General features: G+C 47.6%; 1 pseudogene; it reads right to left on the reverse strand.

Moving 5' to 3' along the window:
- Positions 1-21,819: 21,819 nt before the first annotated feature.
- LOC147125010 (uncharacterized) lies at positions 21,820-22,848 on the reverse strand (annotated as a pseudogene).
- Positions 22,849-144,179: the final 121,331 nt, after the last annotated feature.

Raw genomic sequence — 144,179 nt, forward strand, 5'->3', positions numbered from 1 at the left:
CATCGAACAGCCTGAGCTTTTTAGGCTTTTAAGTTACAAAGCTGGCTTTACATGATTTGCAGTAATACCACAATCAGTGTTATGCCAAAGCTGAGCGAGACTACCTTACCCTCTGGGGGGTAATCTGTCACATGACATTAAAGAGCTGAATTTCTGCTACAGGCCAGATAGCGATTTTCCCAACACATTGCTGGAGCAAAGTGAACCAGTGGAGTGAGGAATTGACTGTCCACAATCCTTCACTTCAGCTTATTTAAATAAAGATTCACAGCTGCCAATGCAGCTTTGGCCTTGTGCAGGGAGCCAGCCTAAGAAAAATCTGGCCAAGAGCACCAAATTAAAGGAATCTGAATGTTTTAAGATAAGTGACTGCAAATGGGGGCAATTACTTGTTTTATCCTGTACCAAACTTCAACATCAGTTTTAGAACCTTGACCAAAGGGGAGGGTGTGGCGGGGGGGAGTGGGCTGCTGTGGGGGGCTGGGTGTGGGTGAGATTGAGACAGACATGAAGAGACTAAACTGATTTGTGGGCAATTGAAAAAGAGGTGCAGCACCAACTCTCTGTTTGATGAATGGCTAAATAGACATGCAGCTACATGAGAGGATGTGAGGCGGGTTGCCCAATTTGGCACCTCAGCGCACTGCCCCCAGAGGACAGCAATGTACCATTCTTGGCAGCAGGTGGTAAGCAGGCTCATTGTTGTCCATGTTACCTGTAGGAGCTGGGAACTGTGTAGGAGGAGAGGACACACTCAAAGGAATCTGACAAGAAAACAGTATCCAACAGTGTCATGTATCTAATGGATGGCCCTTAGATTGACTGCCGTGAAGTGTTACCTGTTCCACTCATTATTTATATCAAGCCCTGACACAACCTTACAGCTTGCTCTTTGCATCTCATACACATCATATTTTAGTGGGGCACACTTTCAAGGTAAAACATACAACTGAAAACCTTGCCACAGCCTCATCTTCCAAGACCATAAAACTTCAACTCATTGTGAAACAACCTATTAGCATGATCCACAGTCACTTACTGACACCCAGATTGCTGTGTGGGTTGTGTAGAGTTTACCACTGTGCATGCTCTCCTTCAATCTCCAAAGCCTATTTTTCTGCTGGTGTAACAAGCTGGAACAATTAAGGACACAATCTTGACCAGGACAAAGGTCTCCCTCATTAGTCTCTTCTGATATGTCCAAGGACCTCAGACGGAGTCCATGGAACAGCTAACATGTGTGACAGTGGTTCTATGTCAAATGGATCAGGTACAGGCAGATAGAAACTCTGAAAATGCTTCTTGTCCCCGAGCTCCCACAGGGCAAGAGAAATTCCAAAGGGAATACCCATCCTACCTACAGGGGCTGCTGCAAACTCCTCTGACTGGTAGTTGGTGAAAGGCAAAATAGTAGAGCACAAGAGACTAAATTAGACTGAAAAACAAACACAAAAGCTCCTAAATAAATGCAACAAAAGCAAATGAAAATGTTTTTTAAAAATAAGCTCACCAAACCTAAAGAAACACCGTTTAGGAGGAGCGGAAGGTCACACCTGGTTGCTGTGCATTTGTTTACACCTTGCTCTGGTGGATCAAACCACTGAGGATGCTGCACCCTCACTTAAATATTTTTTAACAGCTTAATGCGGCTCGCCCCCCTGGAACAGCATGAAGCTCCTGCTCTTCCAGTGTGGCCCAGTCAGAAAATATCAAGCAGTGCGTTCAAAGAACATATCAGGCACAAGCCATCTGCCTCCAGTTTTATGCCCTCTGGGCCTAGTATGCATCTCTTCTGCCAGTGCATGGGAGCAGAATTTTACCCTCAAATGTCAAGCTGGTGCCAATTCAGGTGCAGATCTGACTTGGAGTTAAATGCTCAATTCACTCTCCTCAGTTGTGACAAGGCCGGAATACCTGAGAGCTGCACAAAGCTATGACAAGAGCTGTTTACTCGGTCAATTTTATTTGTTGCTAAAATATGCAAGCTGAGGAAAAGATAGCTTTTTGAAGGAAATTGAATTGTTTGGTCCTGCAGGGGTTTAACTTCGCTTGGAATGTTGCATATCCACACTGAAAGCGGTGTTCCAGCCCTCTGGGTCCAAAAGCACCAAAGAACAGATTATTTTGTCAATCTTTCCATCTGCTCTTAGTGGGACTTCACGGTGCACTGATTGGTTGCTGTATTTGCCTATATAACAATATCAACTGCACTGAGGATATGATAAAATACTAAATAAATTTTATATATACAGAAGGATGGTAAGAAACATTCTAAAAATACCAGAACAGTTTTTCTCAAAGAGAGCTGTGAAAATGGATAGCTATTCCCAGTCTTTGTCAAGGTTTTGTTTCTCTAACTAAATTTCTAGCATCTATTATTGACAATAAAACACGTAAGATACCAGCAAATTGAAAAAGACAATGTTAAATTAAATTGCATTTTTACTTGGCTTTAATGCAATTTCCTTACAATTTAAACGTTAGACTTTTATTGTTACACTAAGCTGGTTATTACACCAGAAGTGTGTTTAAGACCTCAGTCACATCTTTGAAGAACTAAGCTTTCAAGCTGTAGATTGTGATAATTTGGGTGGCAGTCAGTCAGGGAGACGTTTGGAACACAGAATCAATATAATCTGCAGATCTCAGCCACTGCATTCAATTCTTTTCATACACTCTATCACCTGGGATTCATTACTTTTAAAACAGCTTTATACAAGGCAATTTGATTTGTAGGAAAGAGATATAATAAAGACTGAGACCAGCAAGCACCTCAGACTCTCCACAAATTTAGTTTCTAATACAAGGCAAATAGAAATTAGTGAATAGAAGGCAGATTTTTTTCTTCAAATTCTGTCCTTTACTTTTGTGGAAGTCAGTCTGACCTGGTTAATCTTGCTCAGCAAGCTTCCTGCTAGTCTATTGAGACACTTCTATTTCAGAGTAAAGTTTTATCAAGAACCTAACAAAGATTAAGACAGCAACTTGACAGCAGTAGAGATTATGAAAAGTATGTAAAGAGGTAACAAAAGTGATTATAATTACATCTAATCTATTTTGTGTCTTTTTATTGTGTATCTATCAATAGAAATAAGCAGAGGAGTATCAAACAAAATACAATATAGAACACATGGGATGATATTTATGTTATGATAGCAGTGAACAGCTTCAAATCAAGGTTCCTTGCTGTCTGACCTTGATGCAAAGACATGAAGATTAGGCCTATAGGACTTAGAAACAGAAGGACACAGAAACAGCCACTGACTAAACTCAAGGGGATCAGTGCCTTGGAAATAGCTAGGTTGGATTATGTTTGACAGATTTAATCAAATATTTTATGTCTTTTCTCATAAGTGGATTGTGATAATCAGATTTTATGTCTCAGTATGGCCAAAAATAAAGAGGTTGAGTGATCTATTCCATATCTGGAACTCTATAAAGGAGAGACAAACATATCAGTAACGTGTCCTCTGTCACAGTGATGACATGCATTGCCTTGTGATAATATGTATGCCCTGAAGTAGCTTCTCTATGTGTTATCCCCAGACACAGTCTGGAAGTAACCCAGGATACAGTCCACTAGGTTTGGTTGCAATTCACATCCTATTACTGAGAGGTCGTAGAGGTAATCTCTGATCAGAAAAGCTTTCATGTTGGGACATCTCCCACAGTCTCTCCAGTGGAAACAAGGAGCACCAAGGTAAATTGTACTTGGTGAAATACTGATGTGTTACACATCAGGAAGGAACTAAATAAAGGTTCTAAGTTATGAAGAGAGAATCACAAAAATGAACTGAGTGCAGAAAAGGAGATTAAAAGGGGACATGATCCAAGAAACCTCCTCCCCTCCCGGACTAGTGAGCGTGGGGAATGGACTCCCAGGAAATGTAGTTCATATGACAGTTCTTAATAACGTTTTGAAAAAGCTGAATAAATATCTGATAAGAAATCACATTTATCACAAGGATAATATCAGATACAGATAAATGAATACTAATTGCATTATAATTCCAGAGCCTCTAAGAGCATAGAAATATTATGCCAAGAAAAGCAAATGGTGAAACATGAGTAATGTGAATTTCCCTAATGGCTCAGTAGCTTCCAGTAATGAGTAGCTGAGCCAGACAGATTAGGAAAATCCTGAGTCTGATCTCCAGCTTTTGCTGGGGTAGCTGATCCCAAGAGGGATGGCTATAGGGATGTTGCAGTTGATCTCAGGTCCCCTAGGTTGGTGTGGTCGATGGTTGCCCATGGTTCCCATACTCAAAAAGGCTAATGGAAAGTTGGTTCTTATTTCAAGAAGGTTGGAATACGAAAGTGAGGAAGTGATGCTTCAGTTGTACAGAGCCTTGGACAGACCTCCTCTGAAGTATTGCATTCACTTTTGGACATGGCTTCTGGTTAAGCAATGCCTCGATTTTAAAATTTTCATCCTTGTTTTCAAATCCCTCTGTGGCCTCGCCCCTCCCTATCTCTGTAACCTACTCCAGCCCTACAACCCTTTGAGCTATCAGCGCTCGTCCAATTCTGGCCTCTTGAGCTTCTCCGATTTTAATTTATCTCCTTTAAGATGCTCCTCCAACCTACCTCTTTGACCAAGCTTTTGGTCATCTACCCTAATATCTCCATATGTGGCTCGGTGTCAAATTTTGTTTGATATCGCTCCTCTGAAGGATTGTACTTTCCATTATTATATGAAAAAGGTTGTGATCTCTTTTCAGATACCAAAAGAAAATTAATCATAAACTAACTGAATGGCTTCATATACCAACAATTAAGTGGCTTGACATCTGGGACTCCTAAATGGGCTAGCTCTAATTTTAAGATCAAGTTCCCTTGTTCAGGATTATCCTACCAGAGGAAATAGTTTCTCTGTATCAACCCTATTGAATGTCTTTATCATTTTATAGTCCTTATGATTTAAATGAATGGTAGAACAGGCTCGAGGGCTTCTGTTCCTATGTTTCTATTTTTAATTAGATAAAATGTATATGCACAAGATATAATATATATCAGGATGCAGGATTGATGGGATGCTTAAGCTCGCCTTGCTTTTCCTGATTAAACTGTAGATGGTGCAAATGGGGATCAAAGTTGCAACATAGTGGATGGGATTTATTCAAACCAGAAACCATCTTAATAATGTAATATTACTCTTAATGGATTTAATGGTTTTGCAGGAGACCTGTATACAGTAATAGAAACCCTTTACCATAATAATGAGACAACTGAGAAAGTACCATAGGGTAAATGGAAAGAAAGAGATTTAGTGAAAAAAACTGATTTCAGTGCTTTAGTTTCTCCTAAAGAAGTTTACTAAATATGGTCAGCATTTTCTGCAGCTTATTTGGCCCTAATAAACTATCCTGATTCTTTTTCAATAATAATTTTGCTTTTGATCAGATGAAACTCCAGCTTGCTGACAAAATTAAAAAAAAATAATTCTCGCAAGGCCAGCATTTATAGCCCATCCCTGCTTGCCTTTGAGAAGGTGGTGGTGAATCTTCTCCTTGAACCGCTGAAATGTAACGGTTTGATACAACTGAGTGGCTAGCCAGGCCACTTCAGAGGGCAATTAAGAGTCAACCACATTGGTGTAGGACTGGAGTCACATACAGGCCAAGCTGGGTAAAGGTGGCAGGTTTCCTTCCCTAAAGGACATTAATAAGTTGGTTGTTTTTTTTTTACAATCACCTGATAGCTTCATGGCCACATTTACTAATACCAGCTTTTTATTTCCAGATTTTAAAAAAAATTCAAATCCTGAAACTGCCATGGTGAGATTTGAATTCAAATTCTCTGGATTACTAGCCCATTAACATAACCACGACACAACTGTAACCCATGGATATAAAAGTCAGTGCATGTCTTTCTTAATATTGCTTTTTTTCCCATTTGAAATGTACAAAGTGCTAGTGTTTAATTCTGCTGGATGACCTGGAGTTGGTCTCAGTGACTGTGTAGAAGAGTTAGGCTAATTAGATGCAAACTGTGAAAGAACTGAAAAACAGGGTGCCATAGCGAGTTTCTGTGCCAGGCCTGTCCTCAAGTCCCTGGTTGCCATTTCCTTAAGGAGCAATTAGCACTGGCATGTCAACCAAAATCTCTGTGCACAACGATGTCATTTTCTGTACATTAGGCGTCATAATTAATGAATAGATTACAAATTGTTGTCACGGACCATTCCAATTACTGAGATCACCTCTCCTGCTCCCTGGAAACTCGTGAGAAGGCTTTAACAATGAAGCATTCAGCAAAGAGACAGAGGAGCGTGCTATCCTGATTGTTACGAGAGGATTACAGTTCCAAGATTGGCATGCAAATGAACCACAAGATTTATGGAAATTTGATAGAGACTGCAGGCAACAACTGAACGGATGCCAATGCTCTCGGATGCTTCCTAACCATGAACAATCTCAGGATTCATTTGAATTGTATATCCTGTTTATTTCAGTTGCAAAAATCTGTACAACTCTATGGAATATATTTTGATGTAAATTGTTGCAGAATACCCTCTGAATAGAAGGGAAGTAATCTGTTGGGAGTTTGGAGGTTTTTTTAAAGTGTCAGAGCACAGCTGCCATGAGCTGAAATACAGATTTCAGAGTACTTGTACATCTATGAGTTATTTGCAATCTGTTTTGAAGGTATCCATTATTTTACTCCAGATTGTCAAGTGGCTTTGCCAGTGTTTTGATTATTTAGAATTTAAATTTACAGTGCTAAGTACAGAAAGTCATAAGTCTGTGATGCATTTCTCTGTCTTCTGACCAGGCAGCATCAGGTTTACAAATGCTCCCTTCGTGCCTCTCTGCATCTTCCATTTTGAACACACCTCTTGTTTGGTGCTGATGGCTTTCTCTGTAGATCCTCCTGATATGACAAAGGAAGATAACATTATCCTCAGAAGTTTACGCATTCCATCTGCTAATAACTCAGCCAGACCATTAATATATTCCCTAAGACCTGCAGAGAAAACACAATAAATTTGTATTCAGCCAGAAGACCTGAGCACTGAAAGGAAAGAGAACAAATAATGCCTCAGTACCTCTAAGTTCTTCATAAAATAACAATTAGCTGGCTGTTTTTTTGTAAACAGAAATACTGCTTCCTCAAGCTATGTTAGATGTAGATAAACAAGCAGAACTACAATCTGCACATAATGGAAGCTTGATGGCATTATCCTAGCCTGATATGTAGATTTGTTAGCTTTTACATTTGTCTTACTATTAGATTTGCTGAGAAAAGGTTTGGGAATGCAACCACTGAAAAACATTAAGTGGTTTTGCGGAATCAAATGCAGGTGGCCATGGGCCATTTGGCATAAACTCAGCCAAACAGCATGATATTTCTATATGCTCAAATACTTCAGGATGATATTAGAATAGATTACATGTATAGTCCACAGTCACAGTGCAATGGTAATGACCTTAAGTGTTCTGCTCTAGCCTCCTGAAAGCGCTGACTCATGCGGCTACATTGGATCATCCTACAACAAGTGCTTGCATTTATATTGCACCTTTAATATTGTAAAAACATCCCAAGGCACATCACAGGAGTGTTATCAAACAAAATTTGAAACCGAGCTACACAAGGAGATATTAGGATGGGTGATCAAAAGCTTGGTCAAAGAGGTCGACTTTAAGGAGCATCTTAAAGGAGGGAGAGAAGTGGAGAGGCAGGGACATTTAGGGAGGGAATTCCAGAGCTTAGGGCCTAGGCAACTGGAGGCACGGTCACCAATGGTAGAGCGATGAAAACTGGGATGCACAAGAGACCAGAATTGGAGAAGCACAGAAAACTCAGAAGGTTGTAGGACTGTGTTATGTATTGTGTGTTCTATTGTGTGTTCTCCTCCCACCTGTGGTGGCGCTGTCACAGGAGATAAATGGTTGGGTATTCTCTCGGTTAAGTTTAGCTCTCTTTGTTCAGAACTTGCCAGAACTTCCTTTCCTTCCAATAAAGCACTTCATGTTTGAATCTCTGAGTTCTGAGTCCTAAATTGTGGCTAGGTAGAAAGGTACCGACACAACAAGTGGCGACGAGGAGCGGATGAATCTGCGTACGTTACGGGTGCAGTGAGTAAATAGAAAATTTAATTTGAAACGTGAGATGGCTACTATATTAGGAAACATCGGTGATTTTTGATGAAAATGTGGAGCAATGGAGCGCATATACGGAACGTTTTGACTATTATGTATTGGCGAATGCGGTGGCAAATGAAAAGGTCGTGCCTACCTTTTTGAGTGTAATCGGGCCGAAGACTTTCAATTTACTTCGCAGCCTCGTGCAGCCAGATAAGCCAGGAACTAAAACATATAAGCAACTAGTGGAAATTCTTGGAGCACATTTTTCACCAAAACCTCTGGTTATTGCTGACAGATTTAGATTTCAAAAACGGAATCAAGAGGAGGGGGAATCAGTGACGATGTTTATTGCTGCTTTAAAAAGGTTGTCGGAACACTGCCAGTTCAAGTAGGTGCTGAATGACACCATTAGAGACAGACTTGTGTGTGGTCTGCAAAATGCAGCCACACAGAAGCACCTTCTTACTGAGGACAACATTACTCTTGAAAAGGCCATTGAAGTTAGTGTCTCCATGGAGATGGCGGAAAAGGAGGCTCACCGGTTGAGTTCAACAGGCAGAGTTCACAAGGTGTCGTCTGAGCCTAAAGGTGCGCGGAACTGCACATATTACCGTTGTGGGAAAACGGGCCATCACGCTAATGACTGCTGGTGTACGGAGCTGGAATGCTGAAATTGTGGCAAAAAGGGTCACATTGAACGCGCCTGTAGAGGTAAAAAAAGAACAGACAGAGCTGGGAAGCATGGAAGCAAAATGTCTGTATTTGGACAAGAGAGGAAAAAGAGTGTTCATTCAGTGCGGTATGATGGAACAACAAAACAGAGGGGAGCGACACCTCTGAGGAGGAAGAGGTGCACATACTGACGGTTGCAGGTGGTTCAAATGGCTACTGGGTGTCACCACTGGTGGAGGGACAATCAGTGCGGATGGAGGTGGACACAGGCACGGCTGTGTCCCTTGTGTCAGACACTGTCTACAACAAAATGCTAAAGCATCTTACCCTTCAGCCAACAAACATTGTGCTAAAGACGTATACCGGCGAACCTGTGGCCATGAGAGGCGTCATTGAGGTGACAGTTAAATTGAACGGACAGACTGCAAAACTGCCACTATATGTGGTAAAGGGAAATTACCCATCGCTACTGGGACGTGCGTGGCTAGAGAAAATCACGCTGGACTGGCCTGCAGTCCACATGATGTCAAAAGGGGAGTCAGGTCTGGCTGCAGTGTTAAACAAACATGCAGAACTCTTCAATGGGGAACTTGGGAGCATGAAAAAGATCAGCGTGAGACTGGACATTAAACCTGACAGCAAGCCGAAGTTTCACAAAGCCCAACCTGTACCCTATGCAATTAGGCCAAAAGTTGAGGCTAACTTGGAGGCCTTAGTCGAGAATGGAGTCCTGGAGCCTGTGAGCATGAGCAAATGGGCCACACCCATTGTTCCTGTCCTGAAAAAGGATGGATCTGTTCGAATCTGCGGGGATTTTAAAGTGACTATTAACCCGGTGCTGTCTGTGGAACAGTACCCTCTTCCCCTCATTGATGATCTTTTTACGGGCCTGGCCAGGGGGCAAAAGTTCAGCAAAATAGACTTATGCCAGGCTTATCTACAAATGCATGTCGATGACAAATCAAAGGAGCTGCTGACAATTGTGACACACAAGGGGCTATACAGGTACTGCCGCCTTCCGTTTGGAATTACGTCGGCCCCTGCTCTATTCCAAAGGGCAATGGATCAGATTTTGAGTGGACTGCCAGGAGTCCAGTGCTACCTGGACGACATCCTTGTCACTGGGACAAATGAGGAGGATCATCTTCTGAACTTGGATGCAACACTACAATGACTGAAAGAGTACGGACTCAGAGTTCGTAAAGACAAATGTGAATTCTTTCAGTCTTCAGTTGAGTACCTGGGGCATGTGATTGACGTTACTGGCCTGCATAAGGCGCCGCCAAAGGTCAAGGCGATCGTGGAGGCCCCAGCACCCCAGAATGTGAGCCAGTTACATTCATTTCTGGGGCTACTTAACTACTATGGGAATTTTATTCCAGACTTAGCAACATTGCTGAAGCCGTTACATCAGTTGCTATGTCAAGGCAAAACATGGAAATGGACTGAACTGTGCAACAAAGCTTTCGCCCAAGCAAAGAAAGCATTGCTGAATATGGAGGTCCTGACACACTTCGACCCAAAGCTACCCGTGCAGCTAGCATGTGATGCATCACCATATGGTGTGGGAGCAGTCATATCCCACATCATGCCTTCGGGTGAAGAGAAACCTATCGCCTTCGCATCACGCACCTTGAACAAGGCCGAGAGTAACTATGCGCAGATCGAGCGCGAGGCCTTGGGAATCGCTTTTGGAATTCGAAAATTTCATCAGTACCTGTTTGGGAGAAGGTTCACACTCCTGACAGACCACCGTCCATTCACTTCAATCTTTGGGCCCCACACCGGAATTCCGTCTCTCGCTGCAAGCAGGATGAAAAGGTGGGCTTTACTGTTGTCAGGACACACATACGACATCAAATATCGCAAATCAGACTTGCACGGCAACGCAGACGGTCTCTCGAGGCTACCCTTGCCTGTTATTCCCCCAGAGCCTCATCAGATAGACATCTTCTACTTTAGAGAAGTGGAGGGAGCACCTGTCACTGCAGTTCAGGTGCGAAGGTACACCCGCAACGATGCAGTCCTGTCTGAGGTAATGGACAATGTCATTCGAGGGAGAGCGATAGGAGATTCTCCTAGTTTGAAACCTTACGTTTCAAAAAGAAATGAGCTCTCCGTCCAGGCAGGTTGTCTTCTTTGGGGACGCCGTGTCATCATTCCGCCACCTCTGAGGGAACCTATACTGCAACAACTTCATACAGACCACAGCGGGATGGTTCGGATGAAGGAAATGGCAAGAAGCTACTTCTGGTGGCCAGGTCTCGATGGGAATATTGAGGAGAAAGCCAAAACATGTTCCCCATGTCAAAGGGTCCGGAATGTTCCACAGCTGGCAACCCTACCCCCCCAGGGATTGGCCTGCAGAAGTGTGGCAGCGAGTACATGTGGACTTCGCCGGTCCTTTCGAAGGGAAGATGTTTATGGTGGTGGTGGACGCTCGTAGCAAGTGGCCGGAGGTCGCTGTGATGAGGTCTACCACGGCAGAGGAAACAATTGAGAAACTTGGTGAGATGTTCAGCCGTTATGGCTCACCGGAACAACTCGTAAGTGACAATGGTCCACAATTTGTATCACAGGAGTTTGCAACCTTCCTGCATGTGAATGGTGTCCAACACATCAGGTCTGCACCCTATCATCCCTCTACTAACGGCCAGGCAGAAAGGTTTGTGCAAACTTTGAAGTACGCCTTGAAGGCATCGCAAGGTCAGGGCTCAATCCACCAACGTCTGAACAGCTTCCTGTTGTCCTACAGGAACGAGCCGCATGCCACAACCAAAACTTCCCCCGCTTCGCTCATGATGAAGATGCAGTTGCAGACAACTTTTGACTTACTCAAACCTCCAAGGGCAGAGCAGGTTGTCCATCGTCAACAACAAGCTCAAGTTGAAAAGAGAGAGAAAAGAGCCAAGGAGAGACGGTTTCATCCGGGAGAGCACGTCTTAGCTCGAAACTACAACACTGGACCGAAATGGGTTCCTGCTACGGTGATCGCGCAGACGGGCCCTGTGTCTTACACGGTTGAGACAGCTGAGGACGTCGTCTGGAGAAGACACACAGATCAACTGTTGCTAGGAGCAGAGACAGCCACAGAGGCTCCAACGGCTGGTTGGCCTGAACTGTTTCCGAATGATACCGCAAACCAGCATCCTTTGCCACAGTGCTCTTCTCCAACACAGGAAGTCAAAGAGACTGTTCCACCTGTGCAAACTCCTGACTTTCAACTGACGCAGGCACCTTCTCCAGCCAGGCCTGTGTCAATGCCTACTGCTGTGGAAGCCAGCGATGACCGCCGGTATCCTGTCAGAGAGCGGCGGCCTCCAAGACGCTTGGATCTGTAGGCTTAGTGACTTACCCACAAGACTGGGGCAGAATAAACCCCAGGGTAAAGTCAGGGTTTGAGGCAGTCTACCTCTACCCTAGGTTAGTTGAGTGTATTGAAAGTAACTTACCTATTGAGGAATAATGTGGACCTTCCACTTAAGAGGGGAGGAAATGTTATGTATTGTGTGTTCTATTGTGTGTTCTCCTCCCACCTGTGGTGGCGCTGTCACAGGAGGTAAATGGTTGGGTATTCTCTCGTTTAAGTTTAGCTCTCTTCGTTCGGAACTTGCCAGAAATTCCTTTCCTTCCAATAAAGCACTTCATGTTTGAATCTCTGAGTTCTGAGTCCTAAATTGTGTCTAGGTAGAAAGGTACCGACACAACAGATTGGAGGAGGTTACAGAGATAGGGAGAGATGAGGCCATGGAGGGTTTTTGAAAACAAGGACGAGAATTTTAAAATTGATGTGTTTCCGGACTGGGTGCCAATGTAGGTCAGTGAGCACAGGAGGGATGGGTGAATGGAACTTGGTGCAAATTAGGATATGGGCAGCAGCGTTTTGAATGAACTCAAGTTTACATAAGGTGCAAAGTGGGAGGCTGGACAGGACAGCATTGGATTAGTCGAGTCTAGAGGTAACAAAGGCATAGATGAGGTATTCAGCAGAAGATGAGCTGAGGCAGTGGCAGCAACAGTTGATGTTATGGAGGTGGAAGTAGGAGGTCTTGGTGATGGAGAGAATATGGTGCCGGAAGCTCAGCTCATGGTCAAATAGGACAGAACTTAAAAAGCCTATCCGAAACTCTGTTGTGTCGTGCTAATTGTCATGCCATCTCCATCCTCCCTTTCAAGTCTAAAGTTCTGGAGCTTGCCATTGCCACCAAATCCAGGTGCAATTCTGCCTCTTCAAATCCCTTTGATCCAATTTCTGTTCCACCCATGGAACTAAGAGTGCCCTGGCCAAAGTCATTAATGGAATAACAACAGAAAATGCTGGAAACACTCAGCAGGCCGGGCAGCTTCCGTGGAGAGAGAAAGAGAGTTAACATTTCAGGTCGGAGACCCTTCTTCAGAACTGGTAAAAGTCAGAGATGTAACAGATTTGATGCAGGTGCAGAGGCAGGGAAAGGTGGGGTGGGGGGGCTGTGGGGGGCGGGAGGAAGGAACTGAAGGGACATTCTGTGCTAGAATGCAAGGCAGGAGAGATTAAATGTTTCAAATGGGGATGACAGAATCATCAACAGCTGCCACCTGAAAAAATGGGGGCAGGGGTTATAGTCTGAAATTGTTGAACTCAATGTTGAGTCCAGAAGGCTGTAAAGTACCTAATCGGAAGATGAGGTGCTGTTCCTCAAACTTACGTTGAGCTTCATTGGAACAGTGTAAGAGGCCGAGGACAGAGAGGTCAGAGTGGGAGTGGAGTGGAGAATTAAAGTGACAGGCGACCAGAAGCTCGGGCTCACCCTTATGGACTCAATGGAGGTGTTACGCAAAGCGGTCACCCAATCTGCGTTTGGTCTCCCCAATGTAGAGGAGACCGCACGTGAGCAGCGAATAACCTGCTTAAAATCTGTTACATCTCCAACTTTTACCAGTTCTGAAGAAGGGTCTCCGACCTGAAATGTTAACTCTGTTTCTCTCTCCACGGATGCTGCCTGGCCTGCTGAGTGTTTCCAGCATTTTCTGTTGTTATTTCAAATTTCCAGCATCCACAGTATTTTGCTATTGCATGTCACTAATGGCATGCTGTGTAACTGTGACCTACATTATCTCTCCACTGCCAACATTGATTCCTCCTTCTCCTCTCTCTGCTCTTTGATTTGGTTTACCACATCATCCCCCCCCCCCCACCCCACCACCACCATAATTCACTACCTCTCGTGGTTCCATCCACATTCGTCCTAGGTTTTCTGGCACATTTTCCGCAATGACCTTTCCTCCTGTACATAAATTATCATGAATGGCCATCTTTGGTGTACCCCAAGTTTCCATCTCTGACTCCTACTATTCTTCATCTATATGTTGCTCCTCATTGAAAATGGAGTCAGCTTTCATTTGTGTTCTGAAAATATCCAATTTTACCTCTCATCCAGCACTTTGATTCCACAGCTTTTCTTGATGTATATTAATGACTTGGACGTGGGTGTACAGGACACAATTTCAAAATTTTCAGATGACAGAACACTTGGGAGTATAGTGAACAGTGAGGAGGATAGCGATAGACTTCAAGAGGACATAGACAGGCTGGTGGAATGGCAGACACATGGCAGTTGAAATTTAATGCAGAAAAGTGCAAATTGATACATTTTGGTAGGAAGAATGAGGAGAGGCAATATAAACTAAAGGGTACCATCCTAAAGGGGGTGCAGGAACAGAGAGACCTGGGGATATATGTGCACAAATCATTGAAGATGGCAGGGCAGGTTGAGAAAACAGTTAAAAAAACATACGGGATCCTGGGTTTTATAAATAGAGACATGGGGAAAAAATTCAGTATCGCCCCGTTTGGGGCGCCATTATCGGCCGTGCGCAAAGTTTAGTGCCTGGCGCTAATTATCGCCTCCAACGGCAAACTTGGCTTTTATCACCCCTGGAGGTGATTGGAGTGCTAAATCAGGCGCTTCACACCTGTCTTAAGGTGCAAAGGCCGAGGAGCGAGGCGCTACCTCAGAGCGCTGGTGAAGCTCATGTGATGTCAGCCAGCAATGGAATGCAGACACACTGGCGCCAGTTCTTAAAGGGGAGTTCTGATGAAAGGTCATCGACCTAAAACATTAACTCTGTTTCTCTCTTCACAGATGCTGCTTGACCTGCTGAGTTTCTCCAGCATTTTCTGTTTTTATCTTAAAGGGGAGGGTTGATTTTGCGCTCCATCCACATTCTGCTCATTGCAGCCTTGAATCTCGGCCTGGAGAGACCTGTACATCAAATCTGCTGGAAAGAACAATGGAGAGGCCCAGGGAAAGAGCTCAGAGTGCAGCCCCCACAGTCTCTTCTAAATCGACACAAGGAAGGGCAAATCAAAATGAACCTGCAAAGTGCTGCTCAGTACCCAAAACTCCTTCATACAGCATTGAATCTCTCCAGAAGTCTCTCTCTCTCTCAGAATGCGTGGTGCAAAAATGTCACCAACAAAAAAAGGCAGGAAGCGGTCACCTTTAAATAGTGCTCCCCCAGTCCCTTCCTGACTGCAAAACGCTCCCCTCAACCTGTCGTTGCTAGCGGCAGGCGGTAAGGCAGGGGGCGCCACTCAATATCCGGTCTGGGGCGCTACTGGGGCGTTGCGCACTCGACTGATGTCACGATCTGCCGGCGCAGGAGATTGTGGCGGTAGTGTTTAGCGCCGCCGCAAAATGTCTAGTTAATTTCACAAGCGGCGCAAACATCACCGCGCCCGGGCGCAAGTTGCTTTGCTCCCCATTAGCGCCCTCTTAAGGCGCTAATGGGAGGCGCAAACAACTGAATTTTTCCCCCATAGAGTACAAAAGCAAGGCAGTTATGCTGAACCTTTATAAAACACTGGTTCGGCCTCAACTAGAGTATTGTGTCCATTTCTGGGCACCGCACTTCAGGAATGAAGTGAAGGCCTTAGAGAGGGTGCAGAAAAGATTTACAATAATGGTTCCAGGGATGAGGGACTTCAATTACATGGATAAACTGGAGAAGCTGGGGTTGTTCTCCTTAGGGTGGATAAGGTTAAGAGGAGATTTGATAGAGGTGTTCAAAATCCTGAGGGGTCTGGACAGAGTAGATAGAGAGAAACTGTTCCCATTGGCGGAAGGGTGGAGAACCAGAGGACCAGATTCAAGGTGATTGACAGAGGAACCAAAGGCGACATGAGGAAAAACTTTTTTATGCAGCGAGTGGTTAAGATCTGGAATGCACTGCCTGAAAGGGTGGTGGAGGCAGACTCAATCATGGCTTTCACAAGGGAATTGGATAAGTTCCTGAAGGGAAAAAAATTGCAGGGCTACGGGGAAAGGGCGGGTGAGTGGGATGAGCTGAGGTGCTCTTGCAGAGAGTCGGTACAGGCTCGCTGGGCCAAATGGCCTCCTTCTGTGCTGTAACCATTCTATGATTCTATGATTCTGACTGATTGCCTAGCAAGCTATGGTGTCAGCGTGCTTGTTTGACATGAAGTTGTGGATGAAACATAACTTGTTGTAGTTTAACATTAAATCAACTGAATGCAACATGCTCAATCCCCACCAGAAACCCCTCACCCTAGTTCCTCTGAGTCAAAGGTCATGAGCTTAAGCTCCGCAACAGAGACTTGAGCACAGAATCACATGCTAGTGCAATACTGATAAAGTGCACATTGTCAGAGGTGCTATAGTTCGGATGAGATATTAAACCGAAGCCCTGTCTGCCCTCTCAAGGTGGACATGAAAGATCCCATGGCAGTATTCAGAGGAGCAAGGCTGCCGCCAATTACAATAGTACAAGTACTTCAAAAGTACTTAATTGGTTGTGAAGTGCTTTGGGACATCCTGAGGATATGAAAGGCACTATATAATGCAAGTCCCTTCCTTTCCTTTCCTTTACCCTTCTGAAGCTTTACCCTACATGAACTCCAACTCATCCAAAACCCCAGCACGTACCTGAAGCTAGGTTTCCATTCCCAAATTCAATCTGTTGGCTTCAGGTGTGCCAGTGGAGCATCATCTTCACATTCAAATCCCTGCATTGCCTCACCCTATCTCTGGAATCTCCTCCACCTGTTTGTGCCTGCACACTCCTTAAGGTCTACTTCTCATTCCATTCTCCTCATTGGTGGCTATTCTTTCAGCCACTATAAATCTGCCCTGAGGAACCTCCTTCCAAGATTCCTTAATCTTTTCCAACACATTCCCTGCCTTCTTAAAACTCTTCTCTTTGATCATGCATTTGCTCCGCCAATCATTTTTATTTCCCTATTTCTTTCCTTCCTGGTGTCCACCATTCTATAAAATGCTGTAAGATGGTGTTTCTCCATGTGAAAAGCACTATATAAATATATAAGTTGTTGTTGATCTCACTTTCCACAACTGTCATTTTACAGCAGCATGGCATGTTCTCCATGACAGTCACTATTTAACTTCAAAATTGCATTTGAAGCCTAAAAGTTTCTTATTTTCACACAAATGAAACTTCAGTGCAAAAATAAAGAAAGTGACTTCAGTTCAGGCTACGTCTAAAATGTTGGTAAATTTTGTGTGTGGTGGTAAGATATGAGGGCAGGTACTTGTCTCAATTACAGAGACATGCACACATAGGTTGACAGCTGTCTCTGAAATGAAGCGAAGTAGAATGACTAATACAACTTTCTTCCTCCAGAGATTCAGCATTTGATTTGATTCTCAATGTCAGTATTGTCCTAAAGGTATTATATGCTGAGATGTGACAGAATCGCAAGTATATGCATTTTAGCCACCGACTCTTACAAATCGTTGTTTCAAAAGAATGCTGTGGATTGGCTTTGTGGCAAGAATTGGTTTTTATTGTTAACAGTGTATCCCTTTTTATTTTTTATCAGATTGTTTTTTTTTCTATTATTACAGATTTCAAAAGCACATATAGCCTGGTAACAGAGTTTGTTTATGTTACATGTTTTAAATACCTATACGGGTATGTACGCGTTATATGTGGAGACAGTACACAAATTACAAAGGAGCAGTGGAACCACCCCTTACTGCATGAATGTGATGTTTCTATTTCCCATACCAGTCATCCTGTAACTTCTCTGGCCTAGAATGCCAAATTGTGCTGAATTATTCAGTTTTATGTTGACTAGGAACTAGACTGACAATATCCAAAAGGCAAAATAATGTGGATGCTGGAAATCTGAAATATAAACAAAAAAATGCTGGAAATACTCAGCAGGTCAGGCAGCATCTGTAAGAGAGAAACAGAGTTAACCCTTTCTGTGACACACCTCTCTTGGCAGCCATTTGACAGTGCATAATAGGAAAATAGGTACAAATACCCAAAGTCTGAAATTGTACTCTTCGCAAAAGCCCAGGCTATTTAAATTTGCAGCCCTCGCCCTTGCTGGAGTTATAGGGGACTGCAGATTTTTGGCCCTCGGTTTTCTTTCATCAATTTTGTTTGCTTAATATGTTATTTTCCAATGCTTTTTGGCAACTCCCTCTTCCTTCTTTTAGTTTTCATTCCAGCTGTTTTCATTTGTAACCTCGTTACTGTAATTGAAAATGAGGATGACAAAAGCGAGTTCTACGCTAATTAATTCACACTTCGCATGAACTCTTACCACATTATGTCGGATTTGTTATTGAGTACAAGTGCTTAATGTGTTTCCACACCTCTTTATTTTCTGCTAGTTTGGAATGACAGATAAATGCTGCAAGCTGAGTTTTACACAAAACGGCTCAAATACACAGCGTTTAAATGTCAGTCTGCAACGTAACAGCAGGAAAGAAATGCCTTTTCAGAATGGAGTTTACACACAATACAAAAACACAAATCAAAACCGATGTGCAGGTGTCTGTTTAAATGATAATTGCCAGCCGATCTGCAGCAAATTTCCGATAAACTGGTTCTCTCAGTCTGGCTCTCACAGGGTAAGACGAACCTACGTGAATGTGTAGCTTCGCCACAGCTCGCTTCTGCAATCAGGAAAAATGTATCCAATCACTGGACCAAAGCTGCCACGGCCTAGCTCCTTCCTAGTGAAAGCACCGAAATCAATCGGATTTTGCAGGTCTTATCAAAATATTGGAACTCCTGTGGTATAACTAACCTTCTGACAATCGCAAAAAAATTGTTTTCAACACATGCGGAGATTATTTTCAAACTACAGTGATGACCGTTCTGAATGAAATTATAAACCCATAGCTCAAATGAGGTACACAATTTTTATTGTTATGCGTAACATTTCTGTTTATTTTGTCACCTAAATACATCTGCAGGTTTTAAAGATTTATTCGAGTATTTTTTTCAGAATTTTACAGTGGTTTAGATAATATCGTTACTGTTGTAGTTTTGTTTAAGTGGTATTTGTAGGAGCATACACTGAGTCAATGGGGGAAATGTTAACCTAACCCATCTGTGGGGAAACTGATGGGATCGGGTGGAACGTTGGTTTTATACCCCGCCTGATTCTACTCTCCACTGAAGTGAATGGGGAGTAATATGGGACAGGGTGCAAAACCAGCGTTCCACCCGATCCCGTGGATTTCCCGCCCAGTGAGTTAGCTTAAATTTACTGAGCCTATCGATGTGTTTGTACATGCTATTATAATAATATTACACACTAGCTGGGGGAGCCCGGCGATGCCAGGGCTGTTTTGGGCCGGGCGGTTTAAATCGAGTCCCAGGCTTTCGGCCCTGTCTCTCTGTCCCTCTGTGAATCTGCTGCCAGGCAACATTTCTACCTTTTAATACCTTCAAAGATGAAAGTTAAAGTACTTATAAAACATTTTTGGTAAATCTTATGTTATTTTTAAAAGAGAGACTAACTGTTTTGGGCCGGGTGGTTTAAATCGAGTCCCAGGCTTTCGGCCCTGTCTCTCTGTCCCTCTGTGAATCTGCTGCCGGGCAACATTTCTACCTTTTAATACCTTCAAAGATGAAGTGAAAGTACTTATAAAACGTTTTTGGTAAATCTTATGTTATTTTTAAAAGATATACTAACTTTTTCGAAGCTGGATTAGCAGATTTTGAGCTGGAAGTAGTTGAAGTAATGGCTGCCCGATGCCTGAGTTCAAAATCATTAGTCCCACCCACAGACGCAGCGATTGGCCAACCATCAGGTGACTGAACTGTAGGATTGGTCAATCGTCAGGTCACAGGATTGGTCAACCTTGACGTCACTCAATGCTAATTAGCAGATAATGAGTTGAATTTTGAAGGTTTTTTGTATATTGTCTGAACAATTTTTGTCCGACCGAAAAGTAAATATGCTTATGACCGTTCCAGAATCGTCAGCTTTCTTTTGATGTAACGGGCGTGTAGGTACGCTCTATAACTTTAGAGTGTATAGCCGGACAGACAGACAGACGGAAGGACAGACAGACAGACAGACAGACAGATCGATCCTTTTATATATATATAGATTTCAGGATGAGTGAGGGAAATTTTCACCTGCACAGCCTGGGTGGTAATCTGGCAGAACGCATCGCCTGCCATTTGTAGAACCCGCCTCATTTTTATCCCATTAATCTGGCTTGGTAATTTGTTGGGAGGTAGGAAATGTACTCGGTGTGACAAGTGGTGTTCCCCAGGGATCTGTACCGGGGCTTCAGCTCTGGATCAGAAATATCAATGATTTGGATGAAGGAATAAGAATTTGTATGTCCAAGTTGGCAGATTACGCTAATTTAGGAGGCACAGTAAGGTTACAAAGGGTCATAGGCAGATTAAGTGAGTGGGCAAAACTATAGGAGATGGAGTTCAATATGGGGAGGTTATAAACCCATAGTTCAAATGATGTACACAATGGGACCAAGAAAGAACAATTCAAACAATTTCTTAATAGTGAAAGATTAGGAACTGTGGAACAGCAAAATGATTTGGATGTCTATGTACATTAGTAGGCAGTCACAAAACACCAGGTTATAGTCCAACAGCTTTATTTGAAATCACAAGCTTTCGGAGTGCTGCTCCTTCATCAGGTGAAGTGAAGAGAAGCATACAGGCACAGCATATATAGTCAGAGAAAATGGCCAGATGATTACAGGTAATCTTTCTAACTGCCCTTTATCACACCTCGGCAGAGAGATAATCACAGCAATCAAAGGTGTGAATGGTGTCCAAACAGGTCAGTCAGGAAAACATTACATCAAAAAACAGTGAGGTGGGGTCACAAGGGGTCAAATGTTGCAGATGCTGGGGTCTGTATGAATAACAGAAAAAAAACAAAAAACTTTGCTGGAAATCACAGCAGGTCCGGCCGCATCTGTGCAGAGAGAACAAGCCAACGATGACTCGAGTCTGGATGACTCTACGTCAGGTGATGTTACATGTAGCGTGACATGAACCCAAGATCCCGGTTGAGGCCGTCCTGTGCGGAACTTGTCTATCAGTTTCTGCTCGACGATTTTGCATTGTCGTGTTTCTCGAAGGCTGCCTTGGAGAATGCTTACCTGAAGATCGGAGGCTGAATGTCCTTGACTGCTGAAGTGTTCCCCGACTGGGAGGGAACACTCCTGCCTGGCGGTTGTTGTGCGGTGTCCATTCATTCGTTGTCGCAGTGTCTGCATGGTCTCGCCGATGTACTATGCTCCGGGGCATCCTTTCCTGCAACGTATGAGGTAGACAACGTTGGCCGAGTCACTTGAGTATGTACCATGTATCTGGTGGGTGGTGTCCTCACGTGTGATGATGGCATCTGTGTTCATGATCTGGCATGTCATGCAGAGGTTGCCGTGGCAGGGTTGTGTGGTGGCGTGGTCGCTGTTCTCCTGAAAGCTGGGTAATTTGCTGCGAACGATGGTCTGTTTGAGGTTAGGCGGCTGTTTGAAGGCGAGTAGTGGAGGCGTGGGGATGGCCTTAGCAAGGTGTTCGTCGTCATCGATGACATGTTGAAGGCTGCGGAGAACATGGCGTAGTTTCTCCGCTCCGGGGAAGTACTGGACAACGAAGGGTACTCTGCTGGTTGTGTCCCGTGTTTGTCTTCTGAGGAGGTCTATGCGATTTTTCGCAGTGGCCCATCAGAACTGTCGATCGATGAGTCGAGCGTCATATCCCGTTCTTACAAGGGCGTCTTTCAGCATCTGTAGGTGTCCATCGCATTCCTTCTCGTCTGAGCAGATCCTGTGTATTCACAGGGCTTGTCCATAGGGTATGGCTCCTTAACGTGGTTAGGGTGGAAGCTGGAGAAGTGGAGCATCGTGAGGTTGTCCGTGGGCTTGCGGTAGAGTGAAGTGCTGAGGTGCCCGTCTTTGATTGAGATTCGTGTGTCCAAGAATGAAACCGATTCTGAGGAGTAGTCCATGGTGAGTTTGATGGTGGGATGGAACTTGTTGATGTCATCGTGTAGTCTTTTCAGTGATTCTTCGCCGTCGGTCCATAGGAAGAAAATGTCGTCGATGTATCTGGTGTATAGCGTTGGTTGGCGGTCCTGTGCAGCGAAGAAGTCTTGCTCGAACTTGTGCATGAAGATGTTGGCACATTGGGGTGCGAATTTGGCCCCCATGGCTGTTCCGTGTGCTTGGGCAAAGAACTGGTTGTCGAAGGTGAAGACATTGTGGTCAAGGATGAAGCGGATGAGTTGCAGGATGGTGTCTGGAAATTGGCTGTTGTTGATGTTGAGTACTGAGACTGTCACAGCGATGCTGTCATCGTGGGGGATACTGGTGTAGAGTGCCGAGACGTCCATCGTGGCGAGGAGCGTTCCTGGTTCAACTGGTCCGTGGGTGCTGAGTTTCTGTAAGAAGCCTGTAGTGTCGCGACAGAAGCTGCGGGTTCCCTGTACGATGGGTTTCAGGATGCCCTCGATGTATCCAGAGAGGTTCTCACACAGGGTTCCATTGCCTGATACGATAGGACGTCCAGGTGTGTTGGCTTTGTGTATCTTTGGGAGGCAGTAGAAGACTCCCACGCAGGGAGTACGTGGGGTGAGAGCGCGTAGGATGCTCTGAAGGTCTGGATCGAAGGTCTTGATCAGTCTGTTGAGTTGGCGGGTGTGTTCTTTGGTCGGATCTGCGGGTAACTGTCTGTAGTGTTCCTGGTTTTCCAGTTGTCGGTATGCTTCTTTGCAATAGTCCATTCTGTTCTGTATGACGATGGCTCCTCCTTTGTCTCCTGGTTTGATGACGATGTTGCGGTTGGTCTTGAGAGCGTGGATGGTGTTGCGTTGTCCTCGGGTGACATTCTGGGCTGTCTTGTGAGTGCGGCTGATGAATCTGGCATTGTAGCATCGCCTGACAGCTTGAGCATACATGTCAAGCTTAGGGCAGCGGCCCATGGAGGGGTCCAATTTGACTCTTTCTTCTTCGGTTGCTGCACCGCGGATCCCTCTGTCTGCTGTTCCGGATCATTGATTGTTTCATTGGGTTCACTGCTGACATCTTGGGATTTGTGGAAGAATTCCCGGAGCCTCATTCTCCTGGTGAATTCCTCTGTGTCTGCCGCGAGGCCGATGGGGTCCATTTTGGTGGTGGGGCAGAATTTGAGCCCTCGGCTGAGAACTTCGATTTCGTCTGGTTGAAGGGCGTGGTTGGACAAGTTGATGATGGACTTCCCTATGGTTCCAACCGTGGTACCGGGCGAGGCTTGGTTGCTGCTGTTGGTGATGCCGAGTTTCTCAAGCTTCCTGTTCTTGGTGTGCATGTAGGCAGCGTAGTTCCATTGCCTCGTCTGCTTGGCGGTGTCTCCTATCTGGTCTGCTGTGTCCTGAGCAGAAGCTGAGAACATGGACTCTCTCTTGGTTTTGAGGTTGCGGCGTCTGCTGTAGAGCTGGTGTACGAGATGGTTGAGGAGTGTGCGAGAGGTACGACGGCAGAGCCTCTCAGTGTAGTCTGTGTTGTAGGTCGACTTGAGTGGGTTCGTGATCTGTCGTCCTTTCGGGATCTTGTCTGCTTTCTTGCATCTCTGTAGAAACTTGATGTCTGTGTCTATATGCGCGATTTTCTTGGAGATCCTCTCCACTTTGAGCCGGCAGTTTGTGGTACGATAGTAGCCATGATGTGGAGATGCCGGTGTTGGACTGGGGTGGACAAATGTAGGAAGTCACACAGCACCAGCTTATAGTCCAACAGCTTTATTTGAAATCACAAGCTTTCGGAGCGCTGCTCCTTCGTCAGGTGAAGTGAAGAGAAGCATACAGGCACAGCATATATAGTCAGAGAAAACTGCCAGATGATTACAGGTAATCTTTCTAACTGCCCTTTATCACACCTCGGCAGAGAGATAATCACAGCAATCAAAGGTGTGAATGGTGTCCAAACAGGTCGGTCAGGAAAACATTACATCAAAGAACAATGAGCTGGGGTCACAAGGGGTCAAATGTTGCAGATGCTGGGGTCTGTATGAAAAACAGAAAAAACCCAAAAAACTTTGCTGGAAATCACAGCATGTCCGGCTGCATCTGTGCAGAGAGAACAAGCCAATGATGACTCGAGTCTGGATGACTCTATGTCAGGTGGGGTTACATGTAGCGTGGCATGAACCCAAGATCCCGGTTGAGGCCGTCTCTTGAGTGCGGAACTTGGCTATCAGTTTCTGCTCGACGATTTTGCGTTGTGTGTTTGTGCACTAGTGCACAGGTACAAAAAATAATCATAAAGGCTAATGGAATGGTGGCCTTTATCTCAAGGGGCTGGGTTACAAAGGGGAAGATGTTATGCTCCAGTTGTACAGAGCCTTGGTCAGACCACATCTGGAGCACTGCGTTCAGTTCTGGGCACTGCACCTCAGAATGAATATATTGGCCTTGGTGGACGTGCAGTGCAGATTCACTGGAATGATATCAGGACTTAAAGGGTTAAATCACGAGGACAGGCAATTTTGCTTTTCTTTCCAGTTTTGAAGAAGGGTTCGACCCGAAACATCAACTCAAATTTCTCTCCACGGATGTTGCCTGACCTGCTGAGTTTTTCCAGCATATTCTGTTGTTATTTCAGGCAATATAAACTTGGCTTGTATTCCCTTGAGTTTAGATGGTTGAGGGATGATCTAATTTAGGTCTTTAAAATGTTAAAGGGAGAGTCATAGGGGTAGATGCAGAGACATTATTTCCTCTGGTAAATACAGAACACAGAAAAACTATTTCAACTGGTCATGGCCTTTGTACTGTAGTATCCCAGCCAGCTGTCCAGAATGATTATATTTAGGGACAGGACCAGGTGGCGTGTAGAAGTATGCTCGTCTGACTGCACCTCTCTAGAACTAAATCACTCAAGGAGAGGTGCAGTCTGCAGAACTTGTGTGGGATGCTGTAATTGGAGATCGAGATGATCCTTTAGGATCTCCAGCATCAGCACAATCATGTACTGCTTCTAGATCCCGCCTGCTCTTTTTGGTGGTGTTGCGGGAGTGGGGGGTGGTGCAAAGTCTCCAGAGAAAATTGATCAGAAGCTTGGCTAAGATAAAATAACAATATGGTGACTCTTGAATTTAAAACTCTAACAAATGGTGCGGTTCAAAACCAATAGCCGTTTGGAATGATGCTGCTTACACTATAAAGTCAACTAACCATTCTTAAAATAATTATAAGGAGAAACATCATTACTTATAAGAACATAAGAAAAAGCAGGAGTAGGCCATTCGGCCCTTCGAGCCTGCTCTGCCATTCGATGAGATCATGGCTGATCTTCTGCCTCAACTCCATTCATCGGCCCTATCGCCATATCCATTAATGCCCTTACTAGTCAGAAATCTATCGACTCCTGTTTTGAATATACCCAATGACTGAGCCTCCACAGCCCTCTGGGTAGAAAATTCCAAAGATTCACCACCCTCTGTGTGAAGAAATTTCCTCTCATCTCAGTCCTGAGTGGCCTACCTTTTATCCTGAGGCTGTGGCCCCTGGTTCTAGACTCTTCAGCCAAGGGAAACATTCTCCCAGCATCCAACCTATCAAGCCCTGTAATAATTTTGTATGCTTCAATGAGATCCCCTCTCATTCTTCTGAATTCAAGAGAATACAGGCCTAGTTTACTCAATCTCTTCTCATACGACAATCCCGCCATCCCAGGAATCAATCTTGTGAACCTTTTTTGCACTTCCTCTATGGCAAGTATATCCTTCCTTAGGTAAGGAGACCAAAATTGTACACAGTACTCCAGGTGTGCTCTCACCAAGGCCCTATATAATTGGGGTAAGGCTTTTTTACTCCTGTACTCAAATCCTCTTGTAATGAAGGCCAGCATACCATTTGCCTTCCTAATGACTTGCTGTACCTGCACATTCACTTTCAGTGACTCATGTACAAGGACACCCAGGTTCCTTTGAGCATCTGCATTCCCCAATCTTTCACCATTTAGGAAATTCTCTGCCTCTCTGTTTTTTCTACCGAAGTGGATAACTTCACATTTATCTACATTATATTCCATTTGCCATGTTCTCGCCCACTCACTGAGCCTGTCGAGATCCCCTTGAAGCCTCTTCACATCCTCTTCACAACTGACACTGCCACCTAGCTTTGTATCATCAGCAAATTTGGAAATGTTACATTAAGCCCCCTCATCCAAATCATTGATATAGATTGTGAATAGCTGGGGCCCAAGCACCAATCCTTGCGGTACCCCACTAGTCACAGCCTGCCATCCTGAAAAAGACCCGTTTATCCCTACTCTTTGTTTTCTGTCTATTAACCAATTCTCAATTCATGCTAGTATATTACCCCCAATTCCATGGGCCCTAATTTTTTTCTTGTGTGGGACCTTATTGAAGGCCTTCTGAAAATTCAAATACACCACATCTACAGGTTCCCCTTTGTCTACTCCACTAGCTACATCCTCAAAGAACTCCAATAGGTTTGTTAAACAGGATTTCCCTTTCATAAATCCATGTTGACTCTGCCCAATCTTACTATTAGTTTCGAAGTGCCCAGTTATTGCATCCTTTATAATAGATTCCAGCATTTCCCCCAACTACTGATGTGAGGCTAACAGGTCTGCAGTTCCCCGTTTTCTCTCTCCCTCCTTTCTTAAATAGCGGGGTTACATTTGCTATCCTCCAATCTGCAGGAACCATTCCAGAATCTATAGAATTTTGGAAGATGACTACCAATGCGTCCACTATCCCAATGGCCACCTCTTTCGAAATCCTAGGATGTAGGTCATCCAGTCCTTGGGATTTATTGACTTTTAGTCCCATTAATTTTGCTAGTACTGTTTTTTTCCTAATAATAATTTCTTTAAGTTCCTCATTCTCGCCACACCCTTGGTTTTCTCGTATTTCTGGAAGGTTTTTAGTGTCTTCCTCTGTGAAGACAGAAACAAAGTATTTATTTAATTTCTCTGCCATTTCCTCATTCCCCATTATAAATTATCCCGTCACTGACTGTAAAGGACCTACATTTACGTTAGCCAGTCTTTTCTTTTTCACATACCTATAGAAGCTTTTACAATCCGTTTTTATATTTTTCGCTAGTTTGTGCCCATATTCCATTTTCCCTTTCTTTATCAATTTCTTGGTCCCCCTTTGCTGATTTCTAAAAAGATCCCAATCCTCAGGCTGACCGCTTTTTCTGGCAACTTTATAAGCTTCCTCCTTTGACTTAATACTAGCTTTAAGTTATTTTGTTAGCCATGGTTCGATCACTTTTCCTTTTGGGTTTTTATGCCCTAGAGGAATATATGTTTGTTGCAAATTATGCATTATTTCCTTGAATGTTAGCCATTGTATGTCCGCCTTCATACCTTTTAGTGTAGTCTCCCAAATTTCCATGGCCAACTTGTCCCTCATAGCCTTGTAGTTTCCTCTGTTTAGATTGAAGACCTTAGTTTCAGATTGGACTACATCACTCTCAAGCTTAATGTAAAATTCAATCATATTATAGTTACTTGTCCCTAACGGCCCCTTTACCACAAGATTATTGATTAGCCCTTTCTCATGACACAGTACCAGATCCAGAATAGCCTGTTTCCTGGCTGGTTCCTCCACATACTGGTCTAGGAAACCATCTCGCATGCATTCCAAGAATTCGTCCTCCACACCATTAGTGGCAATTTGATTTGCCCAGTCAATATGTAGATTAAAGTCCCCCATGATTACCGTATTGCCCTTGTTACATGCACTTCTAATTTCTTGATTGATACTGTGCCGTATATTACCACTACTGTTTGGTGGCCTATACACAATTCCCACCAATGTTTTCTGCCCTTTGCTGTTTCTTAGCTCCACCCAAACTGATTCCAGTTCTACATCACGATCTGCCGAGCCAAGATCTTTTATCTCTACCGTACCGATCTCATCCCTTATTAACAGCGCTATGCCACCTCCTTTTCCTTTTTGTCTGTCCTTCCTAAATGTTGAGTACCCTGGAACATTCAGTTCCCAGCTTTGGTTACCCTGCGACCATGTCTCTGTAATGGCAATTACTTCATACCCATTTACTTCTATTTGTGCCATTAATTCATCCACCTTGTTGCAAATGCTACGTGCATTTAGATAAAGTGCCTTCAACTTTGCCCGTTTAATATTTTTCTGCAATTTGACCCTCTTTACCATTGGCCTTTGTTTCTACTCCCTACTAGTTTTGCTGACTACTTTTCTAACTTACACTTCCAGCTTTGTTTCTCTCCGTTCTGGGCCTACACGGGTTCCCAGCCCCCTGACAAACTAGTTTAAATCCTTCCCAACAGCACCAGCAAACCCCCCTGTGAGATTATAGGTCCCGGTTCTGCCAAGGTGTAATCAGTTCAGCTTGTACAGGTCCCACCTTCCCCAAAATCGGTCCCAGTGCCTCAGGAATTTAAATCCCTCCCTCCTACACCATCTCTCCAGCCATGCATTCATCTGGTCTATTCTCCTATTTCTGCTCTCGCTAGCACGTGGCACTGGGAGTAATCTTGAGATTACTACCTTTGAGGTCCTGCTTTTTAATTTATTTCCAAGCTCGCTATATTCTGCTTGCAGGACCTCGTCCCTCTTTCTACCTATGTCGTTGGTACCGATATGGACCGCGACCTCTGGCTGTTCACCTTCCCCCTTCAGAATGTCCTGCAGCTGCTCAGTGATATCCTTGACCCTAGCACCAGGAAGGCAACATACCATCCTGGAGTTACATCTGTGGCCACAGAAACGTCTATCTGTTCCCCTTACGATAGAATCCCCTATTACTATTGCTCTCCCACTCTTTTTCCTCCCCTCCTGTGCAGCCGAGCCACTCGTAGTGCCACGGACTTGGCTCTTGCTGCATTCCCCTGAGAAACCATCTCCCCCAGCAGTATCCAAAACAGAAAATCTGTTGAAGAGGGAGATGGATCCAGAGGACTCCTGCACTACTTTCTTAGTTATTTCACTCTGTCTGGCTGTCACCCATTCCCTTTCTACCTGCGCACTCTTTACCTGCAGTGTGACCACCTCGTTAAACAGGCTATCCACGTAGATTTCAGCCTTGCGGATGCTCCTCAGTGACTCCAGCCGCAGCTCCAGATCCGAAATGCGGATTTCGAGTAGCTGCAGCTGCAGACACTTCCTGCACACGTGATCGCCCTGGACACCGAAAGTGTCCCTGACTTCCCACATAGCACAGGAGGAGCACTCCATGCTGCCGAGCTGCCCTGCCATGTCCTACCCTTAATTTACTCCCTTTACTTCCTCTAAATTAAAGAATATTAAGTACACTAGGGACAATATTTACACTGAACCGCTGCTATAGGAGAAGTGGTTTTGTTTGGGTTGTGATGGAGGAGTTATGGCTGATTTTGCAGAGATGTTCTGTCCCTATGGAGTAAGATTGCCAGTTCCTAGTAGTTGTGCTGACTGTACCCTGACCATCAATCCCTAACAACTGATGTCGAAATAGAGGCATTTCAAACAATTGCAATGGCTGCATTTTCAATTACTCATCTTAGAATTCTGCACCAACAAAAGGCAACCCTGGCCTCAAAGATCTTTTACAATAGGGACAATATAGGACAATTTGGTGCCACAATAACAGCAGAAATTCACAATTTCCCTGAAAGAATAATGTAGATCGCTTTGCATTTGATGAGCATCTACTTTTTTAAAACGGCAACAGCAAATCTGCAGCTTGTCTGACAGTGACTCCTTTTATCACAGATCAAAGTGGTTTTCATATGTCGCAGTAGCAATTTGCAACTGCTTTGTGTGGTGTTCAGCTGAAGCTCATGTATCCTAGATTTCAGTACATTTTAAATTATATTTGCCAGAGACAGAAGAATCCAATAATCTTCCTTGTCAAGGTCAACAAACATTGAAGGTGACTCCCAATTAATGAAACATACAACAGGCTTTCTTTATTCTTTAGTTATACGTCTTCAGCAAACATAGCATACTCTTACTTTATTGTATAAAACTAAGCAGACCTGAAACATTTATATTGACACCTTCCAATACATTAACAATTTCTAAAATGCTTTCAGTAGTCTCTATTCCCTTGTAAGATTAGATCTTAAAATTCAATTAAGCTCAACTATTGTACTATCAAATTCAAGGTAGTACTGTTGGGCATCCCTGAGGCTACTGAACATATTTAAGACATTATATTGTAATTGAGAAAATTAGATACAAGGCGTTGGAAGAAGAGTTCACTTTCCTGGGATTATTGTCAGTCAGCTATTTTGGCTCTATTCTATTAACAGGTTTATTTTAAAAGTACTTTATTATTTTAAAGCATTTATTTTCAGTGATGTCTTGTACGCTGGTATTTGTCTTTTAGTATTCAACTCAAATGCAAGGTATTGACCTTGGGAGGAAAAAAAAAACATGCAAGCAGATATTTTAATCTAAACATCAAAGACGTCAGGTTCAAGTAAAGCAATCAGAAACATGTCTTTTTTGTTATTCAACTAGATGTCGATGGAATATCATGGATTTTGTTCTTATAATCAAGCACTGTGAAAAAACTTCAGTTCCAAATTACGATAACAAGTACGTTTTGTTATAAAAAAAAACTTAACCCACTCAATGTGATAAACCTGTGAACTTTGAAAAAAAATTTCAGAATGTTATTAACCATAATAGAAATATAAAAAATTCATTGTTGGATCAGCCCAGACGGGATATGTTTGTGAAGACCAGATATCAACCAAATTGTTTGCTAAACCTTAGATCCTTAGAACCATGTGTACAATATGTGATCTCATTAATATATTTTTCCATTAAATCTAGTTGTCTTCCATGCAAATCATTAAAAACATACTACAGGTTAGCAGTAGAAGGAATAGTTGATCGAGTTTACTGTAAACTTGCATAGTGCTGATCATCTTTGATCAGCAGAGGGCAAGAATATTATGTTCCAAAAATTCATTTTACAATCATTCTGAAAAAAATCTCAATTATTCAAAAACATTTTTAAAAATTACAGAAAATTACAACACTTGAAGTACTGTGAACAGTTCTTTTCTCCATATTATAAAAAAGGATATAGAGGTACAGGAGAAGGTGCAAAAAAGATGTACTAGGATGATACTGGAACTGAGAGGTTATAGCTATCAGGAAAGATTGAACAGGCTGGGGCTCTTCTCTCCAGAAAAAAGACTGAGGAGTGACCTAATAGAGGTCTTTAAGCTTATGAAAGGGTTTGATAAAGTAAATGTAGAGAAGATGTTTCCACTTGTGGGGGAGCCCAGAACTAGGGGCCATAAATATAAGATAGTCACTAATAAATCCAATAGGGAATTCAGGAGAAATGTATGTACCCAGAGAATGATTAGAATGTGGAACTCGCTACCATACGGAGTAGTTGAGGTGATTAGCATAGATGCATTTAAGGGGAAGCTAGATAAGCACATGAGGGAGAAAGGAATAGAGTGATATGTTGATGGGGTCAGATGAAGAAGGGTGGAAGGAGGCTCGTGTGGAGCATAAAGCTGTTGGGCTGAATGGCCTGTATCTGTACTGTAAATACTATCATATATATATATACAGTGCAGAAACAGGCCATTCGACCCAACCAGTCCATGCCGGCATTTATGCTCCACTTATTAATAATAATAATAATAATAATAATAATAATTCAACTTTATTGTCATTGTACAATGCACAAGTACATGAACAACGAAATGTGATCTTGCAAGCTCCCATGAGTCCAGTACAAATAACATTAACATTAAACGTAAATAGCACCGTCTTGGGAGAAGCAAAGCCGCTGCGTCTGTGCACGCCGCCATTCCATTTCCACCATTCCTCCTGTCCGACAATCTTCAGCCCAATGCCCGGGCCTGCTCACCAGCCGCCCCTCCCGGGGCTCCTTCCGTGACCTTCTCACCAACCGCCCCTCCTCGGGGCTTCTTCCGCGACCTTCTGCACCTGGTCTTCCCTGATGGTCACCTCTCCCGGTACTAACCAGGCCTGGCTCTGCTTAACTTCCTAAGCCTTGCCAGTGACCCTGTCCCTAGTCCCAGGAACAGGGACTTGAGCCTCCTCCTGTCTTTCCTCATCTAACTCTATCAGCATAACCCTCTATTCCCTTCACCCTAATATGCTTGTCTAACCACCCCTTAAATGCATCTATACTATTCACTTTAACCACTCCCTGTGGTAGCAAGTTCCATATTCTCACCACTCTCTGGGTAAAGAAGTTTCTTCTGAATTCCCTATTTGATTTCTTGGTGACTATCTTATATTGATGGTCTCTAGTTTTGCTCTTCCCCACAAGTGGAAACATTCTTTCTGTATCTATTCTATCAAAACTTTTCATAATTTTAAAGACCTCGATTTAGTCACCCCTTGGCCTTCGCTTTTCAAGAGAAAAGAGACACAGCCTGTTCATCCTTTCCTGATAGGTGCATCCTTGCACTTTTGGTATCATCCTTGTAAATCTTCTCTGCACCCTCCCCAGTGCCTCTATATCCTTTTTATAATATGGCAACCAGAATTGCACACAGTAATCCAAGTGCGGTCTAACCAAGGTTCGATACAATTTAGCATAACTTCCCTACTTTTCAATTCTATCCTCTAGAAATAAACCCTAGTGCTTGGTTTGCTTTTTTATGGCCTTGTTAAACTGTGTCGATACTTTTAATGATTTGTCTATTTGAACGCCTAGATCCCTTTTGTTCCTCAACCTATTTAGCTTCTTATTTTCCAAGTAATATGTGACCTCCCTATTTTTCTTACCAAAATGTAATACCTCACATTTATCTGTGTTGAATTTCATTTGCCAATTATATGCCCATTCTGCAAATTTATTAATGTCTTCCTGTAATTTGTTGCAGTCCTCCTCAGTATTGACTATCCCCCCCCAATTTGGTGTCATCCGCTATTTAGAAATTGTGTTTTTGATTCCAAGGTCTAAATTGTTAATATAAATTATGAACAACAGTGGTCTCAGCACTGATCCTTGTGGAACACCACTTCCCACCTTCTGCCTCTCTGGATAGCTATGCATGTATGTATGTAATACTATGTATGTTGTGCCGATAAGCCTTAAAGATCATTTGTTCTCTACCTAACTGTTCATCTTTATCAAATGAAACATTTACTAAAATTAACACTCTAATGCAAACTCTAATCTTTTTTACTTCCAAATGTACCAAGGTGCATGCATTCCATTGCAGGAAAAAGTAATATAAATAGCAATTCTTAATGTCTCATTGTGAAATGGTTAATAAATAGAATAGTGTTTATTGTAGTGCAACTCAGTTGGTACAGCTGTTAATGGATGGGGTAGTAATCCACTGAAACAAAAGCAAAATACCAGGGATGCTGGAAATCTGAAATAAATACAGGAAGTGCTGGAAATACTCAGCAGGTCAGGCAACATCTGTGGAGAGAGAAACAAAGTTATTGGCCCAGAAATTCGGGTCGGGGGCTTCCCGCGGATGAAAGCCCCCAACCTGCAGTTACCTAGCGCGCCGGCCGTTGAGCTGTGGGCCCGCGTGGGATTCCGATCCTGGGCCTCATCCAACTGCCGATGCGCAGTGCTTGCGTATCCCAGGGGCGCAGTTAGTTCGATGCGTCCCCTGGGATCACGTGGGCCATGGAGAGCCAATGGTAGCAGGGAATGCTTCATTCATAAGTTTGACAGGAAGAGCTGTCAAACCTATAAATACTATAAGCCCCAAACCATCACTAAAACTTCAAATATTTTTTTTTTAATCACATTTTTAAAATAACTATAAATTACATGAAATAACTTTTAAACAATAACTCAAATTTTTGAAAAAATTAATTACATTTTCTAACAGGGCTAAAAAATAAACTCACCTTTCTTTAAAGTATTTAAAAATAATAAACCTGTGGAAAAAATGTTTTAATTTTAATTAATTCACCACTTACCTTGTTAAAAGCAGGCTTTGCGCCTGCTTTTTAAAAGTGTAACTGTTGGAGACTTACCCTCCCGGAGAAAGTTCGATGCGCACGTGCTGCCTCTCCGGCACATGCATTCCAACTGTCAACCCCTCCTTTCAGGGGAATGGAAGTGCCGGTTTCCCGCGCATGCGCAGTGCATGCACAAAACCGGCACTGTCGTTGGGCCGACGCGTGAGTACCCAGTGCGTACTCATGTGTTGGGACCCGAATTTCTGGGCCAATGTTTCAGGTCGATGACCTTTAGTCAGAGTGGAAAATGTTACAGATGTAACAAGTTCTAAGCAAGTACAGAGGCAAGGAAAGTGGGCGGAGCGGCGGGGGAGGAAAGAACAAATGAGAAGGTCTGGGATAGGGTGGAATGCAGGAGAGATTAAATGACAAAAGGGATGTTGGTGCAAGGCAAAAGGTGTGGTAATGGGACAAGTAAAGAAACAAAAGATGGGTCTAGAGGAGCTGTAAATGGCAACAGCAGAATCTGCAACACCTGCTGTTGTGTATGTATCTTTAAGAGAAGAACTGATTTTATACTGCAGTACCAGCAGTGACCACACCTGTATAAAAAGCCCTAGCAGGCTTCTGTACTTCAGTCTGATGTTACCCTCTGTTCAGTAAATACCTGTTTTATTGTTCTCCTGCAGTCCATGTATTATTGATACTCGGACACTACACTGGCGACGGGCAGGTTCGAACTCACCTGCAGTACTGCATCACCTCATGGGGATCTTTCCCTGAGAAGAAGCTTCTTGGAGGTCGAAGTCAGAGCAACGGGCGTTGACCGTGGGCAACCGCCCAAGGATCCATCGGTGTTCGGAGAATTGCGGGAGAGGCTGTGGAGAGCTGGGCTTGGCTCCCCAGTCAAGGTGTTCCAGCAAATCGTGCTGGTAGTAGGTAGTGCGCTGACCCTTCCGGACTGCGGCGGGCTCGAGCTCGATCGAGCGGCTCTGCAAAGGGGCCGCGCAGCGTCGTCAGGAGCAAAAAAGAGAGAGGGTGGAGCACACAGGGCATGGTCGGTGCTCAAGAACCGGGCAGCATAGAGAAATTAAAACGAGGGGAAGGAAAAGTGAGACGCGCCGAAGCTGCGGGTCGCCGTCTTTACCCTGTAGAACGCTAGGAGCAGCGTGGCAGCAAGGGGAAGAAGGAAAAGCACGGGAGGCACCTTCTTATTCCATTGGGGAAGAAGGAAAAGCGTGGGAGGCGCCATTTTATTCCATTGGGGAAGAAGGAAAAGCGCGGGAGGCGCCATTTTAAATCACCCAAGATGCCGAAGAGTGGCAGTATCACTGCTTTCGACAACGAGGTAGAAGACTGGACCATGTATGTGGAAAGAATTGAAGTGTACTGCAATGCCAATGAGATGGCCAATGGAAAGAAGGCGTCGGTATTATTAAATTTGATGGGCGCGAGAACGTACGGCCTATTTCGGAATTTAATTACCCCAGCTAAACCAATGGAGAAAAGTTTTGAAGAGATTGTTAATATCTTACAGGAACACCTAAACCCTACACCGCTGCTGATAGCAGAAAGATTCAAGTTCCATAAAAGAAACCAGCACAAAGATGAGAACAATGCTGACTATCTTATGGAACTACACAAGTTATCGAAGCACTGCCAGTTCGGAGCAGGACTGGCAGGCACCTTGCGGGATAAGTTTGTCTGCGGGCTCCAGAGCGAAGGAACCCAGAAACGACTACTTTCGGAAAAGGACCTGATGATAGAACAGGCTTTCAGTGTGGCAGTATCCTACAAAGCAGCAGCACGGGGAGCTGCGGAAATACAACAGAAACCACAAGAATACAGCGCTAACGAAATGGCGTATGGAGCAGAAAAGTGCTATCGCTGCGGCAGAACAACCCATGATCAGAAGGACTGCTGGTTTAAGGACAAAGTATGCCGGCAATGTGGGAAAATGGGACATGTAGCAAGAGTCTGCAGGTCGGGAAAGAAAACCAACACTACAAGAACTACTAAGGAAAAGTGCAAGAAAGTAAAAAAAATGACAGACAGTAGTTCGGAAGATCAGGAGAGTGATAAGGACTCCGGGAGCAGGAGACTAAGTTGTCTAAAGTTACACAACGTGATCGCAAAGGAGGATCACCGAACCATTTGGGTCACCCTCGTGATAGCAGGGTCCCAAGTAAAGATGGAATTGGATACAGGATCAGCCCTAACTGTCATGAATCGATGAGACTGTGAGCGGCTATTCTCACACATACCCTTAAAGGACACGTCCATTGTATTGAAGGCATACACGGGGCAAAACGTCTACCCCAGAGGAAAAATAAGGGTGCCAGTTAAATACAACGGCAAGGAAACACAGAAACTCTATCTATATATACTACAAGATGGAGGACCACCATTATTGGGACGTGAATGGATCCGAAAAATACAATTGGATTGACATTCCATTCAGGTGCTAACTGTGACTGACAAAAAGGAGGATGACGTCACACCTGGACGACTGTCAAAAATTCTAACTGATGCGAAAGAGGTGTTCCAACAAGGACTTGGGACTCTAAAAGGAGTAAAGGCAATGATAAAAATTGAAGATAACGCAAACCCAAAATTTTTTAAGGCCAGACCGGTACAGTACGCGATCCGCCCAGCCATTGAAGCAGAACTGCAGAGTCTGGAGCGTTTGGGTGTGCTGTCCGAGGTGGACTGGAGCGAGTGGGCCACACCCATTATTCCTGTAATGAAGAAATCATTGAGCAGCACGCCTGGGGAGCCGAAGAAGGTTCGCATCTGTGGGGACTTCAAGGTAACTGTGAACCCAGTCCTGCACACAGTACAATATCCACTTCCACGGATAGAAGATATTTTCACCTCACTATCTAGAGGGAAACGCTTTACGAAGATTGACCTGGCCCAAGCGTATCTACAAATGGAGGTGGAAAAAGCATCTAGGAAATACCTCACGATAAACACTCACAAAGGCCTTTACCAGTACAATCGACTGGTATTCGGGGTAGCATCAGCCCCGGCTATTTGGCAGAGGGTGATGGAACAAGTCCTGCAAGGGATCCCGGGGACCCAGTGTTATTTGGACGACATCCTGGTTACGGGCAAAAATTACAGTGAACACCTTGCCAACCTGGAGCAGGTGCTCACTAGATTGCAGGAATATGGGCTATGAGCCAACCGCCCCAAATGCGAGTTCTTCAGGAGACAAATCTCGTATTGTGGCCACATGATTGATGAGGAAGGGTTGCATAAGTCGCCAGACAAGATTAAGGTTGTAGTCAAGGCTCCAGCACCGGAAAATGTGTTGCAACTGAGTTCGTTTCTCGGGTTGGTGAACTACTACCATAAATTCTTGCCGAATTTATCTACAATTCTGCACCCACTGAACGCCCTGCTGCAAACTGGAGTAACATGGAAATGGAGTGATGAGTGTAAGCGTGCCTTTCAGAAATGTAAATGCCTAATCACTTCAAAAGAAGTATTGGCCCACTACAACCCAACACTACCGATTCGGTTAGCATGTGATGCGTCTTCCTTTGGCATTGGAGCGGTGCTGTCACACAAATTCCTTGACGGTTCAGAGAGGCCAATAGCCTTTGCGTCACGCTCATTAACCTCAGCCAAGCGTAACTACTCCCAGATTGACAGGGAGGCCCTCAGCCTGGGGTGGGGGGTGAAGAAGTTCAATCACTATCTGCACGGGCAGAATTCACCCTACTGACTGATCATCAGCCCCTGGTCTCCATTTTTAACCCAAAGAAGGGTGTTCCGGTGATGACGGCACAATGGCTACAAAGATGGTCACTTTTTCTAGGGGCACATCAGTACGACATAGAGTACAAGGGTACGAAACAGCATGGAAACGCTGATGGGCTGTCGCGCTTACCGTTGCCTACGGTAGAGAAAGCACCTGCAGTGGACCCTGTTGACATATTCCATGCGACCATAGTTGAATGTCTGCCTGTTACAAACTCAAGTATAGAGAAGGAAACCCGAAATGACCCGACACTCTCTCGGGTCTATGATTTGACGGTGAAGGGATGGCCAGCACATGGCAACTCACTGTTGCCAGCATTCTCGCCAAGGACAGAACAGCTGTCAGTGTGCCGGGGGACCTTGATGTGTGGATCCCGAGTGGTAATTCCACCCAAGTTGAGAGACAGAGTGCTCAATGAGCTTCATGAGGGTCATCTGGGAGGGGTAAAAATGAAAAGCCTAGCCAGGGCTTATGTGTGGTGGCCGGGAATCAATAAACAAATTGAGGACCTGACCAAGTGCTGCTCAGGATGCCAGAAAGTCTAAAATGTACCACCACAGGCCCCTCTACACCCATGGGAGTGGCCCTCATCTCCATGGCAACGGGTACACATTGATTTTGCTGGTCCATTTATGGACTCAATGTTTCTAATCGCTGTGGATGCCCATTAGAAATGGCCAGAGGTCATCAAAATGTCCTCCACCACCATGGAGAAAACTATTGCAGTCCTACGGACCATCTTAGCCAGGAATGGCTTGCCAGAACAGATTTGCTCCGACAATGGGCCACAGTTTGTGTCCGAGGATTTCCGGAGGTTTCTGAGGAATAATGGGGTGAAACATTACACATCAGCCCCATATCATCCAGCAACAAATGGATTGGCTGAGAGGTTTCTTCAGACCTTTAAAAAGGCAATAAAGGCGATGTACCACTACAACACAAGGTAGATAATTTCTTGTTTGCTTACCGGAATGCGACACATGCAGTCACCAACCAAGCTCCAGCCATAATGTTCTTCATCTGAAGGCTAAGATGTCGCCTGGATTTGCTCAAACCAAACATAAGACGAGATGTTGAGGATAAGCAATTCCAGCACATCAATGAGAAGCCAACCCGGAGCTTGAAGATAGGGCAACCAGTCTTGGCCCGTGACTACCGAACAGAAAAATGGCAGCCAGGAATGATATGCACACAGCAGGGACCACTAATGTACACAGTGGACGTTGGAGAGAGCATCGTGAGACGCCATGCTGACCAGATTCTAGAGTCACAGGAACAAGCCAAACCTATACCACGAGCATGTGCACCTGGTAATGAACCCGAAGTACAGATTGCGTCTACCTCAGAAGCAGTGGTATTGGAAGCTGACGAACCAACCAATGACAATGAGCCAGAATCGACTCCGCCGCAAGAACAGGATACTCGAGAAAGGCGCTATCCAGTCAGGATCAGGAAGCCTCCTCAAAGACTGAACTTATAAATAATTATTTCAGTTGATGTATATAGTACAGAGAAAATTGTAATTGTAATGAGTTATTATTTAGTTGTTAAATGAATGTTATGTACTGTTTATCTAAAAGGGGAGGAATTGTTGTGTATGTACCTTTAAGAGAAAAACTGATTTTATACTGCAGTACCGGCAGTGACCACACCTGTATAAAAAGCCCTAGCAGGCTTCTGTACTTCAGTCTGACGTTACCCTCTGTTTGACCTCATTCTCAGCATTGCTGGCTGTGCAGCAGCACACAAGGAGAAGGAGCAGCCAGACCAGGATAGTGGAAAGTGGTGGTCTCCTGACCAGGGAGAGGAGGAGAAGGAGAACGCCAGACCACCACTACCACTATCACAACAACAACTATTGGGGTGCCTGGAGAGAGAGGACAGAGGAGAGGAGAGGGAAAAAGGAGGCCAACACCTACCAGAGGAGAGGCCTTTCCACCACTGCCTCCCCAAATCGGCCTCCATTCCAGGAGAGGGAGAGATGGGAGAGAAGCAACAACCAACGCCCACCATCAACTGCTAGGAAGGAGGGAAGGATCACATCTTCACCGAACATCTGCAGGTGGGTGTTATTTGGTGCACTCTCCAAAAGACTTTGTATTGTAGGTGGGGGGAGGAAAGAAGACCGGAACACCAAGGGGTGTCTGTGTGTGTGTGTGGCTCTTGTAGAATACTAGGCTACACACACCACTATCAAACATCCCCTTCTATTGCCTGGCCTGGGACAGCTGAAGCTGCCTAGGTGAAGCCTTTAATTCCATTAAACATCGTTAAGACCTGGTGCAGGACTGAGTCTGGGCATCTGCAGCTTTCCCAGGTGAAGACATCTTCTCCCCCTGCCAGAAGATGACCACCATCAAAGACTTTTAATTCCCATCGGAAAGTGCACCCCTGCCAACACCCACCCACCCACCATCCTGAGTGGCAACCTGTGGTAAACCACTGTTACCGTTCACAACCGTTCACTATTGTTACATTGTTGTTATCACTGTTTACACTGTTGTTATCACTACACAAAGTTACCTCTTGCCATGCACACTGCTATACCTGGGCTTACCTCAGCTGACTCCGCCCATGGCTCCGCCTGCTTGCCCAGGTATAAAGGTGACCACTTGGCTAGTATTCTCCCTTGTTGGAACCGATCGCCCACGAGGGTGGGCTCTGTTATTTAGCCAATAAAAACCTATAGTTACAATCTTAACTCGTCGCTTTTCATGGAATGAATTGATAGGTATATCAATTTTATTGGCTAAATTTTGAAATGGCAAACGACCAACTACAACAGCCACAGCAGCCGGCCTGGCTGCGAGCCCTCCGACTGCCGTACCTGGATCTAAACCCACAGGCAGCGAACTCAGCCCTCGACTTCGAACACTGGCTGAGCTGTTTCGAATCCTACCTGGGAGAATCCGGCGTGCCTCCGGGATCCAAACTAAGAGTTCTGACCGCCCAGGTGAGCCCTAAAGTATTTGCATTCATCCGGGACCTTGCTACATACGAGGACGCCCTCAACCTGCTAAAAGAACAGTACCGGAGCCCTGTAAATTCTATGTATGCCAGACATCTCCTAAAATCCCGCTCGCAACAGCCAGGAGAGTCTGTAGATGAATTTTTACGGGCGCTACAAACACTCGGCAGGGACTGTGACTTTAAAGCTGTAACGGCTGCAGAAAATACTGAAGGAAATATCCGCGATGCCTTCGTGAAAGGCCTTCGGTTCGACTACTCACGGCAAAGACTGCTCGAATCAAAGGACCTCGACTTGAATACAACTGCAGCCCTTGCTCGCTCCCTGGAAGTGGCCCATCGGGACCTCGAGGCGTACTCCAGGTACTGTGCTGCGCGACCCTGAGACTCGGGCCCGACTCCGGCCGCAATTCCCCTCGCACCGCCGCCCCTGGGACCCACCACGGCGTCGGTGTCCCGGAATCGATCGGGACCGCCAGTATACCGATTGGGACCCCCCCCCCCCGGGACCCACTGTGGCAGCGGACCTCCGCGATCGGGCCGCCAGCTGCTTCTTCTGTGGCCAGGCGAGACATCAAAGGGCGCGCTGCCCTGCAAGGAATGTGACCTGCTCCGGCTGCAAAAAGAAAGGCCACTTTGTAAACGCCTGCAGGGGGAAAGCCACAGATGCCAGCATTGCCTCATGTGAGTTGTGGGGCGGCCATCTTTGATCAAGGCCACAGACGCCAGCATTGCCTCAGGTGAGTCGTGGGGGCAGACATCTTTGATCAAGGCCACAGACGCTAGCAGTGCCTCATGTGAGTTGTGGGGGTGGCCATCTTCTCCGCCATTTTGTCCAACTTCGTGGGGACCCGCGTCATGGGCGCCACCATTTTGTTCGCCGCACTCGGCCGCCATTTTGTCTCCAGACCCGACCACCGAATCGCCTGCAGACTACAGCAGCTCGCTCAGCCATACGCTGGCCTCCGTCACGCTTGACCAAGCTCTCCCGCATCATCTGTCCAAATCCATGATGGACATCGAAGTAAACGGCCACGCCACGTCCTGCCTGTTCGACAGCGGAAGCATGGAGAGTTTTATTCATCCAGACACGATGAGCTGCTACTCCCTCACTGTCCGGCCAGCGCGCCATCGGATCTCGATGGCGGCGAAGTCCCATTCAACAGACATTAGCGGCTACTGTGTAGTGACCCTGTTGGTTAGTGGCACGGAATATAAAAATTTTAAACTTCTCATCCTGCCCCAGCTATGCGCTGCCGTCCTACTAGGGCTGGATTTCCAATGCCACCTTCAAAGTGTCACTTTGGCTTATGGTGGACCCCTCCTCCCACTCACAGTCTACAACCAGCAAATTTTAAACCGCCCACCGCGTACCACCTGCGGCCTCTCCACCCTCAAAGTCCCGCCCCCCTCCTTGTTCGCTAACCTCACCCATGACTGTAAACCCGTCGCTACCAAGAGCAGGCGGTACAGCGCCGGGGACAGAGCTTTTATTAGCTCTGAGGTGCAGCGACTCCTGAAGGAGGGCATCATTGAGGGGAGCACCAGCCCCTGGCGTGCTCAGGTCGTAGTCGTTAAGACCGGCGATAAACACCGCCTGGTCATCGACTACAGCCAAACCATAAACTGGTACACCCAGCTGGACGCATACCCCCTTCCCCGCATATCTGATATGGTCAACCAGATTGCACAGTATCGGGTATTCTCCACCATCGACCTCAAGTCAGCCTATCACCAACTCCCTATCCGCCCTGAGGACCGCCAGTATACCGCCTTCGAGGCGAACGGCCGCCTCTACCACTTCCTTAGGGTTCCCTTCGGGGTCACCAACGGAGTCTCGGTCTTCCAAAGGGAGATGGACCGGATGGTCGACCAGAACGTGCTTCAGGCCACGTTCCCTTATCTAGATAACGTCACCATCTGCGGCCGCGACCAGCAGGACCATGATGTTAATCTGGAGAAATTCCTCCGTACGGCCCGACGGCTGAATCTCACTTACAATAAGGATAAATGTGTGTTTAATACCTCGCGCCTTGCCATCCTCGGCTGCGTAGTAGAGAACGGAGTCATCGGCCCCGACCCCGAAAGAATGCGCCCCCTCATGGAGCTTCCCCTCCCCCACTGTCCAAAGGCGCTGAAGAGAACCCTGGGGCTCTTCGCTTACTATACCCAGACGGGCGGGAGGACACTGTCCCTTGCGAGACCTCGCACCCTCGGGCACCCCCGAGATACCACTGTTACCCCCCACCACTCCCCCAAATCCAGCTCCTGTAGACGGCATGCCGGAACCCCAGGAGCCTTCGTCGACCACGCAGACACCAGCATTACCATCGGATACTGCACCACCGCCGCCGCTGCTGCGCCGATCATACGAGGCCTCCTGAGAGACTGACATACACGAACTGGTAGTACACTTCACCCCGCCGGACTCAATTTTAAACAAGGGGTGAATGTGGTAAACCACTGTTACCGTTCACAACCGTTCACTATTGTTACACTGTTGTTATCACTGTTTACACTGTTGTTATCGCTACACAAGGTTACCTCTTGCCACGCACACTGCTATACCTGGGCTTACCTCAGCTGACTCCGCCCATGGCTCCGCCTGCTTGCCCAGGTATAAAGGTGACCGCTTGGCTAGTATTCTCCCTTGTTGGAACCGATCGCCCACGAGGGTGGGCTCTGTTATTTAGCCAATAAAAACCTAAAGTTACAATCTTAACTCGTCGCTTTTCATGGAATGAATTGATAGGTATATCACAACCCTGCCCTTGCGGCCTCCCTCCTTCCCACCCCCCCTCTCTCTCTCTTTGTCTCTCTCTGCCTCTTTCTCTAGGCACTTCAATTTCATTTCATCTTTATTGATTAATTGCCTATTGAGCAGAGGAGAGAAGGCCCCTCTCCCAATTTCAATCAATAAGGGGAGAGGAGTGCCTTCATTTTAAACAGGTCCCTCTGCTCAATAGAGGACCAAAAAAAAAATACCTGAGGCCATTAACATCTTCAGGCCTGTGACTTGGGGTGAGTGTAGCCCTTATAAAAACACCCCATAATGGCGACTACATCTTCGCCGGTGGCGGGGCCAGCCAGGACTTATGCGGGAGTGGCAGCCACAGCCACAGCTGCTCCCGCTACTTCTGCTGCCCCGTCACCTTTTAAACTTATGACAAAAAAGCTTGGGGTGAAGAGCTACACTCACCCCACTATGACCATTGAGGCCTGCGTTAAAGCCATGGCTGGGGTTGTCAGCCCCTCAGCCATCGTCGCGGCCACAAAAATGTATGGGAAGGCTGTGTTCTTCCTGGGGTCGGATAGGGTGGTGTCCCTGGCCGTCGCCAAGGGGCTCACCGTGGGCGGGACCTTCCTGCCGGTGGATCCTCTCGAGGCCACCGTTCAGAGGATCGTCATTTCTAACATCCCGCCCTATGTTCCTGGTGAGCTCCTCCTCCCCCATTTACGCCAACTTGGGGAGGTGAGGTCGGGGATCACACCCATCCCGCTCGGCTTCCGGGAGGCCAGCCTTCGCCACGTCTTCTCCTTCCGGCGCCAGCTGTTTATCCAGCTGGCGCGGGAGGAGGACACCGATGGGGCGTTCGTCGTCCTCCACGAGGGGACCGCCTATCGCGTCTTCTGGACATCGGACGGTGTGCGGTGCCACGCCTGCAAGGAGGAGGGGCACATCAGGAAAAACTGCCCCACCTCCAAGGCCGCCAGATCGTCTAGTGCGGCCGAGGCTGCCGCCGCCGCCGCTCCTCCCCCTGGGTCTGCCCGCGCATCCCGAGTAACCGATGCGCGGTCGACGCCGGAGGCCGATGCCACCAAGGCCTCCGGCGGGGGGGAGGGAGCGCGTCCGGCCGGAAAGAAGGCGCGGAATAAAACTAAACACCTTGGGGCGGGTCCCCCTGTGGAGGGCCACCCCTTGCCCCTTGTGCCCCTTACACCCGCGCTCCTTGTGGAGTTGATCGGGGCAGACGCGAGTGGTAGGGGCCTCGTGCCCGAGCCTGTGGCCACAACCTCCGTAGCAGTAACGCCAATACCTGCGGCCGGGCTCGGGCCCGAGGAACCCGACAAACCTGCTCCGCCGGAGGGAGCAGAGGAGGAGGCCTCTGCAGACATGGAGGTCTCCCTCGCTCCCTCCATGCTAAAAAGAAGGCGCGACCCCCTGGAAGAGGAGGAGGACCGGGAGGAGGAAGGTCCCTCCGAGCAGGGGGAGTCGTCGCCCACCGCGGGTACTGTGCCCCCCCCCTGCTGTCATCATCACCAGCGATCGGCAGGGGTCGCCTGTCTCTCGGGAGGCTGAGGCAGATGGGGCTGTCCGGCACGTGCCTCCCGAGGATGGGGATGAGACCCTGCCCGTGGGGGGGGTCGCGGATCAACCCGCGGAAATTGACATTTTATATGTACCATTACCCCTCGCCGGGTCGGGCGACCTGGGGTCCGGGTCGGGCGAGCTCGAGGAAAATGAGCTCGCCCAATGCGACCCAGACATCTCCCAGGGGCTGCTCGACCCGGTCAAGGTTTTAATGGAAGACACCCCATCCGCTGGGTCGGTGGTTGGTGGCGGGGAGCAGGATGGCCCCCTGGCTGCGTCTCTGGTGCCGGACGTACTGGAGGAGCTGGAAATTGTTCTCTCCCTGGTTTCTCCGGTCGTTCTGGCGTCTGAGGCGGGGGGGGACTCCGAACCGCTGCCGTCTTCTGGCCCGGCGCCCCTAGGGGAGCCCAGGGAGGAATCCTCTGCCGCCGATCCTGGGGGTGGGATCCGGGCGGAGGCGGGGCCGGCTGGTGCGGCCGAGCCGTTCGCTGCGCACTGCGCGGCGGACGGGTCGGCCGCTGGTGATGACCCCCTGGAGGAGGATGGGGACTCGGTGATGGGCACGGAGGACGATTTGGACTCCACCATCAACGAGGCGCTGGATGACCTCGTGCCCCTCGCCGAGTCTCTCCTCATTCCCGTAAGGGAACTCCGGGACTTTATGGCCACGTGCCAGGGTCGGCACAATAAGATCCGGCTGGCCTTCGACAGGTGGTCGGAGCTGGCGCTGCTCATCGTGTCCGTCCGCGCCGCCGTTAAAATCATGGGCGCGGACAAGGGCGTGGACCCGCTCGAGCCGTGTTGGCTCAGAACGTTTCTCACTGGGCTGCTGAGGAAGTGGTGGCTGACCAGCAGCTGTGCTCCCTCCCCCCGTTAGGTGTAGGTAGAGGTTGCACTATGCTTCTGACATGAAGATAACCATAGCCAGCCTCAACATCAACGGCAGCAGGGAGGCACGCCGCAGATTCAATAACTTCTCGGTCCTTCGGGACGGGAAGTATGCGGCGTGCTTCCTGCAAGAAACCCACACCGTTCCGGGAGACGAAGCCACGTGGCTCCTGGAGTGGCAAGGAGGGGTCAGCATGAGTCACCTCTCCAACAATTCCAGCGGGGTGGCTATCTTGCTGGCCCCGCATTTTCAGCCGGAGATCTTGGGGGTCAAGGAGCACATGCCGGGCCGCTTGCTCCAGGTCACTGTTCACCTGGGGGGCATGCCGCTCCATCGAGTGAACGTGTACGCCCCTCAGACCGGTGTGCAGCAAGTGTGCTTCTTCGAAGATGTGTCCGCTCTTTTGGGCTCCGTCGACGCGGGCGAGTGCGTCATCCTCGGGGGGGATTTTAACTGCACCCTCGAGGCGAGGGACCGTTCGGGTCCCCCGCGAAGCCCGGCGGCGATGGAGAAGTTGAGGGACCTGGTCGGGTCCTTCGACTTGGTGGACGTCTGGCGAAATCTCCACCCCGACTCCAGCGCCTTCACTAGTGTGAGGTCTTGGGGAGGAAGGTCCAGAATCGACCGCCTCTACATTTCCCGGGCATACGTCTCCTGCGTTCCGGCGGCTTCCATGCAGCCGGTGCCGTGCATGGACCACCAGCTGGTGTGGGGGGAGCTCGCTCCGCTGTGCGCGCGGGGGTGGTCCGCGTACTGGCAATTTAACAACCTGCTGCTGGAGGACGCGCGGTTCCGGGGTTTCGTTTCATCGGTTCTGGGCCGACTGGAGAAGGAAGCAAGGGGGCTTCCCCTCCTCGAGGCTATGGTGGGACGCGGACAAGGCTCACGTCCGTCTCTTCTGTCAGGAGTACGCGAAGGGGTCGACCAAGAGGCGGGAGGCCTGGGTCGGGCGGTTGGAGAAGGAGGTGCTCGACCTGGAGTCCCGTCTCGGTCAGGTCGTCGAGGACCCGGCCCTGCGGAAGGGGTACGAAGTGAAGAAAGGCACGCTGAAGGACCTGCAGCTCGTCGGGTCCCGAGGCACGTCTGTGAGGTCGTGGCTCCAGCTCCTGCGGGACCTGGACCGCGGCTCCCCCTTCTTCTACTCGCTGGAAAAAAGACGGGGGGTCCGTAAGCAGCTCTTGGGGCTGCTGGCCGACGACGGATCTCTGGTCTCGGATCCGGAGGGAATCAGCGCGGAGACCCGCGCTTATTACGGGGCTCTGTTCTCTCCAGATCCGTCCAGCGAGGATGTGCGCAGAGTTTTGTGGGAGGACCTGCCGAAGGGCAGCCCGGAGGACGCCGAAAAATTGGACGCTCCGCTAAGCCTGGCGGAGCTGACCGACGCCCTCCGCCAGCTCTCCAGGGGAAAGTCCCCGGTGCTGGATGGGCTGACCATGGAGTTCCACAGGGCGTTCTGGGACATCTTGGGGGGCGATTACGCGTGGGTCCTGGGGGAAAGTTTGGCGACTGGGGAGATGCCCCTCTCTTGGTGCAGGGCGGTCATTGTCCTGCTGCCTAAGAAGGGCAATCTCCGCCTCCTTAAGAACTGGTGCCCGGTCTCCCTCCTCAGCACGGACTATAAAATCTTTGCCAGGGCCATGTCTGCTCGCCTTGGTACCGTGCTGGCCCACATGATCCACCCCACCCAGTCCTACACGGTCCCGGGCCGGACCATCCACGATAACATCCATCTGGTCCGGGACCTGGTCCACCACTCCCAGAGGGCTGGTCTGTCGGTCGCCTTCCTTTCCCTGGATCAGGAGAAGGCGTTTGAAAGGGTGGATCATGAGTATCTCTTTGGGACTCTGCGCGCATTCGGGTTCGGGACGCATTTCTTCGCCCGGATCCAACTTCTGTATGCCGCTGCAGAGTGTCTGATTAAAGTTAATGGGTCCTTGACGGCGCCCCTTCGCTTCGGGAGGGGGGTGCATCAGGGCTGCCCCATGTCCGGTCAGTTATACGCCATTTGCGTGGAGCCTTTCCTGCGCCTCTTGCGGAAGTGGTTGACGGGACTGGCTCTGCAAGGGCCGGGCGTGGAGGTGGTCCTCTCGGCTTACGCCGATGACGTGCTCCTCACGGTCACGGATCCCGCTGACTTGCGGAGGATGCGGGAATGCCAGCAGATTTACTCGGACGCATCCTCTGCAAAGATCAACTGGGAGAAATGTTCCGGACTCCTGGTGGGTCAGTGGCGGGTGGACTCCCTGTCAGAGGAGTTCAGGCCTTTCGCCTGGAGCACCACGCACCTCCTCTATTTGGGAGTCTACCTTAGCCCTGCCGAGGACTCCTGGCTGGCGAACTGGCAAGAGCTGGAGGCCAAAGTCATTGCTCGCCTTGGACGCTGGACAGGACTGCTCCGAGTGTTGTCCTACAGGGGTCGAGCGCTGGTCATAAACCAGCTGGTGGCCGCCATGTTGTGGTACCGGTTGGTCACTTTGATCCCTCCCCCTGCGTTTGTCGCCAAGATACAGAAGAAGCTCATCGACTTCTTCTGGGACAAAAGGAAGCACTGGGTCTCTGCCGCGGTTCTGAGTCTCCCGCTTAGGGAGGGCGGTCAGGCGCTGGTGTGCCTTCGCACCCAGGCTGCGACTTTCCATCTTCAGATGCTGCAGAGATGCCTGTACGTCGAGAATCCTCCGAGATGGTGTGCGCTGGCGACGTATTTCTTCCGCCAGCTGCACGGCCTCAATTACGACATGCAGCTCCTGTTTGTGAAAGTGGGCTGCAGGCGTGCCGGCCTGCGGGAGCTGCCTGTCTTCTACCAGGAGCTGCTATGGGTTTGGAACTATGTCGCTTCCAGGCGGAGCGCTCCCCCGTCAGGAGCGGCGGCTCTCCTTCGGGAGCCGCTCAGGAATCCGCACCTCCATGACAGCGGGTTCGGGCAGCTGGCAGAGGGCAGGGCTGTGCCTGGCAAGGTGACCAGAGTTGGGGGCCTGCTCGATGGCGGAGGAGCGGTCTGGATGGCGCCGGAGGAGCTGGCGCGGCACCTGTCCTGGGCTAACGTCCGGCTCGCGGTCGAAGCCATCGAGTCGGTGAAAGTGGCACTGGGCCCCGACTCCACTAGGTGTATCGAGGCGGCTCAAGCACGTGGGGCGATCCCGTCCGAGCTTACCCCCGTTCGGACGGAATTCCTCATCGGCGCCCGGCCCCGAAACTCCCCTCGGGAACCGGCGCCTCACAACTTGAGCCGTCTCGAGGAAATACCCTCCATGCCTTTTCATTCTGCGCTGAGGGGTTTCCTGTACGGGCTGCTCCTGCACACTCTCCACTTTGCCATCTTCGTCTGCCGTCCGGACACGCCTTGGCATGGCGTCTTGCCGACCGGCGGAGGTCCCCAATGGAGGGCTCTCTATGTGGGAGTCCTCCCTTGTTCCATCGGGGACTTGGCCTGGAGGGTGTTGCATGGAGCGGTCCCGTGCAATATGGTTTTAAGTAGGTTCACGGACTCCCAGTCCGCCTGCATTTTTTGCGGCCTGGAGGAGTCCGTGTTTCACATTTATATGGAGTGTGAGAGGTTGCAGCCCCTCTTTCACTACTTGAAGGGGCTGCTCCTCGATTTTTGGTTGCACTTCAGTCCCACGCTCTTGATCTACGGTCACCCAGTGCGGAGGGGAGCTGGCAGGTTGGAGGACCTCCTTGTAGGCCTGCTCCTGGGCCTGGCTAAAAGAGCCATCAATTGGTCCAGGCAGCGGGCGGTCGAGGGGGTCGTCCGGCCGGATTGCCTGCCTCTCTTCCGCGGCCATGTTCGCGCCCGGGTGACCCTGGAGATGGAGCACGCGGTGTCCGCCGCCACGCTTGAGTATTTCCGTGACCGGTGGGCACCGCGGGGACTGGAGTGCATCATCAACCCGGAAAACCAAATTTTAATTTGATTTGTTAAGTTTTAGTTGAACTTCTGTTAATTTACAGTCCAATTTGTTTTGGGTTTTTTTTGGGTCCAAACAAAAGAGTACCCTCTGTTCAGTAAATACCTGTTTTATTGTTCTCCTGCAGTCCGTGTATTATTGATACTCGGACACTACACCTGCTGTCTTAAAAAAAATGGGAGCAGTAGTTATTAACTGAAGTTATTTAAATCAATGTTGAGTCTAGAAGTTTGTAAAGTCCCTAATCGAAAGATCAGACGCTGCTCCTCGAGCTTCGGTTGAGCTTTATTGGAACAGTGTAGGAGGCCAAGGACAGAGGTGTCAGAGTGGGAGTGGAATGGAGGATTAAAATGACAGGCATCCGGAAGATTGGGGTCACGCTTACGGACTGAATGGAGGTGTTCAGCAAAGTGATTACCTAATCTGCATTTGGCCTCCCCAACGTAGAGAAGACTGCATCATGAGCAGTGAATACAGTATGCTACATTGGAAGAAGTACAAGTAAATCACTGTTACACCTGGAAGTAAAGTTTGGGGCCATGGATGGTGGGAATGGAGGAGAAACTTGAAACTGTTAAAGTGGTGGAGGGCATATGAAGAGTCGTGGATGTAGGTCAAAAGAGACTGGATAAGGGTAGAAAAAATAGAATCGAGATAGAAATAAGTTCCGTGGGGCAAGAGCAGGCTGAAACGATGATCTACAAAGCATGTCCTGTTTGGGGATTAGGGGAAGGAGGTAGAAAGGGGCTGTGCAGAGTTGTGGACTATGAGGTTGAGGACAGTGGAGGGAAGATCTCCCGAAGAGATGAGGTCAGCGATGGTCTGGGAAATGATGGCCTGATGTTTGATGGTTGGGTCGTGGTCCAGTGCGAGGTAGGAGGATGCATTGGAGAGTCGGCATTCAGCCTCCGCAGGGTAGAGGTCTGTACACCAGACAACAACAGTGCCACCCTTGTCAGCAGGTTTAATGACAATATCAGGGTTGGACCTAAGAGAACAGAGTGCTGCAAGTTCAGAGGGAGGTAGGTTGGAGTGAGGGAGGGGAGCAGAGAAAGTGTGATGGCCAATGTCACACCAGCAGTTCCAATGAAAAGATCAAGAGAGGGCAAGAGGCCAGAGGGGTGGAACGAGAATTCTGAAGATGGGAGAAAGGGTCTGCTGTACGGGGGGAAGACTCCTGACAAAAGAAGTGGGTGCGGAGGCGAAAGTGATGGAAGAATATTTCAGCATCGTGTCGAGCTGAAAATTCATTGAGGTAGGGCCATAAGGGGATAAAGCTGTGGACTGATCATTCAGAGTCAGAGAGGGCAAGATCTGAGGGAATCGTGAAAAGACGACAATGAATGAGATTGGAACTAGGGATGGGGTCAGAGAAAAGTGATGGGGAAGAAGGATCTGAAATTGAGTGAGTCAGTGCTGTGGAAGAGAAAAGTCAAGAGCATGCATGTGGCAGCGCATGGCGTTGAGTGTGGATTTTAGGAAGTGGCGAGAGTAGTGGTTCAAGGAACGCTGAATATCACGGAGATAGCAATAATCCTGGGTGGATCCCAAACATGAAGGCCGCGATTTTGCCAGCGCTCAGAGGACGGGTTTGGCGGCAGGTCAGAGGTTAAATTCTTTTTGATTGATGACGGGTTCCGAACGCGCTTCCACGCAATTTTGCCAAGTGTCTGGTCTGGGAGTCCCGATCAGACCCGCCACCAAGCGATGGGAAAGGCACTTAAGGCAGTTAACAACTTGTTAACTGTCTATGTAATCCGATTTTAGCAGGCTCTTCCCATTTTAGGACATTTTCAGCGTGTTCTACGCCTTTCACGAAACACGCCAGCTGATTGTGCTGGGTCAGCAACTACGTGAATTCTAGACAGCTGCTCCTACAGCATAAAAGTGGACCTGTAACATGGCTGACTTTCAGATGACAGAACTTTTTTTTTTGAGGTGTTGGAACACTTTTTGCAGGTCTATTGAGCTTGTAAGTGGTTAAGCTGAGATCCATATGCACTGTGACCTCCTTGGAAAACCTTCTCCACACATTACCTGAGCGCTTATAACATCTGTTGTGTATGTACCTTTAAGAGAATAACTGGTCTCAGACTGCAGTACCGGCAGTGACCACCCCTGTATAAAAGGCACTAGTGAGCCTCTGTGTTTTTAGTTTCACTATGGACTTCCACCAGTAAAGACTTATTTTGTTCACTCCTGCTGTCCGTGTCTCTATTATTCACAGACGTAACACTGGCGACGAGTAAGAAATGAACTTACCTGCAACTCGGCAGCACCTCAGACGACGTTATTGAAGGTCGAAGCCAGAAGAAAGAAAAAAAAAAAAAAAAAAATCCAAAGAAACTCGAGAAACGGGCGTCGACCGTGGGCAACCGCCCTCCAAATCGTCGGATTGAAAACTTGCAGGAGAGATTGTCCAGAGCCAGGCTTGGTTCCTCGGTCTGTGGTTTCCCAGCTAATCGGGCTGGTGGCAGGTAGTGCACTGATCCTTCCTGGGCTGCGGCGGGCTAGAGCTCGATCGGGTGGCTTTTCAACGGGGCCGGGCAGCGAGTCGGGAAGCAAAGAGAGAGAGAGAGGGTGGAGCACACAGGGCGCGGCCGGTGCTTCGAAGCCGGGCAGCGTTCGGACCTAAGAAGAGGGAGGGAAGTGTCCCAGAGGGTCCGCTCCATGACGGGAAAATAATAAAAGAAAAAAAATCAACATTAAACGCGCAAGAAACCGTGGTAAGCAGCGCTAACAACAGCGGGGAAGAAGGCAAAGCGCGGGAGGTGCCATTTTGTTAAATTGGGGAAGAAGGCAAAGCGCGGGAGGCACCATTTTAGATTTGCAAGATGCCGAAGACTGGCTGTATCACTGCTTTTGATAATACAATAGAGGGCTGGACCACGTATGTGGAAAGAGTCGAGGTATATTTCGAGGCAAACGAAATAGCGGAGGGGAAAAAGGCATTGATATTGCTAAACTTATTGGGCGCTAGAACGTACGACCTATTGCGGGACCTGATTACTCCAGCCAAACCAAAGGCGAAGAGTTTTAACGAAATTGTTGCTGTCCTACAGGAACACTTAAACCCTGCACCGCTGTTGATAGCAGAAAGATTTAAATTCCACAGGAGAACTCAGCACAAAGATGAGAGCAATGCTGAGTATCTTACGGAACTACGCAGGCTATCAAAGCACTGCCAGTTCGGAGCAGGACTGGCAGATACCCTACTGGACAAATTTGTCTGTGGACTCCTGAGTGAAGGAACACAGAAGAAGTTACTCTCAGAGAAAGAGCTGACGCTAGATAAGGCTTTAAGCGTGGCAGTATCATATGAAGCAGCAGCCAGGGGAGCTGCAGAAATTCAACAAAAACCACAGGAATACGGCACCCATGAAATGACACGGGATTTGCAAAATGTTATCGCTGTGGCAGAACTAACCATGACCAGAAGGACTGCTGGTCCAAAGACAAAATATGCAGGCAATGCAGGAAGATGGGACACATTGCACGAGTTTGCAGGTCTGGGCAGAAGACCAGCGACAACAAAAAGGCTACCAAGGAACCGTACAAGAAAGTACAAAAGATGACGGACAGTAGTTCCGAAGACCAGATGAGCGATAGTGAATCCGGGAACAGGAGACTAAGCTGTCTCAAACTTCACAATGTAATCGCAAAAGAGGATCACCGAACCATTTGGGTCACCCTCACGATAGCAGGGACCCAAGTTAAAATGGAATTGGATACAGGATCAGCGCTAACCGTCAATGAATCGACGAGACTACGAGCGGCTATTTTCACACATACCCTTGAGAGAGACATCCATCGTCTTGACGACGTATACGGGGCAAAAAGTATACCCCAGAGGAAAAATAAGGGTGCCTGTCGAATACAATGGCAAGAAAATACGGAAATTGTATCTCTACATACTGCCAAATGGTGGACCACCGTTATTGGGATGGGAATGGATCAGGAAGATAAACTTAGATTGGCATTCCATTCATGCAATGACGGTGGACGGTAAAAAAGATGAAGACGTCACTCCTGTACGATTGTCAACGATCTTAGCTAACGCCAAAGAGGTATTTCAACAAAAACTGGGCACGCTTAAAGGCGTAACCACCTCGATAAAAATAGAAGAGAATGCAGATCCCAAGTTTTTCAAAGCAAGACCGGTACCATATGCAATTCGCCCAGCCGTCGAGGCAGAGCTGGAGAATCTGGAGAAGGCGGGCGTGTTGTCTATGGTCGACTGGAGCGAGTGGACGACACCCATCATTCCTGTCATGAAGAAAACGTTAAGCAATAAGTCCGGGGAGCCAAGGAAGATTCGCATTTGTGGGGATTTCAAGGTGACGGTGAACCCAGTCCTTCACACAGTACAAGATCCTCTTCCAAGGATAGAAGACATCTTCGCCTCACTGTCTGGAGGGAAGTGTTTTACAAAAATTGACCTAGCACAAGCATATTTGCAGATGGAGGTTGAAGAGTCCTCTAGGAAGTATCTCACAATAAACACTCACAAAGGTCTTTACCAGTATCATCGATTGGTATTCGGAGTAGCATCGGCTCCGGCGATATGGCAAAGAGCGATGGAACAAGTCCTGCAAGGGATTCCGGGGACTCAGTGTTATTTGGACGACATCCTTGTAACAGGTGAAGATGACAGTGAACACCTTAACAACCTAGAACAGGTGCTCACTAGACTACGGGAACATGGGCTGCGAGCCAACCGCCCCAAGTGCGAATTTTTTAAGAAACAGATATCGTATTGTGGCCACGTGATTGATGAAGAGGGGTTACATAAGTCCCCTGACAAAATTGAAGCAGTTGTTAAGGCCCCAGCGCCTGAAAATGTTTCGCAACTGAGGTCATTCCTCGGATTGGTGAATTACTATCATAAGTTTTTGCCGAATTTGTCGACAATTCTGCTACCACTGAACGCCCTGCTACGAACGGGGGTAGCATGGAAATGGAGCGATGATTGTAAGCGTGCTTTTCAGAAGAGTAAGGACTTAATCACTTCAAGGGAAGTTTTGGCTCACTACAACCCAGCACTGCCAATCAGGCTGGCGTGTCATGCGTCTCCCTACGGCATTGGGGCGGTACTGTCACATAAATTCCTTGATGGTTTAGAGAGGCTGATAGCTTTTGCGTCACGCTCGTTAACTTCTGCCGAGCGTAACTATGCCCAGATTGACAGAGAGGCCCTCAGCCTAGTGTGGGGGGTGAAGAAGTTCAATCACTACCTGCACGGTCAAAAATTTACTCTACAAACCGATCTTCAACCTCTTGTCTCCATTTTCAACCCTCAGAAGGGCATACCGATAATGACAGCACAACGGCTGCAGAGATGGTCCCTTTTCCTAGGGGCACACCAATATGACATCGAGTACAAAGGAACTAAACAGCATGGAAATGCTGATGGATTGTCACGTCTACCGTTGCCGACGGTGGAAGAAGAAGACCTTGCAGTGGATCCAATGGAGTTATTCCACTCGACCATAGTCGAATGTCTCCCTGTGAAGAATGCAAACATAGAAAAGGAAACACGGAATGACCCGACACTATCACGGGTCTATGATTTAACGTTGAAGGGATGGCCAGCACATGGCGAACCACTGCTGCCAGCATTCTCGCCGAGAAGAGAACAGCTGTCAGTGTGCAGAGGAACCTTGATGTGTGGATCCAGAGTAGTAATTCCACCTAAGTTGACAGATAGAGTGCTCAATGAGCTTCATGAGGGTCATCTGGGTGGGGTAAAAATGAAGAACTTAGCCAGAGCGTTTGTGTGGTGGCCGGGAATCGATAGAGAAATCAAAGAGATGACCAAGAGCTGTGCAGGATGCCAGAAGGTCCAAAACGCCCCACCACAAGCTCCTCTGCATCCATGGGAGTGGCCCTCATCTCCATGGCAAAGGGTGCACATTGATTTTGCTGGTCCCTTCATGGACTCGATGTTTTTAATTGCGGTGGATGCACAATCAAAGTGGCCAGAGGTAATAAAAATGTCCTCAACCACCACGGAAAAAACTATCACAGTTTTATGAACCATATTCGCCAGGAATGGGCTGCCTGAACAGATTTGCTCTGACAATGGACCACAGTTTGTGTCTGAAGAGTTCCGGAGGTTCTTAAAGAACAATGGTGTTAAGCATTACACATCTGCCCCATATCATCCAGCCACTAATGGATTGGCCGAGAGGTTTGTCCAAACATTCAAGAAGGCTATCAAGGCAATGTGTAATGAAGATATACCCCTCCAACACAAGGTGGACAACTTCTTGTTTGCCTACCGGAATGCGACACATGCGGTTACCAACCAAACTCCAGCCATGATGTTCTTCAATCGAAGACTATGATGCCGCTTGGATTTGGTAAAGCCAAATGTCCGAAGAGATGTGGAGAACAGGCAATTTCAGAATATGAATGAAAGGCCGACCAGGAGTTTTAAGATAGGTCAACCAGTTTTGGCCCGGGACTACCGCACTGGGAAATGGCAGCCAGGAACGATTTGTACATGACAAGGACCTCTCATGTATACCGTGGACATTGGGGAGAGCATTGTAAGACGCCATGCTGACCAGATTCTAGAGTCACTGGAAAACGTCAACTCCACACCACGATCTGATACACCTGGTAATGAAATCGACGTTCCAATTGCAGCTACCGCAGAACCGGTAATATTGGAAGCAGATGAACCAAACAACGACATTGATCCCGACTCAACATTGCCAGAAGAACCTGATACCCCAAAGAGGCGTTATCCAGACAGAATCAGGAAGCCTCCTCAAAGACTGAACTTATAATTGCTTAAACTTAACCAATGTATCTAGCTACAGTAATTGTGATTGTAATTAGTTATCATTTAGTTGTTAAATGAATGTTATGTACTGTTTATCTAAAAGGGGAGGAATTGTTGTGTATGTACCTTTAAGAGAATAACTGGTCTCAGACTGCAGTACCGGCAGTGACCACCCCTGTATAAAAGGCGCTAGTGAGCCTCTGTGTTTTTAGTTTCACTATGGACTTCCACCAGTAAAGACTTATTTTGTTCACTCCTGCTGTCCGTGTCTCAATTATTCGCGGACGTAACAACATCTATTCCTCAACTGAGATATATACCAGCGGAATGGAAACCATTTATACTCTCTCATCTGGTCCTCAGAATCAGAGGAAGAGCAGCAGAACCAGGTACAACAGTAGCAGCTTGCTCAAAATGCGATTCAGATGCTTCGACAGATCAGGTGAAGCCCTAGAGTACACTCCAGCCAGGGTCTCCAGAATCATCATGGTCTGGTGTGCACTGCACAACAGTGTGGCTTACCGCTGCCTGAGGAACAAGTGGCTCAGCACACAGCCTCCTCCTTGGAGGAGGAGGAAGAGGAAGGTCTTGTGGAGGCGGATGTGCTAGTTCAACCAGCATGCGAGGACACTGCTGGCCGTGGTGCAAGGGATGCATTAATCCATGCCAGATTCGTTTAAGTTTACGAAGCAAACACATGTGGCTGCCACCTTCTTAAAACACCATACACCATCTGTATAATAAACCGTGGGTTCCTATCATTCTCACCACCATCATTACAGATCAAAGGCGCCCTGACACCTCACTGTGACACTTCCATTTTTGGGCACACATAGGGCAACTCTTTTAATGTTTGCCATCGCACTTCTTTATTTGAATTGAAATAACAATGATAATCTTCAATTTGTATTACATCAAAACACCCAAGTGATTACCCTTGTGACTCATAGAGTTATACAGCACAGAAAGAGGCCCTTTGGCCCATTGTGTCCACGCCGTCCATCAAACCCTGTCTATTCTAATCCCATTTTCCAGCACTTGGTCCGTAGCCTTGTATGCTATAGCGTTTCAAGTGCTCATCTAAATGCTTCTTGAATGTTGTGAGGGTTCCTGCCTCTACTACCCTTTCAGGCAGTGAGTTCCAGATTCCAACCACCCTCTGGGTGAAAAAGTCTTTCCTCAAATTCCCATTAAACCTCCTGCCCCTTACCTTGAAACTATGCCCCCTGGTTATTGACCCCTCTACTAAGGGGAAAAGTTCATTTCTATCTACCCTATCTATGCCCCTCATAATTTTGTACACCTCAATTGGGTCCCCTCTCAGCCTTCTCTGCTCTAAGGAAAACAACCCCAGCTGTCCAGTCTCTCTTCATAGCTGAAGTGCTCCAGCCCAGGTAACGTCCTGGAGAATCTCCTCTGCACCCTCTCCAATGCAATCACATCCCTCCTACAGTGTGGTGACCAGAACTGCACACAGTATTCCAGCTGTGGCCTAACTAGCATTTTGTACAACTCCATCAACCTCCCTGCTCTTATATTGTATGCCACTATTTGTGTGTTAACTTTCTGTTATGCGTGCTTCTACATGGTGCTTCCCCCGTGGCTTCAGCAGATGTAGAGGCACCTTGCTCACTTTCATGCTGCTCCTACTTCGACACCTTTGGCGGGCATCCTCTGGGTTTGGGAGCCTGGGAGGGTTTGGCAACAATTTGCTTCTCCTGCGGCTTTGCAGGGGCTGAGACGGCCATCTCAGTTAGGTGAGGAATCTGGGGCTCTGACCGAGGGCTCCGCAGTGGCATGAGAGTGTGAGCGCTTGGATAGGAGCCCACACTTCCTTGTTGTCGACCACCAAGATCCCTCTCGTGTCGCCCGCAATTCACTGCTATCAAGTAGCTGGAGAGCACCTTGTTGCACATCAGTGGGGCCATGAGGACCCGTCTCTGTATTGACATTCCTCATAACGGGGATGTCCCTGTACCTCTGGTGTCTCTCCTCAATAGCTGGCCATCTATCCTCCACAGCAGACCATCTATTTAGAAGAGTCACCATGCTCTGTTGAATATAGCAACTTATGTCCTCCAAGGAGGTTGCCACCCTCTCCATGGTGGCACATCCATGCGCCATTGCCTCCACCTTGGCATTGCTAATGTTTGAAATGGACTCCTCCATTCTCTGCATACTCATAGTTACTGTGGATGCAAAACCTGTCAGAGACTCTGGCACTTGTTGCTGAAGTTCCAGCACCGCTTTCTTTTAGAGATGGTGGTTGAAGGCACAGGGTCCACATGCAGCTGAGCAGAGCTAGGAGTGCCCTGCGCCCTCCGACGATGACTCTCCACTGCTGTCCCTGTCTCCACCATCTGCTGATGCTCACTTGTGAGCTGTGATACACCAGGTGACAACATTAATCTATCTCGTGAATGACCCACTGAGGTGTGCGTCTCTGCGCTGGTACTGAGTGTACTCATTTCTGCTGACATTGCGCCCTCAGAGGGTGTAGCTTCCTCTGAGGAGTCTCCCAGCTCTTCCTCCTGGACAGTGGGGAGGGGGGCTCTGGATGGTCCTGTGGGGGAGTAAATGCATGCCTTCGACAACGTGGACCACTTTTCATACCTCAGGAGCCTACTGTCAACAAGAGCATTTGTCGATGACGAAGTCCAACACCACCTTCAGTGTGCCAGTGCAGCCTTCGGTCGCCTGAGGAAGAGAGTGTTTGAAGACCAGGACCTCAAACCCAGCACTAAGCTCATGGTCCACAGAGCAGTAGTGATACCTGCCCTGCTGTATGCCTCAGAGACATGGACCATGTACAGCATGCACCTCAAAGCACTGGAGAGGTACCACCAATGCTACCTCCGCAAGATCCTGCCAATCCATTGGCAGGATAGGCGCACCAACATCAGTGTTCTTGCTCAGGCCAACATCCCCAGCATCGAAGCTTTGACCACGCTCAATCAGCTCCGATGGACGGGTCACATTGTCTGCATGCCCGATACGAGAGTCCCAAAACAAGCGCTCTACTCGGAGCTCCGGCACGGCAAGAGAGCCCCAGGTGGGCAGAGGAAATGCTTCGAGGACACCCTCAAAGCCTCCTTGAAAAAGTGTAACATCCCCATCGACACCTGGGAATCCCTGGCCCAAGACCACACAAAGTGGAGGAGAAGCATCTGGGAAGGCGCCGAACACCTCGAGTCTCTTTGCCGGGAGCAAGCGGAAGCCAAGCGCAGGCAGCGCAAGAAGCACACGTCAACCCAAGCACCCCACCCACCCACCCCTTCAACCACCATCTGCCCCATCTGTGACAGAGGCTGTAGGTCCCGCATTGGACTAATCAGTCACCTGCAAACTCATTTTTAATGTGGAAGCAAGTCATCCTCGGTTCCGAGGGACTGCCTAAGAAGAAGAAAGGCATGAGTTAGACATGTGATATTAACGTAGCAGGCACATCGAATTGTGCAGATGATCTGAACTCAATCTGTATGAACGTCAGATGCCGTTTCAGTCACTCATGTAATCTAAATGAGAGGGCTGCAAATGTATTCTGTCACCAGCTTGCTCTACTGCGCCCATCTGAACGTTCCCCACTGCCAGATCCTCAGCACCTCCGACGTTGTTGAGAGCAGCCTCCTCAGCGGTGGTCAAGTGGGCAATCGAAGATGGCCCTCCTCCTGTCCTGCCCCTCTCCCTCTTATTATGGGCTTTCTTTACCTGCAATGAGGGACACAAGTGGAGTTTGAGTGAGAATGTTGGAGTGTGTGTAGAGAATCCATAGCATAGATGCTTAGAGGGAGACAAAGATGGAGTGAGGTGCCAATACCAAGGGCCCCCTGCCTGTGCCTTGTTTATCACTGTTATGCAATGACAATAACAGTGAGTGTGAGGGGTGCATAGTAGAATGGTGAAGTGATTCTGTACATAGAGAGAGAGGGATGTTTAATGGTGCGAGAGATGTAAGGGTAAAATGGGATGTGCAGGAGTAGGTTGACAATGCAGAGTGCTGGTGATGAGAGGAGATGGGCAGCAGATTGAAGGTAAGTGATACTCACTTTTGCTGTGCGTCGCTAGTCATTGAACCTTTTCCTGCACTGAACCCAGGTGCGACCACAGAAAGACCTGGCGCTCACCTCCTTAGCAATTTGCATCCACACTGCTTTGGTTTGCTGAGAAGGTTTCCTCCGTCCATTTGAGGGGAACAGAACATCCTGGCGCCGTCTCACTCCCTCCACAAGAGCATGGAGGGAGTCATCATCAAGTCTGGGAGATGCCTTTGGTCCTGAAGCAGTCATTTTCAGATGTGTCACACCGAGAAGGAGCAGAATAGGATTGATCAAAAACAAGGCTGCATGGGCCCCTTAAATGCAGCTGGCTGAAAGATGTCCACAGAGGCGAGCAGCAGACCCGAACGCAATGATTGGGCCGGGTTGCGCGCACGACGGGCTTAATCAGCCCACTTAAGCAAAAATCGTAATTTCAGGGCGGCTGAAACTGACAGCGGGACCCAAACCTGCCGAACATGAAGGCCGCCTCCAACCCGCCTACACTCGGAAAATCGCGACCAAAGGGTGGAATTTAAGTTGGAATCCACGTGGAATAAGTCCCTTTCATCTATTCCTTTTTAAATGTTGTTCATTTTTAATTCATTCATTTCCGATGAAGTGTCTAACTTGAAATATTACCTTATTGGTTCTCTCCTAGATGCTGCCTCTGCAAAGTATTCCCAGCATTTTCTGATTTTGTTTCAGATTTCCAGCATCTGCAGATTTTTGATTACTGGAAAATATTTTATCTCTGCCATCTTAGTTAGAGAAGAATCTATATTTATTTTTTACCTATATAAATTTTCAAATCATCACATTAAAATATTTTCTGTTGCGATTTTAAATTTAATTTTCTCTTCTTTCATTTTCCAATTTATTTCCCTCCAGTCACTCAGACACAAACTTATGCTGGGATCTTCTCCATGGGTGCTGCATGCTTCTGGCTCCTCAGCAAAATGGCTGCTCTTCATATGTGAGTCTGGATAGTGAGGCCGCGATTTCCCCAACCTCAGCAGGTCCGGTGTGGGCTGCGTCGGTGGCGGGTCCCGATCCCGCTGCTGGCTCGAGCTCGCTCTGTAGAATGATTTCCCTCTGATTGGGCTTGTTAAGCCCGCCCAGCACGTTTGCCAGCCAATTGAAGGAAGCCGGCCTGATGATGTCATTTGATGATGCATCATCAGCCGGTTTCCTTAAAGGGACCATGCGCAAATTGATTTTGACAATTGTGCTGTCTGTGTTCTACAGCATTGAGGTGCTACAAACACTGACCAGCACTGCACAGAGGTGCACGGCTGCACCCAGGCTCTCCCATGACGCCCTCCATAAGCTTATGAAGGGAGTCACAGCATGCAGGGGGGTCCTCTTCCCTTCCCATGGGCAGAGGAGAACTCCCCAGGAGATCAACGCAGCCTGATTGCACGTTGCAGAGGAGGGCACAAGCAGGGATGTGGTCAGGAGGACCAGGCTGCAGTGGCGCAAACCTTTCAATAATCTCAGTAGCTCACGAAACGTTACTGCAAAGCCACAGTCAACCTCATCCTGCTGTGCCCTCATCACATCCCCATCACTCTGCCTTCCCTACCCTACTCCTGCACATCCTTACTCACACCAACCTACCTTACATCACCACCCATCCCTCTCTATCTACATTATCACTTCCCTATCTCACTAACCACCCCTCACACTCACTCTCATCCTAGTCCAATCACACCAACTAACAACACACAAGGGTAGGCACTTGGGTGGTTTAGCCAATGTTCATGTAAAGTTTCTGTTAATGTGGTGTCAAACATTGAAACTTTTATTTTCAACACTTTGCCTTCTTGGACAGATTTGTGTGCACCTTTGGAAGTGGCTCAGTGATTTGCAGTGAATTGTGAGACATAACGGTACCCCCCACAATGGTGATAAGTGTGAAAGGAATGGCTTGGGCATTGTAGGGATGCTTTATGGTGTTGGTGTGGGGTGGTGCCAACCTGACACAACATGTAGCAGCCAGGGCGTACAGCATCAAGTGAAGTAAATCTGGCCATCGTGAGGTCATCCTTGGCCTCCCAGGCAGCAATGTGGTTGGGTGCTGATGCCCTGTGTCCTGTGCTGCACCACTTGATTGCGGAGAAGGTTGGTGTTATTGTTAATGCTGCTGGTGTGCCTGGTGCTGCTGGGTGTTGGGGCTGATAGTGGTGGGATTCTGAGGACCAAAGTGAGATAGTTTCAAGGGCACTGATGCTGATGTAATAGATGGCAGCTGAAGTAGAGATGACGGAAGCGATCTGTCAACGCTGAGAGAGGTTGTTCCAATGAGGTGTCACTGGATAGAGTGTTTACTGCAAACACTTGTAACCTGCATAAAGCTCAATCTGTCTTCCAAATACAGTAAGCAACAGCTTCTGAGCTTGTAAAGTGAACAGCTGTGAGATGAGAGCTTTTATAGCACATTTGCAGCTGTCAAGTAATGAGATGATCCCATGGTGATACAACTCCCGACCTCCTTACCTGACATGATCCCCGAGTAGCGTGGACCCTGTGGGTGACCTCGTAAAATGGTAAGCAGGTTCCCGACCCGCTGTGAAAAAAAATGTTTCCCACCTGACCCACCACTAAACACATCCGCTGACCCCCCAAAAAACTCCCCTGAGTGTCAGAAGTCTATTGAACTGTGAGAGAGGCAAAACAATGACGTCCGATCGGTCCTAGTTGGGGTCACAAGATAGCAATCAGGAATAGGAACCTTCACTGATATTTCTTTCTTCCCTTCCTAGCTTAAGGATGTTGATGTCAATTCATAGAATCATATAGCACTGAAGATGGCCATTCAGCCCATCCAGCCTGTGCATTGTCTTTGAAAGAGTTGTCCAAATAGTTACACTCCCCTGATCTTTCCCCATAGCCCTGCAGATGTTTCCTTTTCAAGTTCATATCAAATCTGCTTCCAATACTTTCAGGCAGTGCATTCCAGATCATAACAAATCGCTGTGTAAAAAAAAATTCTCCTCATCAATTGTAGGATCCCAGTGACCGCCTAGACGAAGATTAGCTAAGTCAGCACAGATAGTAAATCGAAACTGGACACCTTCCTTGTCTAAACAGCTAAGTAGTGTAAGTGGTGCATCTACCCAGGAAGGCAATTAATGGAGCACACTTTCTCCTTTCGGCCTTACTGGAATATAAAATCTTCTAAGATCCACAAATGTGCAACAGACACACTCCCAGGCCTATGCCAATTAAAATAGCACATGTGAGAGTGACCTGGCATAGTTTGCTTTTTTTCTTTCTTTATCTGTGAGGATGCATCAGCTTGTTTTACTCCTTAGCTTCCAGCAATGGTACTGCTGCTACTGGCGACTTATTGTTCATGAGCTCAAACTTGTATTGAAGCAGTCCATGGCACACTACATGAAAACTCCAAGGTATCATTGTGCCGTCATATCAAGTGTGTTCTAATGTACTTTGAATAAGCCAAATTGAATAAACTGTTTTGAAGTCATGACATTTTAAACTATAGTGTTTGTGACAAATATTAGCAATATCAGCTACTTATCTCTGCTGAAATGTGTCATTGAGTATAGCTCACATCTTTAGGAATATATAATTGCTTTATTAAGGCTTATTGCATACTTTAGGAGAATGCGTGCTTACATCTTGTGATTATCTATTTAGTTTTGTAGATATATCAGATTTAGGATATTACTTCAGATGTGACTTCCTAAAATTTCAAGTGTATTACCAGAAATGCACCAATTAAAAATTGATTGAGATTCCTAATAAAAAGCAGCAGATTTGATTTCATATTTGACAGGTTATGTCAGACTCGATGAAATGTCCATTAGGTATCAGCCCTGTCCATCACTATAGCTAGTGCATATCTTTTTTGACTCTTCTTTTGTTGCTTTTACATATAGTCAGGCCAACTGGGGCATCAGCTGTGCTGTCCTCCAACTGGGCCGTCAGCTGTCCTTCATTCTGCCAGCGCAATTCACACCCCATCTAGAGCCATCCTTTATTCCTTAACCTGTCCCATTTCCACCTCCCCTTGCCTTGAATATCTCTTAATGTCTCTCAATGTCTCTTAATCTCGCCTGCTTTCTATCCTACCACTGACCTTCCCTTTTGTTCTTTCATCCCCTCCCCCTTTTCCCAGCCCCCAAACTTGCTTTCTATTTCCTGCTTTTGCATAGAAACATAGAAGATAGGAGCAGGAGTAGGCCATTCGGCCCCTCAAGCCTGCTCCGCCATTCAATGAGATCATGGCTGATCACCCAAATTCAGTACCCTGTCCCTGCTTTCTCCCCATACCCCTTGATCCCTTTAGCCTTAAGAAATATATCCAACTCCTTCTTGAATATATTTAATGAATTGGCCTCCACTGCCTTCTGTGGTAGAGAATTCCACAGGTTCACCACTCTCTGGGTGAAGAAATTCCTCCTCATCTCTGTCCTAAATGGCTTACCCCTTATCCTTAGACTGTGACCCCTGGTTCTGGACTGCCCGGCCATCGGGAACATCCTTCCTGCATCCAGTCTGTCCAGTCCTGTTAGAATTTTATAAGTTTCAATGAGATCCCCTCTCAGTCTTCTAAACTCCAGCGAGTAGAAGCCCAATCGACCCAATCTCTCCTCATACAACATTCCAGCCATCCCAGGTATCAGTCTGGTGAATCTTCGCTGCACTCCCTCCATGGCAAGAACATCCTTCCTCAGATAAGGCGACCAAAACGGCACACAATACTCAAGGTGCGGTCTCACCAAGGCCCTGGACAACTGCAGCAAGACATCCTTGTTCTTGTACTCGAACCCTCTTGCTACGAAGGCCAACATACCATTTGCCTTCTTAACCACCTGCTGCACCTGCATGCTTACCTTCAGCGACTGGTGCACAAGGACACCCAGGTCTCGTTGCACTTCCCCTTCTCCCAATCTATTGCCGTTCAGATAATAATCTGCCTTCCTGTTTTTGCCACCAAAGTGGATAACCTCACATTTATCCACATTATACTGCATCTGCCATGCTTCTGCCCAATCACCCAACCTGTCCAAATCATACTGGAGTTTCTCGGCATCCTCCTCACAGCACACACGCCCACCCAGCTTTGTGTCGTCTGAAAACTTGGAGATATTACATCTAGTTCCCTCATCTAGATCATTAATTTATATTGTGAATAGCTGGGGTCCTAGGACCGATCCCTGCGGTACCCCACTAGCCACTGCCTGCCACTCAGAAAATGAGCCGTTTTTTCCAACTCTTTGCTTCCTGTCTGCCAACCAGTTCTTTATCCAAGTCAGTACCTTGCCGCCAATCCCATGTGCCTTAATTTTGCACGCTAATCTCTTATGTGGGACCTTATCGAAAGCCTTCTGAAAGTCCAAATACACCACATCCACTGGTTCTCCCTTATCTATTCTACCAGTTACATCCTCAAAAATTTCCAATAGATTAGTCAAGCATGATTTACCTTTTGTTGACTTTGTCCGATCCTGTCACTGTTTTCCAAGTGCTCTGCTATTACATCTTTTATAATGGACTCTAGCATTTTCCCCACTACCGATGTCAGTCTTACCGGTTTATAATTCCTCGTTTTCTCTCTACCACCTTTTTTGAATAGTGGGGTAACATTAGCTACCCTCCAAACCATGGGAACTGTTCCAGAGTCTATAAAATTTTGGAAGATGACCAGCAATGCATCTATTATTTCTAGGGCCACTTCCGTAAGTACCCTAGGATGTAGATTATCAGGCCCTGGGGATTTATCGGCCTTCAATCCCATCAATTTCCCTAACACCATTTCCCTACAAATACTGATTTCTTTCAGTTCCTCCCTCTCATTAGACCCTATGTTCCCCGACATCTCTGGGAGGTTATTTGTGTCCTCCTTTGTGAAGACAGTACCAAAGTATGTATTTAATTGGTCTGCCATTTCTTTGTTCCCCATTATAATTTCCCCTGATTCTGACTGCAAGGGACCTACGCTTGACTTCACCAATCTTTTTCTCTTCACATATCTATAGAAGCTTTTACAGTCAGTTTTTATGTTCCCTGCAAGCTTACTCTCATACTCTATTTTCCCCCTCTTAATTAATCCCTTTGTCCTCCTTTGCTGAATACTAAACTGCTCCCAATCCTTAGGTTTACTGCTTTTTCTGGCCAATTTATATGTCTTCTCCTTGGATCTGATGCTATCCCTAATTTCCCTTGTTAGACACGGTTGAGTCACCTTTTTTGTTTTATTTTTATACCAAACAGGGATGAACAAATTCTGTAGTTCATCCATGTGATCTTTGAATGTTTGCCATTGCCTGTCCACCGTCAACCCTTTGAGTAACATTCCCCAATCAATCCTATCCAACTCGCGCCTCATACCATCGTAGTTTCCTTTATTTAAATTGAGGACCCTAGTCTCTGAGTCAACTACTTCACTCTCCATCTTAATGAAGAATTCTATCATATTATGATTGCTCCGACCCAAGGGGCCTCGCACAACAAGATTGCTAATTAATCCTTTCTCATTACATAATACCCAGTCTAAGACGGCCTGATCTCTAGTTGGTTCCTTGACATATTGGTCCAGGAATCCATCTTGTATGCACTCCAGGAATTCCTCCTCCACAGTATTGTTACTAATATGGTTGGCCCAATCTATATGTAGATTAAAGTCACTCATGATAACTGCTGTGCCCTTATTGCACGCGTCTCTAAATTCCCATTTAATGCCATCCCCACCCTCTGTATTACTGTTTGGAGGTCTGTATACAACTCCCACTAACGTTTTCTGCCCCTTGGTATTTCTCAGCTCTACCCATACAGATTCCACTTCATCAGAGCTAATATCCTTCCTTACTATTGTGTTAATCCCCTCTTTAACCAGCAATGCTACCCCACCTCCTTTTCCTTTTTGCCTGTCTTTCCTGAATATTGAATACCCCTGGATGTTGAATTCCCAGTCTTGGACACCCTGGAGCCATGTTTCCGTAATCCCAATCATATCATATCTGTTTACCTCTATTTGCGTAGCTAATTCATCCACCTTATTACGAATGCTCCTTGCATTAAGACACAAGGCCTTCAGGCTTGTTTTTTAACACTCTTCCACCTTTTAGAATTATTATTTACTATGGCCATGTTTGATTTAAACCCTTGATTTCTCTGACTGCCACCTTTGTTTTTCTCCTTCCTTTCTTTTGCTTCTATCCTTGTTTCCCTTTCCTCTGTCTCCCTGCTCAGGTTCCCAACCCCCTGCCATTTTAGTTTAAACCCTCCCCCAGAGCACTAGCAAACACTCCCCCTAGGACTTCGGTCCCGGTCCTGCCCAGGTGCAAACCGTCTGGTTTGTACTAGTCCCACCTCCCCCAGAATTGGTTCCAATGTCCCAGGAATTTGAATCCCTCCCCCTTGCACCATTCCTCTAGCCACGTATTCATCTGAAATATCCTTCTATTTCTACTCTGACTAGCACATGGCACTGGTAGCAGTCCTGAGATTACTACCTTTTGAGGTCTTATTCTTTAATTTACCTCCAACTCCCTATATTCAGCTTTTAGGACCTTTTTTCCCAGGTCTGATGAAAGGTCATCGATCTGAAACGTTGGGGGCAATTTTCCTGGAGTCATCAGGTGGGCTTTCAGGTGTGTGGGGGGGGGGGTAAATCGCAAAAATAGGGGGTCGCGACCTCCCCCCCTGCCTGATTCCCCGCCCCGTCCGATTTTCACCCAGGCATTTCTGTCCGACCCAAATCAGTCCCGCCCGCAGCAGGCACTGGTCTTCAGGCACCTTAATAACCAATAATTGGCATCTAAAATGCCATTTTAAGGGGCCCTTGCTATTTTCAGCCATTTCCCACGTTAAACACGCCTGGTGGGAACCCCGCTGATGAAACCTGGCGTGAACAATATCGGATTGCTGACTATCAGCTGCAGGTCAATCAGGAAAGAAGAGATTTAATCAGACATCATTTGTAGGTTGCAGGACCTTGTTGTTTCAGGCTTGGGGTAACTTGTTCCAGGCTTAGGCACAGCTGTGGAAGGTTGGAGCCTCACACACTTCTCCAGTGTGAGCTCCTGGGAAGCCCCTCTCGCCACCCTCACTCAGCGCTTCCTCAACGGAGGCATCTACCAGAAGCATGGGAGGCCTTTTTTTCCTTCCCTTCTTGGCATTAGAGGATCTCCAGCAGCAGAAGCGGCAGCAGCAGATCCAGCAACAACAGCAGCACCAGCAACAGCAGCACCAGCAACAGCAGCAGCAGCAGGAGCGACAGGCTGTGGCTCACCCACCTGAGGCAGCACAGGCCAGAAGGGGCCAGCGCATGGAAGGCCGTCGGCGCAGGAGATACCCCCCAAACAGGGTCTACAGACACAGGGTCAGCTACCTCAACATGACTGAGCAGCAGTGCCAAAGGCAGCTCCGACTTTAGCGAGAGGTAGTGACTGACACCTGTGCAATGCTACAGCAAGACCTGAAGCCCAGAGCACCAGGTCGACACTCCTTACCAGTGGCCATCAAAGTCACCACCGCACTCAAATTTTTTGCCTCAGGCTCCTTCCAGGGATCAGCAGCAGACATCAGCGGCATCTCCCAGGCGGCCGCACACACTTGCATCATGCAGGTAACCGATGCCCTCTTTGCCCTCGTGCACAATGACATCCATTTCACCAGGGATCGCGCAAGTGTGAGGGCGCGAGCGCTTGGATTAGCTCATCTGGCAGACTTTCCAAGGGTGCAGGGCATCATTGACTGCACACATGTGGCCCTTAGGGCACCCCATCGCAATCCAGGAGTTTTTGTCAACCGCAAGGGCTTCCACTCCCTTAACGTTCAGCTGGTGTGTGACCACAAGGTGGTGATTTTGCATGTTTGTGCCAAGTACCCTGGCAGCTGCCATGACTCCTTCATACTGCGCCAGTCTACTGTGCCTCCGCTATTCAGGCCGCCAGACGAACTTCAGGGATGGCTACTTGGAGACAACGGCTACCCCCTGCAGACTTGGCTAATGACGCCGTTGAGGAGACCAACCAATGAAGCTGAGGAGCGCTACAACTCCAGCCACATTTCCACCAGATGCATTATCGAGCAAACCATCAGATTGCTGAAGATGCGCCTCAGATGCCTGGATAGATCAGGTGGAACCCTACAGTACTCAGCAGCCAGAGTCTCCAGAATCGTCGTGGTTTTCTGTGTACTTCACAACATGGCACAGCGTCGTGGCTTGCAGATTCCTGAGGACCAAGTGGCTCCTCACAGACCCGCCTTGGATGAAGATGATGCTGAGGAGGAGGAGGAAGAGGAGGAGGAGGGCGAAAACGACCATCCTGCAGAGGCCCTTCAACCAGCGGCACCATTAAGCGAAAACATTGCTGCCCAGGATGCAAGGAACACACTCATCCTGTCCAGATTTGCTTAGCCTAGTACATCAAACACTGTAGCCTCGCTGCTTCTTACCTGAGCATGGACAATGGCCAAAGCCTGTGCATTCCTACCTATTTGACCAGCATCCTGACAATTGCAAGTAATCCTAAGGCCTCAATGTGAAATCCCCATTCGCCAAATGACACACGCCACAACTGCAGCAGTTGCCATCAGATTTTTTATAAACAAGATACTGATGACATAATAACTATATTCAAAACTTTTCAGCCAAGTGACTATCCTTGTGATTAGTGGTCCTTTATTTTTCTCTTACGCGTGCTCCTACGTAGTGGTTCGCCTGTGGCTTCAGCAGATGTGGAGGTCCCTTGCTGACTTTCCTGCTACTCCTGTCTCGACACCTTTGGCGGGCGTCCTCTGGGGTGGTGAGCCTGTGAGGGCTCGCCAGCAGTCTGCTGCTCCTGCGGCTGTGCAGGGGTTGAGACGCCTCTCTCATTTGGGTGTGGACTCTGGCGGGGCTCTGACCAAGGGCTCTGCAGTCGCATGGAAGTGTGAGCGTGTGGAGAGGAGCCCCCACTTCCTTGAGGTGTGCCAACAACCTCCCTCTCATGGGTTAGGTCCCCCTCAGCGCCTGCAAGTGGCTGGAGAGCACCTTGCTGCACATCAGATGGGCCATGGGGACCTGTATCTGCACTGGAAGTCCTACTCAGAAGGACTTCCATGAAGGTCTGGTTTCTGTGTTCAATAGATGCCCATCGCTCCTCAAGAGATGTCATTCTATTCTGAACACTCACCATGTTTTCCATAACCTGGCAACTAAGCTCCTCCATGGTCGTAGCCCTCCACTCCTCGGCCGTTGCCCTCCTCTCCTCTACTGCAGCCATGCTCTTCTCTACCGCAGCCACCCTCTCCTCTATGGTAGCCAGCCTTACCACGGAGGTAGCCATCCTTTCCGTGGTGATGCATTCATGCACCAATGACTCCACTAAGGCTCTGCTCATGTTCACTATGGACTCCTCCATTCGCTCCACACTCGCAGCGACCCTGGAGACAAAACCTGCCAGAGACTCCTGCAGAGGGTCGACATGCAGCTGAGCTGAGCTGGCAGAGTCCTGCACCCTACGACGAGGACTGTCCACTGATGTCCCTGTCTCCACAATCTGCTGATGCTCACTTGTGAGCTGTGAAACACAAGGTGACAACACTACTCTATGTCCCGAAGATCCTCCCGAGGTGTGAGTGTCTGCGCTGGTGCTGGGTGCGCTTACTTCTGCTGACGCTGCGCCCTCAGAGGTTGGAGCTTCCTCTTAGGAGTCTGGCTGCTCAGCCTCTTCCTCCTCCACAGTGGGGACAGGGGCTCTGGATGGTCCTGTGGGGGAGTAAAGGAAAGAGTTAGAGGTGTGATGCCAAGGTTACATACACATTGGATTTTGCAGATGTTCATAAGTCCAAATGATGTAGCTTCAGAATCATAACAGCGACTCATGCTATGTCAATGAGAGAGATGGAAAACTATTCTGTCACCAGCTTGCGGGACTGCCCCTGTCTCTCCTTCCCCAACTTCCACAGCCACATAAGGCCCAACAATTTCCAGCACTCCTTCCTCCCAGGGGGTCAGGTGGGCTATTGAGGGTGGGCCTTCTCCGGTCCTGGCTCGCTCTCTGTTGTTGTGAGCTCTCTTTTCCTGCAATGAGGGAGACAAGTGGAGTTTGAGTGAGAATGAAGGAGTGAGTGTAGAGATTGCATAGCATAGGAACTTAGAGGGAGACAAAGATGGTGTGAGGCTGCAAGACCAAGGGCCCACCCTGTGTGTTGTCAGTTGTGTTCAAAGCATCAGAGTGAGACGGAGTGTGAGGGTTGCATGGTGGAATAGTTATGTGAATGTGAGCATAGAGAGAGAGGGAATGGGTAAGGGTGCATGGATGTGACTGTGAAGTGGGATGTGGAGGAAGGGAGTGCTAAAGTTGAGTGCTGGTGGGGAAAGGCAATGGGGATCAGTTTGAGGGTGATGGAAACTTCATACTTACTTTTCCTGTACGGTGAAGGTCATGGAATTGTTTCCGACACTGTATCCAGGTTCTTCTGGTGACTCCCAGCGAGTTGACATCTGCTGACACCTGCATCCATGTAGCCTTAGTCTCAGTGGGAGGCCTCTTCCTCCCTGACCTAGGGAAGAGGACCTCCCTGTGGGCCCTAACCCCATCCAATAATGCCTGCAGTGAAGCCTCGTCGAATTTGGAGGCAGCTCGGGGTCTGGCACTGGCCACAGCTGCTGCAGGCTCCTCTGCCATCCTGTATGTTTCGTTTGGAAGCCTGCAGAGGAAGCAATGCTTGCTGTGGACCTTAAAAGCACCACAAATGATGACATCATACTGTGCGACTTTCTGACTGGAAATAGTCAATTAGCAAGGGTTCCCACACGCTGGAAATGAATTGGCCAATTGAGGGAAAATTGCATCAATCTGGCAGACCCATTTAGATTTGTGTGGGAACTCCGACATTCGGGGAACCTGACAATTCCCCACACCTGCAGGAAAATCACCCCCATTAACTCTCTCTTTCTCTCTCCACCGATGCTGCCTGGCCTGCTGAGTTTTCCAGCGGTTCCTGTTGTTATTTAGGGCTTATATAGTCCTTCGTAGATCAAGTGAAAGTTAGTTGTACTCCTTCATCCCTAATTATAGCTTCAAGTGTCAAGTTTATCACATTGGAACATAGGAGTTGCTACTCTGCATCACAGTTGCAACACCGTAGTCTGTTGTCCAATTAAAAGTCATCACGCATGTTATAGTCAAACTGGATTGATATGCTCCCTGTTACAGACAAATGAATCTCCCTGCCCAATATTCCTCTAGGTGCTGTGCCCAAATGATTCTTTACACCATGCAAAGGAGAAAATTTGCCCTTTGAAGTCCGGTTTGAACTTGTGGGCCAGATTTTCTCAATGGAGACGTGCTGGAGGGGGGAATTCTGGTTTCTGGGTTTCAGTCCTGCCCCCAGTGACGTCTGACCAACCCACACTATTTTCCCCTGATTGGCCTTGTTAAGCCCGCCCTGCCTTTTTTAGTGCCCCAAAAAAGTTAGCGCCCCCTGTAATATACATACCGTTAAGGGTGGAACTACTTTTTACAGCTCATGTATACTGTAGTACCGGCAGTGACCACACCTGTATATAGCACTGAGTAGTAATCTGTACAGTTCATTTCCAGAGTGAGCCACGTTGAGTAAACATCTGTTGTACCGTTCTACTGCAGTCTGTGTCTTACTACTGCCGGACACAACATTGGTGATGAGACAAATTTGATCCTACCTGCAACTCTGCATCACCTCCCAGGGATTCGTTCCTGGAGACCAGTAGATTGGAGGTCAAGGCCAGAGACACGGGCGTCGACCACGGGCAACCACCCAGTCATCCAGCAGAGACTCGAGAATTGCGGGGGAGGCTGTCGAGAGCCAGGCTTGGCTTTCCAGTCATGGTGGTCCAGCGAAATGGGCTGGCAACAGGTAGTGCGCAGACCCTTCCCGGACAGCGGCGGGCTAGAGCCCGACCGAGCGGCACAGCAAAGGGCCGAGCAGCGTCGACGGGGGAGAGAGAGAGAGGGCAGAGCGCCCAGGGTGCAGCCGGTGTTCAGGGGCCGAGCAGCGTCGAGGAGAGGGAGAGAGATGCACAGAAACTCGCGAGGTGCCGCCATTGCCACGAGGACCGCCGAGAGCGGCATTGGCAGCAGCGCAGGAGAAGCGCGCGAAACCTACAGGGTGCTGCCATTGCCACGAGGACCGCTGAGAGCAGCGTTGGCAGCAGCGGGGGAGGAAGGAAAGCACGGGAGACACCACTTTAAGCCATTTTAAACCACACCCAAAATGCCGAAGAGTGGCAGTATCACCGCATTTGACAATGAAGTCAAAGATTGGACTACATATGTCGAACGAATAGAGGTATACTGCAAGGCAAATGAGGTGTCAGATGACAAGAAAGCGCAGATATTGTTAAATTTAATGGGTGCAAAGATGTATGGCTTATTACGAAATCTAGTTACCCCAGCGAAGCCAGTGGAAAAGAGTTTTGGAGACATAGTGATGATACTACAGGAACATTTAAACCCCACACCACTGCTGATAGCAGAAAGATTCAAGTTTCACAAACGGAACCAGCATAAGGATGAAAGCAATGCTGAATATTTAACAGAACTGCGCAAACTATCGCAACACTGCCAGTTTGGAACGGGACTGGCAGATACCTTAAGGGACAAGTTTGTGTGTGGGCTTCAAAGTGAAGGAACCCAGAAACGGCTTTTATCTGAAAAGGACCTTACGCTGGAAAAGGCTTTTAGCATTGTGGTATCATATGAAGCAGCAGCACGGGGCGCTGCAGAGATACAACAGAGACCGCAAGAATATGGCACAAACGAAATGTCATACAGAACAGAGAAGTGCTATCACTGCGGCAGAACAACACACGACCACAATGATTGCTGGTTCAAAGACAAAGTGTGCAGACAGTGTGGAAAAGTAGGACACATAGAACAAGTCTGCAGGTCGGGAAAGAAAACCAACAATAAGAAATCTCCAAAAGAAAAGTACAAGAAGGTACATAAGGTGACGGAGAATAGTGCAGACAAACAAAAAAGTGATACCAACTTCGAAAGCAGGGAGCGGAGTTGTCTGAAACTACATAATGTGATCAAAACAGAGGATCACCGAACCATTTGGGTCACTCTCAAGATAGCAGGAGTCCAGGTAAAAATGGAATTGGATACAGGATCAGCCCTAACAGTCATAAACCGACGGGACTATGAGCGGCTATTCTCACACATACCCTTGAGAGACACAAAAATTATTTTGAAGACGTACACGGGGCAAAATGTCTACCTCAAAGGAAAAATAAGGGTGACCGTTATATATAACAGTAAGGAAATACCAAAACTAGACCTGTATGTATTGCAAGATGGAGGACCACCATTACTGGGACGTGAATGGATCCGGAAAATACAGCTGGATTGGCATTCCATACAAGCACTGACTGTGGCTGCCAAAAAGGATGACGACGTCACACCTGGGCGACTGTCAAAGATCCTAACCGACGCGCAAGAAGTGTTCCAGCAAGGACTCAGATCACTAAAAGGCATGACAGCAACAATTAAAATCGAAGAAAACGCAAGCCCAAAATTTTTTAAGGCCAGACCTTATGCAATCCGCCCAGCCGTCGAAGCAGAGCTGGAGAGTTTGGAACGTTCAGGAGTACTGTCCAAGGTAGACTGGAGCGAGCGGGCTACACCCATCGTCCCGGTGATGAAAAAGTCATTGAGCAGCACGCCTGGGGAACCAAGGAAGGTTTGCATCTGTGGGGACTTTAAGGTAACAGTGAACCCAGTCCGTCACACCGTACAATATCCACTTCCGCGGATTGAAGATATTTTCGCCTCGCTATCTGGAGGGAAACACTTCACTAAGATTGATCTGGCCCAAGCGTATCTGCAAATGGAGGTAGAAGAAGCATGAAAAAAATACCTCACAATCAACACCCATAAAGGTCTCTACCAATACAACTGGCTGGTATTCAGGGTAACATCAGCTCCGGCTATTTGGCAAAGTGCAACGGAACAAGTCCTGCAAGGGATCCTAGGGACCCAGTGTTATTTGGACGACATCCTGGTCATGGGCGAAAATGACAGTGATCACCTCGCCAACCTGGAGCAGGTGCTCACTAGATTGAAGGAATATGGGCTCCAAGCTAACCGCCCCAAATGCGAGTTTTTAAAAAAACAGATCTCGTATTGTGGCCACATTATCGATAAAGAAGGGTTACATAAGTCCCCAGAAAAGATTGAGGCAGTAGTCAAGGCTCCAGCACCGGAAAACGTGTCACAACTGAAGTCGTTCCTCGGGCTGGTAAACTACTACCATAAGTTCTTGCCAAATTTGTCTACAATACTACACCCACTGAACACCCTACTGCAAACTGGAGTGCCATGGAAGTGGAGTGACGAATGTAAACGAGCTTTCCAGAAGAGCAAAACACTAATCACATCGAAAGAGGTATTGGCCCATTTCAACCCAGCACTGCCAATTCGGTTGGCGTGTGATGCGTCACCCTACGGCATTGGAGCGGTGCTGTCGCACAAATTCTCGGACGGCTCAGAGAGGCCAATAGCCTTTGCATCACGATCGCTAACCTCAGCCGAGCATAACTACGCCCAGATTGACAGGGAGGCCCTCAGCCGAGTGTGGGGAGTGAAAAAGTTCAATCACTATCTGCACGGGCAGAAATTCACCTTGCTGACTGACCACCAGCCTCTTTTCTCCATTTTTAATCCGAAGAAGGGCGTTCCGGTGATGACTGCGCAACGACTACAAAGATGGTCACTCTTTCTAGGGGCGCACCACTATGAGATTGAATATAAGGGCACGAAACAGCATGGAAATGCTGATGGGCTATCACGCCTGCCACTGCCTACTGCGGAGGAAGCACCAGCAGTGGATCCTGTCAAAATATTTCATTCGACTATAGTTGAATACCTACCGGTAACTAACGCTCGTTAAGAAAAGGAGACCTGAAATGACCCAACACTGTCTCGGGTATATGATTTGACGGTGAAGGGATGGCCAGCACATGGCGACTCACTGTTGCCAGCATTCTCGACAAGAAGAGAACAGCTGTCAGTGTGCCGGGGGACCTTGATGTGTGGATCCCGATTGGTAATTCCACCCAAGTTAAGGGATAGAGTGCTCAATGAGCTTCATGAGGGTCATCTGGGAGGGGTAAAAATGAAAAGCCTTGCCAGGGCTCATGTGTGGTGGCCGGGAATCGATAAACAAATCGAGGACCTGACCAAGAGCTGCTCAGGATGCCAGAAAGTCCAAAATGCACCACCACATGCCCCTCTACACCCATGGGAGTGGCCCTCATCTCCATGGCAACGGGTGCATATTGATTTTGCTGGTCCATTCATGGACTCAATGTTTTTAATAGCCATGGATGCGCACTCGAAATGGCCTGATGTCATCAAAATGTCCTCCACCACCACAGAGAAAACTATTGCAGTCCTACGGACCATTTTTGCCAGGAACGGCTTGCCAGAACAGATTTGCGCCGATAACGGACCACAGTTTGTGTCCGAAGAGTTCCGGAGGTTTATGCAGAAGAATGGGGTAAGGCATTACACATCCGCCCCGTATCATCCAGCTACAAATGGATTGGCTGAGAGGTTCGTACAAACCTTTAAGAAGGCAATAAAGGCTATGTACAATGACAACATTCCGCTGCAGCATAAGGTGGACAATTTCCTGTTCGCCTACCGGAATGCGACACATGCAGTCACCAACCAGGCCCCGGCCATGATGTTCTTTAACCGAAGGTTAAGATCTTGCCTGGATTTGCTCAGACAAAATGTACGAAGAGTTGTTGAGAGTAAGCAATTCCAGCACATCCATGAGAAGCCAACAAGGAGCTTCAATGTAGGGCAACCAGTCTTGGCCCGCGACTACCGAACAGAAAAATGGCAGCCAGGAACGATATGCACACGGCAGGGCCCACTAATGTACACAGTGGACGTTGGGGAGAACATCGTGAGACGCCATGCTGACCAGATCCGAGAGTCACAGGAACAAGTCAACCCCATGCCTCGCCCATACATACCTGGTGAGGAACCCAACGTACAGGTCGCATCTACCCCAGAAACAGTGGCATCGGAAGCTGATGACCCAACCGACAACAGGGTGCCAGAATCGCCTCCGCACCAAGAGCGAGACACTTGGGAAAGGCACTATCCAGAAAGGATCAGGAAGCCTCCCCAAAGACTGAATATATAAATGGACTATTTTCAGCTAACGTTGTATGTTAAAAGTGTTAATTGTAATTAGTTTGATATTTAATTTTTAAATGAATGTTATGGTACTGTTAATCTAAAAGGGGAGGAATTGTAATGTATATACCTTTAAGGGGGGAACTACTTTTTACAGCTCATGTATACTGTAGTACCGGCAGTGACCACATCTGTATATAGCACTGAGTAGTAATCTGTACAGTTCAGTTCCAGAGTGAGCCACGTTGAGTAAACACCTGTTGTACCGTTCTCCTGCAGTCTTGTGTCTTACTACTGATGGACACAACACCCCCCACAAAAATGGCTGCCCACCACCTCCCCTTTAACTAGTGCTGCCCCGGCCACAGGTAGGCCCCCCTAACCCCATCAGACATAGCGTCCGGTAGGAAGTCGGGGGACGCCATCCAATGTTTCAGCCGGGGCGTGAGCGGGGCGCTGTGCACAGCAATGATGCCATCGCTGGCAGTGCAATGCCGTGTGGCGCTAGCGCCACCACTAACCTCCCATTGAATTTTGTGGGAGACGTTAACGGCGCCGCGCCCAGGTGCTAGTTGATTTGCGCCCCATTAGCGCCCTGTTAGGGTGCTAACTGGAGGTGCAAATCAACCAAATTTAGCCTCCCCTGTTAAGTACCTGTTAACAGGCAGTTAGTTGGCTCTAATCCCCTTCCCACCTTGAGGAGACGGGTCCCTGCGCAACTCAGGGATCTGCCTCCCGGGAAGATGGCACGGAGGAAGGTTGGGAGCGGGGTCGGTACCCACTCCCAGTTTCTGGCATTTTCCCGGCAGTCTCGCCTCCATACCCGCCTCCCCAGGGCTGAGAAAATCCCCCCTGTGTGTTTGGGAATGTTAATAAACTATCCCAAATGCAAATGAAACAGTCACTAATCAGCATTATACTGATACTTTTGCAAATTATATTGGCCCAGTAATTCCGTCCCAACGTGCGAGTACGGACGGAGTACTCACGCGTGGGCCCATTGGAAGGGCCGGATTTCAGCATGCACAGCGCATGTGCGGAAAACCAGCATTTCCTCTCCTCTGAACCAAGGGGTTAAGAGGTGTTTCCCTAGCGACGTTTGAGGCAGCGCGTACGCGTTGAACTTTGTTTTTTTTGACAGGTTTGTCTGTGCGTGAAGGCCTCCACTTTTTACGAATGTAAAAAGCAGACGTAAGGACTTAGTTTTATAAGGTAAGTGGTCTAATAATTAAAGTTCGAAATTTTTTTCCACAGGTTTATTATTTTTAAAGAATTTACAGTAAGGTAAGTGTATTTTTGGACCCGATTTCTTGAAAAAAAAATTTTGGCAGAAATTTGAATAATTGTTTAAATTAGTTTTTTAAAGTTATTAATAGTTAATTTAATTATTGGAATGTTTTTTTAACTTTTATTTAAAGTTTAAGTAGTGTTTTGGGTGCCCGGACTTTTCATGAGTTTGACAGGTCTTATGTCTAACTCATGAATGGACTTTTGTAAACTCCCATTGGTTGCCCAGTGCTCACGTGATCCCAGCCGGCTCATCGCACTAAGTACGCCGCTGGATCACGCACGCACAGCGCGCCGGGAGCTGAACCGGGCCACAGACTGCAAATCCACGCAGGCCCAGTCTTCAAATGTCAGCGCGATATGTAAGTGTAGGTCGGGGGCTTGCACCTGCGGGAAGCCCCCGACCCGAATTTCTGGGCCATTAGTTTTGAGAAAATATGAAGTAATTAAGTACATTTCATATTGGCTTGCACCCTGGTGCAAGAACAGGTTTTCATTCAATATGTCTAGTTTGGGTGGGGTGGGGGTGGGGGGGAGGTTTGTTGGTAGCTGAATGGACAATGCTGGCAACACAAGCTCCCACATCAAAGAGGCAGTCTTCCATTCAAGGTGGTAACTTTGATTGCAGCTCAGCAGGCCATTCTTTATCACGCAAAGTTGTCTTTCTGTCTCTCACTCTCATCTCTCTCTGTCTTTCTCTCTCTGCCTCTCTCAATCTCCATCTGGAGAGGTCACTTTAGGGCATTCTGGAACAGTCTGAGATGGAGGTGGTGATGAAATTCAACTTTGGCAGTAGTGCAAAACAGACAATAACAGATCGGCAGGCTGTTTTACACCCCGCCCAATAATGTGTTCTAACAGCTGTGGCTCAGTGGGTAGCATCTCGCCTCTGAGTAGAAGGTTGTGGGTTCAAGTCTTACTCCGGAGGCTTTAGCATAAAAATCTAGGCTGACACTCCAGTGCAGTACTGAGGGAGTGCTGCACTGTCAGAAGTGCCATCTTTCAGATGAGATGTTAAACCGAGGCCCCGTCTGCTCTCTAAGGTGGACATAAAAGATCCCATGGCACTATTTTGAAGAAGAGCAGGGGAGTTCTCCCCGATGTCCTGACCAATAATTATCCTTCAACCAACATCACTAAAACAGATTATCTGGTAATGATCACACTGCTGTTTGTGGGAGCTTGCTGTGCACAAATTGGGTTCCTGCGTTTTCTACATTACAACAGTGACTACACTTCAAAATACGTCATTGGTTGTAAAGCGTTTTGGGGTGTCCTGAGGTCGTGAAAGGTGCTATATAAATGTAAGTCTTTCTCTCTTTCTATACAATAGCAGCCATTATTGTGTGTCACACAGTGTGACGCCTTTAACATTGAAAATACTTACACATATAGGAGTAACAATGTACTGCAAATCATTAGAATGAGTTTTCAATGAAACATGCACCCCATTTACTTACTTTAGCTTGTTTTGATTAACAAAGAAATATATTTTATCAGGAAAACGTAATGACTGATATTTTGGCTTATCATCGTTTGACCTCCAATCTTGATTTTGTACAATTAACAGTCAGTGGCCTAGAAATTGAGTTTTGGCTTAGCCAGGGCTTTAGCGCCGGAAGTTAGTGCCGGCGCTAAGTCCCCCTGCGCGCGCCAAAAATTCAGCAGTGCCGCGCCCAAACGGCTGCCGGCGCTACTGAAGGGTCTTTGCGGCGGTACATCGGCACTAACTGCCGTTTCGCGCCGCAATTCCGGTGCTGCGGCACCCGATGCGGTGCGGCAGGCTCGGGAAGTGCAGGCCTCCTCCTTCCCTTAAGGAGGAGCTGCCTGCACCCGATCGCGGCCCGCGAAAATCTTTTAAAAAATGAGCCCGGCACCTCGGACAAGTGCCGGGCTTGCTTCTGTTCCGGGGGGGGGGGGGGGGGGAAGTCCGGGGAGGGAGCTGCGGCCAGGCGGCCGGCGGGAAAGCAGCCGGCTGCCGCGGGGCCTTTAATGCGCCGGCGCAAAGACTCGTAAGACTCTGTTGCCAGAGTCTTAGTTGCGGCTGTCACGGGCGAGGCGGCCGCAACTGAATTTCGGCGCTGGGGCCCGTCGGCATGGCAACCGGGACGCTGCGCACACCGATGACGTCATCGGTGCCGGCGCAGCGCTACCGGTCTACCGCGGCGTAAGGGCCCCAGGCAATTTCGGCGCCGGCGCCAAATGCAGCGCTAGGCCCTCTAGCGCCGCAAAATCGGCGCTAAGGGCACTCAATTTCTAGGCCAGTGTGTTTCATTTTATGGGCCTGATAGCTAAGGGGTTAATTTTTCTGATCAATTACATGGATCATAAAAAGTGCCATTTGATGTAAATATGGCAAGGGTTTCAAAATGTAAAAATCAGCAAGATTTTTTTCCTTTACTCATTGCTTTTTTCTCTACCATTGTTTTGCCTTTTGCCTCCCGAAAATGCTCACTAGGGTTTGGTTCCACAAGTGCCAGAAACCCCCACCCCTTCCCTCACACTGCCCAAGCAGCCAGTATTTGTGCGTTCGCCTCGACATTGAGTGTCCGTAAGCTATTTGACTGAGGGAGGGAATCACAGCGGATCCCCATCCTGTGCTCCCTTGCATATACTTCCAGCAGGGGCTGTTGAATGGCAATCTGGAGCAGGAACCTTGAGCTCTCATTGTTGTGTCACTATCTCAGATTAGCTGATTCAGCACCAAGGATCAAACCTGAGACCTTGCTGGTCTGTGTGGCTCAGCTACTCACTGGATAGACTTGCTGAACCATAGAGGACATCACAAGATTTTTAAATCTAATTTTTAATTAATAAATTCAAAAACTTAAGTCAAAATATTTGCAGTATCTTTACCTTTTGAAATCACAGTGATATTTTACATATAAATAGAGGTGATTAAAATGCTGCTCACTGTGTGTCATTAGATACATGTCAATATATTTTAAAATACAGTGGCCTAGAAATTGAGTTTTGGCGCTGCCAGGGCTTTAGCGCCGGAGGTTAGTGCCGGAGCTAAGTCGCGCTGGTCGGGCCCAAAATTCACTGGTTCTGCGCCCAAACGGCTGCCGGCGCTGCTGAAAGCTGTTAGCGCCTGAAAACTGGCGCTATGCGCTGAATTTCGGCGCTATTCCGGCGCTGCGGCGCCCGCTGCGGTGCGGCAGGTTCGGGAAGTGCAGGCCTCCTCCTTCCCTTAAGGAGGAGCTGCCTGCACCCGGCCGCGGCCCGCGATAATCTTATTAAAAATGAGCCCGGCACCTCGGACAAGTGCCGGGCTTGCTTATGTTCCGGGGGGGGTGGGGGGGGGAAGTCCGGGGAGGGAGCTGCGGCCAGGCGGGCGGCGGGAAAGCGGCCGGCCGCCACGGGGCCTTTAATGCGCCGGCGCAAACTTGTGCAAGGCACCTCTGCCAGAACGTTGCTTGCGGCTGCCACGGGCGAGGCGGCCGCAAGTCAATTTCGGCGCTGGGGCCCGTCACCACGGCAACCGGGACGCTGCGCACACCGATGACGTCATCGGTGCCGGCGCAGCGCTACCGGTCTACCGCAGCGGAAGGGCCCCAGGCAATTTAGGCGCCGGCGCCAATTGCAGCGCTAGGCCCTCTAGCGCCGCAAAATCGGCGCTAAGGGCACTGAATTTCTAGGCCAGTAAGTTCAATGAGAAAAGGCTAAATGTAGCCACAACTGTAATGTGATTGCTAGTCTCGTCACATAAATGTATAATGATTTTATGCTCATTGTGCACTAAAGTAACTGTTATAGACTAGAATGTTTTTCTTTTCCCTGCATTTTCTTTGATATTCCTCCATTTTCATGTACTCGTAATGCAAATTACAGGAAACTTCGCGATATCCGGCACCGACGGGACCGGCGTATTGCCGATCTATGAAAACTTCCGGACAGACCAGCACTAATGTTGAAGGATACGGAGGTTTTCATCTCCGTATCTGACAACAAACACTGTTGCTTAGCAACAGCTTGTAAACAGTCGGCCCGTACCTTGGAAGCATCTCTGCAGCTTAGCAACAGCTCAGAGAGGCTTTCCAGAGACTGACCGTTTAAAAAAATGCTAGGAGAAGAAAAAAAAAACTAACAAAACGGCTGCTGATTTCTGCCGTTAGATCGAGGTTTCTGGCCGTACAACCTCCGGATAAACCAAAGTTTCCTGTAACTGCAACATTGTGCTTCCAGCATTATGAAATTTCAATATTGGGTAATCAAGGAGGAACTTAAATGTAGATCTAGTTCTCCTTTGAGATTAATAAGAATTATTCTATGCAAATACATTTTTTTCAACTGAACAACAACTTCATATATATAGCACATATCACGTTTAATATAAGTAAACATCCCAAGGTGCATCACCAATAGATATTTGAAGGGATAACTAAAAGGTTGGTCAAAGAACTGAGTCTGGAGGGGGTTTTTAAAGGTGGAGAGAGGGGTGCAGAGGTTTAGGTAGGGAGTTCCATAGAGTAGGACTGAGGCAGCTGATGCTTTGCCGCTAATAGTGGGTGAAAGTAAAGGGGGAGATGTGCTGAAGGCCAGACTCAGAGAAGAGGACCATTTGGGAGGGGAGATAGGACTAGGGGAGATTGCAGAAATAGGGTGAGGCAAGGAATTGGAGGGAGTTGTTAGCAAAAATTTTATGTAATATGTTGGAGGATGGGGATCAGTATAGATCGGTCAGGACAAAATAACCGAAAGCCAAAGCAGATTAGAATGTTACCGGGCCCTAAAAAGAGAATATAAACTGGCAGACTACCTCACGACCATCAGAGACACAAAACAGAGACAGACCCTCACCAGGTACAGACTAAGCGACCACCAACTGGAAATTGAAAAAGGCAGATACAAGAAATCCTGGCAGCCTAGAGAGAATAGAATATGCGATCAATGTCTGGCCGGCGAGGTTGAAACAGAAATGCATTTCCTCCTAAAATGCGAAAAATTCAACACATCAAGAAACATATTATTCAACAAGCTAAGCCAAACAACCCCAGATTTCAAGGAATTGGATGACCTGTCAAAATTGAGATTAGTCCTAGGAGAAGGAGACAGACCATACCTTGGGGCCAAATATGTAACAACATGTCACAACCTGAGGACTGTTTAAAATTAAGACTGTTTAAAATTAATATTGAACGTACCAAATGAAGTACAAAGACTGTTTAAAATTAATATTGTTTAAAAGTAATATTGTATGTACCCAACAAATGTCAAATCGATTGACACCTACAGAATGTTGGAAAACTGTACCTTTTTGCTATGTAAGCTTTGGCAATATGGTTCTCTGTAAACTTTCATGCCAATAAAGCATTTGAATTGGAATTGGAATTGGGTGGGGAGCAGCACTCGATGTGGGACAGGATATGGGCAACAGGGTTTTGGCAAGTTGGAATATATGCAGAGTGAAGAATGGCAGGCCAGCAAGGAAAGTGTTAAAGTAGTCGAGTTTGAATGTGATGAAGGTGGATAAGGGTCTCTCAACAGCGGGAGGGCTGAGATAAGGGTGGAGGTGGACATTGCTGCAAGCGATCTTGGTGATCAATAGGAGTTTTTTAAGCAACATAGGATGTTTGAAAGATTCAATTGTGTAAATGAACATTTCATGAAGATTTAATGAGTGAACTGTCCTCACTTCCAATGTTTAGCTCTGTCTGAAACTCATCAAATCTAAAGTTGAGATATTAATAGTAGAGAATAAGTAAATGGAAATCATAGATTTTTATCAAGTAACAACATTACATTACTCTATTATTTCAAACATATTTCTCAGGATTTAATACCCAATATATATATATATATATATATATATATAGCTCTATCTGCATTTGTTCCTTCATGACAGTTTTGTCAGATAGTTACTATTAGCCATAGTCAGCCAACAATAATACATGAGTAATTGTGGAAAGGCAACCAAACATTTTGAATTGTAACACAAGACTAAACACTATTCCCAATTCAGTAATGCACGTCTCTAACAGCTGAGCTGTGCAACTGACTGACTTGACAGTTAAGAGTCAACCACATTGGTGTCAGACTGGAGTCACATACAAGTAAGGACAGCAAGTTTCCTTCCATTAAGGACAGTAGAGAACCAATTGGGTTTTTACGACAATCTGATAGCTTCACGGTCACTTTTACTGAATGTCAGTTTTTTATTTCCAGATTTTTAAACTGAATTCAAGTTTTCGGTTTGGGATTTGAACTCATCTGGATTATTAGTCCAGTAGTATACCACTACACCACCGTACCCAATTATGACAACAGGTTGCATAAACTTGGCTTGGATTCCCTTGTAAAAAAGATTGCAGGGTGATCTAATCAAGGTGTTTAAAATTATAAAATGATTTGGTATTGCATCTATAAAATAAATAGTTAAGTTAAAATATACTCACTTGGTTTGTTCTTTTAGAAGAGATGCAATTACTTTTTCATGTTGACATTATATTCCAGATATAACATTGATCTTAGATTCTTGTTGGTACTGTAGTTTTTCTGTGATTGCAAATATTAGGTATGCCATAAAGTAGTCATTACAACTTACAACAGTTCACAGTTTTTACAAGCACTATAAAATTAAAAGAAAACTTTGATGTTATTATGGCAACATATAAATGAGTGCAATAACCATCGCAGCAATTACACATGTTGTTTTAGCAGAGGGTGCTCTGCTTGTCATTATCCATATTTAAGTCACAGAAAATCAATAAACATTGCTTACACTGCTTTTATTTTAATGTATTCAGTCTATGCAGTTAAGCCACATCAGAACTGTATGGTGGCATAGTAGTTAGCACTGTTGCCTCACAGCGCCAGGGACCCGGGTTCAAATCCGGCCTCGGGTGACTGTCTGTGTGGAGTTTGCACATTCTCCCCGTGTTTGCGTGGGTTTTCTCTGGGTGCTCCAGTTTCCTCCCACAGTCCAAAGATGTGCGGGTTAGGTTGATTGGCCATGATAAAAAAATTGGCCCTTAGTGTTAGGGGGGATTAAATACGTGGGGTTACGGGGATAGGGCTTGGGTGGGATGGCTGTCGGTGTAGGGACCGGGTGCTAGAGTTTGGATGATCAGCCATGATCTCGTTGAATGGTGGAGAAGGGCCGAATGGCCTACTCCTGCTCCTATCTTCTATGTTAGTTTAATTGACTTTTGAATGTAAGGAATAGGAAGGGGCCACAAAAGCAAAAATAATCATCGGTCGGGCTGACTAACTTTTCCGAAACAGGGTTTTTGACTCGTCTATTTCTGTTCTGCCTTCACCACTTTGACACTTGCCTGACACTTAACTCTTTGACCAAGGTTTTGTCCTAATGTCTCATTCTATGGCTCAGTGTCAATTTTGTCTGATTACTCTCCTGTGAAGCACCCTGGGATGTTGTGCTGCGTTAAAGGTGCTATATAAATGCAAGTTGTTGTTCAAAGTCTCCAAGCAGCCACAGCACGTACAACACTTTACACTCCACTTAGGTCCTGTCGTTATTGCTAGGGCAAATTATCGGTTTCCAGTGCGCTTGATAAGACATCTACAATGGAAAGTGGGGGGCCTAGAAATTCAGTTGCGTTCGCCAGCCGTTAGCGCCATAAGAGGAGTAGTTCTCGAGCGCTAGGCACTTAGCGCCCGGGCGCAGACCGATCTGCGCCCACGCCCAACTTCAGTTGACATTTAGCGCCGGCGCAAAGTGTTTGCGCGCGCTCAGCTGCGCGCGCAGCTTATGACGTCATTTCATCGTGCAACGCCGTTTGTGCGCCCCAGACCGGAACTTCAGTGGCGCCCGCCCAATGTGGGCGTGGCGCTGTTAAGAACTGTGAAGTGGAACGCAGCAGAGGCCCTGCGGGCCTCGGGGAGCGCTAATTAAAGGGCACTTAGACTGAACTATAAAGGCCAGCCATTTTGCTGCAATGACTTTAGTGCTACGGATTTCTGGACAGAGACCAAGGAAGAGACCTTACTGATTTGGGCCAACATAGGAGAGGTATTTTTGGCTTCTGGCCAGAGCTTGGAAATTTGACTCATTGTGATTTCACTGTTTGCAAGTATATTATGGGGGCTGCATAGGGTTCCAACCTTCAGTTCCAGCATTATGTGCGAAGGGCTCGCAGACGCTGTGTGAGAGGGGCAGCCATGCCTAGACGCAGAGGGACCATCAGGCGTCGGCAACGTAGGCCTTACCCACTCAGGGAATACCGCCAGCAGGTGTCCTATCTCACCATGACTGCCGCACATTGTGTTAAGAGGCTGCGCTTCAGAAGGGAGGTGGTTGCAGAGATCTGCCAGCTGCTTCACAGAGATCTGCGTCCACAGCTGATGTGCAGGACGTCTCTGTCGGTGGAAGTGAAGGTCACGGTGGCTCTGAACTTTTATGCAAGCGGCTCCTTCCAAGCCGCTGCTGGGGACATAGCGAACATCTCCCAGTTCGCCGTGCATCGCTGCATCCGGCAGGTCACCGATGCCCTTTTCGCAAGGAGACACCAATTCATCTCCTTCCCCATGACCCTAGAGAGGCAGGAGCAGCGTGCAGTCGGATTTGCGAGGATCGCCGACTTCCCCATGGTGCAGGGCGCCATTGACTGCACGCATGTGGCTATGCAGGCACCTATCGACAATGCCGAGGATTACCGCAACCGGAAGGGCTACCATTCCCTCAATGTACAGCTGGTGTGTGACCACAGGCAGCGCATCCTAGCTGTCAATGCCCGCTTTCCAGGCAGCAGCCACGATGCATTTATCCTGCGCCAGAGTACTGTGGCTGACATGTTCCAGGCACAGCCTCCCCCAAGAGGATGGCTTATCGGGGACAAAGGCTATCCTTTGTGTACATGGCTCATGACCCCGCTCCGCGTGCCCAGGACCCCTGCTGAGGAGGCATACAACGAAAGCCATCAAGCCACAAGGAACATCATAGAGCAAACGATTGGCGTCCTCAAGCAACGGTTCCGCTGCCTGGATCGTTCCGGCGGATCTCTACAGTATTCGCCGGATAGAGTCTCCCAGTTCACCGTCGTTTGCTGCATGCTGCACAACCTGGCTATCCGCAGGACTCAGGCACTGCCACCTCACGTTGGACCACCACCTCAGGAGGAGGAGCAGGAGGACCATGAGGAGGAGGAGGAGGAGGAGGAGGAGTACCAGCCCAGGAGGGAGCCACAAGGTCCAATGGCCGTCCGTCGGCGGCTTATTGAACGACACTTCTAGGCCCCCTGTCAGGGAATGGCTTGTGGCAATGAAGGCACATGAATGCAGCCGCTCCGCAAGCCCTCAGCCGGTTAACGCAACAACCACTTGAAACATTACACATGGACAAGCTGAATAAATAAAAAGCTTTATTGAACAAACTCAGGGCCCTTCCCACATGAAACCCAAAAACAGACAAGACCCCCAAAAAACAGTCAAAAACATATCTCACTCCCACAACCTGGGGAGGAATAACAAAACTTGTCCATCCAAATGGCCTTCATCCTCGGCCTTACCAAGACAAACCCCCCCATACAGAACACAAACACCCCCATATAAAAAAACATTTGCCTTCATCTTCGGCCTTACCAAAATAAACCCCCCCCATACAGAACACAAACACCCCCATATAAAAAAACATTTGGCAACACACTCTACTTTGTGTGCCGAGAGGGCGAGTCCTTGTCCAAGCTTTTCCGGCCCCCCGCCGACCTGCTGCTCCGCCTCAACCTGGGCCCTGTGGGTGTTGCAAGGCTGGGGGAAGGCTCCTGAGGGGCACAATGCGTGACGGCAGATGCCCTTGGGGGTCGGCCTAGACGAGCTCCGCCCCTGGAGGGGCCGGCTGCTGACTGCTGCAGCTGTGGCTGGGCAGCATCAGTCTCTCCAGAGCTCGTCGCAGCTTTGCTGGGGGAGTGGCAGTGGCGGCTGCAGCAATGGGGGCAAGCTGGCTGATGCCAGGCGCTCGCTGGTTGCCAGAGACACTGGCAGTCGGCCGGGCTGGCACTGCAGCAAGCGCAGCAATCTGGTGAAGGCCAGGCCGCTGTGCTGCAGCAGCGCGGCGGGTGCCCTGGCGATGCGTGCGTGACACAGCGAGTGTGGCAGCAGTGAGTGCCCGTACTGCCCTGGTCTGTGCCCGCATCAGACCAGCCAGTGACTGCACGGCACCACTCATCAACTCTCCACTCGCTGCCTGTGCTGCCCTGAATTCGGACCGACTCGCGTCCTGTGATGCCCTGAATTCTGCCCGACTCGCGTCCTGTGATGCCCCGAATTGTTCGAGACCCCTGGCCTGTGCTGCCGCGAGTTGTTCAAAACACCTGGCCTGTGAGGCCCCGAAATCGGCCACACTATGAGCCAGGGACTCAATGGCCTCAGGCAACTGTGCCACAACCCCCATGATCTCGGTGTGGCGACAATCCGAGTCCGCGGACATTTGATCAAGGAGGCGCACCTCCTGGGTGAGGACTGTCTCCGGACTGGAGGCCGGACTCTCCCTCTGGGGAGAAGGCCGCCGAGCTGCCCGACCCTTCCCGCGTGGCTGGACGCCACTGGGCACAGGAGCTACACCCCCCTGCAACACTTCCCCCTGGCTCTCCTCCAGGCAAGACGTGTCCCCTCCATTGCCATCCCCTGGCGCGGATGAGGGTTCCCCCGATGTGCCGCCTTCCTCTTGCTCCTCGTCGTCCTCCTCTTCCGAGGGATTGACACTCACAGCTTCAGGGACCTCCTCCTCACCAGCTGAAAGCAGGAAGGCACAAGAGTAGCTTTAGAGTGAGGACAGGGCGTCAGCGAGGGAGGCATGAGTGGTGGCATTATGCGCATTGGTCGGACAGTGGCAAAGGATGTAGATCTGAAGCGCAAGGGGAACGAGAGAGGTCCAAATGGTCATCTCCTTACCATTGGGGCCCAGCACAGGGTCGGCATCTCCAATTGCAACGGGGCCAATCACCCGGGCACCCATGAGTCGACGCACGCGCTCCTCCAGGTCACTGAGCTCCTGGAACTGGGCACGGCCTCCCCCGGTGACAGTCCGGCTCTTCAGATTCTCGGCCAGCTTGGCCTGCAAGAGAAAGGATGGCTTCTAAGTACAGTGTGGTGCCCTGTTGTTGTGTGCACTGCCTCCCATGGTCGAATAGCTTGGCTAGTGTGGTGCCCTGTTGTTGTGTGCACTGCCTCCCATGGTCGAATAGCTTGGCCAGTGTGTAAAGTGCAGAAAGTGCTATTGATGTTCATGCCAGTGCCATAGCTGCTGGAGGAGGGCTGGCCATTAGGCCTTTGAGGTCCCTTTGCCCATAACGTGAGGTGCACATGCAAGGATGAGGAGGACACTGGAAAGGGTACTCACCCTGACCAACTGAGTGAGGTCGTTAAACTTTTTCCGGCATTGGTCACCAGTCCTGGGGACATCGCTGTTGGCTGTGACCCTCTGGCCGATTTCCCTCCAGGCTCTCCTGTACAGCCTCTTGGGAGCCTTCTTGTCACTGTCCGGGAACAAGATATCTCTTCTCTTCTCCAAAGCCCTAACCAGCACCTTCAAATCATGGGCAGAGAAGCGCTGCGCTCGCTCACGGGCCCTCTGCATCCTTGCTGGTGCTATTTCTCTCCAGCAGCAGTGTTTAGGCCTAGCTGGAGGGCTGCAGTATCCAGGGCGTGGCAGCAGACCAAGTCGACCCTTCCCCCTTTAAGAGCTGGCCGGCGCCAGGGTGTCTGCTGTCAATCAAAACATGACCGCACCTGCGCTGCGCCCGGCCTCGGCGGTATCAGTCTGCACCGCCGGCTTAGCGCCTAAAGATAGGGGTGCAACGCCAGTTTTAGCGCTCGAGCAAACTCCTTGGCCAAAGCTACTGAATATCGGCGAAGTGGCCTCCACTTTCCGGCGGGCGCAAACTTTAGCGCCCGCCCGACTTTACCGCCCCAAAAGTGGCTATACTGAATTTCTAGGCCTGTATCTCTAAAAGAAAATGGGTCTCCATCCGAACCAGAGATATCAAAAGAGGAGAAATAATCTGAATAAACTTTATATTACAGGCAAAAGTCCGATTAAAATGATATATAATTACCTTAACCCTCTTTTTTTAAAGTTTACCGAAATTATGGAAAATCAATGGTACAGTTAACAGGAATGTACTGTACTCTGCCAGATACCAAAATTGAAAATGATTAAACCTTGTGAAAAGATGTTCAATGTAAGTGAATAATAATGATATAACCGTGAGATGATAAGAGTGTGTCTCCTATAACATGCACCAGTAATTCAGGAACAGAATCACATATGTGCAAGTGAATGTGGCAGAATGTGAAACTAGTTTTGTTGCAGTAGACAGCCACTCAATTCAAACAGTATGTATATTGGTTCGGCAAAATCTAAAAGAAAAATACAAAGAAAATGTCAGACTATTGAGAAACCCATTTAGATAAGTAGACATCTATCCTCTAGCAGTCCTTGATAAATGATTTAGTTAGTGCCTTGAAGTTCAGTAGTACAACTGAATGGCATTGATTGATGATTTGCTGAAATGTAATTAGAACTTTAACTAATGACCTGGATGACTGCATGTTCAAATAAGAGAACATTAAAAAAAATCTCATTGAAAAAGCTTTAAATAAATAGTGAGAATATTAGCAAAGTTGCCTCAAGTCTCGTGTTAGCTATAATTTTTTATAGTACATCAATTACAATTGAACAATGTTTATTGAATGTTTATCTTTGGTTCAGTGTGTAAGTTTTTAAAAGCTCTGGAAACAATTTGCTTTGAAAAAGGTATGTTTACTGTACACTAAACACCTAAACAAGCTCATACTTCCAGAGAAACTTATTTACCATTTCATACCTTTTTATAGACGCATAAAAGCTCAATCCAAAAGGGGCACTGAAAATCACATCACGCCTCTGTCCCCACCTGCTTATGGGTAGTACACAACTTAACTGAGTGGATGCAGCAAGGGAAACCAGGAACATCTGACAACGTGTCAGAGTGTTTTTACAGCTGACAGCATCTGAAAGTTACTTCCATTAGTTAAATAGGGAATGTCTCACTAGTGATGGTGAGATATTGCCGTTCTTTTACAAGGCCCATAACTCACAACCCGTATGCATAAATGAGTGATCACCACCTTTCATCACAGTAAAAGCGCGCCTAGAACTCGCAATCAATTGCTGAGGTAATCTCAGTGTGCGATTTCTGGTATGCATCTTAGGTGCTGAACCCCCTTCCCCTCCTCTGATCATTTTAAACTTTTATTTCTGTGGAACATCAATCTTATGAGCAGTAAAAGAATAAATATGTATCTCTTCTATTTTGCACAATTGTTTACAGGCCATTTTAAGGGTTTGCTAAATCTGCTTTTACTTCAATCTCTACCAAGGGTAGTGGGACTAGTTATATGTGTTCTGGGATCTTATTTCAGATCTCCGATCATTTCCAATGATAATTCGCTATTCCTCAGTGGATGTTGCGTGGCATTGTTCACATTGAGCCGGACATTGCGCTGTTGCAAAAGGGTTATTTGCTGTAGTGTGTAACTGGGTAAGGAGTGTACAATGCCGCTGAAAAGATGGGGAAAGAAATTAGTAAGAGGTCTGTTGGGAGACACTGAATTGTTTTGGATTGGCTCCTGAAAAATAAATAACTAGTGCTTTGCTTAGCTACGCCAGGTAGATAACTGAATACATTTATTCTCAAATATCTAGTTATATAAATAACTAAAGCTGCACATGTGTCACAGTTGGGTGGGGTGCGAAGGAGCTTACACTTTTCATTAAGTAACTGATCATTTGGTCGCTCATAAGATACGGTGAATTTTTTTTTTATTGGATCACAGGCACATTCTTCTAACTCTCACTCACAATTAGATAGGAGAGTCAGCTGTGTGCAGTTAAAGCAACTGCTTTAATTCGGCCAGATAGATGATTTAATTGACTGCCAGTTACATGATCAAAGGGCTAGACTGTTTAAAAAGTAGTTTTATTTTCCTCAGCAAGCTACAAATACTATTCTAATGTAAAAATCTACATTTATTGGGCTTGTATTTTATAAACTAAACACATGATTCAGGTTATCCTGTCCCAACCAACAGTTTTTTTCTAAATGCAGCTTTAAATGCTAATAGAAAAAAATAAACGTTTCAAATGCTGAAAATCTGATATAAATACAGAAAATTCTGGAAATACACAGGAGGTAAGTGAACGTCTGTAAAGTGAAAAGACAGGTTTTGACATTGCAGGTGACCTTCAAAAGATATTTTCTGTTTTTATTTTAAAAATTATTAGTTTGCCTCACATCCTTTTATACTTCCTTCATGTGTAATATTTTGAGGGGAAAAAAATTATAATTCCTTTCAAATATTTTCTTGAATGTGACTCAACAAATAGCCACAGACCTTTGGGCTCAGTTTTAATTCCCGAGACGGGTTGCGTGCTGGGCGGGTTCGGGAGCCGCTTCCGGCGGGAACAGTTGCAAAGTTGCGATTTAAAAAATTAAAGTACCTTGTTAATTTCATGGAGGCACGCTGGCTGGTCCAATGAGTGGGATCGGGTCGGCTGGCCGCCTCTGATGACGTCATCATAGCAGCTGCTTTTAAAGCTGCCTTCCAGCCTGAGCCTTTCCAGTGTCGTTTCCTGCACTTCTTTTTACAGCTATGACTTCTTCCAGAGGCAAGGCAGCTCCTCGGTTTAATGATGAGTCCCTCCAAGTTCTTGTCGATTCTGTCAGAGGGAGCAGGGAGATTCTCTTCCCTCCTGATGGCCGGAGGAAGCCTCCTCAGCAGACCAAGGCAGCCTGGCTGTGCATTGCTCAGGAGGTGAGGGCAAGGTCCATTTATGCACGCTCATGGATCCAGTGCCGCAAAAGGTTTAAAGATCTTGTGAGAACATCAAGAGTGAGTTTCCCTTCTCACTTGCCTTCACTCTGCTTCCCTTCTCTTCTCATCACCTGCACTCTGCATTGTAAGCCTCCTCCTTCACATCCCACCTTACTCTTACTTCCCTTGCACCCTTTCCTATCCATCTCTGTCTCTGCACTGAATCACTTCAGCATCCTGCCTATGCTCCCTTTAGACTCACTCTCACTGTCATGCAGTGACAACAACTAACAATGCACAGGAAACTACCTTCCTCATGGCACCTTACCCCATCTTCGTCTCACTCAAAGCTTCTATCGTCGGGATTAATCACATTCACTCCATCACTGAGGCTGAAACACTGCTTGTGTCCTTCCTTTCAGGAAAAGATAGCCCACAATAAGAGGGAGAGAGCAATGACTGGAGGAGGAACAGCTTCCCTTGCAACATTGACCAGTGCTGAGGAGGCAGAAAATGAGATTGTTGGAGGTGGCGAGGACCTGGAAGAGGGTGATGGAGAGATGGGCAAACTAGAGGAAGCTGGTGACATAATAGAGTTTCATCCCTCTCAGAAAGCAATACAATATGATGTTCATAGAGAATCACTTTGTATCATTTGCTCAGAAGGATGTGTCTGCTACATCAATATCAGATGTCTAATTCAAGCCTTTACTCTCCCACAGGACCATCGAGCGCCCACCTCCCCATGTTCCAGGATGAAGACCCAGACATCTCCTCAGAGGAACCTGAAGGCTCTAAGGGAGCAGCGTCACCAGGACCCAGCACCAGTGCAGCAACGTACACCTCGATGGGGCCATCGTGATTTAGAGTAGTGTTGCCACCTGGTCTATCACAGCGCACAAGTGAGCATCAGCAGATGGTGGAGACAGCAACAGCAGTGGAGAGTCCTCCTCGGAGGTCGCAGGACTCTCCTAGCTCTGCTGAGCTGCATGCAGATGCTGTGCCTCTGGAGCCAACCAGGAACAAGTGCAGGTGTCTCTGGAGGGGTTTGCCTCCAGGGTTAGTGCGAGTGTGGAGAGAATGGAGGAGTCCATCTCTAACATCAGCTCTGCCATGGTGGAAGCAATGGTGCATGAACGCACCACCATGGATAGGATGGTAACCTCCATGGAAAGGATGGCTACCTCAGTGGAAAGGATGGCTACAACCATGGAGGAAATAAGTCACCAGAGTCAGGAAAACATCGTGATTGTTCAGAATAGACTGACATCTCTGCAGGAGCGATGGGCAGCTATTGAGCAGAGAGACCAGAGCTTCATGGATGTCATTTTGAGGAGGACTGCCAGTGCAGATACGGGTCCTCATGGCCCCCCTGAAATGCAGAAAGGTGCTCTCCTGCCACTTGTCAGCATTGAGGTGCGACTGACCCATGAGAGGGATGTTGTTGGCAGGACAGAAGGAAGTGTGGGCTCCTCTCAAAGCGCTTGCATGACCATGCCACTATGGAGCCCTCAGTCAGAGACCCACTTTGCAGAGAAACCTGAGATGGCTGTTTCAGCCCCTGCACGGCCATAGGAAGAGCAGACTGTTGAAGAGCCCTCCCAAGCTCTCAAACCCAGAGGATGCCCGCCAAAGGTGTCTAAGCAGGAGCAGCATCCTAGTCAGCAAGGTGCCTCTACATCTGCTGAAGCCACAGGGGAAGCACCACGTAGAAGCACGCGTAAGAGAAAATGTAATCACCTATAGTCACAAGGTGACTCACTTGGGTGTTGGTATATTTTGTCATGTTTTAAAGAGAAATTATGGCAAACATTTGATTGTGTGGCCTTTGTGTTCTGGGAAATGGCAAAAGTGCATTGAGGGCTCAGGGCAACTTACATTTGTAATGCTGATGGTAACAGTGATAGGAAATAAGAGGGTCCAGCAGAGATGAAGTATGACGTTGGACAAGTGTTGCCTGCAATTACAGAGCCATATGGTGGCCACCTATGGTCAAAGAGTAAGCTTATGGTAGTGTGGCATGACAGTGTGCATACCCTGGTTGACTGGTGTTGTGTCGGTACCTTTCTACCTAGACACAATTTAGGACTCAGAACTCAGAGATTCAAACATGAAGTGCTTTATTGGAAGGAAAGGAAGTTCTGGAAAGTTCCAAACAAAGAGATCTAAACTTAACCGCGAGAATACCCAACCATTTATCTCCTGTGACAGTGCCACCACAGGTGGGAGGAGAACACACAATACATAACATTTCCTCCCCTCTTAAATGGAAGGTCCACATTATTCCTCAATAGGTAAGTTACTTTCAATACACTCAACTAACCTAAGGTAGAGGTAGACTGCCTCAAACCCTGACTTTACCCTGGGGTTTATTCTGCCCCACTCTTGTGGGTAAGTCACTAAGCCTACAGATCCAAGCGTCTTGGAGGCCGCCGCTCTCTAACAGGATACCGGCGGTCATCGCTGGCTTCCACAGCAGTAGGCATTGACACAGACCTGGATGGAGAAGGTGCCTGTGTCAGTTGAAAGTCAGGAGTTTGCACAGGTGGAACAGTCTCTTTGACTTCCTGTGTTGGAGAAGAGCACTGTGGCAAAGGATGCTGGTTTGCGGTATCATTCGGAAACAGTTCAAGCCAACCAGCCATTGGAGCCTCTATGGCTGTCTCTGCTCCTAGCAACAGTTGATCTGTGTGTCTTCTCCAGAGGACGTCCTCAGCAGTCTCAACTGTGTAAGACACAGGGCCCGTCTGCGTGATCACCGTAGCAGGAACCCATTTCGGTCCAGTGTTGTAGTTTCGAGCTAGGACGTGCTCTCCCGGATGAAACCGTCTCTCCTTGGCTCTTTTCTCTCTCTTTTCAACTTGAGCTTGTTGTTGACGATGGACAACCTGCTCTGCCCTTGGAGGTTTGAGTAAGTCAAAACTTGTCCGCAACTGCCTCTTCATCATGTGCGAAACGGGGGAAGTTTTGGTTGTGGCATGCGGCTCGTTCCTGTAGGACAACAGGAAGCTGTTCAGACATTGGTGGATTGAGCACTGACCTTGCGATGCCTTCAAGGCATGCTTCAAAGTTTGCACGAACCTTTCTGCCTGGCCGTTTAGTAGAGGGATGATAGGGCGCAGACCTGATGTGTTGGACACCATTCACATGCAGGAAGGTTGCAAACTCCTGTGATACAAATTGTGGACCATTGTCACTTACGAGTTGTTCCGGTGAGCCATAACGGCTGAACATCTCACCAAGATTCTCAATTGTTTTCTCTGCCATGGTAGACCTCATCACAGCGACCTCCGGCCACTTGCTACGAGCGTCCACAACCACCATAAACATCTTCCCTTCGAAAGGACCGGCGAAGTCCACATGTACTCGCTGCCACACTTCTGCAGGCCAATCCCAGGGGTGTAGGGTTGCCAGCTGTGGAACATTCCAGACCCTTTGACACGGGGAACATGTTTTGGCTTTCTCCTCAATATTCCCATCGAGACCTGGCCACCAGAAGTAGCTTCTTGCCATTTCCTTCATCCGAACCATCCCACTGTGGCCTGTATGAAGTTGTTGCAGTATAGGTTCCCTCAGAGGTGGCGGAATGATGACACGGCGTCCCCAAAGAAGACAACCTGCCTGGACGGAGACCTCATTTCTTTTTGAAGCGTAAGGTTTCAAACTAGGAGAATCTCCTATCGCTCTCCCTCGAATGACATTGTCCATTACCTCAGACAGGACTGGATCGTTGCGGGTGTACCTTCGCACCTGAACTGCAGTGACAGGTGCTCCCTCCACTTGTCTAAAGTAGAAGATGTCTATCTGACGAGGCTCTGGGGGAGTAACAGGCAAGGGTAGCCTCGAGAGACCGTCTGCGTTGCCGTGCAAGTCTGATTTGCGATATTTGATGTCGTATGTGTGTCCTGACAACAGTAAAGCCCACCTTTGCATCCTGATTGCAGCGAGAGACGGAATTCCGGTGTGGGGCCCAAAGATTGAAGTGAATGGACGGTGGTCTGTCAGGAGTGTGAACGTTCTCCCAAACAGGTACTGATGAAATTTTCGAATTCCAAAAACGATTCCCAAGGCCTCGCGCTCGATCTGCACATAGTTACTCTCGGCCTTGTTCAAGGTGCGTGATGCGAAGGCGATAGGTTTCTCTTCACCCGAAGGCATGATGTGGGATATGACTGCTCCCACACCATATGGTGATGCGTCACATGCTAGCTGCACGGGTAGCTTTGGGTCGAAGTGTGTCAGGACCTCCGAATTCAGCAATGCTTTCTTTGCTTGGGCGAAAGCTTCGTTGCATAGTTCAGTCCATTTCCATGTTTTGCCTTGACATAGCAGCTGATGTAACGGCTTCAGCAATGTTGCTAAGTCTGGAATAAACTTCCCATAGTAGTTAAGTAGCCCCAGAAATGAACGTAACTGGCTCACATTCTGGGGTGCTGGGGCCTCCACAATCGCCTTGACCTTTGGCGGCGCCTTATGCAGGCCAGTAGCGTCAATCACATGCCCCAGGTACTCAACTGAAGACTGAAAGAATTCACATTTGTCTTTACGAACTCTGAGTCCGTACTCTTTCAGTCGTTGTAGTTTCGCATCCAAGTTCAGAAGATGATCCTCATTTGTCCCAGTGACAAGGATGTCATCCAGGTAGCACTGGACTCCTGGCAGTTCACTCAAAATCTGATCCATTGCCCTTTGGAAAAGAGCAGGGGCCGACGCAATTCCAAACGTACCTTTATAGCCCCTTGTGTGTCACAATTGTCAGCAGCTCCTTTGATTTGTCATCGACATGCATTTGTAGATAAGCCTGGCATAAGTCTATTTTGCTGAACTTTTGCCCTCCGGCCAGGCCCGTAAAAAGATCATCAATGAGGGGAAGAGGGTACTGTTCCACAGACAGCACCGGGTTAATAGTCACTTTAAAATCCCCGCAGATTCGAACAGATCCATCCTTTTTCAGGACAGGAACAATGGGTGTGGCCCATTTGCTCACGCTCACAGGCTCCAGGACTCCATTCTCGACTAAGGCCTCCAAGTTAGCCTCAACTTTTGGCCTAATTGCATAGGGTACAGGTCGGGCTTTGTGAAACTTCGGCTTGCTGTCAGGTTTAATGTCCAGTCTCATGCTGATCTTTTTCATGCTCCCAAGTTCCCCATTGAAGAGTTCTGCATGTTTGTTTAACACTGCAGTCAGACCTGACTCCCCTTTTGACATCATGCGGACTGCAGGCCAGCCCAGCGTGATTTTCTCTATCCACGCACGTCCCAGTAGCGATGGGTAATTTCCCTTTACCACATATAGTGGCAGTTTTGCAGTCTGTCTGTTCAATTTAACGGTCACCTCAATGACGCCTCTCATGGCCACAGGTTTGCCTGTATACGTCTTTAGCACAATGTTTGTTGGCTGAAGGGTAAGATGCTTTAGCATTTTGTTGCAGACAGTGTCTGAAACAAGGGACACAGCCGCGCCTGTGTCCACCTCCATCCGCACTGATTGTCCCTCCACCAGTGGTGACACCCAGTAGCCATTTGAACCACCTGCAACCGTCAGTATATGCACCTCTTCCTCCTCAGAGGTGTCGCTCCCCTCTGTTTTGTTTGTTCCATCATACTGCACTGAATGAACACTCTTTTTCCTCTCTTGTCCAAATACAGACATTTTGCTTCCATGCTTCCCAGCTCTGCCTGTTCATTTTTTACCTCTACAGGCACGTTCAATGTGACCCTTTTTGCCACAATTTCGGCATTCCAGCTCTGTACACCAGCAGTCATTAGCGTGATGGCCCGTTTTCCCACAACGGTAACATGTGCCGTTCCGCGCACCTTTAGGCTCAGACGACACCTTGTGAACTCTCCCTGTTGAACTCAACTGGTGAGCCTCCTTTTCCGCCATCTCCATGGAGACACTAACTTCAATGGCCTTTTCAAGAGTAAGGTTGTCCTCAGTAAGAAGGTGCTTCTGTGTGGCTGCATTTTGCAGACCACACACAAGTCTGTCTCTAATGGTGTCATTCAGCACCTCCTTGAACTGGCAGTGTTCCGACAACCTTTTTAAAGCAGCAATAAACATCGTCACTGATTCCCCCTCCTCTTGATTCCATTTGTGAAATCTAAATCTCTCAGCAATAACCAGAGGTTTTGGTGAAAAATGTGCTCCAAGAATTTCCACTAGTTGCTTATATGTTTTAGTTCCTGGCTTATCTGGCTGCACGAGGCTGCAAAGTAAATTGAAAGTCTTCGGCCCGATTACACTCAAAGGTAGGCACGACCTTTTCATTTGCCACCGCATTCGCCAATACAAAATAGTCAAAACGTTCCGTATATGCGCTCCATTGCTCCACATTTTCATCAAAATCACCGATGTTTCCTAATATAGTAGCCATCTCACGTTTCAAATTAAATTTTCTGTTTACTCACTGCACCCGTAACGTACGCAGATTCATCCGCTCCTCGTTGCCACTTGTTGTGTCGGTACCTTTCTACCTAGACACAATTTAGGACTCAGAACTCAGAGATTCAAACATGAAGTGCTTTATTGGAAGGAAAGGAAGTTCTGGAAAGTTCCAAACAAAGAGAGCTAAACTTAACCGAGAGAATACCCAACCATTTATCTCCTGTGACAGCGCCACCACAGGTGGGAGGAGAACACACAATACATAACAACTGGCAGCAGCGAACTGGAAGGATGCTGCATAAGTCACAACAGGGCATGCAAGACTCCCCTCGTCATCCTCCTACTCCTCTTCCCAGGAAGAAATGTGGTGAGCCACACGGCTGCAACTCCCCCGATTATGAGGACCAGGATGAGAGGGCATCTCCGATTATGAGGACCAGGATGAGAGGGCATAAATATTTCCCATCCCCTTGCTATAGATTTCAATTTAGGTAACAATCTTTCAAGTGCACAGTCGAAGTGGCCTGAAATCATTCCATTCTTAACACACTGCAGATGGGTGTCAGCTTGAACAGTCAAAAGGTCAGTAGATGTACAAAATGTTATCCCATACCTACAACAGCAAAGTTGTTGCATTTGAATGTCAGCCATGTTTCAGGGGTGCTTTTAAAGCACTCCACCAATGCATACAAATCATGTCCTCCAGCAACTCGTCTCCTTGAACCTGGCCTGTTTCTGACTAGTCAAGAAATAGGAGCCAATAGCAGGAAAATGGGAAACCACAATGAAAGTAGGATTAGCAAGGCAGTTAACAGGCTGTTAACTGCCTAACTACCTGTCCCACCGGTTGGAGGTGGGTCAGTTTGGGAGCGGCTGAACAGACACTCAGTAAAATCGGGTGGGGCGGGATGGAGGCGGGTTAGGTGTCTGAAGCCATTTTTCCCAACAGACCCGCCTCCTCGGCTATTAAAATTGAGCCCTATCCAAAAGCCAGATGGCTTTAGGATCTATTTAAGATGTGGATTTCAATGTAGGCACATGTGAGGTCATCCACTTTGGACCTAAAAAGGATAGAACAGGGTACTTTCTAAATGGTGAAAAGCTAAAAACAGTGGAGGTCCAAAGAGACTTGGGGGTTCAGGTACATAGATCATTAAAATGTCATTAACAGGTACAGAAAATAATCAAAAAGGTTAATGGAATGCTGGCCTTTTATATCTGGAGGACTAGAATACAAGGAGGTAGAAATTATGTTGCAGCTATACAAAACCCTGGTTAGACCACACCTGGAGTACTGTGAGCAGTTCTGGGCACCACACCTTAGGAAGGATATATTGGCCTTGGTGGGAGTGCAGCGTAGGTTTACCAGAAAGATACCCGGACTCCTCGGGTTAAATTACGAGGAGAGATTACACAAATTAGGGTTGTATTCCCTAGAATTTAAAAGGTTAAGGGGCGATCTGATCGAAGTTTTCAAAATATTAAGGGGAACAGATAGGGTAGATAGAGAAAAACTATTTCTGATGTTTGGGAATTCTAGGACTAAGGGGCATAGTCTAAAAATTAGAGCCAGGCCTTTCAGGAGTGAAACTAGGAAACACTTCCACACACAGAGTGGTAGAGGTTTGGAACTCTCTTCCACAAATGGCAATTAATGCTGGATCAATTGTTAATTTTAAATCGGAGATTGATAGCTTTTTGTTAACCAAAAGTATTAAGGGATATGGGTCAAAGGCGGGTATACGGAGTTCGATCACAGATCAGCCATGATCTAATTGAATGGCAGAACAGGCTTGAGGGACTGAATGGCCTACTCCTGCTCCTATGTTCCTAGTGTACACACCTCACCAATGTCCCCCATAGTCGTGCATAATACAATCCTGCACTCCCCATAACAAGGGGGATTAAAGTGTGTGTACTCCTAAGTGCATTAGTGCAGTAGACTGTAACAATAATATTATTTAACTGTAATAAATTTGAGCCATGTTTCTGCTGTATTTTATCACATCAATGCATACATAGCAATAATTCATCAATAAAAATCAAAGTGACAAACCATAGTGATGGCAGTGAATGCATAGAGTAAAGTTTACAAAGCAAAATTAGATTTGTCAAACAACGACTTTCAAGTACTTTAGGGAGCAAGCAAGATCTATGGGCAAGTATTCTGCCTGGCAAATTCAAGAGGGAACTGGATTGATGTTTGGCAAAGTAAACAGCTAAAGGGTACGAAAGACTAATCCTTGGGAACGGAGAGATGAACCTCAATAGTCTCTTCCAGTCCTGTAGATTCCTACATTCCTACACTGACAAGCTTAAATATTTGTATTATCTCAGAACATTTTATTTCTTTGAAAAGCACAGCAGTTTGGACTAAATTTTTAAAGGTTGGTGTTAATGCCACTTTGGTTGGAGCTTAGTTGCAATTTCTTCATGGATCATTAAAGAAGTTCCTTAAAACTGGTTTTAGAAAGCGCTTGATATTTAGATTATGAAACATTGACCCAAACAAAGTATGATAATGTAATTCACATCATTCCAGCTACCGCCAGAGATTTTGTAAATGTCACGTGAGCTGCTAATATTGTAATTTGCCTACTTTGAAGTTTTGGTAGGAATCTTAGTAATGGCATGATTCCTCCTATGTAATGCCTGATAAATTAATGCAATACAAGTTGGAGGATTAAGTGCTAAAACTGAGCAGTGCTCTGATGAAACTGTGAAAATAGTTTGGGGGAAAGGACAAAGTAATGGAATGAAATGGGTATTGCTTTCAGAGAGCTGGCACAGGCACAATGACCTTTTATCCTGTAAAATTCCATGATTCTATGCATCTTGAGTGCTATACCTAGTTTCAGTCACCAAGGCACAAAAAAAGACTAAAAGGGGATCTTATAGAAAAATATAAGATATTAAACAGTAAAAGTAAATACAGAGCACTACATAAAGATAAGCCACAAGGATAGGATAAGGGATATAGGTTCAAACTGGTAAAAGACAAATTAGGGCTTCTTGTCTGAAAGTAATTAATACTGTGAATAGACTTCCAAGTAGATGAAGTCATTCCCAGTTGGACATTGTGATGAAGGAACAATAGGTTTTCTTTATAGATGAATTTGCTAAGATGAGCCTTTGTTGAAAGTGTTTATTTTGCGACCTAATGAAACGCTGAACAAATTTCAGCTCACCTTGAAAAGAGGCTAGTGAGAAGAGACCTCAGAGAGTGTGGAAGTTAGTGCATGGTATGCAAAAAGTAAATCGAGAATAATTCAAGTTAAACTATGATAATAGGATTAGATTCAAACTGGCTCAGGTTCAAACTGGTGAAAGTCAAATTTAGGATTCATGTCAGCAAGTTCTTCACACTGAGTGATCACCACATGGAATGGACTTCCAGATATGGTAGTGGAGGCAAGAACTTTAGAATCATTTAAGACACAGCGGATGCTGTGCTGAGTTGCTGTATTGGGGGGTGTAGATTCTTCAGGATGAACTGAAATGGCCTGAATGATCTATTTCATCCTCATTTATTTTACGATTACATCCATACTTATTTGTAACTTGTATGTGGTAACTTATATTCCACAACATTAGAAGAACGTTTAAAGTCAGGATAATACTGAGGGAGATTTGCATTGGCCTGAGTAAGTATTAGGTACTATATGATAACATGGATATGACAAATAGATTAATTGGCCAAGATTATGTAATGATTTCTGCATGATATTCAACTCCCTCTAACATAGAGCAGAATAGAGAAGCTACACACCATTAGGTAAAATGCTGCTGGATTAAATTGCTCCCTAAAGTGCTGCCTCTATCAAGCCCATGTTCTGCATCAGCGAGGAACTACATTTCTGATCTTTCCTGGTCGAAATAACCTAATGTGTCCTTAATACATTAGTCCCATAGCACATGACAAAGTTATGGAGAAAATAGCATAAAAATAAAAGTATAGCAGAACTTCCAAGTTGCATGCCCAAGTGCACCTATCAGCTAATTGAAATGTCACCCATGATTTAAGATCATAGTCATGAATGTGTTTTAGACAACCCTTGCAGCTCCCTCTAAAAATCCCTGGGAAAAGACAATTAAGCAGGACAAATGAGTATCCTACATATAGAGCAAACACAATCATGATGATATTCTTTCCACCATATTGTACCTGCATGTTCATTTGACCCTTTCAATGAGGATAAATGATCTACACTGAAACAAAAGTGTATGTAGCTCAAAATGTTCAGTCAGTGGTTTCCAGGATCCAATGGTAATTCAGCATTGGCATATACAGTAACAACTGTTCTTGTTGCTGCTGTGTTTTAGTGAAATAAATATGGAAATCTTTTTGTTTCACCAATTAAAGGTAACCTGCTGAAGACAGCTCTACACTGTGACTGGCTGTGACTAGTTAAATTACTGTTTTAAGTTGTGAAGATGCTAAGAGGATAAAAGTTGACGGTCACTTTCATTGATACTGACAAAGCTGTGCTTACAATAGATTGATCCCCTAGAGTTTGGCAATATCTTAATAAGCTACCTGCTTCTGTTTGGATATGATTAGAGGTGGGTTAGAGTGCACAAATGGATAGATTATACATGCTGTATGGAAGGAATAAGCATTTTTTTGTTTTTCATCTATTCTTGCTGTTAACACCAAGTGTGTGCTTTCTCTAGTGCCATGATTATTGTTTCAAAAATTGCTTTTATTGTAGCAATTGTCACACTAAATAAGACCATAATTGGAGCTTACGGTTTATAGCCATTGGTATTTATGATCGTTTTTCATTAAGAGAGGAAGCCCAACTTTATGCAGTGAATGCTGGTGGTGTGCAACTTCTGTAAGCATTATTGTTAAATTGGTGCTAAATGTCTGACAGTTTGTACTGTTAACTCCTATATATTATGAACTGGGTTGAGATTGCCCAGGCACTTCTCACATAAAACTTTTTCAATGATCAGATAGATGGAATTTTTATCCATTTTAAACTTCTGAATTGCGTGAGTGCAAACACAGCACTACAGCTAAAATCGTCAGTGGCAACATAAAGACATTGGCCAGGAATGGCGCACGGCATTCACTACGCTGACAGCTGCCCACAGAGTTTTTGTGGGCTTTGAGTGGAGACTTGCTGTCGTCGGGCATCTGATCCAGTGCGGCGCCCTCTACAGGGGATCTGTGGCATGTGTGAGCAAGGCAAGGAACAGCGTGGCTCTTCAACCAATCAGATTGAAGAATCCTCACTGAAGCATGCAGAGTCCAAACCAGGAAGTATAAACCAGTAATTATAAATTAGATTTAAATCATGTACAGAAAACAAAATAAAGATTGGGAAAGAGACAGACAGAAAAACCAAAACAAAAAATTATTTTTATTTACATTTAAAAAAAATCTCCAACACTAATTAAATTCTGAAGGAATGAGACTCCAAATTTTCAGAGCCAGAGAGGTTGTTTGGCAGTAATTATGACTTACCACACCATTAAAAATTCACTTGCACCTGAATGCACCAGCCCTAACTGTTTCTGCCGTGTTTGGTGCATAACTAGTGGGTAAGTACAGCAACTTCACGCCCTTACAATGCCGTGTCTATCGGTGAAATACTGTTATAGCGCAGCCTCTGGAGGAGCAGGGTAACTTGGACCGCAACTTCGAGATTTCCGGATTTAACTGCACATATGCATACTCCGGAAGTTGCTGTCCAATTTCCTCTGTTATAAAGGTGAGCGCTGTTAGCCTCACCGTTATTCTCAATGCAAAATCCGGGCCAATCGCACCAAAATAAGAATAGATGCCTCATGTTGTCTGACATTTTGTCCATGCTGGCTCCCGTGGTCTCCTGTTAATTCAAAGACATTTTTTGCTTGAAAAATATGAATTAACAAATGAGTTGAATCATCAAAATGATACCGAGGCTTAGAGTGTTAAATTATGAGGACAGGTTGCATAAACTTGCCTCGTATTCCCTTGGGTATAAAAGATTGAGGGGTGATCAGATCGAGGTGTTTAAAAAGTAAAAGGATTAGATAGATTAGAGACAGAGAAGCTATTTCCTCTGATGGGGGAATCAAGAACGAGAGGACATAATCTTAAAAATAGAGCTAAGCCATTTAGGAGGGAAATCAGGAAGCACTTTTTCACACAAAGTGTTGTAGAAATCTGGAATTCTCTGCCCCAAAAAGCTGTGGATGCTGGGCCAATTGGAGCTTTGAAGACTGAGATCGATAGAACTTTGTTAGGTAATGCTTTCAACAACAACAAGAATAACAATTTGTATTTATATAGCACATTTAACATAGTAAAATGTTCCAAGGCACTTCACAGGAGCATTATCAAACAAAATTTGACACTGAGCCACATAAGGATATATTAGGGCAAATGACCAAAAGCTTGGTCAAAGTGGTAGGTTTTAAGGAGCATCGTAAAGAAGGAAAGAGAGGTAGGGAGGCGGAGAGGTTTAGGGAGGGAATTCCAGAGCTTAGGGCCTTGGCTACCAATTGTGGAACGAGTAAAATCGGGGATGCTCAAGAGGCCAGAATTGGAGGAGCACAGATGTCTTGGAGGGTTGTAGGGCTGGAGGAGATTACAGAGATAGGGAGGGATGAGGCCATGGAGGGTTTTGAAAATAAGGATGAGAATTTTAAAATCAAGGTGTTGCTTAACCGGGAGCCAATGTAGATCAGCGTGCACAGGGGTGATGAGTAAATGGGGTTTGGTGTGAGTTAGGACACGGGCAGCAGAGTATTGGATGATCTCAAGTTTATGGAGGGTAGAACATGGGAGGCCATTGGAATAGTCAAGTCTGGAGGTAACAAAGGAATTATGGAGTTAACCATGATCGAATTGAATGGCAGAGCAGGCTCAAGGGACTGACTGGCCTACTCCTGTGCCAATGTTCTTAAATAGCTTCAACTTAAGAGGAATAGACTGTACAATGTTATCCAAAAATAACATATTAAACCACTGTATAAACACAATTCTGTTTAAATACAGTACTTTTTTTAAAACATTGAAAAAATAGGTTGACCATATTTAATCTTTAATAATTTGGAAGCACAGCTTGAACATGGGCAAACAAATAGATACTGTCATGTAAATTAAATAAACGTATGTGATTATTGTCTTTTTTGACTGTGTGCCAATGCATTAATCAAATATAATTAATCTAAAAGCAATGCAGCCCACAATCTCAAGCACATGAATAACAAATTACAGTTTTGAAAGAATGTTTAAAATATTCACCACATCTTTTGAGTGCATAATATCTTTTCTGATGCATTTTTGATGAAGTGAGACCCAATTCAATAATTTTCTACACAATTTTAAAAAATCCCTTCACAGCTGGAACACAAGGTCTAAAAACATGGACAAAGGCATCATTTGTATTCTGATTTGTTTCTAATTTTGACCTAAAGGATTAATAAAGGAGTTTTTGTTTTTGAGTAAATCATTGAGAAGTCATTTCCTCTCTTCTCTGGGGTAAAGGTATTTTTTAATGAGCGTGTGTTAATTTTTGAAACAATCCCTTTGATTGCAGCGATGAAAGAGGTTGTGGTCCATTATGTGAACTTCCTTCTGATCCTCTATGCAGCTCAGAACAGGGTATTCAGCCAGATCAAAGGAGTAGGATATAGCCTTGGGCTACAGAAGAAATATAAGCAAGTATCAGTCTATAATATTTTCATCAAGACAATTTCCAATTAATTCAATTATATTTCTGCAGGAGCCATCATATAGCAATGGTCCTGTCCATCACTTGCAGACCTAAATTGAACTCCCACGGTAACATAACTTTATTAGATGTTGAGAGGCTGTTTGCTCTGGCAGGTGAGTCTTGAACTAGGTGTCATAGTCTCAGGATTAGGGGCCGGCCATTTAGGACTGAGATGAGGAGAAATTTCTTCACTCCGAGGGTAGTAAGTCTTTGAAACTCTCCACGCCAGAGGGCTGTGGCTGCTCAGTCATTGAGTATATTGAAGACTGAGATCGATAAATTTTTGGGCACTAAGGGAGTCAAGGCATATGGGGATCGGGCGGGACAGTGGAGTTGATGTAAAAGTTCAGCCATGATCTTATTGAATGACGGAGCAGACTCGAGGGGCCGTATGGCCTATTCCTGCTCCTATTTCTTATGTTCTTATCTTATGTTCCTATGTCGTTGCTTCCTTTGAGATTGCCTTTGCATTTTAGAGTGTTAAAATAAAAATCACTGTTGCACTGAATAAAAGTTCATGGAATCATAGGGGGAGAAATTCATTATAACTTTGGAAAAGTTTGAGATTTCAAGCACTAATGAATCTCGCTGCATGCAAAATTCAGTGTCATTACTCAAAGAAAGGATGGGAGCGCTAAATCAAGCGCTAATTGCCTAGCTCAGTGGAGTTACACTCAAAGCACTAACCAATATCAGGTGCAGTCTAATCGCCATAGGCTCTTTCCAGTTCTTAAAGGGGAGGTTCATTCATGCTGCAGAACCTCATTCTCAGCATTTCTGCCTGTGAACCTGTGTCAGCAAGCAGGAGCAGGCCAAGCCCAAAGAGCTGGACGACTCAACCAGCTGTACTCATGGCAGATACACGCCCCAGGGAGAGAACCAGCAGATTTTTGGACCAAGCATTGGAGGAGTTGGTGTCCACTGTGGAGAGACAGAGAGCGGTGCTCTACCCGGCAAGTGGCAGGAGGCCCTCGCCGCAAGTCTTCCGAATCATGTGGAGGGAGGTTGCCCATCAGGTCTTGGGTAGAACTGTGGTCCCCAGGAACCACACACAATGCAGGAAGAAATTTAACGACCTCACTTGGGTGGTCAGTGTGAGTCAATGCCTCAACAAATGCTACATACCACCATCTGAACCTCAGTCTGCACACACTGCCCAAAGCACCACACCCCCAGCACTCACCCACCAACAATTTCTACCTACCAACGCTCACACCCACATCGCACATCTTACACACAATGACAGCTATTCAACTATGGCAGGCACATCACCCAAACACATTGCTCCACACTCACTCACACACTTTCCTTTCTCTTGCAGGGAGCAGGAGTGCACAGGTGAGGGACAAGCTAACACCCAACCACTGTCTGCACTGGAGAATAGAGTGCTGGAGGTTATTGGGCGCCAGGTGGTGGGCGCCATGGCCACCAGCGAAGATGACCCCTTTGGGGACAACAACGATATGTTCATTACTACTCTTTCTTCTCACATCCCACTTCCCCCTCAACTCACAAGCCTTTCACACATTCTAGCTAATCATGCTGTATGCATGCATTTCTCCCTTCCTGCCCCCCATCCCTCACCTTAGCCCGACTATTGTGCCTTTATGCTTTCAGATAATGAGCAAGCACCTGAGCAGCCTGTCCCTGAGGGCACCGTAAAGAGCTGAAGAGATCACAAAGTCTCTGTTTGAAGAATGGACTCAGTCGAGAATATTTTGTGGACTTTATGGGATTTTTCTGAGGGTATTTTCCCTGTGATGGGATCGCCCTGTGCAGATACGTGAAAAACTGGTTTGTTAAAACTCCAGAGAACGTATGGCAGTTGGCTGTGACAAAAGAACTGTCAGTCATCCAGAATGTATGGGTTCACCCGACAGTCCTGGAAAAAGGAAGAGGGGGGCGCCATTGACGAGGGGGCTGAGGACCCTGAGACACCAGTTAACTTGAACCTATTAGAAAGCCACTCTAATATGCAAAAGCACTTCTCACCTCCGTCTCAGAAGAGAAGCAGAACAATGAACCCACTAGCCTAGCCAGCCGAAGAGGAGACAGTTTTTCCCAACATAAAAACCGAGAGATGTCCCAGACTTAGGGCCAGTAGTCCAATCACGGAATATTCATGGGTCTGATGATGGCCCATCACTGATTAAGCACCAGAGTGCTTATAACCAAAAGGATTTTTAAGGTTGGCGGGAAAGATAAGGGTAGCAAGACTCCTATAGAGATAGATCTTTTTCCACCATTCTCTCTCTTTCTCGCTCTCTCGCTCCACCTGGATCGACCTAACACGAAGAAGTACCAGAGGAAGAAGCCGCTGAGACTGAGAACCCCATACTCCTCACAGGGAACGGCCACCGGGCAGTGACTTCCCACAGCTGAACGGAGCGATCGAGACCAACTGTGTGTGGTGGTAAGCATGGTCTCGAGTGTCCCAAGCCGGTAACTAGATATCCCAGGCGAGCTGGGTGGTGTGTAAGGGCTCAGGGTTTTTCTCAGAAGTGAAGTTTTTTTGGGCTATTCCGGGGTGGAAGCTTTGTTTGGTTCAGCCAGGTGAAGGGGCTTATGCGACTGGGTAATTCGTTGGTAGGGGTGGAATTAGAGTCCACCATAGCAACAAGGGAATTACTGCATGTTATAATCCCCAGTTGTGCACTGTATATATGTTGTTTGTAACCTGGATCGTATTCTCCACAGAGACAGTGATTTCATTTAGTAGTGCATGTTTTAGCCAGTGTATGTTAGACCAAATAAATATAAGTCTGATTTTTCACCAAAGCATTCCTGTCCGTGACTTATTCAATTTACACTCTGAATAATAATTCCCGGGTATAGAACTTTTGTAAGGCGGGGCGATTTGAACCGTCCGTCTAGCAATTGGGCTAGGATCAAAACTGCTTACATCTCTTGGTGATCCGCGGCAGGACATGGGTTAAAGGATTGTAAATCAGTCATCGACAGCGCTTCTGGCGAAAGATCCCAAATGGAGGAAAGGATTTCTTCATATGCGTTTAAGAATGTTAACGTCACTAAGAAGTGGGTGCTAGGCTTGTTGCGTGCTGAGCGTCCGGTGGATGCAGCGGCAGAATGGACGGAGGGCAAGGAGCATAGGCGCAGCATTGAAAAGGCAATATGGCTCATCTGTCTACAAAGACAAGTCCAACTGCTAGATAAGCAGTTTGCTAAGTTAGAGGCAAAGCTCAGGGAGTCCGAGGCACAGTCAGACGCAAGGGCTGTTGTTAGATCCGTGATTCTGAGAGTATGATGTTTTCAAATAACTACACGGATGCTGTAACTTAACAATCAACAGGTGTTTACTGGAGTAGGGTAGTCTCAAGACTGGGGGTACAGAGGCATGCTCAAGGCTTATATACAGGTGTGGTCACTGCCGGTACTACAGTATACAGGAGCTGTAAAAGTAGTTCTCTCTTAAAGGTACATACACTACAATTCCTCCCCTTTTAGATTAGCAGTACACATAATATTCAAATAACAATTAACACTTTAACATGCACATTAAACAAAAATAGTCCATTTATAGATTCAGTCTTTGGGGCGGCTTCCTGATCCTTTCTGGATAGCGCCTTTCCTGAGGTTCTTGTTCTTGGTGCGGAGGCGATTCTGGCCCCTTTTCGTCGGTTAGTTCATCAGTTTCCACTGCTACTGGTTCTGAGGTAGATGCTACCGGTATGTCGGGTTCATCCCCAGGTACTCGAGACATGGGGTTGACTCGTTCCTGTGACGCTAAGATCTGATCGACGTGGCGTCTCACAATGTTCTCCCCGACATCCACTGTGTACATTAATGGCCCCTGCCTTGTGCATATCATTCCGGGTTGCCATGTCTCTGTTCAGTAGTCACGGTCCAAGACTGGTTGTCCTACATTGAAGCTCCTTGTCGGCTTCTCATTGATGTGCTGGAATTGTTTATCCTCAATATTTCTTCGCACATTTGGTCTGAGCAAATCCAGACGAGATCTCAACCATCGGTTAAAGAACATCATGGCCGGGGTTTGGTTGGTAACTGCATGTGTCGCATTTCTGTAGGCTAATAGGAAATTGTCCACCTTATGCTGCAGTGGAATTTCATCATCGCACATGGCCTTTATCGCCTTTTTAAAGGTTTGTACGAACCTCTCAGCCAATCCATTTGTGGCTGGATGATACGGGGCGGATGTGTAATGCCTTACCCCATTCCTTCTCATAAATTTCCGTAACTCTTCGGACACAAACTGTGGTCCATTATCAGAGCAAATCTGCTCTGGCAAGCCATTCCTGGCAAATATCGTCCGTAGGACTGTAATCGTTTTCTCTGTAGTGTTTGAGGACATTTTTATCACCTCAGGCCATTTCGAGTGAGCATCCACTGCTATTAAGAACATTGAGTCCATGAATGGACCAGCAAAATCAACATGCACCCGTTGCCATGGAGAGGAGGGCCACTCCCATGGGTGTAGAGGGGCATGTGGTGGTGCATTTTGGACCTTCTGGCACCCTGAGCAGCTCTTTGTTAGGTCCTCGATTTGTTGAACGATCCCCGGCCACCACACATAAGCCCTAGCAAGGCTTTCCATTTTCACCCCTCCCAGAAGACCTTCATGCAGCTCATTTAGCACTCTCTCCCTTAACTTGGGTGGAATCACCACTCGGGATCCACACATCACTGTCCCCTGGCATACTGACAGCTGTTCTCTTCTGGATGAGAATGCTGACAACAGTGAGTCGCCATGTGTTGGCTATCCCCTCACCGTCAAATCATATACCCGAGACAGTGTCGGATCATTGCGGGTCTCCTTCTCTATATCCGTGTTAGTTGCTGGCAATCGTTCAATTATTGATGAATAAAATATCTCGATAGGGTCCACTGCTGGTGCTTCCTCCACAGTAGGCAGTGGCAAGCGTGAGAGCCCATCAGCGTTTCCATGCTGTTTCATGCCTTAATATTCTATTTCATATTGGTTTGCCCCTAGAAAAAGGGACCATATTTGTAACCGTTGTGCCGTCATCACCGGAACGCCCTTCTTTGGATAAAGATGGAGACAAGTGGTTGGTGGTCAGTCAGCAAGGTGAACTTCTGCCCATGCAGATAGTGGTTGAATTTTTTTACTCCCCATCCTAGGCTGAGGGCCTCCCTGTCAATCTGGGCGTAGTTGCGATCAGCTGAGGTTAGTGACCGAGACGCAAAGACTACTGGCCTCTCCAACCCGTCTGGGAATTTGTGCGACAGCACCGCTCCAATATGGTAGGGTGATGCATCACATGCCAAACGAATTGGTAGTGCTGGGTTGAAATGGGCCAACACCTCTTTTGATGTGATCAATTCTTTGCACTTCTGGAAAGCTCATTACGTTCTTCATTCCACTTCCATGGTACCCCTGTTTGCAGTAGGGTGTTCAGTGGGTGTAATACCGTAGACAAATTTGGCAAGAACTTATGGTAGTAGTTTACCAGCCCGAGGAACGACCTCAGTTGTGACACATTTTCCGGTGCTGGAGCCTTGACTACTGCCTCAATCTTTTCAGGGGACTTATGTAACCCCTCTTCATCGATAACGTGGCCACAATACGAGATCTGCTTCTGGAAAAACTCGCACTTGTGGCGATTAGCTCGTAGCCCATATTCCTTTAATCTAGTGAGCACCTTCTCCAGGTTTGCGAGGTGATCACTGTCATTTTCAGCCATGACCAGGATGTCGTCCAAATAACACTGGGTCCCTGGAATCCCTTGCAGGACTTGATCCATCGCCCTTTGCCAAATAGCCGGAGCCGATGCTACCCCGAACACCAGCCGGTTGTATTGGTAGAGACCTTTATGAGTGTTGATCATGAGTTATTGTTTCGAAGCTTCTTCTACCTCCATTTGCAAGTACGCCTGGGCTAGATCAATTTTGGTGAAGCATTTACCTCCAGATAGCGAGGCAAAAATATCCTCAATTCGTGGAAGCGGATATTGTACCGTGTGAAGGACTGGGTTCACTGTCACCTTAAAATCCCCACAGATGCGGACCTTCTTAGGTTCCCCAGGTGTATTACTCCACGACCTCTTCATTACAGGAACGATGGGTGTAGTCCACTTGCTCCAGTCTACTTTGGACAGTACTCCTGAACGCTCCAACCCTTCCAGCTCTGCTTCGACGGCTGGTCTGATCGCATAAGGCACTGGTCTTGCCTTAAGAAACTTTGGGCTTGCATTTTCCTCTATTTTAATCGTTGCTGTTATGCCTTTTAGTGTTCTGAGTCCCTCCTGGAACACTTCTTTTGCGTCAGTTAGCATTTTTGACAGTCGTCCAGGTGTGACGTCGTCATCCTTTTTGGCCTCAACCTTCAGTGCCTGTATGGAATGCCAATCTAATTGTATCTTCTGGATCCATTCATATCCTAGTAGTGGTGGTCCTCCATCTGGCAATACATATAGATCCATTTTAGGTATTTCCTGGCCTTTGTATATCACTTTCACCCTTATTTTTCCTTTGGGGTAGACTTTTTTGCCCCGTGTACGTCTTCAAGACAATCTCTGTAGCTTTCAAGGGTATGTGTGAAAATAGCCGCTTGTAGTCCCTTTGTTTTATGACTGTTAGGGCTGATCCTGTGTCCAATTCCATTTTCACTTGGACTTCGTCTATCTTGAGTGTGACCCAGATAGTCTCCTCCATTTTGGTTACCTTATGTAGTTTCAGACAACCCAGCTCCTTTCTTCCGGAGTCTGTATCACTTTTCTGTTCGTCTGAATTACTGTCCATCACCTTATGTACCTTTTTGTACTTCTCCTGTGGAGATTTCTTGCTGTTGGTTTTCTTCCCTGACCTGCAGACTCTTGCTATGTGTCCTGCTTTTCCACATTGTCTGCACACTTGGTCCTTGAACCAACAATCCTTCTGGTCGTGTTTTTTTCTGCCGCAGCGATAACACTTCCCTGTTCCATATGACATTTCATTGGTGCCATATTCTTGTGGTCTCCATTGTATCTCTGCAGCGCCCCGTGCGGCTGCTTCGTGTGATACTGCCATGCTGAAAGCCTTGTCCAGCGTAAGATCCTTTTCTGATCGAAGCCGTTTCTGGGTTCCTTCACTTTGAAGCCCACACACAAACTTGTCCCTTAACGTATCTGCTAGTCCCACTCCAAACTGGCAGTGTTTCGATAGCTTGCGCAGTTCCGTTAAGTACTCAGCATTACTTTTGTCTTTATGATGGTTTCATTTGTGGAACTTAAATCTTCCTGCTATCAGCAGTGGTGTCGGATTTAAGTGGTCCTGTAGGATTTCTACTGTGCTTTCGAAATTCTTATTCATGGGCTTCTCTGGGGTTATTAGGTTTCGCAGTAAGCCATAAGTTTTTGCACCCATGGAATTTAACAATACCAGTGCTTTCCTAGCATCTGGCACTTCATTCGCCCTGCAGTACACCTCAATACATTCCACATATGTCGCCCAATCTTCGACTTCATTGTCGAACGTAGAGATACTGCCACTCTTCGGCATCCCTGGGTGTGATTTAACTGTCAACAATCTCCCGCGCTTTCCTTTCTTCCCGTGCTCGCCCTTCTTCTCTGCTGCGGCTTCTAAAAGTGGCGTCTCCCGCGCTCTTCCTTCTTCTCCGCGGCTCAATGGCATCTCCTGTGCTCTCCCTTCTTCTCCCCACGGACACTGTTCAGCCCTTGAGCCCTGGCTGTGCTCTGCGCATTTTTTTTTTTTTTTCTGTGCGCCTTCCCCGTTTCCGCCGCTCGGTCCTGAACCCGACTGCTGCTTTACCCTCTTTATCTCTGTTTTGTTTTTCCTCGACGCCGCTCGGTTTTCAACCCCCGGCTGCACCCTGTGCGCTTCACCCTCTCTCTTACCCCGTCGACGCTGCTCGGCATTTTCTCTGTCATCGGTCGGCTCAAGCCGCCGCTGTCCCGGAAGGGTCTGCGCTGTACCTGTTGTCAGTCTGTTGCTGGATCATCGTGGCTGGGGAACCAAGCCCAGCTCTCAACAGCCTTCCCTGCGATGTTCACTCTCTGCCGGACGACTGGACGGTTGCTCGTGGTCGACGCCCGTGCTTCTGGCCTCGACTTTCTTCCACCGCCCTCCCGGAGCGAATCCTTGAAGGGAAATGCAGAGTTGCAGGTAGATTTGAATCGACACTCGTCGCCACTGTTAGATCCGTGTTTCTGAGAGTATGATGTTTTCAAATAACTACACGGATGCTGTAACTTAACAATCAACAGGTGTTTACTGGAGTAGGGTAGTCTCAAGACTGGGGGTACAGAGGCATGCTCAAGGCTTATATACAGGTGTGGTCACTGCCGGTACTACAGTATACAGGAGCTGTAAAAGTAGTTCTCTCTTAAAGGTACATACACGACAGCTGTAGTAGGGAGTAGGGTATGCACAGAGCTAAGGGATGAGTAGCAGGGAAGAATAATCCAGGAGGAAACCTTCCTAAACCATAAGGAGTTCCTGCAATGCCAGGTAACTGAGGCAAAGGGGAACGAGGGGGTGGTTAGGGAGGAGAACGCTCGCTTGTTGAGTGAGGTAAAGGTGCTGGGAGAGCAGTTGAAAGGTATTCAGGTGGCATACAGAGTCGCCAGTGCTGGAGGGTTTGATAAGGGTAATCATGGTCCTTGCCAGGAGCAGATCCGGAATTTGACCGATGCTCTATCTAAGGCCAAAGGGATGGTCTGCTTGGCAGTTCCGGGAATGGCCCGGGTAGATGAGGAAGAGCAGGAGGGAGATAAGGAGGACTGTAAGGCAGAGGAGGACGCTGGACCTCCGCCTGAAGTGCCGGGACCAGGACCCATGTGCCCTGTCCGGCAGTGGAAATACGGTGGGCCGTAGACGGTCAAGCGCAAGGAGCACTGCAGAATGACTTCGTGGTCCCGTATACGACCCCCCAGCTGCAGCAGGCAATGGTCTCTAACCTGACCAAATTGACCAGCAAAGGGGACCCATCTGTCCATTTTACGGATGTGGAGCAGGTGGGGGGATCAATAATTGTAACGAAGCGGAGAAAGCCAAATTACTTTTATTTTCCCTGGATAGTAGGTTGTACCAGTCGCTCTCAGTGGGTAGCAAGAGGGGGCAGGGTACATTAGAGGGGATAAAGGATAACATCCTAGAGGCTATGGGCCTTAATGATGGAAGTCCCTTCTCCCGAGTGGAAAGGACACTGCAGTCAGCTGGGGAGGCACCGCAGGCTTTCATGGACAGGTTTTGGCCCGTCTACCGGAGTGCCTGTGGGGGGCTGCTGGACCGGGCGCAGCTGCAGGGGGAGCCTAGGGCTCATTGACTGAGGACACTCATGGCGAACAGCCTGCCCAGGATCAAGGCCAAAGCAGAGGGGTGGTTCGATTCCGAGATCCCCAGACCACAGAAGAAAGTGTGATCCAGCAGGCAACTCTCTCTTTTAAGAATGGTAGGGGTGAGGATGACAAACCAAAGGGCAGAGTACACGAGTTAAAGCCTAGTGGAGGCAACGTTAGAAGAGAGTGGCACCAGGAAGGGGGTAGCTCAAAGAAGAAGCAGGGTCATTATGGGTGTGGGAGTAAAGGGCACTGGAGGAAAGACTGCCCAGTCTCTGAAAAAAGGAGCGGGAAAGGGGATCCTCCAGCGCCAGTGCAGAATGCCGCAGCTGTGACAGGAAGCAGCACTGATCTGTTTGTGGTATTAGTGGCTGCTCTCCACGCAATCTTTCCACCAGGGCAGGGTAGGGTGGACGCGGCAGCGGGCAGCGTATTCCCATCCACCCCGAACAATCCCGACCCATGATGAGGGGCTTCTCCACCCGTTTACCTGTGCCCACTAAGTTATGATGCTTGGAAGAGACCGTGCATGATGATGGGGGTGGAGAAGGTGCAAGGGACCTATCTGCTGGACACTGGAGCTTCAAGTACCATTGTCTTTGCAGATAACCCGACCACATCACCTCTATTGAGCGGGTTCCCATATAACTTAGTAGGTTTCAGCGGGAACAAACAGGCTGGGTCTTTCTCCATCCCGCTAGCCATCAATCTGGGTACACTCCATACGGAGTGGAAATGTGTCCTGATGCGGTGGGAGCGGGAGGGAATAGGCATTTTGGGGCAGACTTCATACTGGCCCACAAGGTATTGGTGGATTTCTGGAATCACTGTCTTTGGGGGGCAGTATGCATGGGAAAGGAGAAGGAGGTGGTAGTTATACCAGGGAAGCAAGGCAAGGGAACTGTGTGTACGATGAAGCCCAAGGGTAGTTATGACCTTGAACTTTTGGTCACTTCTACCCCGGCGGAGTACATAGCGGATGTGCGAGCCAACCTCGCGGCATTCGCTACACACAAGCACGACTGTGGGAGGGTAATAGGGATGGAGGTCAGAGTAGAAGGAGACCCCATGGCTCGACCACAGAAACAGTACAACTTCCCCAGAGAGGCAGAATTGGATTTAGAGACGGCATTGGGATCACTGGTTGAGCAGGGTGTGTTGAGGCCCATAGCAACCCATGTGAACTCTCCGATTTGGCCGGTTAGGAAACCGGACAATTCGTGGAGCGCCACTGTGGACTATCGGGTTCTAGTAGCAGCGATCAAAGACAGAGGTGGGACCCAACGGAGTGCAGGGGTGGCATTGGCCACGGATCTAAAGATGGTCCAGGCATGGGATCCCACCCTAAAGACTGTTCTGGAGACGCTGGCTAAGAGAGATAAGGTACAGGGTTCATACAGAGTGGCAGGTATTACGGTAAAGGAAGGGATGGTTTTCAGAGGGGAACAGTGGGTAGTTCCGCAGCAGCACCAGAGAGAATTCCTTCAGTTGGCCCACGAGGGTCCAGGAGCGGGGCACGCCGGGCAACGGATGGAACAGGCAGGGTGGTGGCCGCAACTGAGGGAGGATGTCCGCGACTTCTGCGCGGTTCCTTGACGTGTGCTGCAAAAAACCTTGACCCCCAGAAAATGAAGGTATCCATGGGACACACTAGGAGAGTGGAGAGACCATGGCAGTCCATACAGGTCGATTATATCGGACTGCTGCCCACCGCACAGTGGGGTTACAAGTACTACCTGGCCCTGGTGGATGTGTTCTCTAAATGGGTAAAGCCTTCCCATGCCGAACAGCCACAGCTTTGGGGACCGCAATGATTCTAGTGAGAGAAGTGTTCTCTAGGTGTGGGCTACCACAGTATGTGGAGACCGATCAGGGGAGTCACTTCACAGGGGTAGTCATGCAGGCGACTCTGAAGATGCTAGGTGCAGAGGGTAAATGGCACGTCGCACACAACCCTCAGTCACCGGGGATTGTGGAGCAGATGAATAGGACCATCAAGGAAACATTACAGAAGGAAATGAGAGACTCGCCAAGAAAATGGGCGGAGGTCTTGCCGTTAGTTCTGATGGGGGTCCGAGCCAACCCGTCTAGAAGCATAGGTTATTCCCCGCATGAGTTCGTGACTGACAGGGTCATGAGAACGCCCAGCCATGTACTGGCCCCGGTTCTCACAGAAGGTCAGTTGAGAGAGGTGAACCGGGACAGGCTTGTTAAGAATTTGCTTGAGCATCTCAGACAGATCCATTGGCAGGCTGCCAGTAACTTGGGGAAGCAACATCATAGAAATCGTTTATTGCTTGAGCCTCAGAGGCACCACGAGTGGAGGGTCGGAGATCAAGTAATGGTTAGAAACTTCGCCAGGGTATGGACTTTTGAACCGCTGTACATGGGACCATACAGTATCGTGGATAGGGCAAGTCCGATGGTAAATGCGGTCAAAATGCCCTGACGCACTAAGTGGTTCCATATCAATCAGTGCAAGCTTTTCAACCCTGGGGAAAGAGCTGATAAGAGGAGGAAACAGCAGAGAGTGGTGAGCTGCGCTACAGGTGTGGGTCTCCAGCCCCTAATCTGGGAAGCCCACAGAGGGACCAGTCATTCCGCCTGTGGGGGCAGGAGTGAGAAGGAGTGCCAAGATCCCACGGCCAAGGGTGCCATGGACGCCTCTTTACACACTGGTGAATGAAGGGAGCCGGAGTCGTAAGAGGCCCAGGGTCGAGAGGACCTAGTGTGGCCACCCGGAGACAGGTGGCGCTATACATAACTTCTTTCTCTGTAAGATTTGCAAAATTTCTGCATTTCCCCGAAGGCTGTTATTAATAAACGGGACCCTGCGTGGCCTTTTTAAATCAAAAAGGGTACCCAAAATGGTGTCCGTGCCTCGTGGCAGCAAGCCTGTGAGATTTTAAAACGGACTCTGCAACGCAGACAGCTTGTGGATCGAAACCAAAGCTGCAGGCTTCTGTGAAGAGTGACTTTGTATTTTGGAACCAGACAGGACTCTGAATTATGCATTAGACCGAATTGGAGGCAAATCTAAATTCAGTTTAGGCCTATAGTTAAGGCCATCAAGCAGTCTACATATATTATCGGAAACAGATTAACAGAGCCATCGAGGCCAGACAGGCCCATCAAGGAACTTTCATGACAATACAAGTCAATTATTGGGCCGGTAGATGCGATTACCACCACTACACTCTCCTGTCTGTTGCCTTAGCTTGTCTGTATAGTTTGGATTTACATTTATGCTGTGGAAACCAAATGTAATCGTGTGTAGCTGCATCTGGAAAGGTGAGGAATCACCCAAGGACAACGTTGCATTCTGTGTCTTTTCAGGGAATGCCTAAGAACAAGATGATGTCAGCCATGGTAGCCCTGATCGTCATGATTGAAGCCAGCACGAGTCACAGGGGCGACACCAAGGAATCGGTTGTCTTTGGCTGCACCAGCAGAGACGGACCAACCGTGACCACTGGAGGTGGCTCAAAGGATGGGGCGAGCGTCTATCTCCATGAGGGAAGATGGCCTGGATGGCTGGGGTCGAATTCCACATGGAATTCCAGCCATGACAAGTTCACCTATGGTGAAGTGTCCATCCCATGCCCAAGAATAGGGGTTACCACCTCCCAGGTTAGGGGAACAGAGGGTAAACGGGTGTGCCTTAGCTCTAGGGGACACATTCAACTGGGAGTGTGGTGGTGGCTCAGGAAACTGAGCGCAGATACAGGGGACCAGACAGCTGACTGGGAAAGACTAAGTAATGACACGTGCCGGATGATCACGGGTTCTCAGGGAGGAGTGAATGTGTGTTGGGATAAGTGGTGGGAATCCGAGGAAGGGATTTATGTGTGTACGTGGGGGTCAGAAAAGATCTGCCCAGTGGGTGTATCAATCACGTTTAGCAGACGATGGCAGGACGCCGGGGGTGGGATCGGTTGGGATCAGAGTGTGGACTCCTGTGTGATCCCAAAACCCCTGAACACCATCAACGCCACAGAGCTCATCTCACACACTAGGAAGCCCCCGCCCAGAGTCCCGACGATACAGACAACTGTAGATGGGTGTTCCACCACCACCAGGGGTCCAGGGAATGGGTTGGTGTTAATCCCTACTGACAAAGTGTTGTTCCAGAACAAGCACTATGCCGTGGCATCCGTGATCCTGAACCCGACTGAAGTCCTTCTGCCTGTGTGGTGTCCAAGGAAGACAGAGAAGCTTTATGAAGCTCAGTTAAAAGCGATGTTTCAGGAATTTTTTGAACTGGGCTATGGAAATGTAGACAAAGAACAGCTTTATAATCTGAATGTTGGGGATAGTGTGGGGTCCGGGAGGCAGAGAAGAGGGACCTGGAATGATGTAGCCACAGCGTTCAGTACAGGAACGGGTATTATTAATAGGATGGATGATGCACAATTCCAGATGAAGATCACTGGGATAAAGAACCAACTGCGTAAGATTCTAGGGGAAGAGAATACAGTGGTGGGTTCAGAGCTTCATGAGGACCAGGCAATGACCATTCATTCAAAGGAGGTCATTGCAGAGCTGGAGAGGCACGTAAAAACTGTTAATGATTTGATACAGGAGGGCAGGAATGCCTCGGAGTAGGCTGCTCGGAATGAGGTGTGTGTGTTGTATGGAGCATGATTGCTGGGCGAGGGCCGCAGTAACCTGGAGGACTTGAGACAAGGTTGCGTCCCTTCATGGTTAAACAACAAGCATCTCGCCGCGCTGCACCCGTATAGCAACTCATTGAGCCCGTGCCAGCTTTGTTTAGCCTCTGAAGCCTACCCTGTCCCTGTAGATTGCGGGCAGTCCAACCATACAGTGATGGGAATTTTAGTGAGAATGCCGGTAATGGGCGGGTCATCCCAGCTGGCACCAGTACACAGGGTTGAGAATATTGGGGTCATTTGTGGAGGAGTCCATGTTCATTTTAAAGCTGTCCTGCTGTATGTCATAAAGTGGGAGCATGCTATGACAGGTGCTGACCTCTCCGGATGCCAGAGCTGGGGTGCACACACAATACTGTGTCCCCAGCACTTGAATGCTTTTGCACGACCAGAATGTGGGTTTGCTTCTGCAGGCCCGGAACCTATTAATTGCACCATGGAAGTGATGGCACCAGGTCACGTACCTCCACAGGTAGCATATGCAGGGAGTGCGACATACTGTGTCACCACAAGTGCGCTCCGCTACCGGCACAGCTAGGATATGTGGTGTCCGGTGAGCGAGAGCAGTTTTTGCTTCAAACCCAAGGCTGAGGTTCAAGTGGCACAAGAGCGAATTACTCCCATCCTCGAACCCTCGACCATTCACCACACTGTGAATAACACCTTCACGCGTCTCCAGGACTATGTGGAGCATTTCAGGTACCTGATTCCTTTTCTGCCGGAACACCTCACTGAGTTAATAAAGACCGTTGAGCTCTCCCAGAGACATTTTTACACTTTAGAGCAAAAGACAGTAGAAGTGGGGGAGGAGATCAAGGGGATTGTCTCGCCACCATGGTGGGACATCAGCCTGAGTATAGAGATTCCTCCCTGGATTCGCATCTGTTCCCATGCATTAGTTATCATAAAATTGTTGCTTGTAAGCTATTTGTTTTACACCAGCTGCAGGCGACATAGCCAAATGCTCCAAGCGCGGTGGCAAGGGGTGTTTGATCGATCCAGAAAGGTGTAATTGATTTATGTTGATGATGGTTTCTCCCTGCCAAAACTTGTAATGTACCAAAGTTCTGTAAGCAAGTGTATTGTATTCTGGTTATAGTTTTACACTCTGTATTGCGCGATATGCGTTGTTGCATTTTTGTAACCTGTACACCTGTCAATGCTGTACTGTGTGATGTGCACGGTGACTTTTTGGTAATGTTCTGTGGATCTTATTAATGTTCTGTATTTTGACTTGAAGTTTGTCGGTGGGAATTGGAACTCAGCCGTTTGAATGTGTTAAGAAGCCGTTTCGCTGATGTTTTGACTCGGTAGAAGGGAACTATGACATGCAGTAAGGGGTACAGTTCTAGGGTTTAAAACGTAAAATCAAGGAAACAGCTTCACTTGTGGGAGATTTTGGCTTTTGCTCTCTCGTTGAGTGATGCTTTGTGGATAGAAAGCATCAAACGGGGGACTGAAGAGATCGCAAAGTCTCTGTTTGAAGAATGGACTCAGTCGAGAATATTATGTGGACTTTATGGAATTTTTCTGAGGGTATTTCCCCTGTGATGGGATCGCCCTGTGCAGATACGTGAAAAACTGCTTTGTTAAAACTCCAGACAATGCATGGCAGTTGGCTGTGACAAAAGAACTGTCAGTCATCCAGAATGTATGGGTTCGCCCGACAGTCCTGGAAAAAGGAAGGGGGCCATTGACGAGGGGCTGAGGACCCTGAGGCACCCGTTAACTTCAACCTTTTGGAAAGCCACTCTAATATGCAAAAGCACTTCTCACCTCCATATCAGAAGAGAAGCAGAACAATGAACCCACTAGCCTAGCCAGCCGAAGAGGAGACAGTTTTTCCCAACGCTAAAACCGAGAGATGTCCCAGACTTAGGGCCATTAGTCCAATCACGGAATAGTCATGGATCTGATGATGGCCCATCACTGATTAAGCATCGGAGTGCTTACAAACAAAAGGATTTTAAAGATTGACGGGAAAGATAGGGGTAGCAAGACTCCTATAGAGATAGATCCCTTTCCACCATTCTCTCTCTCGCTCTCGCTCCACCAAGATCGACCTAACACAAAGAAGTACCAGAGGAAGAAGCCGCTGAGACTGAGAACCGCATACCCCTCACAGGGAACGGCCTCCGGGCAGTGACTTCCCACAGCTGAACAGAGCAATTGAGACCGACTGTGTGTGGTGGTAAGCATGGTCTTGAGTGTCCCAAGCTGGTAACCAGATATCCCAGGTGAGCTGGGTGGTATGTAAGGGGTCAGGGATTTTCTCAGAAGTGAAGTTTTTTTGGGCTATTCCGAGGGTGGGAGCTTTGTTTGGTTCAGCCAGGTGAAGGGGCTTATGCGACTGGGTAATTTGTTGGTAGGGGTCGAATTAGAGTCCACCATAGCAACAAGGGAATTACTGTATGTTATAGTCCCCAGTTGTGTACTGTATGTATGTTGTTTGTAACCTGGATCTTATTCTCCACAGAGACAGTGATTTTGTTTACTAGCATGTTTTAGCCAGTGTATGTTAGACCAAATAAATATAAGTATGATTTTTCACCGAAGCATTCCTGTCCGTGAATTATTCCATTTACACTCTGAATAATAATTCCCGGGTATAGAACTTTCATAAGGCGGGGGCGATTCGAACCGTCCATCTAGCAATTGGGCTAGGATCAAAACCACTTACAAGCGAGGCGGGAGAAGAGGAGGAGGAAGAACACACTGCGTCACTGCATGTCTCACCCCTAGGCACCAGCTCAGATATTAGTACCACGCATTCTTTAGAGGCTAGTATAGTAGCGGGATCTGCACAGGGTGATGCACCGGGGACAAGTGGGCTGCAGCAAAGCGAGGGGGATAGGGTAGCTCGGGGACCAGCTCCCCGGAGGGTGAGTTCAGGCACGAGTTCTGCTGCACAGGACTCAGATGAGGAACTCGGAGATGATAGATGCGATGGCAAGGGTGCCCGAGAGCCTGTCGGCAATGGTAAGGAGCGTGGAGGAGTCCCCCTCCAACATTGCACAAAGCTCTGCGCACACCATGGAGCCCATCACTTCCAGTGTGGAAAGGATGGTCGACTCCCAGTGGGACCGTGGTGACCCAGACCTCATGTGCAATCTGGCAGTTTTGATTGCAGCACAGGCTGAAATGATGCAACGTCTTAGTGCTGTAATGCAGTCTATGGTTGGTGCCATTCAATCTCAGACTGTCTCTCATGCAGTCCCAGCTTGATGCCATGAAAGCTCTGACTGCTGCCATCATGGGTGGGTCTACCACTGTCGACCGGGGCTTTCATGGTGTCGCAGCAGGCCAGCAATCTGTGCTGCAGCAGATTGCTAGGGATGCTGAGGTGCTGCCCTGGGGGAGTGGCAGTGGGTCAGTGGAGCAGCAACCTACTGTCCTCTCTCAGGTTGACTGCATTCCTGCTCCCACCGCTGGCACTCCACCATTGCTCTTGTCACTGCCTGTCATCCAGCCATACCATACTGCTGCCACCCATGCTGAGGTGATGCAGTCTACAGCCAGGCCTTCCAGGTCCAGAGCTGGTTGAGGGCAACCTGCAAGGCCATCTGAAGTCTCCCACACAGACACACAGCAGTCTTCCACCAGCCGTGCTGCAGCCACTGGGCCATCACTTCGTAGGAGCACTAGAGTAGGAAAAGGCACTGTAACGAGAGGCATTAAGGGATTGCACAAGGGTGAATAGTTAATTTTGTCATTGCAAATATGTGTTAACTGATTATTGATAAATGTATTAATTCAGTTTGGATTATTTTGTGGTGTGCCTCATTTCAGCTTTGCACTGTGATATGGCCTGCGACAGGAATGGAATGATGGGGGTGTGGTGAACAATGGGGATCTGGGGTTTAATTTATTGGAACCTCAGTCTGATGAGCCGGTCACGGACCGCCCTTTCAGAAAGTCAACTGAGTGGCTGCCTCTTCCCTCACTCCTGTTCCTCCTCCTCCTCGTCCTCCTCGTCTTCCTCTTCCTCTTCATCCTCCTCTTCCTCATTGTCCTCCTCCTCTCCCTCTCCCTCCTCCTGAGGTGGTCCCACCATCCTCGGTGGCAAGGGCTGGGCCCTCATGATGGCCAAGTTGTGGAGCATGCAGCAGACCACCACGAAATTTGACACCCACTCAGCCGAATACTGGAGGGCTCCTCCCGAGTGGTCAAGGCAGCGGAACCGTTGCTTGAGTAACCCAACGGTCTGCTTGAAGACGTTCCTGGTGGCCGCATGGCTCTCATTATATGAGTGCTGGGCAGGCGTGTTGGTGTTGTGGATGGGAGTCATGAGCCCTTTTCTCAGACCAGCCAGCCACGAGTTTGATGTGGTGGCTGGAAGAGTGCTGGCACAATGGTCTGGCGCAGGATGAAGGCATTGTGGCCACTGCCAGGATAATGTGTATTCACATGGAGGATTCACTGTGTGTGGTCGCACACCAACTGCACATTAAGTGAGTGGTAGCCATTGTGGTTACGAAAGATGTCAGGATGCAAAGCCACGTGGGTGCAGTCAATGGCGCACTGCACCATGGGGAATCCTGCTATCCTGGCAAAGCCACATGCACTCTGTAAGATCTCGCAATAATTTTGAAATTTTCTACAGTTCCGAAAATTGATTTTTGATTAAAGAATACCTGGGTAGAATGTACCTTTAAAAATCCAGGGATCAAAATGGCCGTCAGACCTCGTGGCAGAAGACAAAAGACAGTCTCTGTTCAAAGCATGGGCTGACAAAAAGGACTTGAAAGGCAGCCTGTGTGTGTCTGTGAAAAAGGATAATCAAAGATGGCTGTCTGACCTCATGGCAGAAGACACCACACAGTCTGTGTGCATATGAAAAGGGAAAATCAAAGATGGCTGACAAAGGATTTAGAAAAAACACCAGCCCTGAAGCAATGGAGTATTTAAACTGTCAATCATAGGCAGTTTGGGGAGTTTCCCTGCAGGATATTCGATGTTTGCTTACAGAGAGTCTACATTGTTGACACAAAGGATTAAGCACTTGAGACTGCCAATCAATTGTGGTTGGGCATGACCACAGGACAATCAGATTGTTTACACTAACATCCAAGGGCTGTTTACTCAGCAATTAAGGAAATAGACAGTTTTTTTTCAAACCAAGACAGCTCTATTCAAACCCATCACGATGAATGGGGATACATTCAAAACCCCATCTTATATACAAAAACCCATCATGAGGGAAATGGGTAATTCATCTAAACCCCATCACAGTCAATGGGGACAGTTTGGATCCCTTTTGTTCAGCCCAGATACATCCGGATTTGGGCGGGAAGATTTTGTCCCCAAATGGGGTAAAAGAAAACTTCTCAAGAAGCCATCTCTCTCTCTCTCTCTGCAGCCTCAACTCCATGCCCCATCTACAACTCGGGAGCCTACCCAAGGGAGTGGAATACCAGCAGTTACTTTTAAACACTGGGGTATTTCCATTTTCGGGGTGGTGAAGAATCTAAGACCATAAGGGCACGGTGCAGGCGTTCATTGGTGAGCATACATTTTCTGGCCCATTCCAAGGCAACTTAGAATAGGTTTAGGGGTCGGAATTAAGGGGAATTTTGTTAAAACTGTAATTTTAGTCAATTTTCCCTCGTTGTGTCCGTTTTCTCCTTCCCTATTTAAGTAACAGTGTTGCACTAAGCAGAAAAGTGCTGTAGTGGACACTAAGTGTGCTGTATTAAAAATGCTGTATTTAAGTAACAGTGTTGCACTAAGCAGAAAGTTGCTGTAGTGGACACTAAGTGTGTTGTATTAAAAGTGCTGTATTTAAGTAACAGTGTTGCACTAAGCAGGAAAGTGCTGTAGTGGACACTAAGTGTGCTGTATTAAAAGTGCTGTACTTAAGTAACAGTGTTGCACTAAGCAGAAAAGTGCTGTCGTGGACACTAAGTGTGTTGTATTAAAAGTGCTGTATTGAAGTAACAGTGTTGTGTTAAGCAAAAGTGCTGTACCAGGTTTAAGTGTGTTGTATCGATTATTTTTAAGTTGTTGTTTTCTTTTTGTTTCAATAAATACTGGTCTGTTTTGCACCCAACCACGAGTCACGTTTTTCTGTCTACATCGCTACCGAATAAGTCCGGCGGTCAGAACCAGGAATAGTGGAGCGATTCGAAACCACACGGGGGTCCATGGATCAGCTCAGAGGCTTCTGACTGGCCAGAGACAATAACCCCAACCCCGCTTGTTGTGTTTAATTCCTACAAAATGACGACCGCGGCAGGACCATTGGCAACAGTGTGCGATGTAGCAGATGGTGGTTTGGGTCTGGAAAGAGCAGCAGTTATTGGTTTTCTTTTTATCCTAATGGGCTGTCTATGGTTAGGTGCCCGCAGGCTTGCGGAAGTCATGCGCAGGCTTAGGGAATCTAGAGTAGAGAGTTGGGATAGGGAAAGGGAGGTTGAAGAATACCAGGCCAAGATAGAGCGCCTGGTGGTTCAGTTTAGTGAGGGCAAAAGCCACACGAGGCACAAGTCAGAGTACCTGAAGTGCCTAGTTGCAGAGGCCAAGAGCAATGAGATGAGGGTGCAGGTGGAGAACGCTCGCTTCATACAAGAAATAAAAGAGCAGGAGGAAAAGTTTTGGGAGGTAAAGGCAGCATATAAGCTGGCCTGTGAGCAAGGGTTTGAGGAAGCAGATCATGGCCCCTGTAGGGCAGAGATAGAAAGCTTGAATATGGCTTTAAAGAGGGCAAAGGGGATGATATGTCTGAACAGCCCGAAGGCAGGTCAGTCGGATTTTATTGGAGCCCAAGTAAAACCGTCCCACAGGCAACACCCAGGGAAAGGTTGTTCAGGGAATCAGAGGTCCCATGACCGCCACCCACGGCTCCGAGCTTTCAGGAGCTCTGGCAGCAAAGGGAGTGGAGGATGAGGTGGTAGAGGAAGCACAGCAGGCCCCGCTAGATAGGCCGGGACCAGGACCAGTGTACCCCCTCTGACAATGGAGGTACGGTCCGCCCATTGATGAAGATGACCCAGGGGCCATCCAGAATCAGTTTGTGGTGCCGTATGGCACCCACCAGCTCAGGGACATGGTTAGCCATATCCCCAAGCTCACTAAAAAGGGAGACCCCTCTCTACACTTCAGGGAGATAGAGCAGGCAGCTTGTGTAAATGACTGCGATGATGCAGAGCAAGCAAAAATGCTGCTGTTTTCCCTGGCAGGTGATCTCCTCCAGGCCCTATCTGGCGAGTGCAAAAGGGGGCAGAGGGATTAGGAGGGTCTCAAGAATGAGGTTTTGGAGGCCATGGGACTCAATGATGGTAGCCGTTTGCTCGGGTGGAAAGAACGGTGCTGCACCCAGGGGAGTCCCCGCAGGCGTTCGCAGACAGGCTGTGGCCAGTCTACCGGAGCGCATGCCCGGGAATGCCAGGGTGGGCAGCACTGGACCCAGTCCAATTGACTCATTGGCTTCGTTGTCTCATGACAAACAGCCTATCCCAGATCCAAGCCCAGGTCATGGCTTGGTTTGAACCCCGGAAACCCCAGACCACCGAAGAAGCGGTGATCCGCCGGCTCACAGTAGCCTTCAGGAACATGAGGGGTATCGAGGCTCCCCAACCCAAGGGAAGAGTCCATGAGGTTAAACCTGGGAGCCAGAGTAATAAAGAGTGGCACCAGGAGGGGAACCGGCCCTCTCAGGCTAGGTTAAATTGCTATGGGTGCGGGTAAACGGTCACTGGAGAAAATACTGTAAAAATCTTTGGAAGGACAAGGGAAAGGATCCCACAGCCTCAGCCCAAAAGGCACGGTCAGACCTCCCTCCCGCAGCAATTGAGTCATTTTTACAGTCCCTACGGTCTCTTCTGACTGGCCAGGGGAGAGTAGCAGCCACCACCGGTGCTTTGACCCTGTCTGCCCCACCTCTCTCCCAGCAATGACTAGAGCCAGCGCAACCTGTTGACCTGTGTCCCCGCAAAAATGCTGAGGGGAACAGGCCCTATGTTGAGATGGGGGTGAAGATGGTGCAGGGGAGATATTCAGTGGACACTGGAGCCTCCAGCATGGTGGTCCACTCAGAAGACCTGACCAATTCACCCTGGTCTAAAGAGGTCCCATCTAGCTTAATGGGACCCACAGGGGAACAGGCAGCTGGGAGTGAACCTGAGGACAGAAAACCCCAGCCCGCAGCGGGTACAAGCTCACAGGCTGCACAGGCAGGTGCTGTGGCTTGTGTTAGGGGAGGAGCCATTCATGACCAGTGTGAGTTGTTTAAGCAGGGGAACAGGGAAGGAGAGTTCTGGGACCCCTGTAGAGCAGGTCCGGTCGCAACAATCCGGGACAAGAGGGGCACACAGGGGATAGCTTTGGCCCCGGGCCAAAAGCAGGTCCAAGCCCAAGATTCCCCGTTTAAGGCCGCCCTGATAAGGGAAAGGGATTTTGAACAGGATTACTGGCAGGCAGCCAGTTATATCAAACAATGCGGGTTGTTTAAGCAGGGGGCAGGGGAACAGACAGCTGGGATTGTACCCGAGATTAGAAATCCACAGCCTGCAGCGCGTACTCACACAGGGACTGCTCACGCAGGCGCAGTCGCGTGTATGAGAGGAGAAGTCCCCCAGCACTTGGCCTGAGTGATTCCCCCTCTCTTGTGGGACTCCGGGGAGGAGCCTGAACCAGGTTTTAGACCTGACGGGGAAGGCTCTCAGCCACTGGCAGCCGGTGGCAAGGGATTGCCTGTCCCCAGCCCAGGTTTAGGAAGGGAGGGACCCGAAGGAGGAGGTCCCCAGCCAGCAGGGAGTGTGACCCGAGCTAAGGGTCCACTCACCAGGGTAGCCCCACCAGCGACGCTGCCTAGGAGGTCTCTTCGGGTACCCTAGCCCAAGAAAGTATGTCACCCACTTTCCAGTGGAGTAGGGCAGGCTCCCGAGGCAGGGAGAAGCCAAAAGGCAGAAGTCCCCAACCAGTAGCCATAAGCTGCGAGGGATTAGAAGTTGAAATCAGTCCAGTCACACCACATGGAGCAGCCTGTGGCAGCCCAAACAGGGATTAGGCTGGCCACCCGGAGACGGGTGGCACTTGTATATAGCTTTGCGCAAGTAATGTGCAATGAAGGATTAAGGTAGTGCGTGTTAATTTTAGATTATATATTGCAATTATTATTAGTGTATAAGTTTTAAGTATGGTACTGTTCCAGAATTGTATTGTGAATCGAGGTTGCAGGACCTGATCACACTCCCCCAAGCCAGGGGATCTGGCTGGATGTTTTTTTTAGTCTTTTCCAGAGTTCCGGAAGATGCAGAGGACCATCGTGTTTCGGGTGATTCGAGAGAGGAAGCATCCCTAATCCATGAAGGAAGGGGTCTGCAGGCAGCAGATGCCCACAACATTTAAACTGCTATTGATAATCCCATTAAGATTAAGAATTTACAAAGCTTGTTAATTATTGTTTGGAGTTAAGGCAACAAATTGCATATGCCTATGAATTGTTATGTTTGCATGGTGAAAATTTAAAATACATTTATGGCTGAAGAATAGTGCCATTTAATAAAGTGTCAGGCAATGGCATTTTATATAAAATAAAGGAAGCTCGTTGTCTTCCATGTGTATTTTCAGCAGCTATTTTGGCTTGGTGATAATCCCATTAAAGATGTTGTATCATGTTAAAAACTATGTCGCAAGTGGTGCAGGGGCATTGGACCCCCTCCATGCTTGAATTATTGTGAATACAAGTGGTGCAGGGGCATTGCTCCCCCTCCGTGTATTGGTTATTTAATTAATCTTGTTTTTCTGTCAATAGATGCCTACCGTGTACTGCGATTCTCTCTGGGTAGGGGAGATGGAGGTGTTGGGTGATCGAAGATAGATTTAGATAAGCATTAAGGGAAGGTTGTTTGTGGGGGGTCAGAAATTATTGCCCACCTTTGGACAGGATACTACAAGCAAGTTTTAGTATCCGATGGGGGACTGTAAGATTTCACAATAATTTCGAAATTTTCTACAGTTCCGAAGATTGATTTTTGATTAAAGAATACCTGGGTAGAATATACCTTTAAAAATCCAGGGATCAAAATGGCCGTCAGACCTCGTGGCAGAAGACAAAAGACAGTCTCTGTTCAAAGCACGGGCTGACAAAAAGGACTTGAAAGGCAGCCTGTGTGTGTCTGTGAAAAAGGATAATCAAAGATGGCTGTCCGACCTCGTGGCAGAAGACACCACACAGTCTGTGTGCATATGAAAAGGGAAAATCAAAGATGGCTGACAAAGGATTTAGGAAAAAAACCAGCCCTGAAGCAATGGAGTATTTAAACTGTCAATCAAAGGCAGTTCGGGGAGTTTCCCTGCAGGACAATCGATGTTAGTTTACAGAGAGTCTACAATGTCGACACAAAGGATTAAGCACTTGAGACTGCCAATCAATTGCGGTTGGGCATGACCACAGGACAATCAGATTGTTTACACTAACATCCAAGGGCTGTTTACTCAGCAATTAAGGAAATAGGCATTTTTTTCAAACCAAGACAGCTCTATTCAAACCCATCACAATGAATGGGGATACATTCAAAACCCCATCATACATTCAAAAACCCATCATAAGGGAAATGGGTAATTCATCCAAACCCCATCACAGTCAATGGGGACAGTTTGGATCCCTTTTGTTCAGCCCTGTTACATCCGGATTTGGGCGGGAAGATTTTGCCCCCAAATGGGGTATAAGATAGCTTCTCAAGAAGTCACCTCTCTCTCTCTGCAGCCTCACCTCCGTGCCCCATCTACAACTTGGGAGCCCACCCAAGGGAGTGGAATACCAGCAGTTACTTTTAAACACTGGGGTATTTCCAATTTCAGGGTGGTGAAGAATCTAAGACCACAAGGGCACGGGGCGGGCGTTCATTGGTGAGCATACATTTTCTGGCCCATTTCAAGGCAACTTAGAATAGGTATAGGGGTGGGAATTAAGGGAAATTTTGTTAAAAGTGTAATTTTAGTCAATTTTCCCTCGTTGTGTCTGTTTTCTCCTCCCCTATTTAAGTAACAGTGTTGCACTAAGCAGAAAAGTGCTGTAGTGGACACTAAGTGTGCTGTATTAAAAGTGCTGTATTTAAGTAACAGTGTTGCACTAAGCAGAAAGGTGCTGTAGTGGACACTAAGTGTGTTGTATTAAAAGTGCTGTATTTAAGTAACAGTGTTGCACTAAGCAGAAAAGTGCTTAATGGACACCAAGTGTGCTGTATTAAAAGTGCTGTATTGAAGTAACAGTGTTGTGTTAAGCAAAAGTGCTGTACCAGGCATAAGTGTGTTGTATCGATTATTTTTAAGTTGTTGTTTTCTTTTTGTTTCAATAAATACTGGTCTGTTTTGCACCCAACCAAGAGTCACGTTTTTCTGTCTACATCGCTACCGAATAAGTCCGGCGGTCAGAACGAGGAATAGGGGAGCGATTCGAAACCGCACAGGGGTCCCTGGATCAGCTCAGAGGCTTCTGACTGGCCAGAGACAATAACCCCAACCCCGCTTGTTGTGTTTAATTCCTACAACTCTCGTCCTGATTCTCTCTGGTGATGGGGAAGGAACTGTAGTCCATTCTCCTACTGTAGAGAGCATCTGTGATCTCCTGGATGCAACAATGGACGGTGAACTGCAAGATGTTAGATATATCTCCTGTTGCAGACTGGAAGGATCCGCTGGTGAAGAAATTGAAGGCGACGGTGACCTTGATTGCCACTGAGAGAATCGTGGTTGGCCTGATCTGAGGCTGGAGGTCTGGTTGCAGGAGGTGGCAGAGTTCTGTGACCAACTCTTTGGTGAAGTGGAGACTTCTAATGCACTGCTCCTTGCTTAATTGAAGGAGAAATGCTCTCAAAATACCCTCGGAGGGTAACACCTCCTGTTGAGAGCCCTGGTGACCCTCCTCCTCTCTCTGACCACATACTCCAATCTTTCTCGCTGCCTCCGCTCCCTCCGCAGTCGATTTTGGAGGGCGAGGTCGACTGCCAGTACAGCCCCCATTAATGTAACCAAGTGTAGCACTTTGATTCTTTGTGAGAATAAATGTAACTAACCTTTAGAAGCCACAACACTCTGGAGACTAAACAACCTTTGAATGATTAATTCAGCTCTTGAACTATCTCAAATTGGCAAGGAAGCAGTGAAAGACCACTAACCTGACAGCTGTGACTCATTGCTATTGATCCCTTTAAATAGTGCCCCTGGAAAAGGCATCGGCCTGCTTGATGCCTCCTCGCTGCTGTCAGGACGAGACTCTAAGGCAGGGGGCGATACTCAATTTGGAAGATCGGGCGCCCAGTGAGCATTGCACGCTCGGTGATATCACTATCTTCCTGGCACTGAAGTCCCCGGCACTAACTCGTAGTGGCGGCACTATAGTGGGGCCGAATTTGGCGTGTGGCACTGGATTTGCCTCGCTGCGGCGCTACTGCCTCAGCGCCTCGTTAGCGCCCCCACCAGGTGCTAACTGGAGGTGCTTAGGTACCGAATTTCTCCCCCATAGAATCTTACAGCACAGAAGGAGGTTGTTTGCTCTATCGTGCCTGTGCCTGCTCTTCGAAAGAGCTATTCAATTATTTCCACTCCCCTGCTCTTTCCCCACAGCCCTGCTAATGTTCCTTTGCAAGTACATGTCCAATTCTCTTTTGAAAGTTACTGTTGATGCTGATTCCACCACCCTTTAATGTAGTTCAATTGTTTATGTTTCAATCTTGCCTGGCCTTCTTTATGTTCATCCTCACCACAGGGATCATTCCATGGGAAAATTGTTCCAGGCCTCCTGATTTACCTCCATTCCACTGGTGTAAGTTTGGGGAGGTGGTGAGGGATGTGGGAAATATCATTTATCAAACACCTGAACCACTTGCTGCACTCTGACAGCTGCCACCATTCCTTCCTCTGGGAGGCCGCAATCGAAGGGTCCAGGGACATGCGGGTCGGGTTCCTCCGATTCCATGAGCATCTCATCTGCCAAGCCCAGAATGATCCCTTCCTGCAGTGAGAAATTTTGCAGTGCACTGCAGATCACTACAATTTTACCACTTTATCTAAGGCATAGTGTAGGACCCTCCCCGGCCTGTCCAGGCACTGGAAGTGTACACCGATGGTCCTCTCCACTACTTGCCCTGTCACCGCATGTGTGCGGTTGTCCCGTTCCTGTGCTGCGCTGTTGGTAATGCGGAACTGTTTCATGAGCCACGTTTCAGCGGGTCGGCTTTCTCCGCCAGGATCCATTCGCCTCCTTGTTCCAGCCGGCTGAATAAGTCATGGATGGCAAAGGACAAAGGTGTTGTGAGCCCTGCCTCGATGCTCCACATTTACATGCAGCATCCTCTGTGTGGTGCCCATTCCTGTTGATGAAAGTGGCAGGTTCCTCAAATGGAGCCTTCAGCGGCTCATGTCTCCCAACAGTGGCCGCCCGAGGAAGGCAGTGATTTTGTGGAAATTAATGCATCTGTCTCTTTGCTGCACAGGGGATGTTGTATTTAATGAAGTTGAGTGCCCTGCGGTAGAAGGCATCTGTCACCAGTTGAATGCAGCTCCTTGGCTGATGTTACAGAGGTCTCCTATGCCTGACTGCAAGGACCCAGAGCCGTAGAATATGAGGGCTGTCGTCACCTTCTTTTTATTGTCAAAGCCCTGCAGAAGGTAGGATTTCATGCAGAATTTCACATAGGTGGCCAATTTCTTCCTTAGTGAGGCACACGCACAACTCTTCCAACAGTGCCTCAGATGACATTCATTTCCTGAACACTCTCCGCGCTGGGGTTGGGGCTGGGGTGGCAGTGAGATCTGTTCAGTCTCTGGCCATGGTGCCTCAAGCGATGCGCCTCAGCCCTCAGTTACTTCACCAAATCATCCATGATATCCAAGAACAGGGAATCCCCAGTGGATAGGCCATTAGAATGCTTTCCACTTTCCAACAGGTAGAAATAGTGGGAGTACCTTTAGACACTAACAGGAATGTAGGTGTTAAAACTGGCAAGAAAAAAATGCCAAAATCAAAGAATTAGGAAAAAAAACATATTTCAGACTGCTGGGGTGAGGCGCAAGAGCTTTAATGGTCCCTTTGTTGGCCTCCCAGGCTAAGAGTTAAGTGAGAACCACAAATCACGTCTATATCAGCTCACCCAGGCCATTGTCTTTCAGTCTAAGTGACTGCGGCATGAAAATGGGCATAAATCCAGTAAATTGGCAATTGCCAGTGACTGCAATAGAGGGCTGAGTGACAAGAATGAACTTTTACCGGCTTAGGCGAGGCTATTGGAGCAAATGTCTCAGCAAATTGTGGTGCAACACAACCAATGGTATAACACACTTCCACCATTATTTCCTGGAACTTTTATGTTTAATGAATGGCGCACGCCATTAATGCGTCATTACCGTGGCGCAAGTTTTCAGCAAATTCAGGCCCAATGTTGCGAGCAAACACGAATGGCCTAATAGGCCATGATTTTGTCGGTGCTCAGAGAGGCGGGTTAGAGGTTAAAGTGCGAGTCCCGAACCTGCCGTCAACTCACCTCCAAACAGCTTTGTCAAGTGGTGGGTCACTGATTTGCAAATGGACCCGACACCTAGTGGTGGGAAGCAGATTAAAGACAATAACCTGCCTATTAACAGATACTTGCCAGTAGTTGTCAGCCTATTTTTGGATTTTGCTGCTTCTGTCTCAGGTTTCCCGACGTCAGGACACCACGCCAGGTAAGTGTGGCATGTTGTGAATCTGGTGTAGTGTTTCTGGATTGATGACAGCTGCAGAAGTGGTGTGAAGGATCCAATGTTGCACATGGTGAGTCTCAGAGGAAAGAAAATGTTGGGTACTGCATTTTTAAAACATTTACAGATTTCTTTAGCTTACAAGTTTTTAAATCCATGTCCAGTGCCACCTCATTGGGAGAACCTCTCTCACCAGTGGCAGATAGCTTCTGTCACCTCACCTGCAGCTGCCATCTATTCCAGCCTATGGAGGGAGCTATTGGAGAGCTTGGATGCAAGAGGTCACCTTTGTGTCGTGATTGTCAGTGTTTGCAGCACCTCACTGCTGTCAAACACTGAGAAATCAACTGTCAAAATAAAATTGTGCATGGTCCCTTTACGGAAACCAGCAGATGACGTGTCATCAAATTATGTCATGAGACCCGTTTCCTGTTAATTGGCCGGCAAGCCCACAGGGCAGGCTTAACAAGGTCAATCAAGGCAAAATCACGTCTGTGAAGCGGATGTAGCTGGGGGCGGGACTGGAAGCCAGAAACCAGCTGCCCCGCACTCAACCCGCCTTCATTAATAAAATCGTGACCTTAGTGTTTAGCAATGTCCTGTAGATTCCTACTCCTCCAAAAATGGGTTAACAAACACTTATAAAAAGTAAGGGAAAAATAACAATTTTGACTTAATGTACTTAGTTTATTAATGAGGAACTAGGAAAACAGTACATTTTGCCTGCAGCAAGATTCCACAAACCATTAGTTAACCTGTTATTTGAGGGAGGAATCTTGGCCAGGACTCCAGGAGAACTCTCTGTTCTTCTTCACTTAGTACTATTTGATCTTTCAGGGGATAAATTCGGTGTCGACCATTTTGGGGCACTAACATCGCCTGGGCACTAACTTTAGTGCTTGCGACTGCAAAATTGAGTTTTAGTGCCCCAAGAGGAAAGTGGAGTGGTAAATCAAGCACTGCACTTCCCTCTTAGGGCGCTAACATTGGAGAGTGGGACGGAGACTTCAGCAGCGCTGCACACTGGGCCGTGCAGTGCTGTCGCATTCAAAGGCTCCTTCCCTCCCTTAAAGGGAAGGGCCATCGCTGCAGGCTCTGCAATTTAAAAATTACCTATCTGGACCATCAAGGCAGCTGCAATCCCATGCGATCAGCACCGCACTCAAGCAGAGAGCTGGGCTGATCGAATGTGGGCAGCAACCTGCGAAAAAGCCTGAAACAAGGAAGGTAAGTTTTTTTTACTTACCTCGGCCAACTCGCCTTTAATCATCGCCCTCGAAGCAGCCGGCCGCCCGATGCACTGCCTCCTGCAGCTGTCGGTGTTTACAACCGGCTCTGCTGCAAGGGGCGGAAGTCAATTTCGAGCCCGGGGAGCTACCGGGGCACTACGCATGGTGATGACATCACAATCTCCGGGCGAAGGAGGTCGGGGCGCAATGCCGTAGCCCCGCCGCAAAACTCCTGCTGAATATGGCGGGAGTTGATGTCAGCGCCGTGCCCGGTCGCAAAGCTATTTGCGCTCTGTGAGCGACACCTGGGGGCACTAATGGGAGCCGTAAAGGCACCCAATTGAACCCCCTTAATGTCTACCAGAATAGGTAGCCCATTTAGTGCATTGGTTTAATATCTCTTGAAGGTAAGTACCTCAGACAATGCAGCACTCTCTTTCAGACTGCACTGAAGTATTAGCCTGAAGTTGCAATTGGATGCACAACATTCTGACTTGGGTGAGAATTGTAGCAACTGAACTCTGCAGACACTGGGAAATGGCGATGGCACACAATAATCCCTATGGCACATAATTGAAGGTAGCAGAGCAGAAGCTACATAGTCAGAAATGATTAGTGAATCTGTTCTCATATCTGTCTGGACTTAGTCCAACAGCTTTATTTGAAATCACAAGCTTTCGGAGCACTGCTCCTTCGTCAGGTGAAGTGAAGAGAAGCATACAGGCACAGCATATATAGTCAGAGAAACCTGCCAGATGATTACAGGTAATCTTTCTAACTGCCCTTTATCACACCTCGGCAGAGAGATAATCACAGCAATCAAAGGTGTGAATGGTGTCCAAACAGGTCAGTCAGGAAAACATTACATCAAAGAACAATGAGGTGGGGTCACAAGGGGTCAAATGTTGCAGATGCTGGGGTCTGTATGAAAAACAGAAAAGAAACAAAAAACTTTGCTGGAATTCACAGCAGGTCCGGCCGCATCTGTGCAGAGAGAACAAGCCAATGACGACTCGAGTCTGAATGACTCTACGTCAGGTGGGGTTACATGTAGCGTGACATGAACCTAAGATCCCGGTTGAGGCCATCCACATGAGTGCGGAACTTGGCTATCCGTTTCTGCTCGACGATTTTGCGTTGTCGTGTGTCTCGAAGGCCGCCTTGGAGAATGCTTACCCGAAGATCGGAGGCTGAGTGTCCTTGACTGCTGAAGTGTTCCCTGACTGGGAGGGAACACTCCTGCCTGGCAATTGTTGTGCGGTGTCCGTTCATCCATTGTCGCAGTGTCTGCATGGTCTTGCTGATGTACCATGCTCCGATGCATCCTTTCCTGCAACATATGAGGTAGACAACGTTGGCCGAGTCACATGAGTATGTACCATGTACCTGGTGGGTGGTGTCCTCATGTGTGATGATGGTATCTGTGTTGATGATCTGGCATGTCTTGCAGAGGTTGCTGTGGCAGGGTTGTGTGGTGGTGTGGTAGATGTACTCCTGCAAGCTGGGTAATTTGCTGCGAACGATGGTCTGTTTGAGGTTAGGCAGCTGTTTGAAGGCGAGTAGTGGAGGCGTGGGGATGGCCTTAGCGAGGTGTTCATCATCGTCGATGACATGTTGAAGGCTGCGGAGAACATGGCGTAGTTTCTCCGCTCCGGGGAAGTACTGGACGATGAAGGGTACTCTGTTGGTTGTGTCCCATGTTTGTCTTCTGAGGAGGTCTATCCGATTTTTCGCTGTGGCCCGTCGGAACTGTCAATCGACGAGCCGAGCCTCATATCCCGTTCTTATGAGGGCATCTTTCAGCATCTCTAGGTGTCCATCACGTTCCTGCTCGTCTGAGCAGATCCTGTGTGTTCGCAGGGCTTACCCATAGGGGATGGCTTCTTGAACGTGGTTAGGATGGAAGCTGGAGAAGTGGAGCATCGTGAGGTTGTCTGTGGGCTTGCGGTAGAGTGAAGTGCTGAGGTGTCCATCTTTGATGGAGATTCATGTGTCCAAGAATGAAACCGATTCTGAGGAGTAGTCCATGGTGAGTTTGATGGTGGGATGGAACTTGTTGATGTCATCGTGTAGTCTTTTCAGTGATTCTTCGCCGTGGGTCCATAGGAAGAAAATATTGTCAATGTTTCTGGTGTATAGTGTTGGTTGGAGGTCCTGTGCAGCGAAGAAGTCTTGCTCGAACTTATGCATGAAGATGTTGCCGTATTGGGGTGCGAATTTGGTCCCCATGGCTGTTCAGTGTGTTTGGGCAAAGAACTGGTTGTCGAAGGTGAAGGCATTGTGGTCAAGGATGAAGCGGATGAGTTGTAGGATGGCGTCTGGAGATTGGCTGCTGTTGGTGTTGAGTACTGAGGCTGTCGCAGCGATGCCATCATCGTGGGGGATACTGGTGTAGAGTGCTGAGTGCTTGTGATATCAAATAAAGCTGTTGGACTATAACCTGGTGTTGTGTGATATAGAGTCATCCAGACTCGATTCGTCGTTGGCTTGTTCTCTCTGCACAGATGCGGCCGGGCCTGTTGTGATTTCCAGACATTTTTTTTGTTTTTTTCTGTTTTTCATACAGACCCCAGCATCTGCAACATTTGACCCCTTGTGACCCCACCTCATTGTTCTTTGATGTCATGTTTTCCTGACTGACCTGTTTGGACACCATTCACACCTACGATTGCTGTCATTATCTCCCTGCCGAGATGTGATAAAGGGCAGTTAGAAAGATTACCTGTAATCATCTGGCAGTTTTCTCTGACTATATATGCTGTGCCTGTATGCTTCTCTTCACTTCACCTGATGAAGGAACAGCGCTCCAAAAGCTTGTGATTTCAAATAAAGCTGTTGGACTATAACCTGGTGTTGTCTGACTTCCTACATTTGTCCACCCCAATCCAACACCGGCATTTCCACATCATGGCTACTATCGACACCACAAACTGCTGGCTCAAAGTGGAGAGGATCTCCCAGAAGATTGCACATATAGACACAGATATCAAGTTTCTACAGAGATGCAAGAAAGCAGACAAGATCCTGAAAGGAGTACAGATCACAAACCCACTCAAGTCGACCTACAACACAGACTACGCTGAGAGACTCTGCCGTCGTACCTCTCGCACACTCCTCAACCATCTCGTACACCAGCTCTACAACAGACGCCACTACCTCGAAACCAAGATAGAGTCCATATTCTCAGCTTGTGCTCAGGACACAGCAGACCAGCTATGAGACACCGCCAAGCAGATGAGGCAACGGAACTACACTGCCTACATGCACACCAAGAACAGGAAGCTTGAGAAACTCGGCATCACCACCAGCAGCAACCAAGCCTCCCCTGGTACCACAGTTGGAACCACAGGGTAGTCCATCATCAACTTGCCCAACACACACTTCTACCAGACGAAATCGAAGTTCTCAGCTGAGGGCTCAATTTCTGCCCCACCACCAAAATGGACTCCATCGGCCTTGCGGCAGACACAGAGGAATTCATCAGGAGAATGAGGCTCCGGGAATTCTTCCACAAATCCCAAGATGTCAGCAGCGAACCCAATGAGACAATCAATGATCCAGAACAGCAGGCAGAGGGATCCGCGGTGCAGCAACTGAAGAAGAAAGAGTCAAATTGGACCCCTCCGGAGGGCCGCTGCCCTAAGCTTGACATGTATGCTCAAGCTGTCAGGAGATGCATCAATGCCAGATTCATCAGCTGCACTCACAAGACAGTCCAGAATGTCACCAAAGCACAACGCAACGCCATCCACGCTGTCAAGACCAACCGCAACATCGTCATCAAACCAGTAGACAAAGGGAGAGCCATCATCATACAGAACAGAATGGACTATTGCAAAGAAGCATACCGACAACTGGACAACCAGGAACACTACAGACAGTTACCCGCAGATCCAACCAAAGAACACACCCGCCAAGTCAACAGACTGATCAAGACCTTTGATCCAGACCTTCAGAGCATCCTACACGCTCTCATCCCACGTACTCCCTGCGTGGGAGACTTCTACTGCCTCCCAAAGATACACAAAGCCAACACACCCGGACGTCCTTTCATATCAGGCAACGGAACCCTGTGAAAGAACCTCTCGGGATACATCGAGGGCATCCTGAAAACCATTGTACAGGGAACCCCCAGCTTCTGTCGTGACACTACAGACTTCTTACAGAAACTCAGCACCCACGGACCAGTTGAACCAGGAACACTCCTTGCCACGATGGACCTCTCGGCACTCTACACCAGTATCCCCTATGATGACGGCATCGCTGCGACAGCCTCAGTACTCAACACCAACAACAGCCAATCTCCAGACGCCATCATACAACACATCTGCTTCATCCTTGACCACAATGTCTTCACCTTCGACAACTAGTTCTTTACCCAAACACACGGAACAGCCATGGGGACCAAATTCACACCCCAATACGCCAACATCTTCATGCACAAGTTCGAGCAGCACTTCTTCACTGCACAGGACCTCCAACCAACGCTATACACCAGATACATCGACGACATTTTCTTCCTATGGACCCACGGCAAAGAATCACTGAAAAGACTACACGATGACATCAACAATTCCATCACACCATCAAACTCACCATGGACTACTCCTCAGAATCGGTTTCATTCTTGGACACACGAATCTCCATCAAAGACGGACACCTCAGCACTTCACACTACCACAAGCCCACGGACAACCTCACGATGCTCCACTTCTCCAGCATCCACCTAACCAGATTAAATAAGCCATCCCTTATGGACAAGCCCTGCGAATACACAGGATCTGCTCAGATGAGGAGGAACGCGATGGTCACCTACAGACGCTGAAAGATGCCCTCGTAAGAATGGGATATGACGCTCGACTCGTCGATTGACAGTTCCAACGGGCCACAGCGAAAAATCGCATAGACCTCCTCAGAAGACAAACACGGGACACAACCAACAGCATACCCTTCATCGTCCAGTACTTCCCCAGGGCAGAGAAACTATGCCATTTTCTCCGCAGCCTTCAACGTGTCATCGACGATGACGAAAACCTCGCTAAGGCCATCCCCACGCCTCCACTACTTGCCTTCAAACAGCCGCCTAACCTCAAACAGACCATCGTTCACAGCAAATTCCCCAGTTTTCAGGAGAACAGCGACCACGCCACCACACAACACTTCCACGGCAACCTCTGCAAGATATTCCAGATCATCAACACAGATACCATCATTACACTTGAGGACACCACCCACCAGGTACATGGTACATACTCATGTGACTCAGCCAAATTTGTCTACCTCATACGTTGCAGGAAAGGATGCCCCGGAGCATGGTACATCGGTGAGACCATGCAGACACTGCGACAACTGATGAACGGACACCGCACAACAATCGCCAGGCAGGAGTGCTCCCTCCCAGTCAGGGAACACTTCAGCAGTCAAGGACATTCATCCTCCGATCTTCGGGTAAGCATTCTCCAAGGCGGCCTTCGAGACACATGACAACGCAAAATCGTCGAGCAGAAACTGATAGCCAAGTTCTGCACTCATGAGGATGGCCTCAACTGGGATCTTGGGTTCATGTCACGCTACATGTAACCCCACCTGACATAGAGTCATCCAGACTCGAGTCGTCATTGGCTTGTTCTCTCTGCACAGATGCAGCCGGACCTGCTGTGATTTCCAGCAAAGTTTTTTGTTTTTTATCTGTTTTTCATACAGATCTGCAACATTTGACCCCTTGTGACCCCAGCTCATTGTTCTTTGATGTAATGTTTTCCTGTCCGACCTGTTTGGACACCATTCACACATTTGATTGCTGTGATTATCTCTCTGCTGAGGTGTGATAAAGGGCAGTTAGAAAGATTACCTGTAATCATCTGGCAGTTTTCTCTGACTATATATGCTGTGCCTGTATGCTTCTCTTCACTTCACCTGAAAAAGGAGCAGCGCTCCGAAAGCTTGTGATTTCAAATAAAGCTGTTGGACTATAACCTGGTGTTGTTTGACTTCCTACATTTGTCCAACCCAGTCCAACATTGGCATCTCATCATCATGGCTACTATCGACACCACAAACTGTCGGCTCAAAGTGGAGAGGATCTCCAAGAAGATCGCGCGCATAGCACGGTGGCATAGTGGTTAGCACTGTTGTCTCACAGCGCCAGGGACCCGGGTTCGAATCCGGCCTCGGGTGACTGTCTGTGTGGACTTTGCACATTCTCCCCGTGTTTGCGTGGGTTTTCTCCGGGTGCTCCGGTTTCCTCCCACAGTCCAAAGATGTGCGGGTTAGGTTGATTGGCTATGATAAAAATTGACCCTTAGTATTAGGGGGATTAAATACGTGGGGTTACGGGGATAGGGTGGGATATGTGTTGGTGTAGGGGTTACAGGGATCGGGTGGGATATGTGCCGGTGCAGGCTCGATGGGCCGAAATGGCCTCTATCTGCACTGTGGGG

This window comes from Somniosus microcephalus, chromosome 1, assembly GCF_052327205.1.
Source record: "Somniosus microcephalus isolate GS21.2 chromosome 1, FLI_Smic_1.0, whole genome shotgun sequence".
Classification (NCBI taxonomy): domain Eukaryota; kingdom Metazoa; phylum Chordata; class Chondrichthyes; order Squaliformes; family Somniosidae; genus Somniosus; species Somniosus microcephalus.